We start from the raw sequence: 144,179 nt of genomic DNA on the forward strand, positions 1-144,179 counted from the left end.
TCGATTAATAACATTTTAGCCATATAAATAAAGTGGCATTTGCAAAGGAACGTGAATGTGAGAATGTTGGGGGATATAACCCAACGAGGAGCTCTGCCTCCCTTCACATCTGTTCCTCTATTTGTTCAATTTGCATTTTTAAATTAATTCCATTATTCTTATGGAGCCCCAGCCTTCTCTCCTGTCCTTTCAGCATCTGTCCCCGCGACACCTTCCTTGATTCCAAACCCTGAGAAATAAAAGCAGCTCTGCAAACCAGCTGGTAGGAGAGAGCCCTGTAGCTGTCCTCTGATTCCCATGTGGCTCCCCTGAGTGATGTTCTTTTGAAATACTAACAGCATCTCTGGGCTGCTCCAGATTCTTGATTAAACTCAGCCTTTCTAGTCAACAGCTGAAAGGGACGGCATCTTTAATAATTTCTTTAATTCCTTTTTGGCTGGGAAAGTGTAAAAATCAAAGTCCACCAAGTTTTTGTTCCCCAGAGAGAGCTTAAGCTTTTTATTTTATTTTGAAATTGCTCCATGAAAGTAGTAAGAAAACTTCTCCGTCTGTGTGTGTGTGTGTGTGTCTGTGTCTGTGTGTCTGTGTGTAAAAAAAAATAGGAAATCCATAACAGCTGTCCAAGGATTAAGAAACAGCGGGAGGTGCCAGGAGTGTGCTACAGCTTGGAAAATTCATAATAATAACAATCATTATTAGGATTCCTAAAGTGTCCAAGAGTGTTCAGAGCAATTACTTGCTTTATTTAAACATTCTTCATCCCATCCTTCAGCACAAGCGCTCTCAGAGCAGCTAACAAATCCAAAGGTCCTCCTCTGCCCCTTTTATTCTCACGACAGCCCTGTGAGGTAGGCCAGAATGAAAGTTGGTGAAGGGCAGGTAATAAACAAATTAACAACAACAATAATGCTCAGGGATGATGAGAGCTGGAATCCAGAAAACCTGAGGTGCTTCAGGTTTCCCATAATCTCACTGTTTGCTTCTGAGAAGCTCCATTCTCCCAAGTTTAGTGGGATGGATGTGGCACTCCGTATTTGGAACAGGAGGTCTTTTTTGATACATAGGCTAAATAGAGGCATTGAACTGTTTTTAATGAATTTTTCACCTTACCTGCTCATTCCAGTGAGCAAGGTTTTTAAACAGCTGCAGGGTTGTTGCCCTTGCCGTGACTGAAACTTACATACTGAGTCTTTCATTTGCCCCCCCAACCCCTCTCCCCACTGAATTTAGCTTTTGAGGACTGAGAAGGTCTCTTTCATCTCCCTTCATTGTTGGATCTGTAAAATGTGCAGACCCAGATTCTGTTTGGTTTTTGAAATGTTAATTCATTACTTCTCACTTTCTGTTCTCTTTTCTTTGTTGGTTATTTCATGCAGCATTTGTCTGGATGTAGCTTGGAGGTGAGTCTCAGAGTCTCTTCACTGTGCTAACATTTGAGAAACCAACAGAGTATTGAGCTTAATAGTGGAAATCACTTTGGTTCTGCTCACTGAGAACTCCTGAAATGGGCCCATTGGAGAGAGGTGCAGAAATCATCATAATACAGTGGTACCTCAGGTTAAGTACTTAATTCGTTCTGGAGGTCCGTTCTTAACCTGAAACTGTTCTTAACCTTAAGCATCACTTTAGCTAATGGGGCCTCCTGCTGCCGCCGCGCCTCCAGAGCACGATTTCTGTTCTCATCCTGAAGCAAAGTTCTTAACCCGAGGTACTATTTCTGGGTTAGCGGAGTCTGTAACCTGAAGCGTATGTAACCCGAGGTACCACTGTACAGTATCGTGAAACATCCTTGCAGCTGTTAAACAATCTCATTTGCACAAGTTGTTTATACCTTCTGCTTTGGATGTCTTATGTTCAAAAGGCATGTCATTGCGTACTTTGCGGTATGCATCTAGGTTATTTCCACTCTTGGGTTTTTCAGAGTTTTGCCTTTCCCGTGTTGTAGGTCACTAGTGTGCCGGCCAGTACTTCTAAGACAACTATTTAAAGTTGCAGTGACCTTCCTTTAAAAATCCACATTGCACAAGGGAGTGGGATGTATTCTACATAGTGCTAACTTAAAGTCACTCAGCAGTATACTTGCTTTTTGGTGAAATATTTTGCACTAGTGGAACACCTTTGCACAAGCAAATGCAAGTTGCTGGTAACTTTGTCACATAATCATGAGATTCTTAAGATACCCTGTGTTTTCAGATCTGAGAGTAAAAAATAACACATGAATCTAGATAAATCTGGTATTAGTCAGAGTCTTAAGAAGAATTCTTTGCTCACTGTGAATCAGAGGTTTGGCAACTTGGGAATCAGAGCTGGAGGAAACGTAACAATGCAAATGCTAACAAGAAAAAAGAATGTTACCAGTTTCATAGTTCAGTCCTATGCAAGGTAGTTCAGAGGTCATTGTTGACTGTGCTCAGTTTCCTTTTAGGGGTGTATGTGTGTGTAGCTTAAGGGTCTTTTCACACAAGACTTAAATTTAACACAAGGCTGTGACTTCAGTTGACCTCTAATACAATTCTAAACTCATTTCAAGGCGAGTCAAGCTCTTTCAAAACAATTCTTGTCATTTCACAACAGCCCTAAATATCTATTGAGACTGATATAAAGGAGCAATCAACAAACAGTGATGAGATTCTGTAGTGTGCTTGCTTTTAAATTGGAGCATATCTTTCCAGGCAAGCATGAACAGCAGAAACAACACTGACCCCCACAAAGCATGGGCGTAGGCAGGATTTTTGTTGGAGCGGAGCAGGACTTGGTTGGAGCGGGCATAACCAATGTGATTGGCCAGTTAGTTAAGCATTTCAATTGTTTTACTTGATCGGGGGTGGGGGGAGAGCTGCTCCCCTGCCCTCCCTTGGCTACACCCATGCCACAAAGCAAATTTTGTTCGGTTGTAGTTTTTTTGGTGGGGGTGTCATTTCAACTTGCTTAAGAGGAATAGCTGTCCCAGGCTTCACACTGGAAGCTTTGGGAGCCATACGAAGTACCACATATAATGTGTGCATGCCCCCCCCCTATTCTGCAACCAGAATCAAATGGCATGGGCACATTTGCACATACTTTTTGGTTATACTTTATTCTGCTTCTTCCCCCTAGGAGACAGAACACAGAACTCTAAGGAAAGCAGGAAGCCTGCTCCCCAAACACTGGCATTGCTCTGTCTTTGCTTTCTACATCATTCCTGTAGGATCAACTAAGCAGCCTTTCCAACAGCAGGGCAGTGGTGTGGTGGCGTCTCTCACGAGAGACTACCTGATCTCTCCAACCACTGTTCCTCACTATTATGCAAAGTATTTTCTTTAAGCAGTAGCAGAAAGTGTAGTTTGCAACTTTAAGGTCCATATGGCCCACATCTGAATTTGAAAGTGTTTTGTATCATCAGCTCCAGCCAGCCATACCAATTGTCCGGATGGTGAGAGTTGTAGCCCAACAACGTTTGGAGGGCAACTGATTTCCCATCTCTGATGCAAATCTGACCTTTACACGAGAGAGGTGGAAGTATTTAAAGATCTCCCTTGCAGTAAGGTAAAGGTAAAGGTACCCCTGCCCGTACGGGCCAGTCTTGACAGACTCTGGGGTTGTGCGCCCATCTCACTTAAGAGGCCAGGGGCCAGCGCTGTCCGGAGACACTTCCGGGTCACGTGGCCAGCGTGACATCGCTGCTCTGGCGAGCCAGAGCTGCACACGGAAACGCCGTTTACCTTCCCGCTGGTAAGCGGTCCCTATTTATCTACTTGCACCCGGAGGTGCTTTCGAACTGCTAGGTTGGCAGGCGCTGGGACCAAGCAGCAGGAGCGCACCCCGCCGCAGGGATTCGAACCGCCGACCTTTCAATCGGCAAGTCCTAGGCGCTGAGGCTTTAACAAACAGCGCCACCTGCGTCCCTCTCCCTTGCAGTACCTGTTGGTTAAACAAATGTATCCATTAAGTCTTGTGACTCAGCCCATCTCGATCTGGTGAGGAAGTTGGTGATAGATAAGCTCTTTCTTGATCCCATTTGATTCAGTTAGCCATACTTAGAGTAGACCCACTGATTTATATGTAACTCACTGGGAGATCTCCCAACTAACTAGAATGCTTGGGTTGAACTGAAAGAATCACATAAGGAGCTTCTTTTGTACATGTGCTGCTCAATGACACACTACAGAATATTTCAAAGGATTTCAGGGGATTTATTGATCTTACCTTTGGTCCAGAAGTCACAAATGCAAGGTTTGTTAAAAATCATATCCTTAGCTCATTGGTTTCTTATGCCTGAAAGGTAGGACGGCTGTTGTGGGAATCCTGTTGTAGGAATTTTTTGCGAAATTATTAAATGAGGAGGCACTGTCATGTTCATCAAGACTCCCAAGCTCACATGAACTTGGGATGATCTGAACTGAGACTACTCCACTAGAGGCCAATTGAGCTAACTGCTCAACAGCAGCTCTTTGTTCCCTATGATTCTAGTACGAATAGGGTCATATTGCTTCTTCCCATTTCCTAAGCCTAGGACCTTCCAATCATGTTACCAAATCTTGTAAGAATGGTGCTGTGCCTTGGGGAGAAGGGGTTGAACAGAATTGTAGAGTAGAAAGGGCTGCCAAGGGCCATATAGTCCAACCCCCTGCAATGCAGGAATTTCAACTAAAGCATCCATGACAGATGGCCATCCAACCTCTGCTTAAAAAGCAAGGAAGGAGAGTCCACAGAAAAGAAGCAACGTTGCCCCTCCACCGGTTTACTAGACTGACAGAGATTAATTGACAGCAGTGGTGCCTATTCCTTAAGGAAAAAAATAGCAGGGCAGTAGATTACACACACATAGATATTAGCACATTATTGGGGGAGTGGCTTTATGGGGCACCAAAAATCACTTGGGCAAGGACTGGATATAGCTTGCAGGCTGCAATTTAGCTACTTCTAGTTTAGTTGGTAAGTACTGTTCCTGCCAACCTAGTTCGAAAGCACATCAAAAGGGCAAGTAGATAAATAGGTACCGCTCTGGCGGGAAGGTAAACGGTGTTTCCGTGCGCTGCTCTGGTTCGCCAGAAGCGGCTTAGTCATGCTGGCCACATGACCCGGAAGCTGTATGCCGGCTCCCTCGGCCAATAAAGCGAGATGAGCGCCGGAATCCTTTTTTTTTTTTTGAATACATTTTTATTAAAGTTATACACAAAACAGACATATAATATATATATATATATATATATATATATATATATATATACACACACAGAAAAGATTACAAAAAAGGGGTCACTACAACAGAGATATACAAGCCAACTTTTTACTTTTTCCAACTATACAAAGAAAATAGTAGAAAATATCTACTTCCATTACGTATTTGATTTTTAATCTATAATCCTAAATTCACTCGCTGGTAGTATTGTTCTAACCCCGCCAGTTCACATTAGACATTTATTCCAATATAGTTCCAGTATTTACTCCAATTTTTCAGAAATTTCTGTTCATCTTGATCTCTTATTTTACCAGTTAATTTATCAAGCTCAGCATAATTTACCATTTTAATCTGCCAGTCATTTATGCTGGGGATGGTTTCCACTTTCCAGTATTGTGCCAACATAATTCTCGCTGCTGTGGTGGCATAGAGGAATATCGTCTTGTCTTCCTTTTTGATTTCTTTGCCCATCATTCCCAGCAAAAAGGCTTCAGGTCTTTTGGGAAAAGTGTACTTAAGTATTTTTTTAAGCTCATTATAAATTAATTCCCAAAAGCCTTTCACCTTTTTACATGTCCACCATAAATGATATAGGTCACCCTCCACCTCACCACACTTCCAGCATTTCTTATCCTTTAATCTATACATTTTGGCCAATTTCACAGGGGTGTGGTACCACCTATATAACATCTTCCAAACATTTTCTCTCAGTGCCATACATGCTGTAAACTTTATGTTACAATTCCACACTTCCGACCACCTTTCGAAATCGATGTTATAGCCAAAGTCAATTGCCCATTTAATCATTGCCTCCTTCACCTCCTCGTCCTTTGTATACCACTCTAATAGTATATCATAGATTCTGGATAGGGTTTTGTTTTTGCCTTCTACTACTTCTATGTTAAATTTTGATTTTTTATCATCAAAACCCAACTTCTTCTTATCCTCTTTTAACAAATCATTCACCTGGTGGTATTGCAACCAACCAGTGAATAAGCTTTTTATCTCTTCATAAGGTCTGAGTTTGGGCCCTTGGTCTGTTTTTCTTAACATTTCTTCATAGGTGGCGTTTTTCTCCTCCATGTTTGTTTTCTTGACCGTTAAAACCTCTATTGGTGAAATCCACCAGGGAGTCTTTCTTTCAAGGTGGTTTTTATTCCTTTCCCATGCTTGGTATATCGGTCCCCTAAAAATATGGTTTAAAAAGCTCTTGTGGACCTTCACTTTCCCATACCAAAGGTACGAATGCCATCCGTACCAATTATTAAAACCTTCCAGGTCCAATAGAGCGCCGGAATCCTAGAGTCGTCCGCGACTGGACCTAACGGTCAGGGGTCCCTTTACCTTACTATAGTAGAAATAAATGTACAGAACCACTTTTGGTTCATTACTTCCCATACAGCAATCCAGCATAACTTTTCCTCTTTACAGGAAATTTAACTCTTTCGGCACTTCAGTGAATGGAAAAAAATCCACCAAAATAAGAGGCTGTATTAAAAGACTTTATTCACAATAGATTTTTTTTGTTTTGTTTTACAAATATAGTTCTTAAAAAGTAAGCATTTTGTTCTCTTATAACTTCAGAGATTTCTATAAAGGTGGAAGAAAACTAAGTGGGATATGCAGAAATAATAATTAAAAAAATACACAATATGACCACACAAGTTTACTGAATCAACAAGGTGTCACTGGGTATCATAGAGCTGTCATATAAACAAACATGGACTTTAAATTCGCATTTCTCAGGATTTAATATATATTTAAACAACTGCAGTGTGATATGCTGAAGAGCAATGTAAATTTAGACACTGTTGAAACACTGTTGAAGAGACACTTAAAAAAATTTAAAAATTGCCTTAAATTACATATGCAGTGGTCAGCATTAGCTCAGTCACCCATAGTTACTCCTACTGAATGTAAACACAGTGTTATTTCCAGCTTGATTGTGTGACAATTTCTAGGAAATACTAAAAGTTAATTCTGAAGCTATTTACACCACTGTAAATAATTTCAGGACTGTAGCTACAACTTTTTAAATGGTGATCACTCTGAAGTTTTATACTTTGGTGTTTGTGTTAACATAAATTACTGCTTTGAAGATATAAAAACATGTTTCTCTTACACTTTGCAGTTCTACAGGGAGATACAATCTTCTTGTCTACTTACATCACTTTACAAAAAAGGTACATTATAGTGCAGCTTGTACATACAACCTGATTACTGTATGTTATAGAAACATTGTGCTCTTTCAAATAATAAGACCAATGAACAAAAAACTACCATAATCACAACTTCCCATAAAGAGAAATATGTAACTGATCAAAACACTTGTGTCAAATACATTAGAGAAAATAAACCTGGTGAAATAATCACTAAATTGCCTGCAAGAGGAAAATAAGAAATATCCAGTACAATTCCTGCTGCATTTATAAATTTGTATTTCCACTCTGTTTATAGTGACTGACAAAAAAAAGTTTCACAGAAGCACAGTAACCATTTCACACATTTGGCCAGGTTCCCCCAAAATGGCACCAGTGGGTTTTGATGAGGTCCACACTGGAATATTGGCAACAAATAGGGGAGAAATCTATGCATTAGGCCAGGCATAGGCAGACTTGGCCCTCCAGATGTTTTGGGACTACAACTCCCACCATCCCTTGCTAACAGGACCAATGGTCAGAGATGATGGGAGTTGTAGTCCCAAAACATCTGGAGAGCCAAGTTTGCCTATGCCTGCATTAGGCAATAAAAGATGTCAACTGGACCTGAGCCACTGACAAAATACTACTGTTAGAGAGTGTTGGAAAAATGATTCCCTTTAAAGGCTTCTATCAGGACATTTTTGAGAAACAGGATGCTTAAGGTGTGATGTATCCTGCCTAGAATATGGGGTTGGACTGAATATTATTTTTAACAATTCACTACATATGGCATTACACAGTTTGAGGGCTATAGGGTTTACTGAGCTTTGCTTAACCAGGCAATACTTCTATGTATGAGCATCTGCTGAAAGCCCAGAAGAGCAAGTTACAAAGGGCTACTTATGTTCAATGATGCCATCTCTTGGAATGTTTAAAAGCCTATTAAACTGAACAGAAAATACTATCTGGATTGTGGCCTTTGAAAATCAGGACAATTTGTCTTAGCTATACATAGCAGATTATATCTCTACAGAACATTTTTTAAACAAAATGTTCCAGATTTATACGTGAAGAGAAGCAATCGATTGGCACAAAAAGGGCGTGGTAATTCTACAAGGCAGCCTGTTTAAAATGGAGGCTGGCAAGACTTCAGTCAGAAGGCAGAAATGGAATACTATATTAGAAAACTGAAAACCATACTAGGTAATCCAAGATCACTGCCATTTTTATTGGCTCAGTCTTAGAAGACGCCCTCTGCTTTTGGTTCTAACGTTTATTCCTCATATAGGATCTCAAATGGGATAATTCACATTCTACTACTATGCCTCTGTGGGAGAATTTGCTCAGAAGATGGATTCCCCCCCATTGACACTAGCTTCCACAGAAAGTAAGAGGGGTTCTTCCGTTGAAGCTGTAACTTAAGCTTGGGAAATCATTTAAAAATACTTAAAATAAAAAAAACTTATGCAGTTAGCAACTTTCAAAAATTTGGTGACTCTGCAGCCCTACATTTAATTGTTGTCTTGCTTTTCCATTTTAGGTTTTGAAGAACCAATTAACCTTAAAAACAGAGGTCTGCCAGTCAACATCAGCAGACTTACATCATTCCAAGTTACCAGATGAGAACACCTGCATGGCTGAGCATATTTTGATCCTGTCCTCTCGCTTGTGTGTTGCATATATTTTCTTTATATGGCAGAAGCCACGACTATTTGCTTAAAAAATTAGAGAATTTAATTCCATTCTGCATTTAGACTTTGAATATACACACAATAGTGCTTTGGGTGATACAACAGGATGTTCTTTGTAGTTTGAAAAATGCATTATAGCCTGTGAGCTAGAAATAAACCAGAAGCTCCTTTCCCCTTCATTCCTTCAAAAGGGGGGGGGGGGGATAAAATATGAGGTTTCTCATAACAGATAGTAAAGGAATGTTTAGATTTACCACAGTATTGATTTTCTATACATCAGGCTATCCAACTATTTTCAAATAAAAATGTTTAACGTGAATAACATCTGAATTAATGTTTCACATAAATGAGTAAAGAATTAAGCACACAGACAAATAGCAGAAGAGCACAGCATATGAAAGGCTTCTTTCAATTTGTATAACTGATTTTCTGGGCTGTAAAGATGTTAGCAGAAGTCCAGAATCAGAAATGTGACACCGATTCTGGTTAAATAAAGGGAAAAAATGCTTGTATTTTCATTTTTATACTTTATTATAGTGGTTCTTGTGATGGCTTAAAAATCCATACACCAACACCATATCCAATTAATTGAACATCATTCTTGAATAATAATCAAGTTTTAGTTTAAGAAAATTTGCTAGCCAACTCATTTGTAATAACCAGAGATTCATGTGTGCCAGCAACTCGCATGGTTTCCTTTGATTCTTCAGCTGCCATGCCTGATCTTAGAATATTTTTTTTTAAAAAAATTGGGATGGGTGAGTAGGGAATGAATGTAGCATGGAGAGGCACAGAAAGAGGAACCATACATAAATTTGGGGGGAATTATTGCTTGTGTTCTCTCACTATTCTACCAGATCGAAATAGAAGAGATTTCATTCCTATGGCCTTCACAAATGCTGTGGCATACCCCTGGGTAAATCTATTATATTGAAAGTTAGAATTGTGTAAAGCTGTTCATCAGCACAGAAACTGATGCAGATTATCACCAGGTTTTTTAAATCTGTGGACCACTCATTTTATGCACCATTCCAAAAAGTCGTTCAGCTACCAAAGAGTTACCTGTGTTGAATCAAATCTGTGGTTCTCATATTTCTTAGCATAAAAAGGTTTGCAATAGATTACAATAACAGTGTTGACCTGTTAAATCACAGGCACCTATGTGGCCAAGTAGCTTTACTATATTAATCACTAATTAAAGGCTATTCTGCTCAGAAAGGCATCCCACCTGGTAAACTGGAAAAAGGGGTGCTGTTTCGTCCTCTGATTAGACTACTAACCACAGTTATTGAAAAAAATTGGGCTGTCTCAACCAACATTCCATTTCTGTCACTTTGATTAACACTGATTAATATGAGTACAGAGTAGAATCTTTTTTAAAGCAAAGCATTTAAAGAAGTAGTGGTTTGTTTCCATCTCTCAAATGTGAATGAAAGCTAAAATGTGGATTTCTATAGCATAGCACCTTCTCTTCCTACTTCCACAGCATTGTTCCTGGTATCTACCAAGTGTCACACAGTGGAATGTCTGAAATGGCAATCAACATACTTGCAACACTAGCCACTCCTAGTCTCTAAGTGGGCTAAGGCTTAACACAAAGGATTTCACAGATCAATCCGTTTCTTATAAGAAATTACAAGTTTCAGGAGAAACCAGGATGTGCCTTCAAATGCAAATCATGCTGAAACTTTGCAGTTTCAGCTTTTACAGAAGGTTTTGAGAATTGCAGTCTCAAATTGTTGTAGATAAGGGTAAGTTCAGATGGCAGCTACTATGCTCTTGGGTGTTGTGGCTTCTTGTGAAACCAAATACAGGAAAAGGAAAAAAAAAGGGCCCTAAATTTACTTAAGTTGATTTGCAGTTATGTTCTAAAATTGTTATTAGATAAGGGTTTCAACATCTGGACTTTGCCTATCAAGAAAAGCCACAGTTTAACATAATAGTGCACACAGATGAGATGAAACTATTCTTATGAACAGAACACCTTCTAAAGTATTCAAATGACCAATTAATGATAGACCCGCATAAGAAGAGGCTGTCACAGTCAGATTTGTCTCTAGTAATAGACAAACCACATTAACATATATTAAAAAAGAAAAAGCTCTTCATACTTAATTCTTTATGGCTTTTTGCAACACAGCAAAGTATTACAGCTTAAAGCAGACATCTCCTCACAGAGGAGGAAAGGATTTTGCAGTCAAAAAGAAAATGGAAAACAAGTAACATGCTGACCTCTGTATTCTATTTGGCCAGATGCATACTGCAGCCTAACAAAATCTAGAGATGACAAGTTACAATTCCTGTCAAAAGATAAATATGTTTAATTATAATTAATTACTTTAGGTCCCTTGTTAAATATTGTACGGGTAGACATCAGACTGCAAAAAATTGGTTCAAAACTAAAAAATGATGGAATTTTAATTACTACGTTGTGTGCCCCAAACAGAATTCAGCATTATTTTATTGGCTTTTTCTTTTTTCCTCCTCTTCTTTTTTCAGAACTGGTAGAGGGTGTGCCTCAGTGTTAAAGACCCAATGTTCAAACGGTAGAAGATCATCTTCAGAAAATAATAAATATAGATACCTGGCAAAAAGAAAAGGATATTTAATAAACTACAAAACTGGAAGGCTCACATAGGAATAATAATGGAATCATTTGTATCTCTCAAAACACCTAGATCAATAAAAGTGCAATATATCTTAAATGTGGCATAGTGGTTAGTGTTGGACTAGGACCTGGGAGAACAGGGTTCAAGCTTATTATGTGGACTTTGGGCCAGTCTCTGTGCCTAAACTACCTCACTGGGTTGTTGCGAGGATAAAATGGGGCAAGGAAAAACCATGTCTGCCACCTGAGCTCCTTGGACAAAAGGTAGGATATAAATTTAATAAATAAAACAAAATATAAAGGAAAAGCTAGAATAACACCTGACTGCATCTAAATTTTAGTTCCCTTTCTAAGCTCACATTTTTGTGTGAGCGCAAACCAGTTTAGCACTCAAAATGACACATGGGGAGTGAAGAGATTTCCTCTAAGGAAACATGGAAATGCAGCTATGGGACTGTTTTGATCTCCAATATACAGATGCTCCAGAAGCTTAAATGGTGCTTAGAAAGCCCCTGTTGCCTCTGGAAGGGATGATATATAGAAGATCAGCCCTGATGGATCAGACTATAGTTTCCATAGTTTTCACACAGATGCCAGATGATACTCAGTTGCTCCAGAGCCTCCCCTTTGAGAGCATGCAGCCCTCTTCTGTCCCTTCACAAATTATCTATTGGGAACACAGTATTTGTAATAAAGTATTTGTCCAGCCAGTGTTAACTATTCCTTTTAGGTGGGTAGCTTGCCAAATCCACTGCTCAATTTGCTCTGTGACACAGAAAGGAATAACTCCTTCATAAATCAAACCAGGCTCAACTATGAAAACTAGATTATTTTGCTGCACAGAACTACATTTCAGATAGCATTTAAGAATTAATGCTTAGGTGTTCAAGTTTGCTTCAAGAGACTTTTGAAATGGTCTCGCCTACTTGATTTGGAAGCACCTTTATTTCCTTAACATTTCCTTGAGAAGTTCAGACTTCTGGAGAAAAGCAACTGAAACAACTGATGTAACTAAAGTTTGCCAACCTTTTCTTTCCATCAGCCCCTCCATCTGCCTGGGCAACTGCTGTCAGGCTCCACAAATAGTAATGCTTATACAATGGTACCTTGGGTTACATACACTTCAGGTTACATACTCTGCTAACCCAAAAATAGTGCTTCAGGTTAAGAACTTTGCTTCAGGATAAGAACAGAAATTGTGCTCCAGCAGCACGGCGGCAGGAGGCCCCATTAGCTAAAGTGGTGCTTCAGGTTAAGAACGGACCTCCGGAATGAATTAAGTACTGAGCCAGAGGTACCACTGTATAGCACATAGCCAGAGTTCAAATCACTTCATAAATTTTCACTAATAATACTTATTATTCCCATGTTACAGAAAGTAGGGTTGGGTCAGAAAATGGAGAATTCAAGGTAACTAAGCAAATTTCTATTTGATATGAATTGAATCACAGGATTTTCTAGCACACCTGCTCTGTCAGTATTTGTTTATATCTTGACTTTCTTTCACTGAGCTTATAGCAGCATAAATGGTTCTCTCCTCCAGTCTATTCTCATAAAACACTGGGGGGTAAGTGGAGAAACAGGGATGGGTTCAATGCTCACGGTTGAGTGGGAATTTGACCATGGTTCTCCTAAGTCCTAGGTCCGACACTACCCACATGTCAGTTTTCAGAGGCACAGAACCAAATGACTGCAGTCTCACCCGTACTTGGAACCAATCTGCCTGATCACAGCCCTGGCGTTCCTGGTCACAGTTACATTTCTTTGTGCTTGTCTGAACTGACATGCTTGCTGAAGACATCAGCAGTACCCCCTGAAGCCCCCTGCTTCTATTCTGGCCCCGAACAGCATTTCCACGCAATTCTTTGCCAAAAAAAGCAGAACTAATTTTCTCCACCACACACCAAGATTGTGTGCAACACTCCCATCTGTTAAAATACTATGGTACTTCAGTAAACAGACCATCTTGTCTTTTGAAAGACCACTAGCGATAACCTGCTTGCTTCTCCTGGTTCTGACTCCCCATATTCCCATACCCCTTTTTTGTTCCGTTGCCCTGTACGCCAGCCCATATAAATATTAATGACTCTTAGCTCTTCAACTTTTAAACTGAAGGGTTTCAACTGCTTACTTGAGGGTTTCTGAAAGGAAGAAACTCTGCTGCACATCATCATGGGTTTGACGGTTGCTGTAAACATCCCTAACACCAGAATAGCCACCATCTACTCTGCAGTATTTTTCCAGTGCCTGAAAGGAAAAGAGGAGTTTGATATTTTATAACTTACACCCTGTGCTTTAATGTAAAACATCTTCAGGGTACCTAATAACACAAAGTTAAAAATTTAAACGATATAAAATAGCACAATTAAGCACCAGCATCACAACAAATGTAAAACAACTGCCCAACTGAAGCCAATAAGACAAGTTAATGATTACTATTTATAGTCTCATTGATTTTGAGCCATTTAACACACAACTTCAAAATGGAGTCCTCAAATTCCCTACACTGTAGTTTTTTCAAAGGGATACAGTTCCTGAACTTGAAGGACATGCAGAGTAGAAAAACTGCCCTCTTTATTCCACACCTAGACAAAGCTCCTATTGTATTGATGTGTTTCCCAGCTCACCAACCATTCTGATGGAAGTTGAAGATACTGAAAGATACTGGGCACAGTATGATTGGGACCTAAATACTTGAAGTTATCCTGGAATCTGCTGATGGGGCCCTACTGAGAAGTGCACCAGTGAGTGATTGCAGCTGCTGTTACTATTATGGTTTTACCATTTCAATATTTGTCTGGTGTTCATGTTTTGGTATTTATGATTACAGTTGCATTGAACTTTGTATTTGGCTGTGGTATTTGCCATGTAATTGCTTTGGGATCACTTTTGACATGACAGGGTGAGGTACTGACAGATACTAAAAAAGAATTAATAGTTATTTTTCAAACAAAAGGAAATAGAAGATTTGTGGAGAACTGTCTGGGATATTTTGTGGGAAACTGCAGTCAAACATAACTATGCATGAGTGCTGGTTAGTACATGAAGGGGTTAAGAACAGAGAAGTTTGTTCCTAGACTCAGGTCACACTTCTCTGATGGGGGAGGAAGTGAAGCCTTCTCTTCCTGTTCCCTCTCTCTGTGCCATGTAACTAGTCGAAGATTTGTCTAAGCAAGTGCCAAGCTTAGAGCATGTGTTTGATGCTTTCTGTATTTTCTACCCAAGAGTGTTCTGCCAGTGTTCTCCTTGCTGCTTAGACAAATGCATGAATCTTTGGAACCTCTGGAACATTTTGTAAAGAAAGTATTTTAAACGTACTTACCACTGTGTAGTCAGTTCATTGCAAGAGTGGTAGAAAAAGAGGAACACTGTAAAAGGGTCTACCAACCTATATTCCTATTGATATTGCTGCTAGACTTTTGTGTGTTTAAACTCTGCTATTGGGGGCTCTCTTCTGCTACAGAGTGTGCAAAGCTCGATGTTTTGAATCTGGGCGCCCAGCGGATTATTTTGTTATTTACCCCCCACATGTGGGTCACAAGGATTAATATTTTCCTCCCATATGTTTAAGACTCATAAGCTGAGTATTTATCAGTATTTCTAGCTAATGCACAAGATGGGAGGGCACTAAGGAACTAAAATCAAGGAGTTAGAAGCAATGTATAAGGACACTGTTAATGAGGAATTATTTAAGGAACTGGGTAATTATAAAATTCACATGAGGCAGAAAAATCATTAATTTTTACTAGGCAAGCTTATTTTGAGTGAAAATAAAATACATTGTTCAAAATTAAGCCTTTAAAGAAACAAACAAATATATTACCTCTACAGCTTCCCAGCCCCACTGCCGGTACTTTGGATCATGAGTGAATCTCCACATATACATGTAGGTTTCAATAACTTCAGGCCGTAAGATGTAGTATTTTTCATTCTGTCTAGTAGCAATTGCCTCAACTCCACCATCAAACCTGAAGGCTTCTGGTCCCAACTTCATGCCTACACAAACAATGTGCAATATCCAAATGAGTCGGCACATGAAAAACTTTCAACTCTTCAGCATGTGGTAGAGCTTTATTAATTTACGTGAATCATTCATATAAGGTTAGTACTATGTCACAGAAATATTTTTGCCATTTCTGAACTCCACTATTCAATGCTTGCGTCACTAATGCATGACATTTTAGTGTGGAGGGCACAAATATTTTGAAAGCATCCCAATAAAACTTATAAAAACACACCTCTTCTATGACATTTATTGATATCCCTGTCCCTTCCAGGGAATAATGCAGAATAAAAAGGGCAAACTGGGGAAACAAAACTAGAAGAATGAATTTGCTTAAAAATTGTAGGCAACAATTGAAAGTTGGGTCAAAGATAACGTTGGACTATGAATAGGCCTTATGTTTGAACCACTCTAAGTTTTCTAGCAATATTGCTTTCTCTCACTCCAAATTTTATTGGAAAAGGAAACATGTCCTTGATAAAACTTTAGCTTGAATATTTAAAAATTTATTATTTTTTGAGTACATAATGCCGATTGGTTGAAAGGGTTTATATGCCAACAGTTTAGCCTGTTTTAAATAGGCTCAACTGATCTCAACTAGAAGTCAGGTTAGGGAATACTCCTTCAGCTGAGATTTGGCAAGCATCCTCACTTTTGACTCTTAGGTGTCTCTTCAATATCTTTTTATACTGACAAGTCTTGCATTGGTTTGAGTTCCTTCAGTCTGGCCCGCCATTTTAATTATTGTTTTGTACTGTTTTTAATGATTTTTGTGTTTTATTGCAGTATACCGCCAGAGACTGTAACATATAAATACTGTAATAAATATTGATCTGTGCTTGTTTCAAGTTCTAGGCAATTCAAAATTAAGCTCTCGCATGCAGTGATCATACTTTGCAGCCAAAGTTGATACAAAAGTCTGCTACTTTTCCCTTTATTGGACAGTTTGGTGTAACTTGGAAGTTTACAAGACAAGTGCCTGTTCTTCTGGAAGCAGAAGCAACTATTAAAACACTACTGAAATCTACAAAGTAGTCATTAGTAAAGGCAGTTAAGTGCAAGACATAGGAATATATTTAAATCTGCTGGGAACATGTTGCATCTTTTTAGCTTTTAAAAAATACCTGTAAAAACAAACCCTTTAGAAGTTTTCCCATTGATGTACATGGATGGATATTGGACAACTGTGTACAATATCTATTGAATGTGTTTTAAGAGGCAAAATGATACATAATGCATGTGTGTTGAAATGGGGAAGCTTCCAAGTAAAACTGAGTGGAACTGATTTCTAGGACAGCCTTCTCCAATGTAGCACCCTCCAGATGTTTTGGACTAGGCCTTCCATCACCCCATACCACTGGTCATGCTAGCTGGGGCTGATGAGGAGTTGGAGGTCAACATCATCTTGAAGGCACCAGGTTGGAAAAGCTAGTCTAACTTTTTACATGTCTGTCAAACTAACACAGGCACTCACTGGCTGATAGCCCACTACAAAACTTGCTACCAGTGTTAAAAGAGAGAGCGAGAAACACTCTTTAGTTAATAAGAAAATAGATTACAGGTAGTGTCATCCTGTACCAATCATAGTTTCAGTGGTGTTGTCTAACTACTCCAAAGACAGAAGAAGGTTGTCAAAAGCAGTTCTACAGCTTATCTTTGAATGCATGAATATACCACTCTGAGTATTAATATCAAGGGGAAACTCCCCCTCAAAAAACTTCCCTCCAAACAACATACAGTGGTACCTCGATTTATGAACTTAATCCATTTCAGAAGCCCGTTCTTAAACCGAAACAGTTTTTAAACCAAGGTGTGCTTTCCCTAATGCGGTCTCCCGCCACCGGTGCCCTTTCATCTTTCAGATTCCCTTCTTAGACCAAGGTAAAGTTCTCAAAGCAGGACACTACTTCCAGTTTTGTGGAGTTTGTAAACCGAATTGTTCGTAAACAGGGCTGTTCTTAAACTGAGGTACCACTGTACTCTGCTGACTGTAATTTATTTTAACTGTTTTTAATACTAAATTTTAAATTGCTGTAATCTGTGTCATGTGACAAAGGTATTTGAGAGCAGAAGCAGTAAAGCAAGCAGTAAAGGAGTCTAGAAATGTTGTGAAATGCTGAAAAGCTGCAGAATCACTTAGCATGCTGAATCACTGTGACTCCTCTTGAGGGTGACTCATTCTCTGCACAGTGGTACCTCGGGTTACAGACGCTACAGGTTACAGACTCTGCTAACCCAGAAATAGTACCTTGGATTAAGAACTTTGCTTCAGGATGAGAACAGAAATCGTGCTCCGGCAGTGCGGCGGCAGTGGGAGGCCCCATTAGCTAACGTGGTACCTCAGGTTAAGAACAGTTTTAGGTTAAGAACTGACCACTAGAATGAATTAAGTTCTTAACCCGAGGTACCACTGTATAAGTATTGTATCTGTTTGCAGGCAGACTCAGTCAGTCAGTCAGTCAGTCAGTCAGTCAGTCAGTGTGTCAGTGTGTCTGTCTGTGTGTATGGAGCCTAACTCAGAAGTGAAGCCTGTACTCTGTGTATGCTCTGAAGCTGGTTTAAATCATCTGTTCACTATGTTGTTTATTTGCAAACAAGTTTTAGCTCGGTAAAGCTTTTATTCTTTTACTGAAGAAGACTCTGCATTATTAATTTACGCTGCACGTCAATCTGCTCTGGGATCTGGTGGTGAAGGGACGTAAAAATAATAGATGACCCTCGTGGACCCTTCCAACTCTACAAGTCTGCGATTCTGTGATGACAAGTAATACAAATTCAATGCAGAAAAAGTAAAATGTATTAACTATGTTGGGGTGGGGGAAAGCAAAATGCACAGCACTAACCATCAATATAGAAATGGGCATTTTTTTGGGGGAAAACCCTCTGGAAAAGAGCTACTCCACAAAGTTTAATGCTTACTTGTGCGATCATAAGACTCATGACATGTGCGGGTAATTTCAGCACCAAGTTCAATGTGACGTCCAGTTTTATCAGCAGGTGCTCCATCTGCACCCAGAACGAACATCCCTCCAGCAAAGCAAGTGAGGTGGCCCATTTTGTGTTCAAGCAGCCCACCCTTCCACTCAGCAATGTACATCAAACCAGTGCTAGATTTTCGGAGCAGATGGGTTTCGATAGACTAGAAAAATGCAAAAAATATTTCTGTATTAGAAATAGACGCTCAGCTGGAAGGCATACTGCAGATCAGAAAGGGTACCAGAGGATGTTGTCATAGTTAACAAGAAGAATCAAGGAAGTTCTTTTGAGACAGGAAGGCTTCCCTCAGAAACTAGAAACGTTGCCCAAATTAGAACAATATGAAAAACAAATTTGTACCAAAATGCTAGCAGACGGCAATGGTTGTAAAAAGGAAGCATGTTGCTAAAAACATTAAGACAAACAATAAAATAGTCTTTAAATACATCAGAAGCAGGAAACCAGCTAGGCAGGTGGCTGCATCAATAGAAAGCAAGGGAGGAAAAGGAGTGTACAAAGGAGCTGAATACATTTGTTGTGTCTGTCTTTACTGCCTGAAGTGACATTTTCAGGGAGCGATGTGAAGAACCAAGGCAAATAGTGACAAAGGACAAAATTCTAGGCCTTACTGACATATTTAAAATAAACAACTTGCCATATCCAGATAGTATCTACTCTAGCATTCTTGAACTCTAATGTGAAAAGATTTAGGGGCTTCTTAGTCTGCCTGGCAGCAGTCCCCCTCCCCAGAAGCGACTTCCATAGGTTGGTATAGTATTTCATGAAGAATGAGCAGCTGTCATGGCAAGGGAAATTTCGGCACACACAGTATGTTACTAGTGTTTCACATATGCAGTGGCCTCTGTACAGCATAGGCTTAGTTGACATATCTGATTAAACTTTTTAAAAAGATGGAAACCCAACTTATTATGCTTCCCTTTACCTGAGGGAAAGGGCTACATTTAGTACAGGACTGCTTTTAAAAACCCACCATCTTTGAGGAGTCACAAAGATACATTTTAGTCAGAACACCCAGTGAGGGCTTCATTCAGAAATAACAGGTTTTCAATATTTAGTTATTGCTGTTCCTTGTAGCCATGGAGGGGGGGGGGGGGAATCCTGCAAGGCCACTACACACATTCCGTCAACTAATGTAGTCAACATAAAAGCTATTGAAAAATGTGCTGTCACGATGTTTTGAAACAGAATTGACACATGTTTAATAACCATGTAGGTCTGGTTCAAGAGATGTTTTGTGTGAGCAGTCCTGCTTCTCTCATGCCCTATCACACACCATTCTGAAAGGACCCTCGATCCTGGGAGCAGCTTCTGAGGGGAGGAGTTTGGGAAATCCTTGGCATGCGAGCAGAGTCTGTCTATGGGTCAAACCCATTACATTTACAGAATTTTTCTACTGCCAAGCATGGAGTAAATTATATGCTTTATTAGTACTGTACCTCTTTTCACAGATAAATAGGCTTCAGCTAATCTTACAACTAGCAGGAAACTGGGAATCTGACCACCAGACACAGGTACATAATCAGTACGATGTGAAGACAGATGTAGGAGGAAATCACGGTCTATTCATAAATTAGGAACAATGACATTCATGTAAAGTAGATGAATATACTTAAAAGTTTTGTTTAAAGGAATACATATTCAATCAAAATTTATTGTTGAAAACATTTAAACAATCCAGACACTTAACATATGCTGCAAAGCCCCTTTCTTTAGAAGGTGTTTCATATTAGAAAATCTTAAGTAGATTTATATATTTCATTTACCTGAACAGCATCATAATACATCTGCATGCCTTCTTCATCTGTCTTGTCTGACATTAGCCATGCCTTCAGCAAATATTCATAAAAGCTATCTCCAAGCCCTCCAATTGACACATGATCTGAAAAGAAACAAACAGAAAAGCACTCTAAACTAATTTCACCTTCAATTTAAGTGTCTGTACACTCCCCACCTAATTTTAAAGATGAACTGCAAAATAACTCTTTGCACAGTAAAGCCGGAAACCCAAGAAATTATTTTAATTTGTAACCCTGCGCACACTTATCTAGGTGTAATTGCCATTGAACAAAGTGAGGCTGACTTCCAAGTAGATATGCAAAGGATTGGGCTGCAAGCCATTCTTCAGAATAAAAGTGCTCTACAAACAACACTTTTTGATAAGCTGATTATATATAAATCCAATCACTCTGTATTGTATTACTTCAAAATATAGTGCTCTGCGAGCATGAAAGAATGTCGAGCATTTGGCATATTTAGCTGAACTCTACCCCTAACATAAAGTTAAAAAGTCCTCCCATTCAACCTGATTTGATGAACTCATTCTATTCTTTCTATTCTATAAGTGGGACTGACACATGGTTCAAATGCAATGCATACCATCGTCTGGGTTTAAAAAGGTGAACCAGTCTAATTTTAAGTTGACTCTTTAGGTTTGATTTTAAGTCATGTTGTTTGATTTTGCAAGTTGATTCTCGTTTAGGTTAAATAGGAGGCAATGCTACACTTAAGAGTTTTATTGAACCTTTTAAATGAATATTTCTAGGATGATGAGATACATTTTATGCTTTCTTTCTTTTTCCAGATCATAGTGCATCTACCTCTTCTAAGGTGGCTAAATACTGTGCTGCTGCATGTAAATTAGTCACCAGGGACTAATTGTAGCAAACATCATTTTGTTTTCCGTGTCTGGTGCTTTTATAGTATGATACAGTTACAGTGGTACCTCGGGTTACAGACGCATCAGGTTACAGACTCCGCTAACCCAGAAATAGCACCTCGGGTTAAGAACTTTGCTTCAGGATGAGAACAGAAATCGAGCAGCAGCGCGGTGGTAGCGGGAGGCCCCATTAGCTAAAGTGGTGCTTCAGGTTAAGAACAGTTTCCAGAACAAATTAAGTTCTTAACCCAAGGTACCACTGTACTAGTGATTTTATTGTTAGGGCTCTTTATTTTGTTTTCCTTGATATTTTATATATTTGCAAAAAAATTCTGGTCATTGACCATAATGGCAGATTTCCTAAATGTCAGTCATTGCTATGACATCAATCAAAGCAAAACAGTGAAAGGAAGAATAAAGTAAGTATTTCACATAGCTAATGAGCAGAATACTGCTGGAGCAATGTGCCCCATATGGACCAGAAATTTATTTATATTAAATGAAATCTGGAAAATTGAGGAGCATGTCTATTCTGGGAGGGATGGGGGGCAGCTTTCCCTTTCACACCTATACCAAATATCCTGAAAAGAAGTCTATTTAACTTCATGAAGTTCTTTCTTTCCAAATTATGCCTTCAAAATTGAAAGGACAGACATGCTTGTTTACTCTTTAAGGCTTAAAACCAAACAAGTAATATGGCCTACTTTTTCCTATTAAAGGTTTCACCTTTACAGTGTGCATCTTTAACTATCAGCCTGTGACCTGGTATTTAGTTTTCTGAAATGTTACCTTTGCTCTCCATTTCCAAAGAAATGTTCTGTGATGGCAAGATAGAATTACGAAGAACTAACAAAACAGAACACTTTTTTTAAAGTAAAGAAATACCTCATTAATTACATGAGTGTCCACAATACAAAGAAGAAAGAAGCTTTTCTCAGCAGAATAAGTGCACTCTCTGTGATGGAAGGTTGATCTCTGAATAGCAGCATTTAAATGACCTTTGCAGTTTCCTAAATGAATTACCTCAGAAACTCTTGACATTTGCAGACTAAATAGCACAAGCAGAGTCTCATCAATAATAAGTCCTGCTATTATATCCATTATTGCTAGAGACAAATCTAATTGACCCATGACGCTGAAAATCACTTTCAATTTGCAACTGAAGTAACAAAGGCTAAATAAATGTACAGGAACAATAGCAATAAAATAGTTCTGACATTCGGAACTATAGTACTGCTGGTCTAATTGTAGTAGAAAATATTTTGCCTCACAGTGGCTATTGTTTCAGACTCAATATTCTCTAAGGCCCAGTGTCAACATTTTGGTGGTATTTAGTAAAAGGTAGGGTGTGCACCAGATTCAACCAAAGCCCAAAGTCCAAACTAAATCAGGTTGATTTGTGTCCTGCCTAGAGTGGGTAGAATAATAATAATAATAATTTATTATTTATTATTTGTACCCCACCCATCTGGCTGGGTTTCCCTAGCCACTCTGGGCGGCTTCCATAGAAGCAGCAACAAATCATTACAGGGCAAATGGGCTTGTCCCAAAAATATTTGTACAGATTTATGCCAATCTGTAGCTCCAAATAGTCTCACAGAAAGCCAGGCCAATGTTTCAATTATTAATTACAATACCATATAAGAATTCTAGTATGGAGAGAAGGGGATCTGGAGGAAGGGTAGCATGATCTCCTCCTACCAAACATTTGCTAATCACAGGCTTACAGGGATGATCTGGACTTTGCTTCATGCATGCTGCAGGGCTACCTAGAAGGCTCCTGGTGTGTATGAGAAGTCTTAAAATGAGAAACACTTTTCGAAGTCCTGTCTCTTATAAAGCATTTGATGGGTTTGGTTGCATTTCTTCAGCTTGTGTTTGTTTTCTCTCGTTTGTCACACAATCCCAGTTCCCTCGTTTGTTTGTTTTGAAATGTTTGCCGTTTTATTTTTTATTTTATTATCGTCTCATTGCTAAGAATATTGCATTTTGATTATCTATTGCCAACCACAAACTACAAGAAGGATCCAGCTTGTGTTTTGTAGCCTAGAGGTGTTTTACCTTTTTATCTCTACAGTGCTACCTTGGTTCTCAAATGCTCAAAATCTGGAAGCAAGTGTTCCTGTTTTCAAATGTTTTTCAGAAGCCGAACATCTGATGCGGCTGTCAGCTATTGTTTCCGGAGCACCTGTACCAATGAGAAGCTGTGTCTTGGTTTTCGAACATTTCAGAAGTCAAATGGACTTCCAGAATGGATTAAATTTGTGTTTTTGTTTCTGAGGCTTTTTCGGTTAACTTGTTTTTGTGACTGTGTAAACCCAGTTCAGCTACTGATTGATTGTGTGACTGCAGAAATGGATAAAAGCCCCCCATCCAACATCAGTGCAGGTAAGAAAAGAAAATAATTTTAATTTTTATCATCTACAATACTGTCTTATTTATTTTATAGTACAGTACGCTGATTATTGCTTTCATTTTATAGATCAATGGTCTCGACAGATAGTAAAATTCATGTTAAATTGCTGTTTTAGGGGTTGTTTTTAAAAGTCTGGAACAGATTAATCCGTTTTGCATTACTTTCTATGGGAAAGCGCACCTTGGTTTTGTAACGCTTTGGTTTTGTAACGGACTGCCGGAACGAATTAAGTTTGAGAACCAAGGTACCACTGTATTTGCCATCCAGCCAAACCTTGTGGCCACAGCCTACTGAATGCAATATTATCATAATTTATCAGCAAACATAGGAGCATGAGAAATGACATGACTGAGCACTGAGTCTAATTTTTTTAATTACTTTTTTGAAAAGCAAATTTTAAAGGTGTACAGCACAAAAAGACCTGCAGCTCTCCATCTGCAACTAGGCAGTTACTTCCCTCTAGAGAGAGGTTACCATGCCCCCAGTTTACATGTTTCTATGTCAAAAAAGCAAGTTACTGTAGCTTTTATTCTGCAATGCCAGTCAATGTGATTTTGGAAATTTGTAAAATCAGATCGAGCCTGATCCAGATTTACAACCAGAGCAACAAATCAAACAAACGTGTCTGCGATAACACTTTATGAATTTTGAAATTTTGTATCAATAAATCTTTTGTTAAATATTTATAATTAACAAGTTAAATAGATACATGTGCTCTCAAGATGACTGCTGCATTTGTAATGAACTGTGTCCAAAGGAATTGTCCCATTCACAAAATGAGTCCCACCTGCGCAAGATAATTTCCCCTCCCTCTTCTCCCCCATGCACCCTCCCCATTCTTTTCTGAGTGTTCCCAAATCCTTCCAGAGGAGATGGGAGAGGGAGGGGAGATTCATTGTGCTTGCATGAACAGAACAACTTTGCTATAACCACTTATAAATTAAGAAAAGGCATTTCTATTTCATGAAAACAAAACTATCATAATTATTTTGGTTCAGAGTATATTTAGTGCACATTTTATAAACAAACACAAGTAATGAAGGGACAAAGAAAAGCCACATTGACAGTATAGTTCAAGTAGCTTTTTAAAAAGTCTTTTAAATGTTTTGTCTTTAAACAAAATAACTGAAATGTGTGCATACCACCAGTGAAAATGATATACTTACGTTGACCCCATTGACCACTACTCGGATTTAGGTAATTAGGATAAAGACCTTCTGGCTTATCCAATCGTTTTAAAACTTTTCTTATGTTCATAACCTATGTCAAATAACAAAAACAATCATGGTGTTTCATATGCACATTTTTTGGTGTATTTTACATAAAGAATTTATTCTTTGCAAAAAGAAAAGAAATGTATGACTATTCAAACTTAAGGGAAGCAACTCTTTCAAGAGTACTGGATTATATTCTAACTAGACTTCTGCTGACAGTCTCATGAGCAGAGTTTTGCTTTTGGAACACATTCCACAGTGAAAAGGAAGGAGGAAAGAGGAAATGCTTTTTGCCAATCTTTCCTTCCCACTGCAGCCCCTTGAAAATCTGCTTGAAAATCACGAGAAGCAACAAAATGGGAAGAGGAGATTAACAAAAATGCTGCCCCGCACATACTTCAACCAGACCTTCTGCAAGATTCCAGTTGCCTATATAAACAGAAGCAACCTTTCCATTTGGAGATGAGTTGTTAGGAATCAAGCCATCATTTTATACTGGCTTGCACTCTCCCCCTGTCCCACTCTCACACACAGCCCATACTGGGATGGACATCGTCCAGAGCTATTTCGTGTAGCTAATTAATGACTTCTTGCTAGATTAGTGTTGAACATTAGCTGAAAAGTAATCTGGTTCCGTAACTCCTCAATATATGTCTGAGAACCTATGGCTGCATTTGAACTTGGGTATTCAGTAACTATAGTTAAAAAATGCAAATAACCTGTGCACAAGCTGCTTGCTGTCCTAGCAATCCTGTTTTGCTGCTCCTTGAGCTGAGCAAGGAAACAAACCACAAACTGGTTGGCTTAGCATTATATTCAAACCAGCTGTTTGTTTCACTCTCTAAACCCAAAGGCAAGGTTTGTTCTTAGTTGCAGATTGTGGTTTGGAGAGAGAGAGGCAAAGCAGGAGTGCTCCTTTGGACAAAGCAGCCATGTGTGGTTTGTTTCCCTGATCTACTAAGAGAGCAGAGAAGTGGAAGAGCCTGGGCTGGACGAATAGGCTAATTTGTTAACTGCTTATCATTATATACAAATGAAGCATATGTTTGTAATACAGAATGTATTGGGGGCAATTATGGGTTGTGTTTCATGTTGGGCTATTACAAATGTTTCATCTGAGCAACTATATCAGCTTGCCAGGCGGAAGGGTGTCCATCCCCCCATGTGCTACTCTAGGGGATCACCCAACCACTTCAGAGCCAATTTCATGGGTGCACACAAGGGGAGGCCTTACTGCAAAAGCAGCTACACAGGGCTTCCTCTGATGGGGTGAAATATACTAATAAGCCCTATGTTTTTAATCCCACACTCAAGTTAGTTGGAAAACATTTCTTTTGAATCAGCACCTAAAACAGACTGTTGTGCCATAGCAGGCAAGCACAACATTCTTTAGGGATGATTACTACCTGTGAAACTACTAATAAGCTGGATACAAAAAAACCTAATGCACAGAAAATCCACACACACTTTCTCTCCCTTGTTTGCAGTACAAGGTCAACCTCTAAGATACTTAAAATGTGCACACTTCTATCATCCTACTTTCATAAAACATTTGAAAGAAGTGCTGGAAACCAAATCATTTGTACTCTGAAAATAAGTTTAGAGGATCCAAAGAACAAAAATGGAGATATTACCGACAACTGGCAATTGTCACACTTCCAAAAGTGTGATGCAACTACTGGCAAAAACTCTTAACTGACCTTTTCAGCAAACACTGGATTTCCAGATAAGTGGCTTAGATGCATAAATTCCAAATGCAGAGTTCCAAATTCTGCCAAAATACTGCTTCCTCCTGAAGCCCAAGGCCAGTTGCGACCAATGCCACTAAAAAGGAAAAAAAAGGGATGTGAGATTGAGAAATAAAACAGTTACAACATCATGCACTATGTAGTAGCTTGACAAGAAAAATAAAAGCCCTGAATACTAAATGCTAAATGCAATAAAAAGCCCCTGCTATGTAGCCTCTTATTTAATCACATTTGCATCTCTTCAATGTTCACATGTACATTGCTTTTATTTCCTGTTAATGCTGTTAAGCAGTCAGAGCAGCACTTGCTTTGGAGTATGCCTAGTTCACAATACTTAGAAGAGCTGCATTACCAAATCATTTTTATGTGAACCTGAATACCCTCCAAAGAGTGCTGTTCACCTAATTTAGCTATTTGTAACTATAGGATGGAGCCAAAATAAAATGTATTATTCAGTTCCTTTTCAATATTAGCACATTTAATCTATCTGCACTGCTTTGGTACTATTGCAAGTTGAGAGGATGCCCAATTTAGCAATAAGCTCGTTATACACAGACCATGAAGGAGAAGGCTTAGAGATACTAGCCCTTCCCAAGCAGATCTTCTCTTTCTTCCAGAGTACCATACATTACTGTCACATGCTTCCTTGAGTGAACTTGTCTAACAGCCTCAATCCTATGAAATAAGCCCAAATTAGTTCAAAGGTGCTTATGCCCAATGGACGTTGACTCCTTGTCACACTTGGCCAGCTTTATGTGATGAAAACTGAACCAGCATCCATCCTTGGTAGTCTCTTCCAGCTCTTGCATGGAACTTACTAGTCTGTCATCTCAGGCTGGTTATGGTCATGAATCAGTTATCCACATGAGTGAACTCTTGACGTGACTACAACTGGTGCAAAACCTGTATTTCTTTTCTTCAAAGGTGTCTAAAACCATTATGGCAAAAAAGTCCATGTAGTTTACTTTCAAAATAGAAAGTTGCATAAAAATGGAGTCTCTTTTCAAAACTTTAAACTAGGATATTATACTTCATGCTATACCTGATACAAAGCATGGGCTGTTAAACAAAGCATTGACCTTCCAGTGAAATAGAAACCAAATATTACATTAAAAAGCTTTCTGTGTGAATCTTCTGTTACTTATTTTACATTGTAGTTAACAATAAGAACTTCCAAATTAGAAAGCACCAAGGATTTCTAGGTCCACAAGTTCAATACATGATTACTTTGAAATTTCTGATGAAAGAAATAAGGCAACCTCTTTCAAGAGTCAGCTGAACAAAATGGAATTCAGTTTTTGAGGCTTTGGGCAAAACTTGGTATAAAAATGATCCTGGCCAAGACCCTATTTTGCAACAAAACAAATATTCTCAGTATGCTTATATTATCATGTACATCCTTGCACGAAAGTAAATCAGACCTGGCTGTGGCAATTGACTCTACATGGGGGTACCTTTGCAGACTGCAAGAAGCTGCAACCAGTCCAGAACGGAGCAGCAAGAATGTTTGTGGGAGCTCACCCCTGGATCAGGCTACACCTATCCTGTGACAACTGTACTGGTTACATATTTATTTTCATGTACAAGTCAAAATATCAGAGATGGTTTTTAAAACCCCAAATGGCTCTGGCTTAAGATATCTGATGGAATGTCTTCGCCTGCGTGTTGCTAAGCTATGGGAGAGACTCCCATCCATCAGGGAGACTTATTTTACTCTAAAGATAGCAAGGCCTTCTCAGTGGGCAGCCCCCACATTGTGTAACATGTTGTCTGCTGAAGCCTAGGTTGTTCATTCTCTTGTTTTCCATGGGTTTGTGAAGATGCTTTTCTTTCAGCTGGCTTTTGCTGATGGACTATCTGAAGAGACAGTTTTATCTCTGCTTCCTGTTTCTTTTCAGCTGTTCTTGAAAGCATTTTGCCTTTACTGGGGCTTTAATGTGAATCTGATCTATTTGTTGTAAACCATCTTAAATTATGTGTATAAGTGTTTTTAAAAATCTTATCTAAATAAATATAAATTACAGTAGAAGAACCGGTAGCAAGAGATTTAGTCTGTGCATGTTTCCTAAGACTATGACCCACTGAATGCAGTGGGACAGGTAGGTAAAATATGCATGGGACTGAACTTTTAGCTATGTATATTTTCATAGCTGCTTATGATTTATTATTCTCTCTCAACAAAATGGAGATACATCAACACCGCTCAGTGTCTACTTGGAAACCCGAAGAAAAATGTGCAGCACTTCATGTCTGGGATTTATTTTACTTTCATCACCATGAGATAAGTTCAAGAAACTAATAACTATTTTTTATGCATAGGTTGAAATAAAGATAGCAAACTCAACTGTCAAAGAGATGAAAATACCAGAGGGACAGAAACAAAGATCTGCACTTTCTTCCTGCCAGAGGGGCACTCATTAAAATTCTTCAGGTATTTATGCTTTCAAAGTATGTGGGCTTAAATTCAGGGATTTTTTTGTAACAAATTACAGCAAGAGTGATGCTGAAGAGTTTCAGTTGGAGCCAAGGTGTACGAAGCACGGCAAATATGGGGCAGGCATGGGTAATTTCAGCCAGTAGCAGAAATATGCATTTAAAAAAATAAATAATACTGTATTTACATACATTTCATAAACAATTAGCTACTTTGGTGAAACAACTGAATGGAAAAGAATAGTTAAGGAGTTTCTCCAACATGGCTTTATTTGAATATTTCACCTGCATTTGTAGGCAAATCTGCAGGAATCAACAGAAACTATAAGTTATTTCTTGCCCTACACATACATTTAGGTTGCAATTAAATGCGCATTTACCTCACGTAAGTTCCACTGAACTCAGTAAATAAGAACATCCAATCTTTGTCCCATGCATGAATGAGGAAATGCAGTAGTGCAGTGGGGGGCGGGGGAAAGGAAGGGTGTAGCCCTGGGCACAAATTTCTGAGGGGGTGCAATCAGGCACCACCACCACCAGCTCCCTCATCAAGGCCAGAGCTGTGGGGAGGCAAACCTTGCACAAGCTAGGCCTACAGGGCTGCGGCAGCACCTCCTTTTACTCATGGCTAGCAAAGGGACACTTGTGCATGCTCCGCCCTGGGATGGCCAAGAGGGAGGGATGAAGAAAGCAATGCCAGAGCCATGTGCATTGCCCAGAGCACCTTGCTGCAGGGACAGGAGGATGAGGTTACACAGTGAAGCTCCTGGCTTCATGTTTCTCTGCCTTATCTCTGCTCTCAGGTTGGGGCTAGTTTGCAAGGAGAGATTCCCTTGATTGGATGCTGGCCAGCGAAGGGACTCACTGCTGCCCAGTCCACTAGGGGGCACAACACTTGCCCCGCCCAGGGCACCAGCAACCTATGCTACACCCCTGCGGAAATGTGCATGTGTTTGAGAAAGATAGGAGGAGCAAAGCATAGCCTTTTCCCATCTTTCTCATACACTTGCTCAGTAAAAAGCCGTAAGTGGTTTGGTCTTTTACTGTGGTGTGAACCCAACCACCTCAGATGTACAGATGGCTGATTTAGATCTTTATAGTCATCCTTAGCTTACTGTTTTGTGTGTAATGCATCTGTTTATATATGAATGAATAAACATGTTGGACAAAAAAATGCTGCTTTTAAATATGAATAGTCAGTGTTTTCCTAGATTAGCACAATAGTCATTCCATTCAAGAAGAAGGTACACGAAGGCAATTTAATTATTGAAAAATCCAGATCCCAGTGCATTTTAAGTACGTACATACTTCTTTAGGTATTGAGTTTATAGCTTAGTTCCTCTTTAGGAAGTACATTCCAGCTCCTGTAAATCTCAAACATACTTTTTATCATCTTTCAGAATACACTTATGTAGCACTGATTAATAAAGGCAAACAATACAAGTTTCCCAATGCTTTATGTGCTAAGGGTTTGATTAATCATTTTTCCTGGAGTTTCACACATAGCGGGGGGAATAAAATAGAAGAAAGCTATAAGATTATATGTAACAGTGAGAGCCAGCCTTAAAGCAGTTCCCTAAAGCAAAAGCAAGCTGAACACTAAATCAGAGAACCATGAATATGAGTCTGTTATTCTATGAGCCATGTGATGATAGCAAATTATCTCTGAAAAAGAAATCTGTTAGATCTAAATTCCCCCACAACAGCATCTTGTATAATAGGGAGATTCAGTACCAGAACCACTCCAAAGCAGCAAGGAAGTCAAATAGATTAAAAGGCAATTCATTCAACATAGCTGTTGGCATTGGGAAGACAGGTCAGTAACATAGTCCTACTGACTTCTACTGTCAACAGTTTGTACAACCCTTCCAAGTAGCAAAGAAACCTGAAAACAGACTGAATATAAGTGTGATCCCTAACAAAGTCACAGTGTGTAGTGTGTTCCCATTCAGTATTCCTGCCAGTGATTTCCTTTTCAGCATAAGCCATTCAATTCCCCTTCCTGTTTTGAATTCTACCCTCCACCCCTCAGTCAGTCACCATTTTGTGCCCTCTGAGCATGCTCACTCCTCATTGAGTGGTTTGTGTTATCGTCTGAAGGGTTTTTTTTAATACAGTAAGTAAAAATAAACCTGTTAGTTCAACAAGCCTTGAGTTCCCTCAAGTCTGTCTATTTTCGCCATGTCACACACTTTGAGAAGGAGGGTGCAATTAGTATATATTGATTTAAAAATTGCAATAAAAAGAAGAGTAAATATTTGCACTGTCCTTGCATCAAGCTGACTCTCATGCACAATTTGCTATTGTATGATAGAATAAAAAGATGACCAACATAAGAGCATGGGTGTGCATAAAAAAAACATACACTAGTTAGTTAATTAATTTACCATTTGCCAGTTGAAGTAAATTAAGAAAGGAATTGAAATAATTAAGTTACACCAATTTTAGAAAGTCTCAATGTGAAATTCAGGCATATGCTTCACTACCTCCTTACAAATATTCAGAGTAGACTTTGAGAAGACTGGACTTCTATTCACAAAAGTTGTTTCAGACCACAAAAGTTGTTTCAGTTTGCAGAATGTCTGCAAATTGCAACAAATGAGGAAAATGAGAGAGCAATTATGTGTCATCTCGTGTTATGTATTCACACAAGCCAGGAGCCTAAAAGGTAAGATAATACAGAAAATTGTCGCCTGATTGTCCATCCCAATAAATAAAGGGCAAACAGAAGCTATTCCTTGTTTTTACCTTTTGATATTTAACAATGCCCAAGGAATTCCTGTTGGCGTGTTAAACGCTGGAAGCAGTTTCTCTCCTAGTTCTACTGCTTTCTTCCGAAATACCTGTAAAATCAAAATCAGCAATAGTCAGACAAATCAAGAAATAATAAAATCTAATTCACCTGGAGCTGTGGAACTCTCCCAGGTCAGAGTCACATTAGCCATTCTCCAACACATGGTAAGTAGGATTTGGAATACTTCATGGACACTTTCCCATAACAAAGCGAGTTAAAAGCTTTGTTCTAATTTTTAAGTGAAAGCTGAACATTTTTGAAAAGGGTCCTGGAAAACCTCTGAAATTGCTCTGCTTGTACACCCATTGTAGATCCCAGAATAGATTACATATATGAAAACCAAAATAGAATAAAAATTGAACATTAAAAATCCATAACTCCAACAAAGAAAAAATAATTTCACACTTCCTCTTTTCATCAAGCCATAAAAATTATGTACAACATACAACTCTATTCTTCATTCAGACAATCCTGCATTTTATTATTTAGTTCCCGATTTATAAACCCACCCTTCACATAGTGATCTGTGGGAGGCATACAACATAAAATCAAACTAAATTAAGCTAATGTGATTTACCACCAATGATTCACACATTTATTTGCATGTGCTCTAGTGGCCATCCTTCAAACCCATCCAATAGACAAGTGGCAGTCTATCACCACATCAGGGTACTGGTTCTAGACAAGACTTGCCAATTTCATTCATGTGCACAGGTAGTTTTTTCAAGAATGCTGGTAACTAAACTGAGTGGATCTGACAGTTCACCCACTTGAATCCGTTGTCTCTAATCTATGCCTCTGTTCACCAGCACTTAAAGATGAAAGGAGAACGATGAATTACATTGGCACAAAGCAGAGTTAGGAACAGAAAACACTTCATATGTCCAGATTTTGCTCGCATTACCAAAAAATAACTATTGCAATTTGCTAATTAGGTTTTGTTATCTTATGAGAAGAGGAGCAAAAACCCAAAGTTTAATTCAGCTAACAGTAAAACTTCTGTTAGCAGAATGGGGAAGGAAGCACTTTTCAGCTACTCCCTCTCTCTCTGCAGTCCGCCATGCCTCCCTAAATCTGCTCTGAAGGACTGGGAGGACGATCTGGAGTAAATTTAGAGAGAGGTTGATGAAAGGGGGAATAGCTGAAAACTGCTTCCTTCCCCATTCTGCTAACAGACGCCTTACCTATCTGAATGACACAAACGGATTATAAACCTAAGGAAAGATTTTTTTTAAATGTAACTAAAATTCCCTGTAAAAACACAGAGAAGAAAAATGAAAAATGTAGACAGGGCCCAGAGTTTGCAGATAACTCAATGCACATGAAAGTCATTGCTCTAAATAAAATTCTTTTTTTAATAAAATTTTTTATTAGGGTTTTTTACAGAATGGAGTACAAAGACAATAAACAACCTTACTTTTATCTCAACAGAGTTTCATAACTTCTTTGGACTTCCTCACATCTCCCACCGCCATTTTCATCATCATAAATTTTTTCCATGCAATTTATCATCTAGTTTGCAAATTTTATAACCGCTTATTTAAATATAGTCCTCTGAAAATTTGTTTCTCTTAGTCTCGCTTTACATCCCATTCCAATCCGATTTTGTGGTGGCCAATTATTTATGATCAAACATCCTACTTAACTTTCCACCAAATCACAATATTTTTGTAAATAAGTCTTAAATTTCCTCCAATCTTCTTCAACCCTCTCTTCTCCCAGGTCTCGAATTCTGCCAGTCATCTCTGCCAGTTGCATATAGTCCATCAGCTGCATCTGCCATTCTTCCAGCGTGGGTAGATCTTGGGTTTTCCACTTCTTAGCAATAAGTATCCTTGCTGCTGCTGTTGCGTACAAAAAGAATGTTCGATCCTTCTTTGGCACCATCTGGCCGACAATGCCCAAGAGGAAGGCCTCTGGTTTCTTAAGGAAGGTATACTTAAATACCTTTTTCAGCTCATTATATATCATTTCCCAGAAGGCCTTCACCCTGGGACAAGTCCACCAGAGGTGAAAGAATGTTCCTTCATTTTCCTTACATTTCCAACACTTATTGTCTGGCACATGGCATATTTTGGCAAGTTTAACTGGGGTCATGTACCACCTATATATCATTTTCATTACATTTTCCTTCAGAGCATTACATGCCGTGAAGTTCATCCCCGTGGTCCACAACCTTTCCCAATCCTCAAACATAATATTATGCCCAATATCCTGTGCCCACTTTATCATGGCCGACTTAACCATTTCATCTTGTGTATTCCATTTCAACAGCAAGTTATACATTCTTGAGAGTACTTTAGTCTTAGGTTCTAACAATTCTGTTTCCAGCTTCGATTTCTCCACCTGGAATCCTAACTTTTTGTCATTTTTAAAAATTTCTTGGATCTGAGCGTAGTGTAACCAGTCTCGCACTTTGTCTTTCATTTTTTCCAAACTCTGCAATTTCCAATTATTACCCTCTTTCTCTATTATTTCCCAATATTTCGGCCATTTGGCCTCCATATTGGGTCTTTTTCGGGCCTTGGCCTCCAGAGGTGATAGCCATCTTGGAGTTTTATTTTCCAATAGGTCTTTGTATTTTGTCCAGACGTTAAACACTGCTTTCCTGACGATATGATTCTTAAAGGCCTTATTGATCTTAACTTTATCATACCATAAGTATGCATGCCAACCAAATGCATTGTTAAAACCTTCCAGATCTAAGACATCAGTGTCTTCTAGAAGTAGCCAGTCTTTTAGCCAGCAGAAAGCTGCGGCTTCATAGTACAGCCTTAAGCCTGGCAGGGCAAAGCCCCCTCTTTCTTTCGCATCAGTTAGTATCTTGAACTTAATTCTGGGCTTTTTGCCCTGCCAGACAAATTTAGAAATATCTCTCTGCCACTTCCGGAAACACTCCGTTTTGTCTACAATCTGCAATGTTTGAAACAAAAACAACATCTTTGGCAATACATTCATCTTGATAGCAGCAATTCGGCCTAACAAAGAGAGCTTCAAATTTGTCCAGCTGTCCAAGTCTCTCTTAATTTCAGACCAACATTTATCATAGTTATCCTTAAAGAGACATAAATTTTTTGCTGTTATATTTACCCCTAGGTACTTCACCCTTTTTACCAAATTTAATTCTGTTTCTCTCTGAAACCGTTCCAACTCTGTATCTGTCAAGTTTTTCCCCAACACCTTAGTTTTCTGTTTATTTAGTTTGAAACCCGCCACCCGACCAAAGTCCTGAATCAATTGTAACACTCTTTTTGTGCTAGATTCTGGCTCTTGCAATGTCAAGACAAGGTCATCTGCAAAAGCTTTAAGTTTATATTGTTTCGCTCCACTCTAAATAAAATTCTTATCTACATATTACTTGAAAAGAACCTTAGTCTGGAGGAGACACTGAAAGTTCCACGAAGTGCCCTGTAAGTTTTCCTACTTGGTTACATACACAATCTTTTGCCTGATCAACCTTTAATCTCTTAGCAGAAGAAAACTTTACATCTAACTGGTCAATACTTATTTTGTTGGCTTTAGAACATCAGGGACTGCAATCTTTAGCTGATCTAAGTGTTATTCTAAAGCAGCAATGCAGCAGCAAGCAAAGGCTCTAGCAGCTCAGTCAGCTGCTTGTGTCTGGAAAGCCAAACAGGAAGTATGGGACTGTTGCCATGGTAACGAAGGGGCAGTCCATTTTTCTTATTGAGCACAGGAAGTGAGCTCAGTGTGTGTCATATGATGTGTACAGGATGTACATGGGTGGAGTTAGGAGTTTCTCTCTGTTTGTTGAAGAGAGCAGACATCTTTTACTGTATGGCTGCTAAAGACAGGAATAAAAGCATGTAGTTACATTTCTGTCTGTGTCTGATTCCCCTCCCTGGGGATATGCAGGGAGGAGGAGAAGCAGTTGGTGTGTTTTTCTCACAGCCTGAGGAAAATCGCCGGAACGGACCTCGCGTGTTTTTTCCTGCCGGGAGTCGCCGGAGGGAGGTCAAAGGAATTCAGCCGGTGCCTGCAGATAGGCACATACCTCTGACCGGGCTAGAATTCCAACACTAAGGTCAATTCATGACAAACAGAAAAACATTTATTCCAACGAAATAAAAATGCAGGTTCAGTGTCACAAAAATTGAATTATCTAGGACTGCACAAATGATTGACAAATCCTGAATCAAGAACCAAAGCAGAGCCACTTCAAAAAGGTTTGTCTGAAGTGGATCTCTACAAAGCACTATGGGAATTCAGATGTTTAATCACAGCAAACTGAGTCTCCAAACATTTCTCCTCTAGTTTGTCATAGAAGAAAAATGCCAGAGCTGGGAGAGGGAGATGTCTTTTGTGACAGACAGTCTAGCTTTTAATCAGAGGACATCATTTTACCAGGGCTCTCCAATCACAGTGCTTTGGCAGACGGGATGCTGCATACATCACCTAGTTTTTGTCTCTTCTGTGCTTTGTCAATTCTTTGTGCTCTGCCAGTGGTGACTGCTTGGAAAACACTGAACATTAAAGCCCTTCTGCCTTTGTGCCACATGCCAAAAATATCCACTCCTATCAAATCAGCTTTGTGCTTAGTTTCTGTGACTTTTGGTGCCAACTGAACACAACACAAGCCTGAAGCTGTTTCTTTCATTCATCATAACTCCCTAGCCACGGCACTCAATGTCCTGAAATTTTGCAAGTTACTTTCCTAGGGAAACCTCTACAATGTACAACATCTTCATAATAAAATTGTTGCCCTACAGTAAAGTGCCCGCCAGCTCAGGTGTAACGCACACACCAAGAATATAGGTGTGGTTAATCCAACAGGCTATATGAGTGAATACCCAGGCGATGGGGATGCCCCAAAGTGGGATCAGACGCAAAGTCTGGCAAATCACTTCAATCTCTTCTCCCAAAGCAGTAGAAGACAGAAGGGAAGGGGGAAAGGGAACACACAATAGGGATTCACACACACGCCAGGCAAAGGAAAAGCGGTCAAGAAAGGAAAGTAACAAGCCAGCAGTAAAGATGGTGGACAGGAGTAAAGTTGGGAAACCAAACAAAATGGTGACTGGTAAAAGACAAAGCTGAGGAGGAAAAAACAACAACCAACCCTCAATCATACCAACCAAACAGACAAAAACACTCTGGAAAACACATCATGCCACATACCACTCACATAAAGAATAATTAGAAAAAATAAGCTTTAAAGAGACAGAGGAAACACCTGAGGAGAAATCAGTAACAGGAGCCAGAGAAGATGTGTACAGCTTTCGTCAAAGGTATATTGGGAGTGATCTACATCCCAATATGTTGTCCTGCCTTTCAACCCCTAGGTGGGGCCATAGACCCAACCCGATAGCCTGGTTACCACAATGTGAAATCTGCAAAGGCTGTGTTGCAGAACTGCTACAGCTATCCTTCTGAAATTTGGCAGGATTTATCCACTTAGAAGGGATCAAATATTGCTCTTTTCCAAACCAATGAAGTGGGGTCCAAACCGAATCTTGTGGTTTATACACACCCCTAGCATTTTCTTCAGTTTCAATAAGCAGGTATTTACCTTAAATAAATAATGTCCAAATTCAATGCTCTGAACTGTTGCATCTTTTAAGTAGCAATCCAATTTGGTATGCAGGTGTTAAAAGTTAATTGTAATGTCATTTTCCTACTGTTTTATCTATTAAGTAGTTGAAGTAATTTATTCTTTCAGGGAGACACATGAAAAGGTCTCCATTCTTAGAAGCCAAATTACATTTAGGACAAGTCAAATTACTTCACAATCTCAGAGATCCTAATAAAATATGGATATAATACTGATAACCACAAAATGGTGTAATGTATGGAACATAAGCAAAGTTTGCTGTGGGACCAGAAAACTGTGGATGTAAAGCGGAGGCTATCAGACAAAGTTGCCTGATGGTGTAAAGTTGGTGAAAGTGTTACCACAAGTAAGATGGAGTCTACAGCACAGCATCAAGAAGGAAATTCAGAGAAACTGAACACCACATTTGCTGCATGGGAATATTTCCTCTCTCCTTCTATTGTGTGCTGTTCCATTGGTTCTTCCAAGTCCCCACCGAGCAAATTTTGGAGGTGGGGAGCAGTGTGGCGAGTTGACCAGGGAGAAGCCCCATTATGCAAACAGAAGACCTTGTACAAGGTCTCTGCTGACGGGACTCATAAGCTGAATCCTGCCGTCAGGGAAAAATAGTTGTGCTGATTTTAGGCAGAATGATACAGCGCAAGCTCACACTGTCTCCCTGCCCTGCTGCAACCCTACACTTAAGTACAGGCACCCTAAGAACAATATCCCAAGACTTCTCAAAGAAAAGCAAAAGAATTCCCATTTTTGTCTTTTCAACTGCTGTGTATGTAAGAAAGAAAAAGGGGACATCCACCTTTCTAGAATCTCAAAGTTATGGGGGATGAACTCCTCATTTGGAGTATGTACCGTATTTTTTGCCCTATAGGACGCACCTTTTCCCCTCCAAAAATGAAGGGGAAATGTGTGTGTGTCCTATGGGGCGAATGCAGGCTTTCGCTGAAGCCTGGAGAGCGAGAGGGGTCGGTGCACACTGACCCCTCTCACTCTCCAGGCTTCAGGAAGCTATCCGCAAGCCTTGGGAGCCCGGCGGGAGTTCCCGCCAGGCTCTCAAGAATTGCGGACAGCAGCCTGCAGCCCGAAACCCGGGGAGCACAGTGGGGTACGCCCCGGGCTTCGGGAAGATATCTGCAAGCCTGGAGAGCCCGCGGGAGTTCCTGCTGGGCTCCCAAGGCTTGCGGATAGCAGCCTGTTCTGGGGGCTGGGGTCGGGGGAAGCTCGGGCTTCCCTCGCCCCAGCCCGGCAAGCTCTGGGAACGATGGCGAGATTGAGTGCAACCTCGCCATCGCTCCCGGACCCGTTCTGGGGGCTGGGGTTGGGGGAAGCTTGGGCTTCCCCAGCCCCACAAGCTCCGGAAGCGATGGCGAGGTTGTGCAACCTCGCCATTGCTCCCGGACCCCCAGCCCTGAGGCTAAAAACGAATCCAGGACAGCTAGTGGGATCCATCCCACTCGCTGTCATGGTTTCTTTGCTCTTTGGGGCTCGGGGGGGGGGGGAATAAATCCCCCCTTTATTCCCCCCCAATAAGTGCGCCCTATGGGCCGGTGCGCCCTATAGGGCGGAAAATACGGGTAGTTTACAGGAACTTTGGGTCTGGGAGTGGCACAAACTCCCACAAGAGATGATGGACTCTCCTTCCTTGGAGGTTTTTAAGCAGAGGTTGGATGGCCATCTGTCATGGATGCTTTAGCTGAAGTTCCTGCATTGAGGGGTTGGACTAGATAACCCTTGAGTCCCTTCCAACTCTATGATTCTATGACTCTCTTGAAGAGCTCAGTGATTAGGTCTTCCCATTTTTGAGGCATCCCAGACCCAAGTTGTTAAGGGCTTTGAACCTGGCCTGGTAGTGTATGAGGAGGTGGTGCAAGCTTTTGCGCACTAGACTTATGTGCTGGCAGCATTTCTCCAATTAGCCAGTCCCTGGTGTATTGTTGGCTAACTTCCGGACTGTTAAGCCAAACTTTGGGCTTTAACCTGTTAATCAGTATTATAGATTTAGAGCTACTATTGAAGACCATAAATGATCTTACCTCTTCTCCAGAAAGGTAGTATGCTGAAAGCAGCCCACCAACAAAGCGAATGTTCACTTCAAAAACCGAAACTTCTGCATTCTATGAATACAAATACAATACATTTTTAGGTAAATTATAGTGAATTTTCAACATGAAAAGGAAATACAAGGGCTGCAGTAGTATCCAGTTGTTTCTAGGGTCTGGTCTGCATGACATGGTAAGCCAAATTTTGGCAGGCACCTCGAGAGGAGCTTGCAGCTGCTTTGCTCCTCCTGGTGCTTTTAACTCCTGTGCTGCACTGAGCTAAGTCAAGGTTTGGCTGAGCACGTTGTTTGAACCCAAGCTCATGGTAAGGTTCTCTCCTCACTAAACACAAGCTGTATCCATGATTTTTTTTTACAAGCTTGGCTCCATATCACAGACAGTGAAGTCACTATGAACTCTTTGCCTCCAGGAGGATAAGCTATCCAAAGATTTAAGCATAATTCTTGCCCAATTTGCATTCAGTGTTTATGCCAGTTTTAAGCTTTAAAATGCAGTATGAAAAAGTTTATATCCAGAAGCAGAAATAAAACGATGCTTCACAAAGACAGAAACATCAGTTAAATTCTTAGAAAATGTATTTCTTGTTTCCACAATGAAGGAAATATTTCACCTAAGGAAGAGTTTAACAGACTACTAAAATCATTTGAACCTCACAGCCTTACCATGTCCACAGCACTAAGTTTTACCATGTCCACAGCACTAAGAATAGGGTTATTGGCAAAAGCTCTTTGTGAATCATACCTCTATGGGACAAACACATTTTCAGGATGTTGTTATTATTCCCTGTCTTTCCAGGGAAGACAGTTCTTCCTAGATTCTTTATGCCCATTTCTTTGTTGCAAATAGTTACACCATTTTACAACAATTAATATATTATGTATTGTTTGTTACACTATTCACCTGATCCTGATCTTGACTGGGACTCTGCAAATTCCCCCATCTCCTATTTGCCCCTGAATGGACTGTCTGCTATAAACAGCACTGCCAGGAGCAGGAGCAGCCACAGGAATAACTTCTTGGTGGAAAACTGGCAGCTGTAGGCGATTCTTCTGTTTAGTACTCTATGGGGCTGATTTTCATCCAGAAAGCAAAATTAAGCACTTAAAAACAACAGCCTGTGCTTAATATGTAGTTAGGCCATTAATTACTGCCTAGCATATGCCAATTTTTTTATAACAAGGTAAAAACTTTGCATAAAGCTACAGCTCTCTTTATTAGTATATTAATTCCATAACATGATAAATTTTGTTTTAAATGTGGAGAGAAAAGATATCACAAAAACTTACAACTTTAATCATATATTAAATTACTCAACTTTCTCTCATACAATCTAAGGATACTATCATTTTAAATTATAGCCCTAAATAAACCTTGCAGATTTGCTGAAGCTAACAACTGTACAAACCATAGCATTTCTAGAGTATGTTACACAATCCACTGAGGCATGTGGAACAAATGAAGCAAGAGATTGTAGTCAGTGTAGACATGAAAGCTCTGTATTTAATAGGAGAGCTATCCTTAAGCTCATTATGGCAAGCTAGCATCACCCTGGGAAAACATGTGGATGAGAGAGATTTGAAGAGAAGCTGAAGAGGCTTTACTTAACTTCTAGGAAACCAGTCTGCATTTGAATGGGAATGTGGGGAAGAAGACGACAATGAGGAGTCTTATTCAAGCCTGTATCAGATTTCCCTATGAGCAGATAATGAATGAAGTCTCAAATCAAAGATTGGGGGGGGGGCACTTAAAATACTCTCTCCCCTCTCGCAAGCTTCAGAAAACTATAAAGATATATCATGTGTAAATGTAAGAAATAATAGGTAGCCGTGTTGGTCTGCCATAGTCAAAACAAAAAATATTCCTTCCAGTAGCACCTTAAAGACCAACTAAGTCAGTTCTTGGTATGAGCTTTCGTGTGCATGCACACTTCTTCAGATACATTGAAACAGAAATTTCCAGACCCTTCTATATAGTGAGAAGGTGGGGAGGGGTATTACTCAGAAGGGTGGTGGGAATGGGTGATTGGCAGATAGCTGTGATGAGCTTGTTGACGACTCTTAACGACTGCAATAGGTCTTACAGGAAGAAGCAAGGGGTGAAAAGGTGAAAAATGGCTTTGTCATGTATAATGAGATAAGAATCCAAGGTCTTTGTTCAGGCCAGGTTTCTCCATGGTTTTAAGTTTGGTGATAAGTTGTAAACAAGTTGCTCATACCAAGAACTGACTTAGTTGGTCTTTAAGGTGCTACTGGAAGGAATTTTTTTTGTTTTGTAAGAAATAAAATATCTGATGAATGCAGTTGAAAATCAGTAGGCCATAAATGAGGATGAAGATGAAAAAAGTAACACAGGGATCATGGATTTTAACACTAATTGTCTGTCAGCAACCTATTTCTATAGCAAATATACCATAAAGGTCAGGAAAGAGAAAAATGCACTGTATTCTTCCATGTATAATGCGCCTCCATGCATAAGATGCCCCCTATTTTGGGGGACTCTGAATTGAGAAAATGGGGATATTGTATCTGTGTACAAGACGACCCACAATTTTGAACATAATTTTTAAATAAAAAAACCCCTAGTTCATACACAGAAAAGTACGGTAAGTATTTGGATAAGAGTTGGGAGGAGCAGATCTAGAATCAGGAAGTGGCAGGGGAATATGAAGACTTCTTTCTAATATGTCTTTGTAGTGGGGGAAGGGGGAAGAATATATACTTGCTCACTGAACTGTAAAGTTGCAGAGCAAGCCTGTTCTAAAAGTTGCTGGGTCAGATGTGGATTTTCAACTCCAGTCAAGTCAGCACTGGTTATTACCAGAGTCAGACTTTGGTAATATGGCCCCCTGACTGAATAGTTGCCCATATGTTGGCAAACTACCAGCTGTAAGGTCTGTTTATGCTATACTAAGATCACCTTTGTTCTTTTAAAATCAGATAATTCAGGAGTGAATTTATTTCCTCTCTACCTTCTGCAGAACTCTATGTTCAGAATTTGGCAGCTCTGCCATCACACATTCTTCATCTCCCAACCTCAACCTCGGCCCTCCAGATATTTTGAGACTACAATTCCCATCATCCCTGACCACTGGTCCTGCTAGCTAGGGATCATGGGAGTTGTAGGCCAAAAACATCTGGAGGACCGAGTTTGAGGAAGCCTTCCCTTAATCATTGGATTGCTCCACCCATTTGTCTTTTGTTGTTGTTCATTGGAAGTTTCTTTCTTTGAGTAAGCCCATTTGCTATCATTATTATCAAATACATTTATTAGATGCTTTTTGTTGCCACAGGCTACTCAAAGTGACTTTGCATAAAAAAGAAATAATAAATTTATAGTTTATCACAAAGGAAGTTAGAATTCTATGTCCCAAGTTGCATCACTTTGTGTTTACGCAGAACTACATATTCCGTGGTACTGCTTTTGAAGCTCTTCATGGTCTGTTTGGAATTTTCTATCCTGAATACTGTCTTCTACAAGTTTTGCTATCTCACCAAGCATCCTTATCTCCAGTTTTCACACTAAATGCTGTTAGTCTTAATACAGAACATTGTAGCACTCATTTTTTATGACTTTATTCCATTTTTAGCTAACCTCTGGTTCCTGTTTATTAACTAGTTGATCCCTATTTATAACATAGGCATGCCACTGTTTGTGAATTAATTTCATTAAATCTTGCATGAAATTACTCCCATTTATTAGGAAGGATTAAAACTAAAAATGTATTTAGTTAGATATTCCTTTGGTAACATCATCAGAATATGCAGCAAAGGCTAGATTTAAATACATAAAGACTTCTGGGAAACATCAAGGTGATTATAAATACCAATTCCACAGTGACCTGACAAACAATACCTTGGCAGAAAGATTTTTCTTTCAGTGAGACATGCAGGAAACAGATAAATGGAAAGGTGCTGCTGCTTATAATTTTGTGTTTGAATGGGATTTCCTGAAATTTTAATTGCTATATGCTGAGAAAAATTGAGGTGATACAACCACTTTTCAACTTTAAGAATAGGAGGCAGATCATTAATTGCTGCCTTGGTCTAACAAAATATTGTTCACATTCTAGCATTACATTCAGATCCTCTATAGAACAGCCCCATGGGGTGGGAAAACACAATTACAGTGGTGCCCCGCAAGACGAATGCCTCGCTAAACGAAAAACCCGCAAGACGAAAGGGTTTTCCGATTTTTTAGCGGCTTCGCAAGACGAATTTCCCTATGGGCTTGCTTCGCAAGACGAAAGCCCATAGGGAAATCTCCGGGGACAGTGGGGAAGCGCAGCGCGCCTTCTCCTCTGTTCCCGGACCTGTCCTAAGGCTTGCGGCGGGAGGTCCGGGAACAGAGGGGAAGGCGCGAAGGGCTTCTCCTCTGTTCCCGGGGCTTGCGGTGGGAGGAGGGTTTTTCCTCCCCACCGCCAACATTCAGAACAGCATTCTGAATGTTGGCGGTGGGGAGGAAAGCCCTCCTCCCACTGCAAGCCTTCAGGACAGGTCCGGGAACAGAGGGGAAGGTTTTTCCTCCCCACCGCCAACATTCAGAACAGCATTCTGAATGTTGGCGGTGGGGAGGAAAGCCCTCCTCCCACTGCAAGCCTTCAGGACAGGTCCGGGAACAGAGGGGAAGGTGCGCAGCGCTTCTCCTCTGTTCCCGGGGCTTGCGGTGGGAGGAGGGTTTTTCCTCCCCACCGCCACATTCAGAACAGCATTCTGAATGTTGGCGGTGGGGTGGAAAGCCCTCCTCCCACCGCAAGCCTTCAGGACAGGTCCGGGAACAGAGGGGAAGGTGCGCAGCCTGCTGCCCCGCGCGAGGGGCGCTCTTAAGCAGAGCGCCCCTCGCGCGGGGCCGACATTCGCCGCTTGGAGAGCCCTGCGGGGAAGTCCTGCAGGGTTCCCCAAGCTGCGAATGTCTGCGCCGCGCGAGGGGCGCTCTGCTTAAGAGCGCCCCTCGCGCAGGACAGCAGGCTGCTATCCGCAGCTTGGAGAGCCCTGCGGGGAAGTCCTGCAGGGCTCCCCAAGCTGCGAATGTCTGCCCCTCACGCGGGGCAGCAGGCTGCTATCCGCAGCTTGGAGAGCCCTCTGGACCTCTTCTGAAGGCGGGTGGGGGGCAAAAGTCTTTGTCCCCCCTGCCTGCCTTCCCGGGGGATTTTAAAATGCTGGCGGGCGGCAGCGCTGCCGCCCGCCAGCATTTTAAGATCGCCCCGGACAGCGGAGAAGTCTCCGCTGTCCCGGGAAGGGGGGGGGAGCAAAGACTTTCGCCCCCCCACGTCGGCCTTCAGAAGAGGTCGGGGGACAGACTGTCCCCAAACCTGGTCTGAAGGCGGTTTCCATAGGAACGCATTGATTGATTTTCAATGCATTCCTATGGGAAACCGTGCTTCGCAAGACGAAAAACTCGCAAGACGAAAAGACTTGCGGAATGAATTAATTTCGTCTTGCGAGGCACCACTGTACTACAGAAATATGACACCCAGGTTTGCAGCTCTTGGGACAGAGGTAGTTATGAAGGTCTTTTAAAGTAACTGTCTACCTAACATATGTTTTCTAAGTAAGAACACAGTTTAACTAGCATTTAAATTTTATTTTATAACATGTACCTCCCACAATTACCTTTAAGAAAGATTCTTACTAAAGGATTTTACATTTTAAATAGGTAGTAAAGCAAAATGACATACTGGAAGTCCCATTTGAATTGTGTTAATTAGCTAAAGATTTAAAGTTTAAAGCTGTGTCTCATTTGAAGAGAAAAAGAATTGTCATAAGGGTGAGATAAGTAACTTGCTTAGAATGAAACTTGCCTAGGCCTGTTCTGGGTTTGAAACCCATGTTGGGCAAAAGATTCCTGGACTGCAAGGGGCTGGACTAGATGACACTTGTGGTCCCCTCCATCTCTACAGTACTATGATTCTCTTCTGAGGACTGCTAAAAAAAACCCAGTATCTCTGAACATTCTTCAAATCAGGGTTGTTGCTATGTGTGCAAGCAGTAGAAAAAGAACACAATACTCACCACATTGAAATCGAGATTTTTCTCTACCCATTCTTTAGCTTCTTTAAATTCATCTTTCATTTCCATGATGTACAGTGTATCCAAGGCATCGACAATTGTTGCTCCTTGAATATTACCTGAAAAGGGCCAGCATTGTAATTAATGATAAGCTTTTTTTGCTGCTCTATCAAGAAATATTTATAAAGCAGACAAAGATCACAATAACTTTCATGGTTCTCCGTCTACACTAACTACAATAGAGTTGCAGATATTATGAAGGGAAAATCCTTACAATAACTGGATTTTTAAATTTGCTTTAGTGTCCTATTCTATAGCACTGAAAATCTGATGCACACTTGTGTGCTATGGTCTAGTTGTCCGCATTTGTGAAAGTAAATTTCTTGTCAACAGGCCTGCAAATCAAAAATCAGTCCATAAATAATAAAATACTTCATTTTGTAGAAAGCTTATGATTGAAACAGAATACCTTGAATAATAACTATGATCCCTGCATTAAGAGCACTATTTGGGATTTTTTCCTATCCTCCTATACTACCTGAACACCATCCTTTTGTTCACACAGCCCCCTGCAAGCATGCGACATTTCTTCACACTCCATATTCCTCCAACATTTTGGATTCTGTGCCTCAGTTCTATTATCCTCCAGGCCCTGTCTATAAGATGCTCTTATTCTGTTACAGAATATAATGATATTGCGTCTCACCATGATGAGAAGGTTGGGTGCAAGAAAGGTGGTAGTTTGTTAGGGTTTTTTTTTCTTTTTAAGTCTCCGCATTTCTATTCTGAATCACATCATTTTAGCTATTTCTCCTCTACCTGACTCCTCAGTTAACACAAGTCTTTCTTGTAACAGTGCATTTGTTATTCATTAACCACTGAAATGTTATAGCTGTGTACAACGACAAATATTTTACAGAAAAAGATATGAGATATCTTGCAAACAATGCAAGAACATTAGCATGTAAAGAAAATGTAAGCAATTCTTTTGGCGAACAACTTCTGAATGGGCCTCAACTGGCAATTGCAAAATCATATAAGTGCCTTGAAACAACACACATCAGTGTGAATGTCCTTTCTGTAAAACCAGCAATAAAAGCACAAATAATAAGCTGAACCACACATCCCACACCAACTTATGACTCTCCATTCACTAAGAACAGTAAGAGAAAGAGAAAGGCATACCTCATCTTTTAAAAGGTTTGAATACATGAACTTGAAAACTGTCTGAATTCTCAAGTGCTCAATTCTAAACTAGAAAGAAAGCATAACACTTGCCTACAGGGAGATTGCACGTTCTGATTCATGAGTCAACCAATGTGGCACCTGGAAGCACCCACACAGAGGCCTTCCCTGCCACCTGCAGCATCCCTGCCCCACTGCTGAAATTTGGCTTGAAAGAATATGCTGCTCTATGATGACTCTGGGAACAACTGCTGATCTGAATTGTCTGCTTTCAGCATAACTTTAGTTGTATCTTCATGGCCATCAAAGAAAATGCAGTGAATTTCACCTATCTAACAAAGAACATCAAATTCCTGAGCCAGGGATTCATAACTTTTTCTTAGGCCCTCTTGACTGCAAGTCTCTTTTCTTCAGTGATCAAGCTGGCATCCATAAAGGCAGCTGTGGCAAGTAGGCCAATACCATATCTGATGCTCTGCATACCAACATTATGTATTTCTATTGTGTTGAACTCTGCCTTTTTATCAGTAGTGGAACGTGTATTTGGCTTTTCTAATGTCATTTCATAACTTCCATCATTTCCATCTTGGTCATCATCTATGTGTTGTTCATCTTCATCAGCACAGAAAATTATTTCGTTTGATGGTATTGAATTATCTAATCTACTTCTATGCTTATATTCAACAAGCCTTCTCTCATCTTCTTGCTGCTTCCACTTTTTAACTTGTTTGTTATTGTCAGAGCTGCCCGAGGTCCCAGCTCACAAAGGACCAACGCCGGTTCTTATATATACAAAAGTCTTTATTGAAATTCAGTTTCGATTTCAAAGCCGCGGCGCGCAGCTCTACGTCTTGAACTCTAGACCGCTGAAGCTCCGTCTGAATCTCCTCCCCCCAGACACCAGTTTAAGACTCTAGCCTTGCTCCACCTCTTCCTTTGCTCTTTCCTCCTCTGGGTCCGCCTGTCCACTGGGGTCTTCCCCTTTCTAGACTCTTCTGACGCTGAGTCCCCTGAGTCTTCCCCCTGCCTCCGGCGGGCTTTAGGACCTGGTTCCCAATCCAGGTTTTCTGCTGTCCCGCGTGTCTGTACATTTGAACTTGGCGCGCGCGCCCAGCTGGCAACCTTCCTCCTGACCGTTACACTGCTCCTGTCACTGCTTCCCCCTTTGGGGGGCCTAGCTGGACCTGACTTCCCCTCCGTTCCCTCACTCTCTGATAGAGGCGTAGTCAGCCCGGACTCATCTTCTCTCTCTACTGGAGGAGACGCTAGCCCTGATACATGGGACTCTTCCCCCCCACTACGCTCTGGTGGGGGAACTGGTCCTGATCTCCCGCTGCTGCTTTGGGAGTCCCCGCTGGCCTCTTGCTTCTGGTACGTCCCCCCTTGCCCTGGCCGTTGGCGCCCCCCTCTGGGAATCTTCTGAATCGCTGGAGAAGCTCATGGAATCTCTCGGGCCACTGTCATACTCCCCTACGCTGCCCTCAGATTCTTCCCCTTCTCCATTTCCTCTCTCCCCTGTGCCTCTGCTCCTGAGCCCCTGACAGTTATGCTCAAGCATATGTAATACACTTGTGATTACTAGATAATCATTTTAATGATTATTATGCAATTTTACACACATTGTTTTAAAAAATGACAAGTTTTAAATTACTGGAAATTCCACAAAATGTTAAAAAGTCAATATTTGTTTGCAAAGTACAAATCAAAACTAAATTACAGTTGTACCTTGGTTCTCGAATGGCTTAGTTGCCGAATAAATCAGCTCCCATATGCCGCAAACCCAGAAGTAAGTGTTCTGGTTTGCAAATGTTTTTCGGAAGCCAAACGTCTGATGCGGCTTCTGCTTGAGTGCAGGAAGCTCCTGCAGCGAATCAGAAGCCACACCTTGGTTTTTGAATGGTTTTGGGAGTCAAACAGACACCTGGAACAGATTAAGCTTGAGAACCAAGGTATATTTATTTAACCAAAATATCTTTTGAATTCCCAACTCATGTTACAACTTTTTAGCAACCCTCATTTTTTGAAATTTAAAGTTGAAAAATTCAGCATACCCTATTATGAAAACCTTCAATTTTATTCTCTTATACTACTTGAAGCTGCATCACTATGTACACTTACAAGGGGGTAACTCCCAATGACTTGCCTCTAATTAAATATGCATTGGATTGGCCTGCATGTTTATTCCAAGTGTGAGATAGTATAATCCCAAATCAAACACCACTGCTATTGGTTTTTCTGTGTTAGATAACATGGCTTGTAGTCAAGCGGTGGGAACTAGCCCTGGATGTTTATAGGGAAATAAATGCATTATCAAGTGGTACTACTCACAACACTCCAACAATTTAGTTTAGTTATATTGTGAAGGCAAATATCATGTTTTTATTCCTATACTTTAGCCATCTTTAACCAACATTCCTCTGTGAAACAAACTCAGAAAAGCCTTCCAAGACAAATATGCTACTTGACATGACATCATTTAGAGGACAAAATAGGGTAATGCAATTTAATAGCATGAACAGGATAAAGTTATTTGATTTACCAATAAATCCTGGAACTAGTTATGCTGCCAGAAGAAGTGTTATTGGATTTAAAATAGTTTATCTTATTAAATCAGCATAAGCTATAAATACAAACTTCAGTGTATGGCTCCAGCAGGACAATTTATCCACTGAAATAGCATGTTTCTTAAGTCTCTAAAAGCAGGACACACTGAATTGTGATGCTTAGCATCTGCAGAAGAGCCTTGGATCAGAGTTTTAGGTATGCCATGTCATTCATTCATATACATACATACATACATACATACATATATATATGAATACAAGCTTAGCCTTTGAAATAAGTATGTTGTAAGTAGTCATCCTGCCTCATTGCTGACTAGCTGCCACTACAACCTCCTGTAAACACTTCCCTGAATTCTGGAAGACATGAACTTGTATTTGCCTGGCTGCATGTGAACTACACATAAAGGACCTTAGCTGAAATGAAAGAAAGAGAAGGGACAACACCAGCAAAACAAAGTACTCCACAATATAATGAAGCAGGTAGACATCAAGGGGAGGGGAGGGTAGGTTAGCAGTTCTTACAAGGATGTTTGCCTGACCTGTGATTTGCAATAGACTAGCAACAAATTGTCAGAGTAAAAGCATTACATTTCATGGCCTTTCAGGAAAGTACTAAGAGATAGGCTGTATTCAATGGCCTGCTATACATTTGCTACTTACTATAACCCAAACTAAACTTGTAAAAAAATGATGTTTGTTCATACCATTGGTACTAGATTTACCTATACAGTCATACCTTGGTTTTCGAACAGAATGTGTTCTGGAAGTCCACCAGACGTTCAGCTTCCAAGGCAAAGTTCGCAAACCAGAACACTTACTTCCAGCTTTGCGACATTCGAGTTCCAAGTTGCTCGTGAACTAAGCTGTTCCAAAACCAAGGTACGACAGTAGTTTTTTTTCTTTGGATGAAGAAGATGTATGCAATGTGAACTAAGGCTAAGTTTAAAACTTCGTTTTTCAAAGCGGACAGTCTCACAGAGTGCATTACAGTGATCTTCACGTCTGCGTGCACACAGAAGTAAATCAATTTATACATATGTCATACAACATGTAGATCTAAACTGTAATAAAAATTAAGGTTATAAAAAGAGAAAGACCAGCAAAAATAACTTTAGAAGTAAAAATATCATAGTCATATCTCATAACTCTGACAAAGGATTTAAAAATTCTCATCTGCTTGCTATTTCATTGTTCTATACACTGTGCCCACTCATGTTTGAACCTGTTCATTCTGTAACTTGTTGAACCCAGATACACCAAGTAATTTTACTCAAAACTGTTATTTCCTATGATTTAATACACCATTCTTTCAGGTGGGGAATTACCCCACCCTGTGACCACACACAGTATTTTGTATATAGTATCCTTGCATAAATCAAATTTTTAGATTACCAATGCATGGACCACTGTGGCTAGATTATCTTTGCCCAGGAACAGACATAGTGGGCATACCAACCAAAGCTAGCTACTGAAGTCAGTTGAGCTTCTAGTAATGAAGATGAATGACTACATTCTGACTACAAGCTTGGTCCTTCAGAAGGAATAAAACTACATCAAGACAAATTTTCTGGACCTGAGGACTACCTATACACAGTGCCTCCATCTTGCCAGTATTCATGCTCACCTTACTGGCCCTCATCCAGTCCACCATTGCATCCAGAAACCAGCTCAGGGCTTGCATGTTGACTCCTGACTTGGGCATTACAGAGAGATAGAACCATCTGCTTACTGAAGCCATTGTTCTCCAAATCTTGTAATGGCCACCCCCAATAGCTTCATATAGATGATAAATAGCATTGGGGACAAAATAGCACCCCACAGCCTAACTACTAGAGGGCAAACACATTTGGAAGTCCCTAGAGCTCAGTGGCAGAGCATCTACATTGCATGCAGAAGGTCCTAGGTTTAATCCCTGGTATTTCCAGGTACAGCTAAGTGTATCCCCTGTTTGAAACACTGCAGGGTTGCTGCCAGTCAGTGTAGACAATATAAGCTGTTTCCTTTGCTGCTTTCTGGACTTGCAGGAAGAAGTGGAACCAATGAAGATCAGTACCTTCAACTCCCAACCAACAGAAGATATCCAAAAAGATGTCATGGTTGATGGCATCAAATGTTGTTGAAATATCAAGAACGAGTAACATGATTGCACTTCCACTGTCCCTCTCGCAAGCAATGTCATCTATCAAGATGACAGAGGACAACTCAGACCCAAAAACCAGATCACAAACGAGACTAGTAATGGTCAAGATAATCTGCAACATACAAGAGTGAATGTACTTGAACTGTCACTACCCTCTCTCAAGCACCTTCCCCAAAATGGGGGTATTGATGATTTATCCCAATTACCACTGAATCAAGGATTTAACAGATGCTCTTAAAGGTGATGGTGAAGTTTACACCCACTACCATACCCTAAAGATAACACAGCCACTATGAGTGCTGTGGTGCTCACAATGTACAGAGCCTCTTCAATTACACCAGTCTAAACCACTGAGTCAGCAAGAATGTGGTGTTACACCTGCTCTCTGTGCTATTAGACCTTTCCTTGACAGTATTTGTTTAGTTTGCAATCTATGTTGCCAGAAGTGAATAATTATTAACATGTGCCAAGGTCAATATATGTAAAGCCCCATAGAAAAGCTGTTATTTCCTTTCCAACCTTGGCATTTTAGACCACAGTTTTAAAAGAAGCAGCAACAAACTTGAACTGTTAATCAAAAGAGCCAGCTACCAAGATTGCTCTCCACTATATTTAACAATTCTTCCAAAAGTGGAAATATAAATTTAATGGCCTTTTGGTAGAAGAAAAAAGTGTCAGTAAAGAGTATATTCTAAGTACTGTGGCATAGCAAATATTCCGCTTCTCGTAACGTTTGCCATAATGCACATGGGTGTACACTACGGCAGCTAAGACATAGTCTATAAACAAGTCTTTCATCTAGATTTTTTCCCAGAGTAGAAAACTTCATGCAGAATTGCAGCAAGCAAAAGGTTGTCACTAAAAACAACCCCATATTTCATATTCTCCATCTCATTCCTATGTGGGGTAATGTTTAACAGATTTCCCCCTCTCTCATCATGAATGAAGTGGAACACGTTGCCTTGATACAGTGTTACAGAAGGCAATAAATAATTCCATGATCATAGTAAAAAGAGCATGAACTGGGAAATCTGGATGGTGATTGCATGTACTGTTCCCTCAACATTATAGGGAAGGAGATACAGGGTTGCTTTTTTGATGGTAGCTATGACTTAATATTTTGCCTTTCCTCCAAGGAGCTCAAAGGTAGTCCTGCTCCCCTTCCATTTCATACCACAACCCTGTGAGATATTAGCTAGGCTCCAAGTGCACAAGGCCACTTAGTAAACTTTATATTCTAGTGGGAATTTGAACCTGGTGTCCCTGCCCGTTGTCTGACTCTCTAAACACTACTGGACTTTAGGCTCTTTTACTTCACTACTGAACAACTAAAGAGAAGTTTCCAAACATGAGATGGAGATTACCATGAACATGCAACCCAAAAGACAACTAAATTTATCACTTTAGAATTCTGGCTGGCTAAAGCACATTAAATGAAACAAAAGCTTGGATTCCACTATTTTAAGCACAAAATAGAAGCAGCTAAAGGAGAAAAGATCTACAGGACAAGAAGGCTATTTTTGTTGCTGTTATGGAAGTTCTTAAATTAAGAAACAAGGCTCCCTCAAATATTCCAGAAATTCCTACTGTAAACTATCTATTAATAAAGGATATAGATGTTCAAAGCTGATAATACAACAAGAAAAAGCTTAACTGAATGATTCTAATTGCCATTCTTATGTAGTTAGCATGCCTATTTTGAAGAGTGCTTAAAATCTTTATCAGTTTGGCCAGGTTCCATGGTCAACATATGATAACCTTACCATTTAAAATTGTTATTTTTGATACTTGAAGCCACTCAAGGGCCCTATGGAGTCATGCTGGTGGAATAAAAATCCCCATATAAGGAGTGCAACACTGTAGTATACCTTGTAAGTGGGGAACAAACTAATAAGACAATGCTGCTTTGGTTATTTTCAATAATCAACCATTTACAGATAACCAGCTGTTGTGACATGTGCTAAGAGCCCACATGCTTCTAATGTAATCTCTAACTTCAGAGCAGTAAATCAGATGATGTCACTAAGTACAAAAGCACATATTACTTACCAAATAAATTGCTTGAGTGTCCTTGTTTCGATATGGGTTTCAGTTCATTTAATCCCCATGCGTAATGTTTATAATTATCCCAGGCATGTTTCATCATCTGGTGGGAAATGAAAGCTGGATTATAATGTTGATTTAGCAAGAAACCATTGCAGTAAATGCTAGCAGAAAATATACTGTACACTGAGAATCAATGTGTTGAATTCAGTGGTTAATTAAATCCATATTGTATTGTAGACATACCACTTTAACATAAAGCATTATTAACATTAAGTTGCTGTTGTGGTGTTTTAGTTATAGTAGGGAGTCTTTTATTCAATTCCATTCTCTATTGTTAATTAGGAATTTGTAATGCGCACCCATTAATTCTCATTAAGAAGTTTAGCTAAAAGACTATTAATCCAATTAAGAATTTCCCTCTAAGACAACAGGCTTCTGAAGCTGGGAACTACAGAAAAGATATTTTATTCCCCCACAACATATGCTTACAAAGTTATTAAAGATAAATCATATGTCTGGTAGAGACTGCAGTTTGGTTACAAGCTAGCAGACTGAAACAACTTGAAAGAAAAGAAAAGAAAAGACCAAATCAATGACGGCAGAATACATTCTAGCAAGCAGTGGAGTTTTATGGAATATGCTAAATGATCAAATCCTGTAATAGGAGTACCAAAGAACTAGATGCTTTCCCATATTTACTAGATGAAAGACTGGTGTTCTAATATTTCACAGGACTCCCACAGCAGCACAGTCTTTGTTCCATCCCCATGCCATGGTTGCCACTAAGCAACAGCTGAGTAAACACAGTGGTACCTTGGTTTAAGATCAGCGTAGTTTATGAACAACTTGGATTAAGAACGCTGGAAACCTGGAAGAAAGTGTTTTGATTTGTGAACTTTGCCTTGGAAGCAGAACATGTTTCGCTTCCTGTTGAGTGTGTTCCATTTGTAAATTGAGTCCCCCACTGCTATGGAAAAGAACGCTTTGGTTTAAGAACGGACTTCCGGAACGGATTAAGTTCATAAACCAAGGTACCACTGGAACTTCCATTCAAATAGACTTCATAAAAGTTTAGGCAGCTTTTCTTAAAAGATTCAAGAAGACAACTTCACAGAAAATGACATTTCCTTCCCATGATTGGTCTAATGGCCACTGATCACATCAAACAAAAATGTCAAGAATATAATTTATAAACCTACTACATTTTGGTTGGTGTGTATACTTGTATCACAGCCCAGTTTTTGAAAGCAATACAATAGCCAATCCATATGTTGAGCAGACAGATCTTCGGGGAGGAAGCATTATTCTTGACATTTTTGTTTGATGTGATTTGTGGTGCTTAGACCAATCATGTGAAGGAAAGGTTGTAAAAGGAGGAAAGGCAGTAGAATTAGAAATAGATTTCCCACTTTTCTCTGCCCTTTGATAGTTTTAAATGTGGATCTTCCTTGGTCTGGCTAATTTTAACACCATGAGTGCCATCTTATGAAAAATAGTGGAACATATGCTTCTAATATGTCTGGTCTGACAAATCTGATAATGGGGAAGGCAGCAACAACTGTGTGTTCACTCAGACTGTGCTCACGCTCCCATTTACTGTGCACTCAATGCATTTCCAGTGCTGCGTTTTTCATCCCTGTTCATCTGACGTTATCCAAAATGCAGTTCAAGTCTGTACTTTGCTATAAAATACTACAGCCTGATAAATTGTTAGAATCATAGGATGATAGAATTGTAGAGTTGGAAGGGACCCCAAGGGTCATCTAGTCCAATCCCCTGCAATGCAGGAATCTCAGCTAAAAACACCTAAGGAAGGGGAGTCTACAACCTCCCAAGGGAGACAATTCCACTAACAGCTCTTACTGTCTGAAAGCTTTCCCATATGTCTAGTTGCCTGTTTAGTTGTTTGTTTGTTTATGTTTTCCATATGTTTTGCTGTAACTTGTCAAACCAGTTTCACACCCGTTAGAGTCCTTAAGTTGCTTGTAACTTGTCTCTAGCCAATATGTAAATACCTTTGCATAGAGTAAAGGCATCCGTGTCCCCTCAACACTGCTTGGTATATACACAGACAAAAACAAACACTAATAAAGCTGTGCTGATGTGAACAACTGGGAGGAGGGGAAACTGTAAAATGGACAAGGCGGGGAGGACAACTTTACTGCACTCTAAGGTGGCAATGTGAACACACTGTCATTTGGCAGCCCTTGCTTTTTTCTTCTTAATTACCGTACTCTCCATAGTTATCTGCTGCATCTCATTTGGACAGAATTCTTCCTAAACCATTTTAGCCAACAACAAAATCTGGTGAAAACTTAAATTTTCATTATTGCTTGCTATTCTATGTTGTGTGTGTTTGTGTGTGTATGTATGTATGTATGAATACACCCACACCCACACCCCCCCACACCCTTTTACCACAATAAATGACCTCTAAGTGGTTTAATAGTAGACAATCTAAAGTATTCATTAAAAATGCCAATAAAAATGTTAAAAGCAAGTTACATATTTATAAATATATACAGTGGTACCTCAGGTTACATACGCTTTAGGTTACATATGCTTCAGGTTACAGACTCCGCTAACCCAGAAATAGTACCTCGGGTTAAGAACTTTGCTTCAGGATGAGAACAGAAATCGTGCTCCGGCGGCATGGCGGCAGCAGGAGGCGGCCCCATTTGCTAAAGTGGTGCTTCAGGTTAAGAACAGTTTCAGGTTAAGAACAGACCTCTGGAACGAATTAAGTACTTAACCCGAGGTACCACTGTATATATAAAATCAGTAATTTTAAAACACAGTAGTGTTGCTCCTCATCTTGGATGAGATTTCATATTTAAAGTGTTCTGACTATTTAGTTTTCTCTCATCTCAGAATTGTATGTCAGTAAAACACCTGAAATACTTTATTAAAGTGCTGCTTATCTACAACACACATTCCAATGCCAATCTTCCATCATAAGCCCTTGAAACAAAACCTAAAACTGGACCTGGACCACACGTGAGGTGAGCACCCCCATGTTAACACAATTATTGGTCCTTATTAGTGTACCAGCTGTTTATAGCCAAGTGCCAAATTTATACCTGTCAAATATGAAACAGACTGAAACTGGCTTTCCACATATGCTAATAGTCAAGTACTAGATTGTAAGAAGAGAAACCATTCTGGGGTGTGTGTGTTTTATAGATTATGATGTGATCCACAAACCAATTAAACTTTGACCTAAGTCTATTCTTCATTTTCAAGATAAGCACAAATACAACCTGGGTTGCTCAACTGCACTGAGGAAAGTTCATATGTACACACACTCACACTCTTCTTATATATACACATACATACACTCTTCTATATTGCATTTATAGTCTGGTCTGCAATCCCAGGAGGCAAGACAGTAGTGTTTTACCTGCACCAGTCTGAGAGTTTCCCTCTTGGTGTGATTCCTGCCTGCAAGAGGTTTTTTTGGCTGACAGCAGAGTGCAGTGTTGTTTGGTTGCTGACTGACTAGATGAGCTGGGATGTGATCCAGAGCACATCTTCTCACAAAGGCAAATCTTGCTGCGGGCAGCAGGATTAACACCAAAGGGGATTTCCACTTGCAGGAGTTATAGGAGTATGGGTGCGTCAGGATACAAAATTGTAGGCCAGGTACTGTGGGTGACAGGCCTGTGAGACCCTGGGAGAGGGGAAGTTTGGTTTGGTGTTGTTTCCCTTGAGTGAGAAACAGGGGGACAAATGCTGTAGCTGTGTTCTCACTGACAGTGTGGGATTTGTCCACTATTGGGCCTTACTTAGTCTACTATCTGTGGCCCTATCAACTATATGATGATAGTGCTAAGATGTGTCTAGGTGAGCAGGTAGCAGCGAGTTAAGAAGATGCTACCCTGATGTCAGTGTTGGTGAGTAGGGCAGGGTATAGTCTGAATGGAGGAGCTGACCATCTGGGGCAGAGGTCTAGAATGCATAACCCGTCTCCCATTTCAGCCCTTCCACTTTTCCAGAAGTTACTGGTAGATTATCCACCGAGTCTTCTGGTCTGATGGTGCTATTAATGAATGTCAAGATCAGTTTATAATAAGACCACGCTCATCCACAATCAAATTGGCTGACCTGCCATGTATTACTGAAACTTGGATGGGTAAGCTGGGTGGACCTAACCTAACTCAGCTGTGCCTCTCTCTTCTTCACCACAAAACCTCTTGATGCTGGGATAAGCTTCAAGAGTCTGCACCTGGTGTTTGGACAGAGAGACAGGTTGAGGATGCTCCTCCTCTATCAAATACACAGAATAGCCAGCAGTGGCTATTCTGTTTCGGCATTTTATTTCTGTGCCTTGCTATCACCACATAATAAAGCTGCTCGTGCAACTTCTAACTACTTGAAGAAAGTGCATTTATTTCAGAACAGCACTGCATGGCCCCAACACTTTCCAACCCATACTCACAACCCTTAATGCTTCTTTTTCTGCATGTTCACACACACACTTTTTTCTAGCTCTGCAAGTCCATGTGGTAAAATCACAAACTCTTTCAGCTGTGCTACTGCAGTGGTGTGAAACCCTACACTAAGACCATAAATATAAACATACTCAGGTCTTTTTTGCAATAATTGCAATCTTGAATATTCCAGCAATAAATTGAATTCTAGCTAGAAAAATCAAAAGGGGGGGGGGAATCACAACCATGGTCTGAATTATAATTAGGACTGCACTATTTGCAAGCAAACCTTTTTTTTTAAAAAAGAAAGTGGAACTTGAAGTCCACTCCCAAATGTTCCTAAAGATACAATTTCAAATTCCTGCTTTTTCCAAGTCATTTTTGGGATGTCTTTGCAGCCCAGGTAAGCTGATGCAATTACACCATTTAATAATGCCTCCCCAGGCACTATTAAAGTCAGCAAGTTATAAAAACTAGCTCAAATGTGAATGCAGTACTTTATTAAGATGGAAAACATCCTGGGAACTATATTTACCTCTCACAGAGCTACAATTCTGGCTGAACTATTGAACACAGCTATGAGAATACTGGTTTGGGAGTAGACCTATGATATAATAGGAAACATATGGAGGTCGTCTATAGCTGAGAAAGCAACCAATAATGTAATAGAGATGAAAGGAAGGAGGAGTAAACTGACTCCTTTTATGCTATTTGGTGGTTGTTTATTTTGTATACGAATGAAGTTTACAAAATACATTATCAGCCACATCACTACAAATTTGGATGTTGTGACCATCTATACTTGTTGATACTTTAAGTTGGAGAAGATGACATTGCAAGGGATTGTGTTTCTATAGAACCCTGATGGAATAACATAAGAGAGTCCTGTAGAATAACTAAATAAAAAATATTAAATATCCTCTATGCACTTCCTTTTCAAATCTTGCAATTTTGTTTATGTTTAGAATTTTTGTATATTATTTTGATAAGGCACAAAGATCAATAGCAGTTCCATGCTCATATCCAAACGGGAAGAATATTTTTGTGGAGCGAGACATGAGTAAACTGAGTAGTCAGCGTCTTGGGATCATCACATTTTGCACTGTCACAGGTAGAAGAAAGGACATATGGGTAGTTTCCCCACAAGCAGCAAAAGACATGCCTTGTGGAAGAAAGTGACTAGGTTCCAGGTGTCCTTCACAAAGTTTATTAAAAACAATTATGACTAAAAAAACCCACATTTTAAAAACGAAAGTTTATTATAGTATAGTAACCATGGATTTATTTTAAGTGAAAAACTAAAGCTCCGTCAGCATAGTTATGTCATGCATTTGACTTGGGAGATTTCTGCCAAGTTCCAATGATAGTACTCTCACTGAAACTTTATTTGGTCCAGCACAATTTGCAAACTATTCATAATTACTTTAGCAGGTGCAAATAGATCTAAGTTTCAAAGATGGAACATGTTTTACCAATATAAATCTATTAATTATAATGTCAAACTAACAGTGATATTCATAGTGAAACTTTTACTTTTAATCTTGAAAGGCTACATATGGAGTGCATTTCTCAGAGCTACAGATGGGTGGAGAACGAGAACCACATAAGCCAGCCCTACTCTTCTTTTTATACAACAGAACTAACAAAGCTATATTTTAATAATTATTCAGCAATTATCAAAGGTAGAGCTAGAAAAGCAGTGTCAGGTAAGTTTAATCACATGTCTCCATGTGAATTTTAGTCAGTGAAATACTAAACCACTGTCAATTGCCTCTAATGCAAAGTTTTGCTTTCTTTAATTAAGGGCCCTAAGGCTGCTAGATTCAATGTAAGATACAGTTCTTATGCCTTACATAAATAGTTTAACACTTTTATTCAACCCTTAAAGACACTAGACCTCTGTCCTAAACTGTGTTTCAATTTTGGACCATACAACTTATTTATTGTTTGGAGGGGGTAAACAAACAATCTTGAGAACACATAAAATTCAGGAAACAAGTATCCTATGCTTAACTACTCAAAAGTAAGTCCCTGCAAGTACAATGGAACTTGCTTCCAATGAACTGTAATAGGATTTTAGTCTTGTTCTATAAGAGCCGTGATATTCCTCAACGCTAATGAGATTAAAAGCAATGTGAAGTGTTTAGATATTATTCCTGGTGATCTGCAATGAGCCATTGTTGTTGGAACAGCCTAACCAAAATATAATTTATCTTACAAGTTACGATACCAAACCTACTCAAACAACACTGAATGCATTTTGCTCTGATCACAACACATCAGCACTCATTACAAAGTTAGGAGAGCTGTGTTATTGTTGCTCAAATTCCATTTACTTTTATTTCCTCTAGAATAAGCTACAATTTACTTCCATTTGTAATTCCAAGCACATTAAATGAACAGCCCATTAAAATCAAGTTGTGAGTTGCCAAAACTGTAATCCTTAAAAAGCAAGTCTAAAAAGATTTGCTTTGCTGTTATGAAGCAGCTGCATGCACCACATACATATGGCATTAACACACATTACTTGTGGAAGCCAGCCTACCAACTTCACTAAGACTTTCCATCAGCGATTATCAGTGCGTTTGCCATATATGTAACCAAAGAATACTTCTCTAGTAAGTTTTGCTGCCAACACCACTTATCTATTATTTCAATGGTGCAATTTACAACACTGCACTTTGGCTACATTCTAACACACTTACAAGGAAGACCCACTGAAATCCATGAGGATTGCCAAGCAAAAACAGACAAAGTAAGGCTGCCATGATACTTTCATTTTGGCTTGAGTCAAGATATAGTTTCAAGTGCTAACACCATGTATTTGGGAAAGTAGCAGTCGTCACCAACAAAGTCAATATATAGCAGCACTAGTAGATGCAGCTATATGTACACAAATTTCATACCACTGAATCATAAAACCAGTTTGCAATATTCAAAAGAAAGGTGAAAAGTTGCAGATTTCCACGTCAGCCTGCATGAATCGGGCATCATGCCCGACCAGGTTTTTGCCTGCAGCACACTATACAAATCCCAGAAACGTATGTAATTCTTGGACATATATAAATCCAACAAAGCATCTTAATATTGTAGTAGGCACAAGAGAAAAGCTTTAATACATTAACAGCCAGGTTCTAAAAAGAAAATAAAAAACGAATCTGAAGGCCTCCTCTGCAAATATGATGTTAGCTTTGAGGCAACAGGAAGGGGTTATACAGGATACAAAAATAGAGTTTCCTGTTTCTAGATAAGAGGACTGTGATGCACGTAAATATTAACAGTTGATAATAACCAATGAAAGAAATTCTAATGAGGGGAACTGCAGTTTACTAGATTAACAAGACAATTTACTTATGATTGCTGCAAGTAAGATACACACAAAAATTCAGCCTAGGCACATATACTTAGAAATATTCAATTGAACTCAGTATGACTGAACTTGAAGCCTTCTGAATCCAAAACATGATCCCTTTCCATACACAGCCCTTACTTTCAGACTTAGGACTGACCAATGAAGAAGTTCTCCTGTGGAAGCAGCAGACTATGTACCATAGCCTACCCTACATGTGACAGAATCCTTGTTTTACATTTACTAGGAAGCCTCATTGAAATTCAGTGGTGATTGACCTGAAAAGGTGCATAGAATATTGTAAGCTGAACTACCTAAGAAAGCTAGCAGGCAAATTAACTGCTTTCCCAGGTAGCGTACACCTGGGAAGCTACTGTCACTTTAATAGGACAGACATGGTTCTGTCACAATCCATGGTCAACAATGTGATTTTGTACCACTGCTGCCTTTCTCCCTACTGTTTTTCACTTACTGCAAATATGACAATAACCATACCACTTGCCCACACAGTATCTAATGGAATACATGATCCTAGTAGTTCCTGGGAAAATGCTTGATAAAGAAATATTACAGTAGCTTCTTAAGATGCAGGCCAGAGCATCAAAAGATTTGTTAACACATTCCTAAGATGGTGATGGCTTGTTTTGCTTAACTGCCATCTGTTCATAAGATTTAGTTTAAAAGGTGTACAAAACTTTAAACAGAAACCAAGGGAACCACAACAGATATGACAATGTATCACTGTGTGTCCCCTTTTTATTGAAACAAAAAACTTCTGAAACAAACTTAAGCTTATTTCACCAAGCATTTGATATAGGAACTTGAACTACCACTTTGCCCTTATCATAGAAACACGCAGCACAGGTAAAAATCACAGACCCACAAAATCAGACTCCTGTAATTACAAGCCTGATGTGTCAGCCAAATAGTCACTGATAACAGTAGCAGCTTTGATCTTAAATTTAATTAGATGATTTACTGAGTGATTCAACCTGGGATTTAGACTGGGAATTCAAGCAATTCAACATTGTAAAAAAATTAATTCTTAGCAGGCATGCACACAATTACAGCTGGTCTGTAGCAATCACTATTGGTACAGTCATCAGAACATTTTCAGAGTTGTCTATTTCAAAAGTCTCATACTGCACCAAGTCAAAAGCAATGTAGATAGCCACTCATTAGCAATCAGTTACTGTATTGATGTTAGGTATGCCTGCCCAAGATTCTCACCCAAGTCTTCTTTGATACCAGCTTTTTATTATTGGTAGTAGTAGTAGTAATAGTAGTAGCAGCAGTAGTACTAAGACTTTCACCAGGAATAGGGCAGTTACTTAAAAGCACACATGGACACACACTTAGTAACTTAGGTGTTCAATAAAGTGTCTGTGTATGTGGGTTTTTTAAACTTGTTTGTGCACTAATCAAAAGTTTGGGCAAGAACATGAAATACATTATGTGGGCCACTTCACATATTAAACAATTCTTATGGACAAGTTAGTCCCATGAAGAATTAGGGTGCAAGAAAATGTATGCCATTTTGCCCACAGGGTATGCATAGGATTGCTACATCTCCGTGTGTTTCATGATTAATAGAAGTGCCTCACAAGCAGGACCACTTTTCAACTGTTACTATGTTTTAAAAGTTTAACAAGATCCAAGTAAACAATGAATTATATTATCCATAAAGCATGATGTTTAAGAAGTGGTATCAATATAATCCTATAATTTCTCCAACATATGGCCTCAATTACAGTAATAGTACAATTCCTCCCAACTTTTCCCAAATAGTAGGAAAATATTGCACATGTGGAAAACTTCCAGTAACACTGACAAAGCAGATGAGCAGGGAGAAAACTGAACATTGTAAAATCGGCAGATGGATGAAGACAAAATTGGATATTTAACCAGGCAATCACTAATATATTGACAGTTAAGGACGTCCATCAGTCATTAAAATGCTTTATGACAGTTACTTCTGCTACTAAGCAAAATACTGGAGTTAACTTTTAAGCCCTCTTAGCGATCTGACTTGAAAAGTTAAGACAAATTTAGTTTAGGAAGTTACGTAACACAGATGTATTTAGTTTAGAAAATTACATAATATCGTCAGGATTTGTTATGTTGTCCAGCACGCCTGCTAGATTTTTCTTTTGAACGCTGAAATCTCAAGTAGCACTTAAGCAGAAATGTACTCTGGCACAAAATAAACCCCTACAAGCAAACACACACACACACACACACACACACACACACACACACCTTGAGACAAGACATAAGATTCAAGCCAACACAAGAGAAAGCTGAGCTTCAGATACGATCGGAGAACTTAAAAATCATCATCCTGTGAGCTCGAAGAAAACCAGAAGCACTTAAACTATTTTGAATGAAACGTGTCTTTTCCCCATTAGAAGTTCCTCCTCACGTCAAAAGCCTTCCTCCTCCTCCTCCTCACACAGGACCGTGCCCGACAACGACAACAATGAAATTATTGCAGGAAAAAATAGGAGGGTCGCCAAGGTGGCGGAGAGAGTACCCAAGAAGAACACAAGACCGAGCCACACAAAAGCGAGAGGGTGACTTTTCGGGATCGTAGGGAAGGAAGTTAATTTCTGTATTATCATTGTTATTATTATTTGCGGGAGGGGGGAAGCTGCTTTGAAGGAGTCACCCACCTCTTTGATCTTCTCCCTTTTCTTCCGGATGGCGGGGTCGGTCGGTTCCCCCCCCACGGCCCCGACGGGTTTGCGGAACGGCAAGTCCGGCAGCCCGGCGGCCCCCGCCTCCCTCCTGCCCAACTTGTCCTGCAGCAGAAACTTCGCCTTGTCCTGGTGGATGTCCCTGCGGATCTCGTCGGGCAGTTTCTGGAGGGTTTCTTTCGCCTCCCGCAAAGCTCGCTCGTGGTCCTCGCGGATCTTGGCCAAGTTCTCCGCGGCTTCCTCTGCAACAGCGGCGGCGGCCCCATAGCCGCTGCTACTACTCCCGGCTCCGGGCGGCTGCGGCGGGCGCTGGTGTTCCCCGTGCGCCGGGGGCGGCGGCGGCTGCTGCTGGAGGTTGCTGCTGGAGTGGAAGAAGACGCCGCTGAGCAGCTTGGGGGAGTCCGGCAGGAAGAAGATGGCCCCGAAGCAGAGCGTGATGAAGGCGCTGAAGACCAGCAGCAGCACGAACTTCTCCGTCAGGCGGAACGCGCCGCTGGGGCCGGGGGCTTTCCTGCCTCCGGGCCCGCCCAAGGGACCTCCGCCCAGAGGGCCGCCCAGGGCGCCCGGGCCGGCGGGGCTGCCGAAGAGCGGCAACAGGCTGACGGCGGGCATCGCGCGGGGCTCCGGGACTCAGCGCCCCCTGTAGGCCGGCGGCGCCCGCGGGGCAACCCGTCGTCACCAAACCGCCACAGCCGCGGCGGGCGCCGTCACAGCCAGAGCGGGCCGGCGGGACCAGCCCGCGCTTCCTGCCCTCCTCGGCTGCCGGCGGCAACTTTCTCCGTCCTCCTCGGCGGCAGGAAGTTTTGCTCGGCCGCCTCCTCCTCGAGTTCTCCCCTCACGGGAAGCGGCTGCCTTTTGCCCGACGAGGGAAGTTCGGACCCGAGGTGTGTTTGCGGCTCTGTCAGCTCCTGCCGCCGCCGCCCCCTCGGCTGGTGCGGCTGCTGTCGCCGCTGCCCATTTGACGCCGGCGCTGCCGCCTGCCCTCAGGTATCCGGCGAGAGGAAGGCGGAGCGGCGCTGCTGTTATCGCTGTGGCCGCCCAGCCAATTCATAGGAATGATGACACTTCGCTCGCTCCCTTTCTCCCCTCCTCCCTCTCTCCCCTCAGAGGCGGCGGCGCCTGGCACTCGGAAGCGAAGGACAACTGCTTACTCGAGCACGGAGCGCGGAACTGAGGCAGCCGCGAGAGGGAGGCCCCTGCTTCTCGGCGATGGAGCGCGCTGGACCAATCACAGAGTAGGCGGGGCTGGGTGGTGGCGGGCGAGAGGAGGAGGCGGTTACGGGAAGAGAAGGGGCGGGGCATTCCAAGGAGCGAGGGGCGGGGCGTGTGGGTTTGTGGGTTTTTTTACAGTTGAGAAACAGAGCGTCCCGGGCGGAGGGGGGCGTTGCCCGTGCAGCGCGCGTGCGGGGGGCCAGAGCCGCTGGTTGCAAACGTGCGCGGGCGGGCATGCGCGCGCTCACACTCACAAACACACACACAGATGACGACTTGGCTTGCTATGCATCGTCGTCGGCTTCCCCTGCTCAGGCGTACGTGACGCCACGCAGGACGTTAGGCGAAATCCTCGTGCCTGGCCCATCTTCCGGCCTAGGGTTCATTAACCCCGGGTCCGTTCATGCATGCACACGTGCAGTAGTACGAAGTTGCGTTTCTTGAGCAATCAGCGGGGCTTTCATTCTAGCGCGAGATTGCAGCTTGACGCGCACCGTCCCGTCCCCCCGTAACAAAACTCAAGTTTTAACACTTGTCGATAAAGGATCTTCCTGTGGACGGCCGGCTGCGTGCATATTTTTTTTTTTTTGTTTACTTATTATTTGGCGACAGTTGATGGGAAGGGAGGAACTGAGGCCGAAATCTGACACCGGCTGTAAATATACAGACCGATCGATACATTGCTAGGCAATAGCGGGCGCGCTGGGCTTCCTGTGCCGCTTACTTGATTGACTAAGCGAGACTGGGTAAACGTGCACAGCCTCCCACCGAACTTTTCTGGAATTAAACAATGCATTGGCTGAAGTGACCAACTGGGTTTTTCCACCACAATAATCTAGCGGGGCTTCCAGACTCTGCTGCCCATGCACAAAAGTTTTGCACGGTGTCCTGAGGACGACCTGATCAAATGGAACTGTCAACTTTTCCCTTTTCTTGCGAGAAATCCTATTTGGAATAAAAGGGGGAAAGTTGACAGCCATGACTCCGATTTAAATCACGTTGCCTCCCCCGAAGAATGTTACAGTTACTGTAACATTCTGTTACTGTTACTGTAGTTTGTTAAAGTTTCTGGGACTAATAGCTCTGTGGAGGGTAAGATATTGTTCCCAGCATTCTGTGGGGGAAGCCATGTGCTTTAAATGTACTATGTGGGTGTTGCACGACTGTGGTAATGAAGCTGGAGTCTGCCTGTTGTTTATTTACTGGACTTGTAGCCTGCCCTATCCCAAAGACTTGGGACTGTTAGCAGTGTACTAATTATTCTGCCATACTCCACACCACTCCATCCATGTGACCAAAAACATCCATAGTAGCCTTACATCCCTACAACCTTGGACAAGTCTTCTTAAGAAAGTAATCCTAGAGTTTAGGTGCAGCCATCCATGACACTTGTTTATATTCCATTGCAGGCATTATTTGGTTCATAGTGGTGGCATGCTTAAACATTATGGTAGAGATGCTCTTATAGCTACAGGGTGGTTCATAGCCACCAGCCACTTGAATTCAGCTTGGAAGGTAATGCAGGGTCTGGGAGAATATGGACTGGGTGAGTCACCATTAGAAGGTGGGCTGCAATATTTTGCATTGGCTAATACTTGTGAATTATTGCCAAGGAGAGCCTTGCATAAAGATTTGGCTATCCTTATTTAGCAACATAAAGGCTCACCTGGGCCTCTGCATGTTATACTTTGCTGCACAGCTGTTGTGTTGCTGTAGTGCACTCGACAGATAAAACATATGCTCATTTAGGGTCCATGGTACTCTGGGAGCTCTAGGTGGGAATTGTGCTAGGCAAAAGGGTTTGTGTGTGGTTGTGAAGGGGATTGAAAATGGTGGTTGTGGACTTTCACCAGAACATTCTTAAATTCAGAATAATACTGTTTACAACATTAAAGTCTCACATTGAACAAAATGATCCATAGAAAGTACTTTACGATCTGAAAACAGAAACGATGTATGTACTTTTGTAACCCCAGAAAATCTTTAATAAAAACAATTAAAAAGAAGAAGAAGGCGGGGGGGGATGGCCTCCCTGGGTAGAAAAAGTTTGCAAGTGCTTGAAGTAAAGGGAAAACAATCATCTGATATGTTGCAAAAGAAAAAGAAATTGAATGTTTTGTTTAATTAAAAGTTTGCAATGAACAATGACTCAACGCTTTACCAAACTCACAAAGCTAATTTTTTTCTATAAGAAGTTATGTAAAGCTACACATTTATTGTACATGGCTCTATGCCCAAAGCCCTTGCCAAGCAGTAAATTATACAGTGGTGTTGTAATGAACATAGAAATGAAAGGAACAGCTATAAAATGGTTTAACAATAGCCTGCGAAGTCTTTGACATTAAAAAGCACATTTATAGTACGTACAGTACCCCAGAGCATCTCCAGTGACCATGCAGCTACACTTCACCATATGGTTAAGAACAATGTGGTGAAGAAACAAACCAAATCAAAACCCTATAATCACCATCTTTTTATTTATTTTTTAAGGGAACAGATTGGAATTTTTCATGGAAGATTTATTTTACTTGTGACTAGAATTTTAGCAGACAACAGAAAATCTTTGTCAACTCTTAACACAATCATTTATGTGACTATATTCCTCTTAGGCTAGTGTTACATTGTACTGCAGACCACTGCTTTAGTTTGTTTGTTCTTTGTGCACCAGCACATTGTATTATGTTATGGCCACAACATAAGAGGCTGCTAGAAATTGAATTAAAACTCAGTTTGTTGACACTCAAATGCAGCTGGGCATATGAAGTGAAGAGAAAGGGAAAGTATTGCTTGGTTGGATTGCACGTGTTCAGTGTCTCTTGAGTTGGGTTGGAGGAGAAATTCAAGTCTATTTGTATTTAAAGGCGAATTTATCAAATTTTCACTTCTATCCTTTCTATCTGAATTTTGTGATGCATCTCTCTTACCAACCAATGATAACAAAAATGCATATATTATGTAAAATGTGCAGACAAATGAATGTATTAGTGAACATAACGTGAGAAAGGCATTCTGTTAGGAGAAAATGCTTACAAAATGCATAGAAAAAGTGTTTATTAGGAGAAATTTGCACTAAAACGCAGAAGTGTTTTTTTAATCACAAATTGCTGCAGAAATGTGGAGAACCGAATTGAAGGTTGGAAAAATAAGAAAGTGGGAGAACTTAAACTGACAGATCCTTACATTGCAATCTGTAAAGCGCTATGTATGTCTTAGGTTCAAACTATATGAAAGACCGTGTTCCTCTGGTTTTGAGATCTTTGGGGGAGGCCTCTCAGTCCCACCACCCTCACAGGCACACTTGGTGGGGATGTGGGAAAGGGCTTTTTTAGTACCTGCTCCCAGACTGGAATTCCCTCCCCGGAGAAGATAGACTGGTTCCCTCCTTGTCCTTCTGCCAGCAGGTGATGATCTTCTTGTTCCAACAGGTTTTGGGGAGCTGACTGCTTTTAATAAAAGGGATGGTGCAGTGCTGCTTTTATTGCAATTATTTGTATGTTTGAAACACACACACACACACAAACATATATTTGTTGCTTTTAATAAAGAAACATTGAGAAGCTGAGTGTTAATTCAGCATTTATCACTCCTTGGTCTGGAAAGGCCTTCAGTACTTTGCTGTGTTATTTCTTTGTGTCCATGGATTTTTACCTTCAAACATCCTGTGGACCACAAGCAGTCCTTACACCACAGTTTAGGAATTACTGCCAAGGATATTTAGGAAATTAAGATGACTACGTTTTAAAGATATTCAAGCTAACCACAATTGTGTTAATTATACTATCTGCAGGAGGTGTACTGTGTTATGTCTTGTGAAAGGTTATGTGGATATTGCCTAAGTTTTAACAATCTTGTGCCCTCAATAATCCCTTTGTTGTTATTGCCCATTTCCTTCCTTCTCTTAGCAAATATGCAGTGTATGCCTGGTGTTTTTTCTTTTTTGATGATTCCCAATATGGCTCCACCAATTAAACACTACGGAAATTGCTTGCTGAGGGTTCAGATGATCTTATCCTCACCAACTGGAAAGGCATTTACAGATCATAATTTCTGTTGCTAGCTGCAATGCTTTAAATTCAAATGCCATTGCTGCATGGAATACAGCTATATACATCTTTTGGTGCATTCATTTATGATATATGGTTTTAAAGGGCCTGATGAAACTTGTAGTGACAGAGTTCTGTAATGGAGGCTCTAAGCAGTTTGCAAAATATGGAAATTAGTTACACAAGACAGACATGATTAAAATACACAATAGTTAAAAGAAAACCGTAATTAAAATAAAAAAACCCATCACATTAAAACATTACAATGTAAACACTCATAGTTAAAATGTACAATAAAAGAATCCAATTAAAAGTGATAAAAAACGAGTCTTGCGTCAAGAGATAAAGGCAATGCCTTTGTGAACAGGTGCATCTTCAAGATCTGGCGGGATGCCAGTATAGATGGGGCCTCATATTTCTGCAGGAAATGCCTACCACAACACCAGTACTACCAGTGAAAAACCCCACCTCTGTCTCACCATAAATCATCAGGCTATCAGAGGACTAACCAGGTTCCAGTTGTAGATATCAATGCCCTTACTGAGGAATGGGGTGGAGAGTTGATCATCCAGGTATTCTTATTCTTCTTATTCATTTCATGTTTATACCACTTTATATGTTTATAGGAAAAAAATCCTCAAAGCGGTTAATAACACATAAAAACATCAAAGTATACATTTAAGGCAACATAATTGACAGGAAACTAAAATATTAAAGATTTCAAAATAAAACATTGCAAAGGAGGTCAACTACAGAATGCACATTTAACATGGCAAAAATAACAAAAAAATCAAATCAAAACAAAGCCCTACTGTAATGGTTCTAGGGGTTGCTCGTGTGTAAGCCGGTGCAAACACCTGGCTGGGTTGCCTGAGTGAACCTTTTCTGTCCGGACAGCCACTCACCCGTGGCTGCCTCAATCGCTGGCAGAATCCGTCAGTGGGCGTTTCTTAAACTTCTTCCAGCAAAGAAGCTCTTTGACGCCTAGTCTCCTCCTACTCTCTCTGCGCGAAAGCCTTCTGCGCAAGGAGGGCGTAGGCAGCGGAGGACCCCTACTCTCCCCGCTGGTCCCCCGCAAGGAGTCATGGGACTGCCTTGCCGCTTCCCCCATATGCCCCCCTTCTCCACTGGTGCTACGCTGATTCTCTTCCCCAGAAGATGGGCTGCCTCTCCCAATCCCGGGACGCTCTCTGGAATCTCCTTGGATTTTGCTCTCTCCCTCCGGCACTGATGGCAGTTCCCTGACACTTACTATAGGAAGTCAAGTATAAAAATGCACATTTAAAAGAGCATAGTTAGCAAGAGAATAAAATATTATCATAAGCATAGAACATCTACTGGGCAGTGGCTGTGGAAGCTCAGGTTCAATGACCTGGATCTGCACTCAAAGACAGCCAAGACAACAGCCTTAGCTTTTGTAGCTGGAGTGATTCCTGGGCCCCATGCTCCCAGGTCAGGTGGAAAAAGGCCTGTAAGGCAGGAAACAGGTCTTCCAGGACTTACAGCCAAGATGACAACATGCTCTAGAGTTGTTTAGGGCTTTATATGTAAGAATACTGTAAAACTGGCTCAGTGGCTCATAGGCAGTCTATGATCTCTTAGTACTGGTGTGACATGGGCCCACATTCCCCCTGTCTTCCCCCCAGGGAATTTATACAAGTATTGCACTTTCTCCACACCAAGCTTTTAGTACTTAAGGCAGTCTTCCCATTTCTTCCTTCTCATCTTTTCCTGCATTCTTCATTCTGCACCAACTCATCTGCTATTAATGCTTTTCTTTTTCAACTCCTGTCTCAGTGGCTTCTGATAGAATTCTTTCTATGGTGTGGCATCCTCTCCTTCTCTGTTCATGAAGGTGCTTGTCTTTCCTATTCTATACATGACATTGTGGCGGAATCAAAACAGATCTCCAGACTTCACAGCCCTGTTCGCAGACACTGAAAAGCTCCTCTCCATGGGTGATGGTTCGGGGAGGGTAGTAGCAGGTCTGATGATTTTTGCCCATCTTATCTTGTAAGCTGCAACATTTGTATGCACACTCCCCTTTTCCGCCACTCATTATGTGTTCCTTCCCACTTATCCATGCAGTGTGAAGCAACTGAGTAAAAGAATGACCCTCACAATGAATTAGCTATGTTTGTAATATTGCAACAATGTGAAATCTGATTGGCAGTATGGAATTGTAACATACAGTAATCACAGTTACAGATAGGTAGCCGTGTTGGTCTGCCATAGTCAAAACGAAAAAAAATTCCTTCCAGTAGCACCTTAAAGACCAACTAAGTTAGTTCTTGGTATGAGCTTTCGTGTGCATGCACACTTCTTCAGATTCACCATGTGATCCCTGATTGGCTAGTTAATACAGTGTGCGAAATAAGGAGAAGTGGAATAAAAAAAGTGCCTAAACAGCTGTCCAAAGTGCAAATGAACATGGGCAAATGGCTGTGTGAAAAAGTCAACATTTGATGCTCTTTGGAGAGACATTTTTGGACATCCCACCTCTCATTACACCCCTCATTTCATATCAAAAATGTTCACTCCTGAATATTCATTGCAACCTTACACAAAACCCATTTCTTCAGCAACGCCTCTACCTGCAACTTTACTGTTAAAAGTGGACTCTGTATTCTTTTCCCATTGTTCATTCATCACACTGTGACCTCTCCCTATACTCCTCCTGTGCTTACTTATTTTCTGTCCAGTGCCTAAGAAACTGTTGGCAATAAAACATGTTAAATGGTAGTAGTATCAGATGCAGCAAGATTCTAAAAGTAGAGTTTTAGTAGTGCCTTCTACCTTTATTATTTATCTGAGTTGTAAGAACTATTTCCCAACAACCTCCTGTAATGTTCTTCAACAATACCAAGTTGCACTCTCATACTCTGTGTGGTAGTGATCTAAAAGCATTGCAGCCTTTACACCTATTGCAGCTTTTATACTTGGATGCACACACAATTCACTCTCTTTCTTTGATCTCTGGCCTTTAATCATTGTAGGTCCCCCCCCTTTCAAATCTTGGTGCTGCATTTCAGAATAGATTCAACTTCATAGGCGATTTTGCTGCAAATAAAAGCACAATAAGAGGGAACAGTAGTAGTAAATGTGTTAGATTTCTTTCTAGTCCAATAAGGAAATATGACATTAGGGTATATTTCCAGATTACAACTCAACATTGATGCCTCTAAATAAAACATTAAGATACTAGGTTTGGTTAACAATTTCTCTGTTCTTCTTCTGTTGTGTTCCTTAAAAAATAACTTTAAAACTTATGCTGCATGCCCTTTTTATATTCCTTTTATATCAATAATAAATGCTATCCAGAAAGAAAGTGGAAATATTTATTTATTTACTTATTTTATTTCTTATGTTTCCTCCACCATTTAGAGTACTTATTCTGTTCTTTGAACATCAGATTTTGGGAAGAGAAAAAAAGATACCTTGAAAAAAATAAAGGGCCAGATTAGCCCATTGGCAATGCCTCGAGACATACCTCAATTTCTTTTTATTATGTGACATCTGAACAGGCACACTGTTCCCATGGGCAAGTAATATAATGGTGGAGAAAAGGGTTTTCTAATATGAATCAACACTGTACTTTTAAAGAATGGTTGGTGCCTGTTGACCACTGCTGCCCAAGTGCTTCTATTTTATGGCTTTAATTTTTTTGTCTGTAATGGTTGTATTCTGAGACTTTAATTATTATGCCTTCCCAATGATTTAGAAAGCCTTCATTTTAAGAGCCCTTGCAACCTGTCTCACTTTTGTTGCTGTGTTATAACAGGCCAGTTTTGTTCCGCCATTCTCAGCCTAGCCCCATGAATTTCATTTTGTGCAATCACTCAGAAGATGGCAGTTCTCAGGGGGGTGGGCTGCCATGTGCTGATTAATGCAGCTGGGATGCCTGTGTTCAGGCCATACCACTATGAATATTTGTCTTTTTCCAAATGAGATCAAGGACTTTCTCCTTAGTTTTATAGCCTTAGGGTGCTTATTCCATTGATTTACTCAGTTGGCTTACTTTTTAATAGGGGAAAGACTAATCAGGAACAAAAATCCAAACTTGTCTGCTCTCCAGACTTCTTCTGGATCATCTGGTATAGCTAAGCCCAAACTTTGGAAAAGGGGTAGTTGTGTTAGTGTGTTGCAGCAAAAACAACCATGATTTATTTGGCACTTAGAAGATGGACAGATTTATGGTGGTATATATTTCCATTGGCCAGAGAGACCATTTTGTCAGTTCATAATCACCTAAGTGCATAGTAGGTACACATATATAACCATAGAGAGAAGTGTTATTTATTGTCGAGGGCCTGAGCACCGAGTCTTCGCTTACATGGTGACTAGGATGGCTACAAAGCCAAGTGCTAGTGAGACCCCAGACACTCACCCTCTTAATTTCCCCAGAGATGTTTGTTACATTTTGCTAAGCGTCAGTTTTTGCCAATAGATTTTGGGTGGGGAGAGAGCCCAATTCATGTGCCATGTACTGGGCGGAGAAAATCCTCTTGGTACCACTTAGCTCAGAGAAATACCTGACAGCTAGAGTTTTTGGGGTGGGTGGGGAGGGGGTCCTCTTTCTCTGAAAGTCAGCCTAAATTTGCAACTTAGTTAGAATATGCAAATGTTACATCAATGTGTATCACGGGCCTCTGTCCTGAGTCTTTTAGATATATAGCAATGCCCCTTTTTGCTGGCATTGGTTTTAACAAAGTAGACCAAAAGGGCATGCCGTGTAAGAGATGCAACATGTGTTTCACACTGCTATACAAAAGGGTGATTTGGTTGATTTACAGGGCCTGTGATCTCAGTTTCTCTCTGTTTATGGCATTGATTGTGATGCATCCTGGGAAAAGACAGATACCTCTTGGACACTCCTCAAGGGGTGCAGAGCCCAGGCTGGTCTTGTGCCTGTACCCTCCAGACATACCGACAGATAAGGACCAGGACAATCACTCCGAAACATGCATGTAAGAAACCTAACGCAACAATTCTAGGCATGTTTACTCAGAAGTAAGTCCTACTCGAGTAAGACTAATCCTAAACTTGCCTGGACATCAGTGGGGTGTGTAGAAGTGGCATAGCCATTGCTGCATCTGCAGCCTTGCCATTAATGCCAGCAGGGACATCAGGCAGGCAAAATCCTGCTCGGTGCTACGCCTGGAGCTGATATAGCAACTGAGCCCAGATCAGACTCACTGTCTTCAAACGATGGCAGTCAGCCTGGCTTGGAAACTAGTGTATTCCAGGTCTGTCCAGCCCTTCTCTGCCCCTGGAATGTTTTGTTTGGGAGTTTTCCATGGGTTACTGCTGGTGGGATTCCTGCTGCCAGTAATTTTGCCAGGCAGAATGGGGAGCTCTGCACTGGAGGAGAGATGTCAGCATCAGTCCATGGACAGAGACTAGTGGAACTGCTTTAGGATGCGCACAGAGAGAGACACCTGCCCCATCCAACACCTCCCTCCCCAGTATTTCAGATTGTGGGGTTTAGATTGCAGCCTTATTTTCTAAGGCATGTTCAGAATTGTAGATTAAATATGAAGCTTTTAAGAGGACACTGTACCCAGGGAGTTAGGCTACAAAATGGCACAAAGCAGATTTATTTAAAGTAATAATACACTGTTAAAATATATTTTGAAATATGAAGCACCTGTTAAATGCAATGTGTATATTGGTGCATCATATTCAGACTGAAAGAGCTTAAGGTATTCAGTTCAGGTCTCTAGCAATGCAGAAGTAATTAAATGCACATATATCACTTTACGAACACATACCGGGAAAATTGTCAATATACAACTTTCAACATCCATTGGTAAAATGCAGCCCCAGCAGTGAACATCACCTTAATGAAAATCTGTGAAATACACAACTGTACAGTGCTCAGCAATAGATGACAAATTGGAAATAAGGGAAATATGGAGACACAAAAATGGAACATTGTATTTAATTTATGCTTTATATTTCAAAGGGTATTTTAATAATATGTTATAACTTTTAATAAGCCTCTTCTGTGCAATTTTGTGCTCTAACTTTTGAGTGTAGCACAGAACTTTTTCTTAGAATTTATTACCCTTGCTTTTTGTATGTGAGGGTCTTGTACAGCCTTTAAGAGGATTGCAGTGTAGGATCATTTGAATCACGGGGGACCTTGAGCTGCACAAATATGAGGCTCCCTACCAACGATTGATTGAGGGAGGGTTTAATAGTCATTTATGCTAAAACATCTGCAGTGGGAATAATTTTACTCAAGTGTACAATATGCTAATATGACAGCATAGGATCAAAGTACAGTAACAATTCCTTCCTCGAAACTTCCTTGGTAGCAACTGCAGGGAATGCTCTCTAAAAGGCCTTTATTGGTCCTTGGTACCTTCAGTGCTGAACAAGCAGGGTCCCATGGACACTGGGAAATGTAGTTCTTCTGGTTGCATGAGTTTTTAATATAGATAGCAGGCAACCTGGAATTTCTTTATTGTTGTTGTTGTTGTTGCTGCTGTTGTTATTGTATAGTTGCTTCCCCACTCCAAATGAAACTCACTCACACGATTTACAATGGATTCATGTTACACTGAAGGCATTAAAGACAGGTATACATTGAATGACTATATTGTAGAAAGGTAAAGACACTTTATAAAGAAAAGTAATAGAGGTACAGAGATACAGAAATTTGACTGGGGGCATTACAGGTCTCTTATGAATGAAGAACAGACAGGACATAGAACATACCTACATCATAAAAAAATCCAACTTATTAATATGTGTAATGTAGGACCTACTCTAAGGGAAATGTGCATAGCATTTCAGTCTGTTGTATTCATGGAATCTAGAGCAGCATTTTAGCCCATGGCAACTCTGTGAGCTAGTTCAGGCTTAGAGAGACTGCCTTGTTCAGTGAGCAAATAGCTGAATTGGGATTTGAACCTTGTTTCCCACATCCAAATACTGTATTGCCACAACAAATTACATTCCAGCTACCTCTCAATTTCTTTAGAGGCATATACTAACTTCCCTTGACTAAGTGATTGAGAGACAAAACTTCATCCCAACACAGTCTTGGTGAGCAACTATAATGGAAGTTAATCATTAATTGTACGTGGACTCAGAAAGACTATTTTAACCGGAGCAGAACCAGGGATGACACTGTTGTTCTGAATAAGGATGCCCATTAAATCCTAGATTTACCTTTTCATCTATCCGTGGAATAAATACACTCTGAAGATCTTGCGGTAAAAGCGACTTGCATACTTACTTTTCTTCTGAAGTCTTTTTCTAAAGACACTTTATTTGTGAGAGGCCATATGGTGTATCTTATCTTTTTTTGCTCACTAGGTAGAACAATAAATCTATTGTGCCTGATGCATAACAATAGGAATCTGTTAGACCTTGCTGTCCTATCATTTGGATGATGATTCAGTTTATATTTACATCCCATCCTTCTTCCCAAAGAAGCTTAGAATGGCATGCCTTTGTTGGTAATGTGCAAGAAAATGTAGAAAGTTTTTATTTTCAACTCGGCCAAGAAGATGGGATGCTCTGTAGCCTGTCCCAAACATATCCTGTTCTCTCTATGAAAATGTTGCGTTTTCCTACAGTTTGCCATTCTTTTGGTGTTTCCCATTGCTTTGAAGAAACACCAGCTGCCTTTCAAATCCTTCCTATTCAGACACATTTAAAAGAAGAAAAATATGCATCTAAAGCGTTCAAAAAGTAACTGAAGTGTGTTGTATAAGCAAGACAGAAGTATCAAAGTATAATAGAATCAGATCATAGAATCACAGAATTGTAGAGTTGTAAGGGACCCTGAGGATCATCTAGTCCAACTCCCTGCAATGTAGGAATATGCAGCTATCCCATAGGGGGATCGAACCTGCAACCTTGGTGTTATCAGCACCACACTCTAACCAACTGAGCATTGCTAGCTACCTACATTTCCCTCTGACTTGCAACAAGTTAGACAAGATAAATACACTAAATCCATAGGTTACTCTACTGACAATAAGACTGCCGTCAGTGGAACATGAAGTAATATTTGGCAATACACTTTATCTCATTCAGCTCCTGCCTCAAATCTGCTCCAGAGTATTGTACAAGTCATATATTGTCAAATGAAGTCATATGGCCATTGATCATTTATATTTATTTATTTTTCTGCCGTACCAGATAATCTCCCATTGATTGAAACTGTATTTCCATTTACTCATCATATACTAGAGATGAGATAATTTAGAATTGGCTGAAATTTACACGAAGCTTTGTTGGTAGAATTTGTTGATAACCATAACAAGCTATAGTGTTAGGAGATTGGGAATGGAATTATTAGAGGATTCTGAATTCCAAAATCTTGTTTGAGATAGGAAGGCTATTGATATGGAAATGTTGTGTTAAGGAATGGAAACTGCCAAGCAGCATCCTTAATATTCCAGAGCACAATCCACTAAGAACTAGGATTACATATACTCAACATAATTCCCACTGGAATGGGTGGAAAATATGTGGCAACAGTCCTTATGGAGTGTACCTCTTTCCCTTGCAAGAAAGATTTGTTTTCAGAATTGTGGAATCTGACTTGAGCTGTCAGTAATGAACATAATTCACTATGGAATCTGAAACAATGTCCATGCTAGAGAATCGAGGCATTCCCCAGTTGTAGATGAAATAAAATATTCACCACAGAAAATATAATGAAAAGGCTGCATAATTTTACATAATCATAGCACTAAAAATAATACAACTTGCTTAATTCATGAAGTTTTGCTATTTCTTCTACATGAACATTGCCATTTAATTGCAAATTCTTTTTTTTTTTTTGCCGTGTAATTTTTATTGCCTTGTCTAGGTAAGTGTCTCTTGAGCTTGAAGCTGGCCAGTAGCTCACATCTCTCACTTGCAACATCTGTGCAACCAGACAGAAACAATGAGTCCTGCTAAATAATTCCCAGGGGGATAGGGGACAACCACAGCAAACTTTGCTTGTATGAAATATTTACCCAGCATGTTCTTTCTATAGAGGAGCAAAGAGGTTCTTGTTAAGTTGATACCCTTTGTGTGTGTGTGTGTGGGGGGGGAATGATTTACTGATTTCAGAAGGCTTCCTGTACAAATGTTTGTTGATCACACTGACAACCTTTCCAGTATGTAATGTTGACTGCCCATGTCCATTTATCACCTTTCGCCAGACCTGGGTCCAGTAATGGAACAAGGCACTGAACAGGATAACCCCAAGGTGGGCCTCTTGTTCAGCGATGGAGGCTGCACTGGAGCCATGTTGTTGTTGTTGTTGTTCTTTAGTCGTGTCCGACTCTTTGTGACCCCATGGACCAGAGCACGCCAGGCACTTCTGTCTTCCACTGCCTCCCACAGTTTGGTCAAACTCATGCTAGTAGCTTCGAGAACACTGTCCAACCATCTCTTCCTCTGTCGTCCCCTTCTCCTTGTGATCTCAACCTCTCCCAGCATCAGGGTCTTTTCCAGGGAGTCTTCTCTTCTCTTGAGGTGGCTAAAGTATTGGAGCCTCAGCTTCAGGACTTGTCCTTCCAGTGAGCACTCAGGGCTGATTTCCTTAAGAATGAATAGGTTTGATCTTCTTGCAGTCCATGGGACTCTCAAGAGTCTCCTCCAGCACCATAATTCAAAAGCATCAATTCTTTGGTGATCAGCCTTCTTTATGGTCCAGCTCTCACTTCCATACATCACTACTGGGAAAACCATAGCTTTTACTATACGGACCTTTGTTGGCAAGGTGATGTCTCTACTTGAGCCATAATGTAAGCTAAATATTGCTCTTCTTGATATTCCATCATAATAAATTATATGGCATTATGCAGTGCCATAGGAGGAAGGCTCCTATGTAGCTCAGTGGTAGAGCATCTGCTTGCATGCAGAAGGTCTCAGGTTCAGTCCACAGCATCTCTGGGTAGGACTGGGAGGGAACCCAGCCTGAAATCCTAGAGGGCTGCTGCTAGTCTCCAAATAAACTATTCTGAGCTGGATGGACCAGTGGTCTGACTCAGTAGGAGGAAGCATCCTACATGTCTAGGAAAGGGCCTTCTCTGGGATGGTGCTCCATTTATGAAGTGTGTCTGGTGCCTACTTTGGGTTTTGTTTGTTTCAGTTCCAACTTAGAATATACCAATTTGTCCAGGCATATGTGAGGAGGCTAACTAAGGTCGCAGTCCTCACTTGCCTGGCAGTAAGTTGCAATGGATTCAACCGAACTTACTGCTGAATAGAAATGATGAGGATTGTACTGCTGGTTCAGTGCTGGAAGGATGGAGCCAGCTGCAGTATTAGAGGTTGTTTCAGAGTGCACTTATGGCTGTTATTTAAATTATTTTTTAATTGCTTTTGTTTGTTTGCATTGTCTTTTGTTGATATTTTGTTTTCTATAATTTGGGATCAATACTGATGAAGAATGGGCTAAAAAATTTCAAAGCAAATAAACACAATTGCCTAGCATAGTTGTATTGGGTTAATTTACATACCTATAACATTTTTTTTTAAAATGGTTTCTTTTCTTTCAGTGTGTGTGGACAACTGCCTAGCTATAGTCAAAGGCTCAGACCAATACGAAAGTAACAACAGAATGAACGACTGGGCGCTAAGAGCATAGTGACAACATATGAGAAACTCCTCTCCTTATTCTGTCACTCAGAGCTGGCGCCACCCTCTTCAGGGCTTCTTATTTAGCCCTCCTGATAACATCTTGTGCACTGGAATATGGAGGTAGCCTGAGCTTTGGGGACATAAATGGGCAAAACATTGTTGTCAAGAGGAGACAAACGAGAAACTCCACTGGCGGGCAGTTCAAAGCTCCTGATTGTTCTATTGTCATTGAAATGTATTGTTTTAAGGAGCTCCAAAGAACACACAAGTCTGGACTTATTTCTGCAGGAACAGAAGGGAACAAATTTGCTTTTTCCATAAATAGTCTGCTGCCATCCACCTGATTTTGCTTTCCACTCGGCTCCCTCAGTGGTTAAAATGCCAGCACAGTACATTTTCCTAATGTGTTTTGTCAAAGTAGCAATTTTCTAATAGTGTCGTATGAAAAGTAGAAAATGACACAAAATGTTTGTGTTTTCTATTGATCTTTAAAATGACCCCGCTCCTTTTCAGCATAAGTGACTGACAATTACTTGGCAGATAACCCATGCAGACACCGACCTTGAAGAATTAGAGGAAATCTGTTCCACGGATGAAGTGTTCTTGAACAATTTCTCTGAAGGATTGCACACAAAAGTGCTTTCCTCCGGCATCATTCATGCATGCCCTCTTGTTCCACTCTCTGACTGTGGTACAAATGTGATGCTGTAGTCAATGTAAGGAAGAAGAAGAAGAAAAATAAACAAACTACCTTACACCTCAGTTCCCACCCACATCAGTTTATAGAATGCTACAGTATAATGTACACACAAGTTGGATGCGGGTGGCGCTGTGCTCTAAACCACTGAGCCTCTTGGGCTTGCTGATTGGAAGGTTGGCGGTTCAAATCCCTGCGACGGAATGAGCTCCCATTGCTCTGTTCCAGCTCCTGCCAACCTAGCAGTTTGAAAGCACACCAGTGCAAGTAGATAAATAGGCATTGCTGTGGTGGGAAGGTAAATGACGTTCCCGTTTGCTCTGGCTTCTATTACTGTGTTCTGCTGTGCTAGAAGCGTTTAGTCATGTTGGCCACATGACCTGGAACGCTGTCTGCGGGCAAATGCCAGCTCCCTTGGCCTGAAAGTGAGATGAGCACTGCAACCCCATAGCTGCTTTTGACTGGACTTAACCGTCCAGGGGTCCTTTACCTTTACCTTTCCACAAGTGTACCTGTCTTTAATTATTATTTTGTTCAAGCTTCACGACAACACCAGAATACCAAAATTGCAGACCACGTAGCCATGGATCAGGGCCTTGCAAGTGCTTGACAACCCACTTCCCCCCGTGTTTGCAAAGCCAAGTTAGCATTTAGCCCCTACACAGCACAAAAGTGCTTCACGCAGATGACCTGGTGAGGAGTATTATCCCCATACCATAGGTCAAGGGCTAAATCCAAGAGGCCTGCTTGGGGTTGCCTAGTGAGCTGTGTGGCAGAAGCAAAGCTCAAAGCAGCTATTGTGTTTTTATTTTCCCTAGGTCTCTGTTGCTATGCTACACCAGCTCTCTGAAGCAGCTGGGCAACAAAGGCAGGAGTTTTATTGAGCCCCGGTGGGCTAAATAAAATTTGGAGGCTATCTACCTGCCAGTGTAGTTGACAAGATCTTCACATCCATGCTCATCAGTGAAATGGGCAGGCTACAGGTGCAGTGCTGGGCATCTTTTCATGGTTTGGAGTAGCAGTAATGTCAGCTTCATGCAAGCTAGCAGGTCAGCAATCGGTGTGTTTCCCTCCACAACTCCAACAAGCAAGGGAACAAGAGACCTCTTTGCAGGTTGGGAAGGTGTGCGATGACACAGAGGAGCTGCCAGAGAACCTCAGAAAATATGCCCCATTTAAAATATCTATTATTTCTTTAGCTCCTCTCTTAGCCTCTGCCTGTTTTTGCATCTCCCCAATGGTAAGAGAATTGGTAGTAACAGACCTTGGAGGCCACAAAAAGTGTCAGTATTGCAACCAGCTATTCACAGAGAAGGTGGGGGGGGGACAGAACATTTATTAAGTGAAATAAATGGTGGCTTGCTTGAACATTTGTGAACCTGGTCTTGATTTAGGCTGTGTGCACAGGATACCCTTAAAACATGTTTGAAACACATTCTTTTGCACAAAGAGCTCTGGCCACCTTGGTCTATCTCTCACAGAGTTACAATTCCCAAGAACCCTTAATAAACTACAGTACCCAGAATTCTTTGAGGGAAAGAATGTGTTCCAGATGTGCTATAAATATTTAGTGTGCATGAAGCCTTACTCAACAAACCATAGTAGATGTAGAGCAGAGGTAGGGAACCTTTCTCATCTCATGGACCAGGTTCCTTCCTCAGCAGCCTTGTAACTGGTGATGGGTGGAGCCAAAAGCAAAAGTGGTTAGAGCAACCAAAGCTAATTTGGCCTTTGTACAGCAGGCTTCTTTCTGCGCACATCCCTCTCTATCCTCCATCCAGGTAAGAAAGAAGCCTCATCAGTCTGGCAAAAAAAGAAAAGAAAAGAGAAAAGGAAAAACTCTCAAGGAGGGTGCACAGCAGGGCTGATGAGTGATGTTGTCTGAGGAAGACATGGAAAACCACACACACGATGACCAAGTTGGACAACTGCACTTCTTTGGGCATTCCTAATGACTGAAAATAGTGATTTTTAAAATGCTGCATTGGCCATATCCTGATGTTCCAAACACTCATCTCCCCTGTGTTAGAACAAAAAGGAATTTGTTAGCATCACTTAGTGAAAAAGCAGCCACAGACTTATTTGCTGCTCACTGGATGACAGCAATGGTGCTAAGCGGTTTCAGAATTATGGTCTCAGTGGCTTAGTACACATAACTTCATTAGGTTACAACAGGTTATTTTCAGAAAGGAAGATACATATGGAATAAATATTATACACATAGACACACACAGTTAAAACAAACTGACACAGATATTCTTTCATTTGTGTTTGTTTCTGAGACACTAAAATATAAAGCTTTTTGCTGGATGTTATGTTATGCTAATATTCTCATTTATGTCTACGGAATTGCCTGTAGGTGTTAAGATTTTTGATAGCATGTTCTTTTTTGCCACTCAGCTGACTCATTCATGCCACCTAGTAAAGCTTCATGTAACTTTCAAGTATGAAACTATGCCTGAGTTGGAAGCGGTGGAGGGGGGAGGGAAAACCATCTTAAGACAAGGCAAATTTAAAAAATAAAATAAAATAAAATATAAAAGCTTTGCAAATGTCAACATGGCTATGTAATGATATATGAACTGGAAACATTTTAATTTGTATCTCACCATGTTCAGAGTCACCCTTATTTCAGCAATAAAGCAATAAAGTGAAGTTAACTTGTTACATGGTAGACCCAACATGTGAAGTTATTATTAATGAAACCATGAATTCATGAAAAAGGAGAGGTAGTTGTAATACTACTGTGCTTCATTTCAAAGAGACATCTGGTGATACACTGAGACAATCAGGATGCCACATTCATAGGTAACAAATTTCATGGCAAGCCAATCTTTGATAGCCCATTGATGGCTATACCTGAGGTATAATATTGGAAAGGGGCATCAACACAAAAGGATTGCCTCCGAAAGGCATAGCAAATTGATAACTGCAATTGTTATCTGAAAACTGCATCTGAATGATGACTATATTGTTACAAATCAGCAGAAATACACCGTACACCATATGATACACAGATGGTTCAAAAGTCATGAAAACAAAAAGCACAGTTTTAACTGTGGAAATGTGGCATACAAATAAAATGATGTATGTATGTATGTATGTATGTATGTATGTATGTAAACCATGTTTTATTGTGATGGGAATGAGCCACAGTAAGTGTCTAGCCCTTTCACTCCTCTCCTCCCCTCTTCCACCACAACCCCAAGGAGGAGATTTAGCTCCTGTTTTTGATTAACCACAGCTTGTCATTTCATCTAAATCAATAAACTCTTGATTGTTTGAAGCAAGTCAACTTCAAACCATGAATTATGCAGCTAGCTTTTTTCAACAAACCATAGTTAAGATTTTCCACAGTTTAGGGTTTGATTGTAAGGCTAAACTGTAGTTAATCTACAATGGAAGTGAAAAGGTTCAGATTTTCTCTTCAGGAACACATCGGATACCAAGCAGCATGCAAACACAAAGCTTGATAAACTGTGGTTTATCACAATGTCTGAATTGTCCCAAAGAGAAAATGAACCATACAGTACTTGGTCTGATTTATGACCTTTTCAGTATTGCAGGATGTGTGGTACAGTGAACACCGAATCTGTGCCAAAGCAATTATTGGATGGCCTTACTCTACATCAGATCATCCATCACTTCTCAACCCACTTTGAGAAGTTTTGCATAGACATGTGCAGAATCTGGAGGAGAGTTTTGTTTTTAAAATGGTTATACCAACCCCAAGCAGGGATTTCTGGGGTGGGGGGAATCTTTTTGGCTTTTCAGATTTCAGCTGATTCTTGTTGCTCAGATGTACTTGACAGTATTGTAACTCCTTGCTCAAAATTATAGAGTCCTCAGATGTTTTCTACCATGCATATTTCATACAGTGACAATGCATCATGGGTTTTATAGCCTTATGTTTGCATAAAGAGTTAGTTGTTCTTGTCCATGCATGGAATGGTATAGTTTAGTTTAGTTTGAAAGAGAATAAAACTGCTGTGGAAGTAACAAAATGTTCATTGGTCTGGTGCTGGTGCGAAAACAAATAAGAGCAGTTCCTGGGTGAATGTGAATGCAGTCGGTCCTTCAAAAGCAGCACAGTTTCAATACTCTTTTCTACTTTGAAAGAAATTCAAATTTCAGCATGGATTTAAATAGGCTTGGCATTTGCAATGTAGTATTTGTTTTGTTTCTGTGCAAATGACCTTATCATAAGAAGGAATTATTCTACTGGGTGCAACATCTTCCTTTCCTTAGTAAACACACAGGGTAGCTTAATAAACAAGTTTGGCTATATGCAATTACTCAAACTAGCCAAGTTATCAAATAAAGCAATATGTTTCTTGCTGTGCGTACAATATGCCAGGCACATTGCAAACAAAACTGATAGACCAAATCTAGTTCTGAAGAGCTCAGAAATGATACTCTTCATTTCTATCTCACCATGCTGGAGGAAAGCAATTGTGTTACGGGTTTCAGTTGTTTCTGCAAAATTATTAAGCCATTTGTAACATAGCCATTACTGCAGCTTCAGAACACTGTGGCTTTTTCCAAGCTAAGTCCTTTTATTGGCTTTCTGTCAACCCTTCTTTCAAAAACATGCTTTCATACTGCTTGACAAATCTCAAAGGGAAAGTGGAGGAAACTAAATTAGAAAGTCAGATATTTTTGAATTGGAAACGTGATGGTTTCCCATGTGTTGCTATTCCCCACCCCATATATTTATGTAAAAGCAGTTGGTTGGGTTCACTCTAAATGGCCAGAGTGTGTTCTGTTCTAAAGGCAAGGGCACTGACTATCAGCTGGAGCAACAGGGAATAATTGGCTTCTATTTTCCCTTGACTTTGTTATTTCAGAAGCTTGGGATAAATTAATTGAGGTTTTAGAAATGGGAATGATTCACCAGTTAAGAAGATCATTGAATAAGAACATAAGAGCCTTGTTGAATGAGGCCAAAACCCCATTTAGTCTAGCATCTTGTTCTCACAGTGGTTACCTATATGGGATTTCCACAAGCAGGACATGAACACAATAGGGCCTCTCCTCACAGTTATTCCCAACAAGTGGTATCAGGGGATAGGATTATTAGTCAGGCCACTCAAGCCCCTCTTTAGCCATCTCCCTTGAGTGGCTTATTGTTGAGAAAGATGCATATTACTGGCTATTTGGTGACATAAGCATTGTTAATACAAAGCAAGCAGGTGGAATTTCATCGCAGCGCAGCCTCCCAAAATCAGAGAGTAGGTCTCTGCTGGCTTTTTCAGCAGAAAGAAAGCATATTCCTGAGTTGTAGCTGTCATTCAGCGACAAAAAGGAGAGACAAATTATACAGCTACAAGAGCGGCTGAATATAATTAAGGCAGCCAGCTTTTTCAGTGCTCTACCATTATAACACTTGAAAAGTCTATTTATCATAAAAAATCAAGACAATTTGTCCTAGGAAAGTAAAAGCTGGGATGAAGCGTCTTCCCACCAAGCTGTATAATCTGGCCAAATTTCAAGACACTCCAGACCAGGATCAAGCAGATAATTCTCAATCGCTGGTTGTACTCCTGTCCCCTGATTATTAATATGGGAAATGCTGAGCACTTTCAAGGCACAGTGGATCTTAATGTGCAGTCCCTAAGGGCTTTCTTGGGAGGTGCCCATTAAATCTTAGTACAGGGAGGCCACATAGCCTTGGCTAAGGCACAGAACCAGCCACTGGCAACGTGGCCACAACATTCATTAGGTACAAGCAGTCCCTTTCTTCAATTTACTTTTCTAGCTGCATCCTCCTTAGATCTGGACTTTTCTCATTTGCTTCTTCTAAGGTCTGACTGATGCATGCAGACACCAGGTGGGCAAATGTTTTGAATGCACCTGCATGTTATCGACCACTTGCGGGAAGTGCAGTTAAGGCCATTTTTAAACAAACTACTGCAAAACATCTGTTTTGGGGTTTTTGTAATAGCACGATAGAAATAATCTCAGCTCCTCACACAAATCACTTGCCATATGGAGCACCTTCCAGATTCCCACCCCCTCTTCAAATGGCTTCCTATACAGATCTGAATCATCCATGGGGGATCAAGTTGGGTTGCTTTGCTTTATTCAACACATGGAGATGGATTTTGCTGAAATGGAATTTATCACTTTGCCATCACACCATTTCTGTTTGTACTCGCATTTATTCTTAACAATTGCACACCTGGTTTCCACCTTGTTCCAGCTGGTTAAAAAGTGACCAAGTGGGAACTCTGCATCATGGAACTCTGAATGATGAGCCACCAGCAGTGGTTCACGAAGAAGGGGACAGATTGACAGTGGCGCCTTCCCAGCAGGGCATTCCCTGGAATGGGGCAGGTCAGGCAGTGGTAAGGTTGAGGAAGATTTGGGTTGGCACTGGTGGCAGCCTACAGGTGCACATGCACTTCTGAAGCTGCCACCACCAACCCAGAGCTGGTCTTGCCATCTCACCTTTCACTGTCCCGGTAATGGCATGCCTGAGGGCCATATTGTGCATTAGGCAGCAGCAGATACTTATTTTCTGCTTCCTGTCTATTCAGCAAGGTTTTGTGACCAAACCATTCTCCCAGGATTATATGACTGCATTCTGCACATGACGCACTGATTAAGGTTTAATACAGAAAATGCTTTTAATGGATGCTTTAAGGTGTGAAGTGGACCATGGTGGAACTCAATGGGGCACACCCATTGGGGAGCACACCTGGTATAAAACAAATCTGTAACGTCTCCTGCACAAGGAAAGTGGAAACTCAAAAGACTAACACTGTGCCGTGTTACAATGCTTGACATGTTATATTAATCACAGGCTCACTGGCTGATGTTGAGAAGCAAAAGTTCTGTCTGTTTAATCTTCCTTATGTCTCCAAGCTGTTGAGTAGACATGCTTTTAGATCATTTTCACATTCATGAATAAAGACTCCTAAGTAAAAGTAATGTACCATTATGGAATGGAACAAGCCGATGCAAAAAAAACCCACTGCAAAGTGGTTTCAACAAAATTTCATATTAATCATCAGCAACACAGGACCCAATTTAGAACGTAGCATTTTGATGCTGCTGCTTGCTGCCAGGTCAAAGGTGGTTTTAGAAATCAGAATTCCTTTTCCAGAATTGCTCTGAAGTCACTTGGCCAAGGATATTTGCTGTTGATAAGTGAAATGCAAACTGTATCTTTGTTTTAGGGATGCTTGACAAATTGGATTTCTTGTGAATTCCAATGTGAATTAACCTGATCCAAACTTCCTGCACAGGCCTCAGCTTAAAAAACATACCAAAGTGTGTTGATAATTCATATGTCTAGAAATGTGTATACTGAGATAAATATGTTTCTAAATACACCCTTGTTTTAAAAAATGGAATGAAATGAAATTATGAATAACCACATAAAAACAGTCATGAACTGGAAATAGACCAATCTGTCCATTCTTACATAGACTTTCGTAAGCCTCAGAACTAAAAAGTTTTCCCAACCTGAAGATGCCACCTAGCTATTAATAGCATTTCTAGTATATTCTTTTTCTACTTCACAATGTGCGTCAGATAACAGTAGTTAAAAGTTATCAACTTTCCAATTAGTGTGCTCATTAATACTACAAGCAGCGCAGTGAGTGAAGAAGCCATACAACTTCATCTGGCTTTGCCTTCCAAGTCACTGCTTTAAAGATAGATTTGTCAGAAATTTACGAAAACACTGTTCTCTTGAGTTGACGTCAAATCATTGTACTTACATTTATTCCCAAGTTCAGCGCAATGTTAATGCAATGTTTTCAAAGTGTCATTCTGTTCTGAAAGGTAGCTATTAAAAGAATAGTCACCATCCTGCTCTGATAATATCTGCTCCCTATTTACATTAAGTGCCAGGTTTGCTTATTTTTTGTGTGTGACAATCTCCCCCCTCCCACTTTTATTGCTTTTTAATTCAGCTAGTGATGCAAAGCCAAATACAGCAAAGAGAATGAGCAAGATTCTATTAGCAGTTGTGCATCCATAAAGTTGATTAAGCCTCAATCACATTTATGCAGGCACACAACCAGTTGTAAATGAGGGCCAAATGCTGCCTGCAGAGGCTTAGCTACTGGCAGTGATGTGCAAAAAAGGAGAACAGAAAGTGAACATAGTTCTCAGAAGGATTGTGCAAGGCTATCTGCAACTCCCCCTTGCCATGGTTTCCATTTTTCTGCCCACTCTTTGCCAGTAAACTGATCGCAATGTCATCTGTTACATAGTAGGAAAACATGTGTTTTCTGCCATTCATACATGTGATGGGAGCTACAGCCATTCCTGATTCCATGACACACATAACTCATATAGAAAGTTGGACATCTGTATTTCTCATAAACCTCATTGCGTTATTGAAAACACAGGGCATGACTGAGCCAAAAAACAAGAGCTTCTGAGTCCTATTGATTTGGATGGGAGAGTTAAGCATGTACTTAAAGCTTGTCCCATTGAGCCTGGATTTAAAAATGTATAACTTTGCAAGGGCCATGCATGTAATGTGTGATTCAGCTGTGAAAGTACATCTAGTTTCTAAAGGCAGATTCACAAACTACTCTCCCCCCCCCACCCAGTGTGTACCTAGATAGTTTTGAGTATATACTTGGGCAGGGGAGAGGTGAAAAACAGAGGCAGGCGTGTGTTGCAAACATGTGTTGGATCATGTACATCACGGAGCCAGAATAAATCCTTTCTGAGGCCCAAACTTATTACTATTGTGCCCATTCTATTTCCATTTGAACCTACAATAGTCAATATGAAGGTGAAGCATTAACAGGTTTGTGAAAATGTCTGACCTCAAAGTTTTATGCTTGGGTACTTTTGTCATTGAGTATACCTAGCTGACACAATTGGTTACAGAATTAAACACAACCACCTGTCGGAATTGTTGAACCTTGAATAAGATTTATAATGGCTGGGATATAATGGCCTGTTACAATGATAGCACTGAAATACTGATTGACTTGGAAAAGTTTTCAAACTGGCTGATAATGATCAACTGTAAAAACAGAGTAGCCAATATAGTCAGTGTAAATGACCAGAGGAATTTATAAAATATTTTTTAAAAAATAGCAATACTGAATATTCTCCACTTTTGATTTTTGGGTTAAACCAAGACATTTGGGTGGCGTTGACATTTCTCCTGAAAAATAATACAATGAAGAGTGAGGTTATTTCATGGAGGAAAAGGCCTTAAATGGCCATATTACCTCTAGCACCAGATGCAAGAATGCTTCTGAATAACAATTGCTGGGTGTCATGGTTGGGAGAATGCCATTTGTGCTTAGGTCTTGCTTAGGTCCCATAGACATCTGGTTGTCCACTGTGAAAACAGGATGTTGGAAAAGATAGATCTTTAGTCTGGCCCAGCAGGGATCTTCCTATGTTTTTATGTTAAGTTAGATTTCCAATACTGTTCAATGTTAATGTTTCCAGTGGCTGCTTTTCCTTTTTCCTTCCTGGATTAGTCACATGGACAATTCCTCCCCATCAAGGCTCACTTCATGAACTGGATAACGTAACAATGCTGTGTATCCAAACAGATTTGGCTTGGAAATATCACCAAATGCATTAAATGAGTAATTGAGCCATTTTTTTTTTCATGGCAAGGACTGCAAAAATCGTCAAAGAGAGAGAGATTAACATTGCCAAAATTGTTTCCAAAACCTTGAAAAGTTTCAGCTCAGCCCAAATTTCAAATAATAATACATGTTGTAGTTGTAACAGTTTATTATTGCCTGCCCTTCACCATAAGGTCCCAGGGTGGGTTACTGGAATTAAAACCCAAGATTAATATTAAAATCCAGTATCACACAATATTTTTAAAAAAGCTCAGAACAATTAACAATTACAGAAATAAGGAGGTTCCTAAAAATATACACCTTAAGTGTCGAAAACCAGGGGAAAGAAGCACACCTTCAGCATTCTATGAATTCATATAAATGTTAACTAGCATTTGGGGGTGGGGGGCATCACATGACATTGTCCATGGTGCTGAACCGTAGCCTCTCAGGACTATTTTCTGGAAATGACCCTGGGGGTAGGAGCAGAGCGACTAAAACACAGCTCCCCCAACCTACTGCTCCTGCTAGCTAGAGATGGTGGGAGTTGTAGTCCAAAAACATCTGGAGACCCAACTTTGGGAAACACTGCTCTAGAAGAATACCATGGTCAACAGTATCAAAAGCCGCTGAGAGATCAAGGAGAACAATCAGGGTCCCTTGCCTCTCTCTCCTGATAAATGTCATCAACAAGGGTGACCATGGCAGCTTCTGTGCCATGACCAGGCCTGAAGCCAGACTGGAATGGATCCAAGTAATCTAGGCAATGGTCTGTTGTTTCTTTATGGGTTTTAAGTCTAATTACTTTTAAAAATAAGAATTACATTGGCTGTGATAGACTTTGATAGCAGCAGCTTATTAGATGAAATCAATGGGTGTAGTCCATAGGTCAAAAGACACACCAGCCACGGGAGCCTCCCAGCACTGATAAGCTAGCTAGAGTGTGATGGGTAATGCACCTTCTGACCCCTAGAAAAGTTGTGGGTCAAGGCTTGCTTACGGATCAGAGCAGCTGGGAGAACAGCTCTTTGTCCCCCTCAGTTACACAGAAGCCAGACCTAACAGCAACCCAGGATGACATGGGTGGCTGCTGTTAGCATAGAAGGGAATGGATGGAATACAGCAGTGGAAGAAGTGTTGCCTCCATAGGAGGGCACCTTGACATCCTTCTTTGCTGTGATACATTCAAATGAACACGGCGGTTGCTAGTCATCAAGATAAAAATCTCCTCCTATTTGGCTGAAGGAAAATGACAGATCAATATGAAAACAATGCCCTTTGCAGTAGACACAGCAGATGCTCTCAATTACAGGCAGCAATTACCATACAGAGGGAATGGGAAAGCTCCAGTACCACTTAACAAACACCAAATAAGCTGTAAAAACTTCATGACCCTAATAGTGCTCTCTTATAAGCCTGGAAATGATTTCCTCAGCCTAGCATAATGTACTTATAAATATGTATGTAATCTCAAAAGGAGCCTTAATAATGATAGTCATTTAAAATAAAATAATAAAATAAACCCCTGACAGTGATAAATCAGCCTATTACAGTCTAGAGGCAGTTGTTGCTTTGTGCAACAGAGGCGACAGATACCCATGACCAAGGCTTACACAGCGGAGAGATGACAGCCATTCTTGGAGGGTGGGATAACAGTTTGCAGAAATCAGCAACTGTCTGCCTGTGGCAGCTGAAATTAAATAAGCCATTTGCAACCTGCTTTGGTTTAATTTTTACCAATTCCCATAATTCTGGGTCCATAGGAATTGTAGCAATATTATCACAATAAGTAATTTCTGTAGGGGCTGGCGTACTGATGGGGCACAGAAAACTCAGAGCCCAGAGAATGAGCCAAGGCAATTCTGGAAGGCGACAATCACAGGGGGCTCAGTCATTTAAAAACTGGTCCTAGGTTGGACAATAATTTTTGAAAACTGAATATCCCTGTTTCTGTTTTTATATCCCTTTGAGCTGTATATATAAGCTTTTGCCCTAATGTTTGCAACTCTCACTAAAGAAGGAAGTGCTTCCTCCTCCATGGCTGATGTTCTCTCTCTCTCTCTCTCTCTGTGTGTGTGTGTGTGCGCGCGCGTACACACACACACACACAGTGTGTGTGTGTTCAGTTTGGCTATGCCTTTAGGAATTTTGTTTTTTTTTAAGCTACATATCAGGAGGTAAATATGAAATGAAATAATTTACAAGCTACCAAGTGTTGCTTTGTACAACATGCTGAACACCCTATTTTTAATACTGAGGGTTCATTTCTTGCAAAGGCATTATTGTACCCACCCACACCCAACAAAATGCTGTCCTGTGATTTGTCTTGCTTACTTTTAAGGGTGTTGTAGCTAAAAGCTGGAAACGATACCTTTAGTGAGATGTTTGCTTGTGTGGAACTGAGCATCAGAGAAACCATGACACCCAGCATATTACATACGTGCTGAGGCAGACCTAATATTTCCACAAATATTTGCAGCATCCAGTGACTGTAGGTAAAGGTTTGTATAGGCCCACCTCCCATACAAGGTGACTATGTGAAGCTACCATCTTACACAGAGTGTAGCATTTGGCACCCCTTTGCAGTGGCATGCTAATATTAGATCATGTGCATGTTAGTAGGTATAGGTAGCTGGCTTGCCATGGGCTGATGCAGCTGGAGACTTGGGGAGGGTCGTCCTCCACAGCCATAATACATATTATAAATAAATAGGAAATATATTGTGAATTTTAGAATACGGAAATATGCAGTGGTCAGAGGAGGTGTGGGAAGACTCAGGTTCAAATCCTAACTCCGCCACAAATCTCACTGGGTGATCTTGGGCCAAGTCAAATTTTCTCAGCCCAACCTCCTGTAGAGGTTAGTTGTTAGGACAAAACAAAATGGGAAGAGACACATATGGCACTCTGAGCTCCTAGGGCAAAAGCAGGGTTATAAGTACAGGGTGAGCCCTTTAAAAGTGGCCCCATGGATACAGAGTACACATTTTCCACGGGGCCTCTTTTAAAAGACTCACCCTTATACATTAACAGTACTATGGTAACATATGGAATGTGTTTGTATAGTAATCTGTGATCCTAACAAACGGACATACTTTTGTAAAGCCTCTTTGCCATTTTCTCTTCAGAAATGATTGTGTGATTTATGAAATGGGTTCCTCAGAGTGGGTTGGGAAACTTGTTCCTTGCTATTGCTGCCCCATAAATGACCGAAAACGAAATGTACAATTAAAGAGAAACAAACAAAAGCATAAGAATGAAAAGTCTGCTGCAATTGAAAAAAAAGAAGTGTGTTATTAAGAAGAAAAGTATAGATATGTGTAATGGTTATATGGGGTTGCTCATGCGTAAGTTGCCGCCACTCCTGGCTAGGTAGCCTGGTTAAACCTTTCCTGGCTGGACAGCCCTTCACTTCGTGGCTGTTCAGTTGCTAGCAGAATCCGTCAGTGGGCATTTCTTGAACTTCTTCCAGCAAAGAAGTTCTTTGACGCCAAGTCTACGCCTACTTTCCCTGCGCGGAAGTCTTCTGCGCAGGGTAGGTGTGGGTAGCAGAGGACCTGTGCTCTCCCCGCTGGTCTCCAGCAAAGAGTCCTGGAGCCCCCTCTCCGATTCCCCCATCCGCCCCCCTTTATCCCTGGTGTTACGCTGATTTCCTTCCCCAGCTGATGAGTCCCCTCTCTCCCTGCTTGGCCCTTCTCCGGCATCGCTTGGGAGCCCTGCCTCCACTTCTGGCTCCGATGTCAGTTCCCTGACAATATGATTAGACCAGCTTCATGGAGAGATGAAAACCAGAGGAAAAACCAAGCACAAACCTGAACTAAGTTTCTTTCTTTCTATCTATCTGCTTAAGTGCACCAGTTCTGTGACCTTCAACAGATCCATCTCTTGGTAACCTTATGGGAAAGTGCCCTGTTTAAATTCATTTTGCAGATCTCATTACCTTGCCTATTATTATTAATTTGTATAATAATGAGAGTTCTTAGAGGCCACTGTCAGAGTCTCAGTAGGTTAGCAGCTGTGAGTAGACAGAAGCTGGTCACTTTCCCCCCAAGAACAAAAATGTTTATTAATTTAAGGAAGAACAACAAAGGTAAACAGATGGAAAAAAGGAGAGAAAAAAATTCTCTTCCCTCCAGTTTGGTAGAATCCTAATAGCCACATTTTTCATTTTGTGTTTCTCTCTCAAAGCAACTTCCCTGTCTTTCCTAGCCCCTCAAAAATCTGGTGACATTTTTTTTTAGTTAGCTTTTCAGAAATCCAAAATAGTCAAGGTTTGATATTGTGACATCTGTGGGCAGACCCTCTGGAGCACAGTCCCCCTGTCCCTTTGATGGCAACTGGCAGTGGAAGTCTGAGAAGTGGAATAAAAGGAATGACTGTAAATTTCAGAATATTCTCTTAGGCTACCAGAGAGGGCAATAGAGTGCACACTATGCTGTTGTTAAAAGAAAAAATACCAAATGAAAGTTGTTCTTGTTACAAAGACAGGATAGTATCTGTCTGTTTGTGAGAAATCAGGGATCTAACAAGAGGCCAGAGAAAAGCAGAGCTACAAGATGAAAACACCACAGCAGATATCACAGATGGCCTCCAGCACCTGGCAACCATCTCCTATGGACTTTGATAATGGAGATATGGCTGAAAATTGGGCCCAGTGGAAGTAGCTCATGGAACTAATCTGTTGCAGGCCCAGAAGTGGACATATAATCTGCAGAGCAAAAGGCAGTTCCAGTTCAGCATTGGACAGAAGCACAGACATACCTGCAGGGCCTGGGGAGCAAGTGGCAAACTATTTGTACAGGAGAGAAAAAAACACAGTACTGTCTGTATTGTTTGAAACATAGGCTGCATTTACACAGAAGTAGATTCCGTTTCCATGACATTTCCCTAACTGCTAATTTCTGCACTTTATTTGAGCTTTTGCGTGACATAAAAGCCACTACTGGAAACCTTTAGGGGAAATGTTGAATGTTTGGTGGTAATTTCTGTGTTAATTGCTTCAATTTTTTTTAAAAAATCCGTTTGCAACCACTTTAACCCAGAAAATTGTGGGAGTAAAGTGATGAAATTTGAGGCAGGTTAATGGCATGCAGTTATTTCCTGCTGAATTCATAAGAGAAACAAGGGGTGGGGTGGGGCGGAGAATAAGATAGTAGTGACGCTGTCCAATGATGTTCACTTCCCCACTTTTTGGGGGGTTCTTTCAAGATATAACAACATCATGCACACGTAAAATAAAATGTTCAGCTCTAATCCAGAAGAAGGACTTTAGGCAATACACACAAAATATTAACCGAATAACAAGATCACATAAATTCTGCACTGCATTAAAGAATTCAAAAACCGGCTAATTTTTCCTGAATTTTTAGTTTGCTCCTATGTTAGATGTACATGAGGAATGTTCTGATTATTTTACCACAAGAAGCACCAACCAAACCTTTTAAAAGACATTTAAAGAGGGTGCAATCCTACAAGGAACCCATCAGCCTTCATGTGAATTACTTCTGAGTAGACATGTATAAGAAAGTCTGAAGTTTTCAATTTATCTCCTCTTCACTGATAATAGAACTACAGCATTCTTGCAGCCTACCTCATAAATGTGCCTCATCTCTGACTTGAAAGTGATTTCCATGGTATGAGAAGCTTAGTTCATATTCTGCATCCATGCAGCTGTTCACTTGCATGCTGAGGTTGTTGCGAAGGATGCCAGTTATGGAAGGGGCTTTCCTCTCTCTCTCCTTTAATTTAAAAAGAGCCTAACCACAGAATCTGCCATATATTTTTCAGAGTCGTTTCTGCTGTTAATCCCTGTCCTGCTGACCTGCACCAGTAGGCAACTTGCTTGCTGTATTTTGGAAAGCCACGGGGAATTTAGTTAGTGCCCCCTAGGAATTTACAAGGATTAAAAGATCTGTTCCTTTATTTTACACTTCTTTCTTCTGTTGCATCATGAAATGGCTGTGTTAAACTGCTTCTACTGTTTGGATTAGGCTGCCATTCAAGTCTGTCCTGATGAATATTTGTTGTTCTAAGTGAATAAATATCAGTTTTTGTCTTTTAAAAGTGATAATTTAGAAGATAATTAAACGAGTTTCTTTCTTTATAGCTGGGAATTTTGTCAAAATGAGAAGACTAGTGTGCAAATCAGCTGGAGCTGAGTGGGAAATATAATTTCTTGGCGATTTTCCTGGTAATTAAAATTTCAATGCAAGCTATGGACATGATGCTCTTGAAATATTAAAAACCCTTTTTTGTTTTTTATTTTGACAGATTCATGATGTTAATGTTGATGAATGTTCCACATCAAACAAACACAGAACACCTCCGTGACTATTTCCCCAGACTTTGAAAGAAAACCTTACATTTTCAAAGGAAAAATATGCTTTGTGTATCACAATGTGTTATTAAACATCTGCAGAGTTACATATTACTTGAAAGCAGTGCAATATATATATATATATATATATATATATATATATATATATGCCGGAAATCACCATGAACACCTCTCATTCTCTTAGAAGGGAAATGTTGCCCACCTGAGAGGTGCTGAAACTGAGTTCCCATGAGTTCCCCTGAAAAAAACACCTTGCGTAAAAGGGAAAACAAGCATATGTTCTGAAAATGGATTTGTCACTCTAGAACTTGTAAATGTCTTCCCACTGCAGTATCTCAAAATCAAGCCCAAGGCCCTCTATCCCTTAAAAACAATCCCTTGTCTGCTGTGGACTCTTTCCCTCCAGTAAGGCCGAGAAAGTTATTGTTGTCCATGATCCCCAAAGTGAGCCAGCACATAGACACACATAGTTGTGTTTTTATGTTACCTGACTTTCTTTAGATTTGCTTTCCTCCCATCTGGCAAGGAGGAAGGGAGAAAACTCCTCAAATTCACACCTTTTCCGGCTATTTCCCTTGGCTAACTAGTCCCAAAGGAGGAGTGGAGGAGACTCTCGAGAGTCCCATGGGCTGCAAGAAGCTCAAACCTATCCATTCTGAAGGAAATCAGCCCTGTGTGCTCACTGGAAGGACAGATCGTGAAGCTGAGGCTCCAATACTTTGGCCACCTCAAGAGAAGAGAAGACTTCTTGAAAAAGACCCTGATGCTGGGAAAAGTTGAGGGCACAAGGAGAAGGGGACGACAGAGGAAGAGATGGTTGGACAGTGTTCTTGAAGCTACCAGCATGAGTTTGACCAAACTGTGGGAGGCAGTGGAAGACAGGATGGCCTGGCGTGCTCTGGTCCATGGGGTCATGTAGAGTTGGACACGACTAAATGACTAAACAACAACAAGCTAGTTCCAAAGTACTATTCCCAATCCAGTTGAGATTCCTGCATTGTAGAGGGTTGAACTAGCTGACCCTTGGAGTCCCTTCCAACTCTATGATTCTATTATCTCCAAGATGGACAAAAAGGGCCATCACCCACCTACACCCTGGTAGATTTGACATACTTCAAAACCAGGGGTATTTCAAAATGGTGTCAGCAACCCCTTTAAGAAGTTGCTAAGTGTGTGCTCCCATCTGCCACACACTGTAAGAACATTCACTTCTATTAAGTCCATGAGTGGAGCGTCTCCTGCCCTTCTTAGCTGCCAAGTTTCCTTCTCTCAGCTAAAGGGTCCTAACCATGGAACTCTATGATGGTTCCCCATTTATTATTTCATTGCAAAATTGTGTTAGGGGAGACCCTGATCCAATGCCTCCTCTTCTCAAAAGCCTTTGAGGTGATATAGTTGCATCAGATGGGGTTGGTTCAGTCTGTAGCACTGAGGCAAGAAAACAAAGTATGCTCAGTATATCAGGGAATCCATGGTACAAAACCCACACTCCTGCAGTTTTTCACTAGGAAGTTTCCATTGATTTCATAGTTACAACAAAGGAGCAATTGTATTGGCGTTCTCATGATATCATAATATTTTTTGAACAACCGTGGCATGCAATTTCACAGCCCTCTCTCTCTCTTTCTCAATTTGTTAAACCTTTTTTTTTAAAATCACCCTACCAAAATACAAACTATATAACTAAGCACATAGCGAAACACATAGTAAAGCCTTTAACTACTCTTCATGCATAACCTTGCAATTTGTAGTCTATTACATTTTCATTCTCTTCTAGTAGTTCCTAGCCCTCAACCGCACCAATGATGTATTCAAAATCTTGGGTCTCAGCAAATTCTGTTAATGTTTCCCTTATTCCATTGTCAGAGAGATACAGGGGTGGAAATGTTGAATAGAGTGGCCTCTTATCATGGAGTTACGATCCTCTCTTGGTCCAAACAATTGCTTGTCAGTCTGTTTTTCCTTCTCACCTTTATCTAACTGCATGCTTATCTTCCAGTACCTGTATTAATCCACATCTTCTCCAGCGTAACTATTAATTTCCCATGTGGTGGTGTATCAAATGGGGTACTGAAATCCAAATAGACTGGATCATCAGCATTCCCACTGTCTAGAAACCCATTATCTTACAAAAAAGGAATCAGATTAAACAGCAAGGATCCATAGCAGACCCCAACCCCCCTTCTTTGCTGCTCCAGCAGAGTTTGTTTTATCTGTGTTGCCCAAGGTGATCTTAGTCCGCACACTGATACTGTTTCTTCCACATTGTCACTCTTTGTTTCTTCACTATCAATCATATTGATATATAATGCTCTTCTGCATTCCCTCCACACACCCCCCTGAAAGATAACAGATTCTCTTTGGTGCTGTCATTCCAATACAACCCCTTGTTTACAGGTTATATACATACAATATTTAAATTTCACACCCTATTCTAGCAATTTAACTCTCTCTCCCATTAAAAAATGCCAACTAGACTGTTCACATATGTGCATGCTGATTCTGCATTTTGCTGCTACTTGGAAATAAGTCCAATTATTTCAATAAAATATATTTCCAGGTTAAGTATGATTGGGCCAAGATGATTGTGGGCTATATCTATCCTTATTATTTATTGAATTTATATACCACCCTATACCTGGAGGTCTCATTACGTACCATCTTTGAATCCCAAAGCACCACATCCAGTTTCTTATTGATGCTTGGAGGTTTTTAAGCTGCCATCTTCTGCTATAGTGTCTTGTCCCCCATGCCAAACAAACAAACATTTATCTGAAAGGCTGTGGAACTTTTGAGAACAGCATCTTTGAGGCCTGAGGGGCTGTTACCAAAAGACAATTTTGGCCCATCCACCGTGTGTACTAGGGGCTTCTGGTGACCACAAGATTCACCTTGAATCTGTAGCATTTGAAAACAGACCAATCTGTTTCAGATGTGCTCTGTGTCATTTTGATTCATGTAGTTATTTGGATCTGGATCTCATCTGTTAAATCCAAAACTGTGTCTTGCCCCATTTGTTTTTAGGGAAACCTAAAAACAGTTTCTTTGTTGTTGGTTTTTTTAGACTGTGGGAAGTTTAAATTGTTTTTCAGGGTGTGGGGTGCAAAATTATGCATGTTTGCTTACTCAGAAGTAAGTCCTATTATGTTCAATAGGGCATGTTCCCAGGAATGTCTGGGAACAATTGTGTAATTGTTGTAAAAATTGTTTATTATGACAGCAATGGAGGACTGACACAGGCAAAGGACTATACCTTAATGGTAACCATCTGCTTACATGCAGAAAATACCAGTTCGATCCTCAATTTAGATTTGGGAGAGAATTTTGTCTGAAATCCCAGAGAGGTGCTGTTAGTCAGTATGGACAATACTGAACTAGGTAGAACAATGGTCTGAGCCAGTATATGGTGGGTTCCTGTGTTCCTATGTTGCATCAATAGAGCTCCACTCATGCAAGCTTCCTCTATCCAGTTTTGAGAAATATTCTTGTGACTTGTCTCAATACGGCCCTACATGTTGCAGCCCACAATGTTCATAGATCTCTCCAACCCTCTAGAGATTGTGGGGCTGTGGGGATGGGAAGGGAAAGATCAATTGCACAAACTTGCTTTCCACTTGTGAAACTCTGTATACAACCCATAATGCTTCTACTGCTACTGTTTTACAAAGGGAGAAGTGAAAATGTAAGCAAATCTGTTGCAAAATTAGAATTTGAACTGAATCCCCTAAGGTCTATATCACAGCCAAACTGTATCTACCAGGTCAAGGCAGCCGCCTAAAAACTATTTTGTGCATAATTTTCCCATCAGCATTCTTCTATTGCTTTAATGCCAGAGACTGAATAGCGAAGAGATTTAAAGACCACATTTTGTTGAATTCTGTAATTTCAGGTCCAGCACAGTGAAGCTGCGGAATGGTGGAGCCAAGGCATGGTGAAGTTGCAATAAACACAGTACAGCCATTTTTTGCGGGGGGGGGGGGGAATTAAAAACAGGCAACAACTTTATTGATTACAGATGTCAGCAGGCATTGGCTGTTTATCCTGAATTGCTCAACTTGTCTGCAGGTTGATTAGTCAGCAGGGTTAACCAAGGTTAAGGATCACCCTCCAAGATCGCCATTTTCGGAGTGCTATGGCCCATCAATCTGCATATGGGCATCAGGACAAATGCATCTTTCCTTGGATCCCTTACCAGGAAAACCTGATACCTTGGAACGGGGAGTGGAGCTCCCAACCACCCCCGCCATCCATCTAGGCTGTGGATGCAATCCAATGCCTTATCTGCCACTGAGTAGTCACAATTGCTGTAAGGTAGGTGAAAGCCCTAGGCAGGCCCAATTTGTCTGAAAGCAAATTCCTCCCTGGTCACAAATATGGTGGCTGAAGACTTCCAAAGCAAGTAATAATAATGTTTTTATTATTTCTATGCCACCCATCTGACTGAGTTGCCCGAGCCACTCCCTATGGTCTTATGCAGGGCCTGCCTGCTTACCCATGGGCAGTCATACACCATAAATATTAGGGTGGGTGGTGGGGAATCCAGCACTGCTTGTAGCTGAGTCCTGGGCTCCTAAGACTGTGCCCCCCTAGCTCACCCACAATGGGCTGCTCTTGGTGTGGCTGGTGCAGGAGCAAGTGACAACCTCCCTTGGTTGTGCTGAAGCAAAAAGACCGACCAGCTCCACTGTGGCTGCGCCAGCCCGCAACTGCCGCTTCCCTCCAGCTGGCGGTAAGTGGTCTTTGTCAGACCTTTTAATTTTATAAGAGACTTTCAGCATCCAAAAGTTCCAGGAATACCAGACCTCTGTGCCAGCAGGGCCAGCTGCCACCTCTAATGATTTACTGAGCTTTCCTCCCTGTGCGTGTCTGAGGCAAGAGTTCAGAGTGGATTTTATTTTTCTTTTCATAGCCATTCAGTTAGGGCTTATAGTGCAAATTGAGTATTAGGAAAACAAATGAGCGTTGTGTGGAAGCACAGGCATCCCACATCCCAGAGGCCTCAGGCAGTGCTTGGGCATCAGATGTGAGCTAGTGGGAGCTTCCTACAAGGATGCTGTCTGATGAAGAGCATGTTGCAGGCTACTCAGAGGAAGAGAATTTAACACCCAATCTGGCTCTGCGGCTGAAGCCAGGAGTTCACGCGCCTCAAGAAGAGAATCTGAATCTCTAGAGCGTCATCACCTCTCCAACTGGCCAAGACCCTTCAGTCCTCAGTAAACTCCAGACCCAAATCACAGAGGATGCTATGCTGGAGTGCACACTAGGGTCTTGCTTCTCTAAATTCTTACTCAATGGCCTGGTTTGCACCACACAATAAGTCAAATTATGTCTTAGGAAGACTGTGCAGTGTCTTTGTTCCTCAATAGTCCTTTTGAATGCCACACTAAACTAAGCCACTAGATGCTAGGACTGGACACCAACCCTTCTGTCTGCTCTGAACTGAAGAGAGGTGCAAAAGCTTTTCTCTGTAAGGGAGCATGTCCATGCCTTTCCCCTGTTGATCGGAGGGGGTACCTGCATCATTTTGTCTTCCCTTCTCTTTTACTGCTCCTTTTAAAGATGTGACAGTGTATCATATCCCCACAGAAGTCATTTTGTGTTGTGATTAAGTTCCATTGGAAGCAGTGGGACTGCCTTCTTCAATACATTCCTCCCAATGTGCTCCCATCATTATCCGAGGCCCTGCTCTAGATCCCTTGACCTTGTGAAGAAGCAGAGTGGGTGGCAACAATGGCTAGAGCATTTTCTGTGGAGAACCCATGGAATGCCTGGTCAAGTGAGTTGCACAATGCCCCATCACTCTATGGTATGAAGTAGCAGAAACAGATGTGCTTTTGCAAAAAGGCCTTTGACTGATCTTTCTGCTTGGTGCTTGGCAGTGCTGGAACTATTACTGAGCTTCATTTTGTTTTCAATTTGAAGGCAGTTTGTAGTTGAGATACGGTTTTGGTATTGTGACTTGTTACCTGCCTTGAGTTCTTTTGAAAGTAGGTGGGATATATGCTAAAAATAAATAAAATAAGTGGATTCAATTCTATTGATTTCAATGGGATTCATCATGATAAAGGTCTGCTGGATTTCGCCCTCTGTAGACAGACAGAAATCGTCTGGTTTGGTTACTACTAACCACTTCATTAGCATCTGATCATCATACTACCTTTTGTTGGCATATTATTTTTATATGCCCCCATCTCCAAAGCACAGTGTTTCTAGATGGGAGCTTAAATACTGCAGATGGTTCATTCAGATATGATAATTTATGTTTTTAAATGGGGGGGGGAGTGAAATCTGAATTAAATGGGGGAAAATGTGGGCCAGTGTTTTGATACCAATTATGTTGGGTGAATCTCATGAAAAATTTGCATGTGTGAATAGTACCTACCCCTCAGTAAGAGCCCATTTGGAAGCACTCCTAGAGGGCACTGATAAAGCAATGGAATAATAGTAATTCTTTCAGTGAGCCAGTGGTTAAAACTATGCTTAAGTGCAGCTCTTTGGTTGCTCACTCTTTCTCTTTGTCAACAATTATTCATTTCAGTTGCTTGCTTAATGCTGCTCTTGGGCCACACACCAAAAGTTCAGAAAACTATTGCATAATCTATGTACGAGTTAAAGGAAACTCCTGCAGAGTTTAATAGATGAGGAGATTGTGCCCTGCAAATGTAAACTGTGTGAGGGGAGACTTTTTATCTCATAAGCCCAAGGGCACAATTTCTTTTTACAGCTCCTCCTATTCTCTCAAAATATAGATCTACCACCACATTGTACACAAATGCTAAGAGAATGAACACATTTACCACTTATTAATTCAAGCACAAAAGGAAAACAAGCAGAGTTCAACTTCGTGGGGGGTTGAAGGGAGGGGGCAGACTCTGAACTTACTGCATTAAAGCTTGGTGTCGCACTAATCTAATGAGTTTTCCAACAAATGAGGCATGAAATATAATGCTGGAATATATACTCAGTAAAATATCCAAATTACTGCATAATGCCACTGTGTGTTTTATCGTATTGGAGGACCTAGTAACAAATGCGTTATTCTTAAATTTGCACTACCAGCAGAATAAAAGGGGGTTGGCACACGGTAACCCAACACCTTATTTTATGAAGTAATTTGCTATTCATATATGTTGCTAATAAATACACATTACAAGCTATCCCTATGCGAGAAACATACCTGCACCCATTTTCAGGAACAACATTTAAGACTTCAGTTTGGTATTTTATTTACAATTCTTGTTTACTTTTGTGTGTCATCAGATAACCTTCTCTAACAGAGAACAAAAAGTACTTGTTTTCTCAGATTGCCTCATGCAAATAGGAACTTTTGCAATGCACACTGCTAGCACTTTTGTGAAAAAAAGATCCCAGGTGATCAGTGCATTCCTTCTGCTGCCCTATAGCCTGTGGTTGCTAATTCAGCCTCCCAAACAAATAAACTGGTCCTCTAGTAATATAACATGGGTTTCATTTATGGAACCCTTAGACTGGGAATGGGTATCCTGTGGCTCTCCAGATGTGTCATACTATAACTCCCATCATCCCTTACCGATGGTCATGTTGGCTGAATCTGACGGAACAACGTATTGAGGGCCACAGATTCCACATTCTCGCTCTAGATCACAAGAAGGGATCGGTGGGCTTCCAAACTCTAGCACTGAGAAAAAAGAAATTAGCCAACTCTGCCCAAACTCTAGAATAGATCAAGGAAAGGCTTTCACAGTTTGCTCCTTAGCTAGGGAACAGTGTTGTGGTGGCCTCTTGTTGCGTCAGAGAGTCCTTGGATTGTGAAGCAATTCCTATCCTGGTAGCTCTGTTGCACTGTGAAGAGAGGAGGATTTTGTTTCTTTTAAATCTCCATTTCCTTGCTGCATAGTAAATGGACTCTCCTGTATAGTGGACAGCACTCCACATGCTAGGAGGGCAGGGCTCCAGAACGCTAATGTAGGGAGGGTAACTTTTTTCAGGAACAAGGGCTGCATTCCCTTCTGGGTATGCCAAAAAGTGGATGGAGAATTTAATATGAACTTTACCTTTATACAGCAGGCTGCTTTCTACACACACCTCTCAATCCTCCATCCATCCAGGCAAAAGGAATATTCAGGGTTCAAGGACATATTCTAGGAGGATGTGAAGCAGGGATAGTTGGAAGTGTGGCTAGGGAGAGGGTATGTCCTGGGGAGAGTCTTAGGGGGTCAGAAAGAGAGGTCTTATGAGGTTCCCCATACTTGCAGTAAGGGTTAAGTAATTAATATCCTCCATTGACGTCCAAATCAGTGGTGTTGAGAAGACAGGATGGGCTTAAACACAGCCAACTATCTTTGCCTTGATTGTTTGAGGAGCACTTAAGAGCTTGTGTGGACAATTCTCCGTAGAATGCAAGGACAAAAGCTTTAATTTGAGTGTGCGTATGATTAGAATGTCAAAAGCAGATAAGCTCTTCAACAATAGTGCTGATGTCAAGATGGGACTTGTAAGATAAACAGAATCAGTTGCAAAAGTGTTGGGAGATCTTGTATAAATAAAAGAAAAACCAGTGAAGGTTAATGCTGGAGCATATGGATTGTTAGGGGGGGTGGTACCTCTGGTGGGGGAGATGTCATGCTCCTTTTGGGTTAGTTTGTCTACCTTTGGTCCCCACTCTGCACTCAGCTCTCATCTGTGGCTCCTGGAAGCTGTCAGATTGCAACAGCGGCCGCACCCCAGGAAACAGCTTCGACTGGCTGGCTAAATTAGGTGAGGGGAGCAGATGGGTCTCAGAAACTTTTTCTGCATGTGAAAACAGGCCCTGCTGCCTTGCATGATATCTTCAGGAGAAGAAAAGGCCAAGGAGTAAACCCCACACTAATCCAGCGGAGTCTCTAAGATGGTTGGATGGCACCTTGTATGCTTCCTTCTAGCAACTCCTGCAGTCAAGCTGGTGCCAAACATATATTGTTCTGCTTTCGTTTGAACCACATCAGCAAGGCCAAGAGGGGGGTCTTGTCATCTGGGCAGCCCTGGACCTCCATACACACTGCCCAGGCTTGTGTCCCAGGGAGGTCACTTTGGTGCTGCTAATGCAGAAGTTTGACTTCACTCCCAGAGCCACACTCCATTGTCTTTTGAGACAGACAGATGCCAACAACAACAATGCTGAACCATATAATATACATTCAATTCGGATAATTAATATTCCATTGCAATGGTATTGAGTTAAAGAGAATGGTGGTAGGATGAGGTGTATCTAAGAAATAAAAGTCAACTGCATAGTGTTAAAAAAAGACTGAACTAGAATATTCATAGTTTTTAAGAAAGACTGACTGAAGCAATGGTTACAGGAAAGTTTCTCTGTGTCGGGAAGTCACCCCCCCCCCCCAAAGATAGCAGTTATAGCTGCAATTACAGCTGCAGTTCCAGCCCATCTAAATGGGATACTTCTGGTAGATTGTGGTAAATTCATCTAGCTAAAAGAGTGCCAAACCAACTGCCATCATATATAGTCAGTTTGGAAATGTACTTTATGTACTGCTGTTTAACTTTTATGTACTGCTGTTTAACTGTTTAACTTTAACCAGTGCCGCTCTGAGATCTTCCAAAGAAAAAAGAAAGACCACTTTCCTAGGAAGATAGATCACTGAACACAGTGGGCTTGACCTCTGCGTAAATATGGACATCAAAAATATTATTGTTTCAATGGATAAAAATGTGGTGAAACTCCCATGGAAGCAGAATTGGAAAGTTAGGGCTCAAGCTAAAAAATGCAATCTCTGCATCAGTTTTACTTTGGGAACAAACAAGAAGCAGGGACAAAGTGATTTGAGACAAGGTATGCACCAGAACCCCTTCATGGATCACTGCCTTGTCATGGCGAAGGGCCTTGAATAACTCCAAGAAGCTCTGAGCTATGCCGTGCAGGGCCACCCAAGATGAACAGATAGCCAAGAGTTTAGACTCAATGTGATCCACCTGGAGAAGGAACTGTCAAACCACTCCAGTATTTTGCCAAGAAAACTCCATGGACGTAAAAAAGGAGAAGCTTTGAGAAGAAAGTGAGAGTTTCCAAGGCATGCTCTGGTTCATGGGGTCACGGTGAGACGACTAAACAACAGCAACATGCACCAGGAGCAGGACTGGAGGAGGAGCAGAGCAGCCATGATCTTCAAGACCCAGCATATTTGCTCATTTGTGCTAAGCTACATCTTAAGTATGAATTGGGCCTATGGTATGAATTCATGAAATGATGAATAAGATGGCAAACATGCCGTAATGGTGATGCTGCTGTTTCCCACCTGGGTTGTTGCAGAGCAAGCTTAATCGTGTACTCCAATTCTTTCCCTTCATTCTCTGCAATTATAACTCTTGTACTACTTTTATTGGAAGGATACACAATCAAACGGACCCTGGGCGACCCTGAACGGGAGTCCACCCCGGCTTAGACTCATGCTGTTGCAAGCGTGTGATAAAGGAATAATTGCCTTGGAACAACATCCTTAGTTCTGTCTTTGAACAGTAGGCATGATCATATCCAGTCCAGCATCAAAACAAATAGATTTTCTGTATAACCTGCTAATTGAAAACAGAGTTTTAAATGTTGTTCCCCTGCAGTGAAGCATTTCATGCCAGTTTCATATAAAAGCCTCTTAAGTAGCGCCATCTCACAGCCAGCTTTGTTCAACATTTCTATGCGGGGAAACTATATATATGAATATTAGCTCCTTTAGCAGAATAAATGGTTCGTGGACTTTTATACTTGGAACAATCACTGGTGTGGGTTTCAGAATTTGAGACTAGCTAGTTGAAAACCTTGTACAAATCAACCTATTTCAAACAGAACATCAGAAATGTAGAATGCGTAGAGCCTTATTGGCTTATCCTGTGATTTAGAATTTTATTTTCATAGAGAAGTTAGGTTTGTTCTTTCCTGCTCAGCACAATGAAAATTGTATTTTGCAGTAACAGTAATTGCCTTTGTGAGCATTCTGCTTCATCTGGCATGATATCATGCATTCCAATGAGATTATTTGAAACACAGGCATTTTCCTTGTTTTTTATATGACGATGGTTGCATTTATAGGCACCCCACCACAAACAATACTGTGCATGGCTGTAGGCGCTACATTCATATAAGGAGAATGTTGGACAATTTTGAAAGGATTCAGTGGAGACATAAAAGGATGATGAATGATGTGGGTAGAAAGTTATTTCGAGAAAGGCTGGAATTACAGAGTATGTATTTTAGTTTGAAGAAAATGCTGTGTGGGTCAAGAACACAATTGTTATCCACATGCAACAACGAGTAGGATAAAAGTGCTGGGTTTGAATTACAGAAAGGGGAATGTTTCTCAACCATTCAGCAATAGAACAAGCTGGATTCAAATTCTCCGCTGTGGACCTCATAGGGCAACTTTGAAGCAATCTCTCATAAAGCCTATTCTACCTCACAAGGTTATTGTGAGGATGAGAGCGGGGGAGACGATGAGCCCTGAACTTTTCCAAGGCTGAAAATGCAATTAATCAATTGACTTGGAAATGAAGTGCAATCCTAAGGTTATTTATTGAAAAGTTAGTCCCCTTGAGTTAGATGAACCCTATTAAGGTGTTGTTTTTTGAGTTTGTAGTCTTCAATGCTTATTTGGCAGAGCAATGCTCTCTAATTTCTCTGCAAAGTCCTTAACTGCAAGGTGGCCACTCTCTGCAGTGAGTTACACCACAAAAGGGGGTATTGTGCTGCATAATTGGTCCCTGGGTACCAAGGCTGGCCTTTGCCGGGAGCATACTGGATCAGGATGCATGGCCCATTATCTCCCCTTTACAGAAGTTCCCCTGAAGCTTTATGAAAGATGCTTGCTTTGTATTTATAGATCAAAAAGCCATTGTGCTAAATGAACCTCACAAAAACATTTCCCCAGCACTTGAGTATTCAGTACGTTGTTCTGAAGGTCAGCCCCATCACTGACATTTAGCTAAATGCATGGCAGACTCATATTTCATAAACAAATTACCTTTGGACAGCAGAGGTGGTCACAATTGGCAAAGCACATTGCCCTGCGTCTCTTGTTGCAACATCATGCTAATGTATATAAAGCAGATCAGGCCTCACAACATAGGGTTCCCTAAATGATGCTTCCTGCTCACCCCCACCTCACCCCAAGGTGAGGTGCATAGATCCCAAAGCTAGTTAAGTAATTTTGGCACCTGAGGCAGAAAATCCCACATGCACCCCCCCCAGCAGTGAATACAATAGTAATGAATTAAACAACTCACAGTTTGTTGCGCTTTCATAAAGTCAGCTGCATAGGTTGGCTGACTGCCTCATGATATGGTCGATCAAGAGGCTGCTATGGAGGGAAGAGAGGGGTAACAGTTAATAGACAGAAAAACAAATACTGGGTTAAAATGGCAAAACAAATATACTCCAGGTACTGATGTGGCCCTCCATAAATACATTAAAATGGCCCTCAGAGTGCTCTGAATTTTCCACCCAGCAAGTAGATCAACAGGAATTCTCCATCTTCAAACACAGCTCAATCAATAGTCTATTTCTGTAGTTTGAGTCTTGCTGCTAACGTGTGTAGTTCATTAGTGTTTAAATTAGGCATGCGAGGAGCAAGAACTAAGTGTTTATATCTGTTTTTTATGTATAGGACACACACATATATAGGCCATATTCTCAGAAAGGCAGGCTCCCAAACCATTGTCTCTTATTGAAGCTTAACGTTGCTAACTAAGATTTGGGGGAAACAATGTTGCTGTTGTTTTGGTGTTTGGTTTGACCGTTTGCTTTTTCTTGTAAGAAACCATTTCGTTCCTGTCCCTTATTTATGTTGCATTGTCTTTCAATACTGGCACAAGTGCCTAGTGCTTAGGATAAACCTAGCAGTGTGTTGGTGATTCAACCTAGTGTTCTGTTCCCAGGAACCATCTGGGGAAGTTAGATAAGAATTTCCAAAATACTAGTTATTTTTTAAAGGGTGTTGGTGATGGGTGACCTGGTTGAATTTCTCTGGGTAAAGTTCAGTAAACAAGCCATACAGATAATGTTTGTGCAAGCCAGACTGAGATGCTCCATTATATATGGATGTTCTTAATTATACAGTGCAATGTTTCATTATAAATTATTGTAGGGAAAGATGAGGATTTTTTTAAAAAAAGTTAGGTGTTTATGTGTAAACTTCCAATTCCTGGTAAGAAAAGCTTTCAGAAGTTCAAGTTCATTATGCTTGTCAGACAGTAATTTCATGACAAGTTGTTCATTAACAGAGAGAAACAAAAAGGAGAGACGTCAAGGAAGCAAATTGTACATTGTGAGCAATATATTGTTTGAATATTGGGGGTGGGGTACATGCCATCCACCTGCTTTGTGGAAACACAGCTTCTTTGTCATAACCCCTGGCACAACAAAGCCTAAGTGGCATCAATTTGTGGATATTGTTATAAGTTTGTGTGTGCTAAATGCCTGGGCTCAGTAAACGTTAGAATTTAATTACAGTTTGTGTGTTAAAATGGGATGTCAAACTTGTGTGTCTTAAGATGTGTGTTAAACGCTTTAATCCTTTGATTACATTCAGCAAACTTATTACATTGTGTATTAGACCTTTTCTAATCCTAGGGAATCAACATGTGAAAGGCTAATTAAGCCAGGACTAGCCTCCTGCAGAGGTGTTAGCATGAGGGTGCTGTGTCCTTAGCAGGACAGAGGAGCAAAGCAAGTTAGCAAGCAGTGAGCTGACTGGGGAGGCAGAGAAATGGCTGGTGTCTGTTGAAACCTAAAGCTGCTCTCCAACTGCCCCCCAAATGCCAGGACCATCACAAAAACCATTAAGCCACCATGGCTTCTCACTTTGTCACACAGAATCTTGAATTTCCATCTTTGTTGAGGTACACTAACTGGAAATGGCTTCATGTGGGTGGAAGCAGAGGGAAGAGGTACTTGCTGCCTGAGGCCACCTCCTCCTCCTTTGCCACCTCCTTTGCTGCCTCTCCTGGGAGTCGGTGGGGTGGGGGGAATACAGAAGAGTCTTACTCTGGGTCTGAAGGAGGGAGCCAGGCAGGCGGCAGCAGCACCAGTAGCGGGAGAAGGAGGAAGGGGGAGCTAGACAACAGGGATGCCACCAATGTCTCCACCATCCCTGCTGTAGGAGGCTCTGGCCTTGCAGGTCCCCAGCCACCCATCTAGCTGGTCATGCCAAATAAAAACAAGGAGGAGAAAGTGAGCCAGGTCAAGCCTGCAGAGAGGGCATCAGCTGGAGGAGACCCTGGGGAGGAGCAGGAGGTGATGTGGAAGGGTGTAGCTGGCAGACGGCAGGCAGACCTGTCAGGGGCTTGAGTTTGAGCAGTGGGGGCAAGGTAGTTATAGGGGTGGAGGGTGGGTGAGGAAGCGACGGTAACTGGGCTTCGGTGAGGGTATTGTTTGTATCATGAAAAACTTTAATAAAACTTAGCCTGCAAACCCCACCCCCCCAAGCAGTGATACTGTTGTAGAATAGAACATTCATCTGAGGAATGTTAGTGGGCATGATATCATAATAAATGTATCGTAAAGAAACCACAGTCTTGACTGTGCCTCATTGTTTAAATGGAAACATAGACCCTGGGTAAGTGCGCCTGGAATCTCACACTGCTTGGATATTGAGTTGGCATGTAACCATTTTATCCTCTCTTATAGTTGCCCTTTCTCCCTCCCTGCCTCTCCTGCTGAAGAAGGGAAGGGATTTCTTTCTCCCCATCCTCCGTTTGATTTCATGCTTTGAGGTGCCGTGTGAATTGATGGTTCTCTAATGCAGCTGGAGCAGGGAAGCTTCAGGGCTGGAATCATGGAGCTGGATGGAAAGGAGCAACTGAAAACATGGTAATAAACAATCAGGGACCAAATTGGGAATCAGCCAGTTGAGATGATGTTCACAAATTATGTCACAGTGAGTCTTTCTCAAATGAAAGAAAACAGCTGGAGTGGGACCTCTTCAGATGTAGCTAATAAAAAACAAGCACACCGATGACTCATTGACTGGCAGTGCTCATTCTCATTGTAGAACTGTAGCCTGGTAGCACAAAGGATCTAGGCCTTGAGTTTTGTCCTTAGTGTCAGAGTAATAACATCTGCTATATCTTATCAGCCAATGTATCAACTTACAGCATTGCAATCATGGTGTATATTGTGGAGCTAGTGTTAGTGCTTTTGCCACCCGGCATACAGTTTCAGTTCCTGCTCCCTGGTGTAATCTAAAAAAACGCTGTGATTTTTTTTTAAAAAAAAAAGTTTTGAAAAATATATTGAATTTGCCATACGCTCACCATCACCATCTAATGTCAAAACAAAAAAAATTCCTTCCAGTAGCACCTTAAAGACCAACTAAGTCAGTTCTTGGTATGAGCTTTCGTGTGCATGCACACTTCTTCAGATACCATGCATGCACACGAAAGCTCATACCAAGAACTGACTTAGTTGGTCTTTAAGGTGCTACTGGAAGGAATTTTTTTTGTTTTGACTATGGCAGACCAACACGGCTACCTATCTGTAACTGCATCTAATGTCAAATTTGTATAATGCACTTAAAACATTATACTTGCAGCTGTAAAGCTGAGTCCCTAGTTGTGGTGCACTTGACAGTGGATTGTGTTGGCCCCCTTGTTAGCTGGCAGGCTATGGCATTGGGCTACCATAATCTGCCCCATCCCCTGTCACACAAGAATATTCTATTTCCCTCTGTGGAATACTGCAGGATATGATACCTTCTGCTCTAGAAGGTAAGAAGCATGCTCCCTCCTTTCCTGCTTCAGTCAGGTGCAGACAGGAATGTGAGCTGTATTGCTCTATTAAGTTCAAAGTGCGGGCTGCTGTCATTCACCACTGAGTCACTTTCTGTGTAGAGACACATAAGCAAACTAATTCCAAAGTCCATTAACTTACTGGAAAGCACTAAAGCTTTTTATAATAGGCAGATTATCTCACCTTCAGAATGCAGAAATAAACCATTTCAAACCTATTGCCATCATATATAAAAAGCAACCAGAATTCAAGATCCAGGAGAACAGTCCTTAGGTAGAAGCTGCCTTAAAACTTTGGGTTGAAGATCGTCCACAATTTTTAGTATAGGGAACAGTTAGGTACTTTATAATGTATAGAAAACAACATGATGATTTCTCTACCTTTCAATTTGTCCCTAGCAGATTATTAACTCATGCTTGATTTGTTACATATTATTCATTTCTTTCAAATATTTATGCATCACCCTGTAGCAATGTGTCCAGAGTGGTTTGCAAAGACATGATTTTTAAATATCAAACAAAAAATGTAGTTAATTGTAGGATGTTAAAATGATAATACATAAAGAAGCTTGGGAATACAAAGCATCTTTCTTTGGCGCTGGCAATACTGTAGTACTGGTGCCAAGCAAATTTATTGGGGAGGGAATTCCATAAATGAGGTGCCACCACCAATAAGGCCTTCTCTCTAGTTGCCACCTGCCTCACCTGAGATGCTTGGGACATCTGGAGGAGAGCCTCTGCAGATGACCTCAAGATTTGGGAGCATCTGTCTCTTCAGGTACTTTTTCCCTAAGGAATTCAAGGCAATGTACACATTTCTCCTCCTTGTTATCCTCATAGCAACTCTGTGAAGTAAGGTGGGCTGAGAGATATAAGTAGCTCAAGGTCACCCAGTGAGCTAAATGACTGACTGGGGATCTGAATCTAGACAGACTCAGTCCTATATAGCAATCTCACTACACTGATAGCCAAATTTCTTCTCCGTGTCTTAGAGATCAGCTACACTCTGAGCATGAGGAAAATCCACAGTTTATTCAAAACAATTGTATTGGGTACAGCCTCTGCTTTAGAGAATTCCTCAACCTTTTAGAAGTGCAAAGGAGAGAGGAAAGGAAGGCGGTGTTCTGTTGCACAAATGCAAGTCCCTTCTGCTGGAAGATGGATACCATTGGCTGTCATTCAGAAACTGGTTTGGTGCAAAAAATTATGCATGTTTATTTGGAAGAAAATCCCATTGAGTTTAATGTGACTGACTCTATTTAAATGTGCAGAGGACTGCTAACTTAGTGGATTCCATCAAAGCAGTCCTCACTATGCAAAAGAGCTCCACCCACTGCCAGTTCTATTTATCTGAAATACTATTGCTTCCAAAAACACAAGTTAAATGCACCACTGACCAGTTGATATGGGGGAAAAAAGTGCTGGGGTATACATTAATGTAGAAAACAGCCCCCTGAGGGGAATTTTGTACATCCCAGTTCATATTTGTGCATCTCTGGGCATATTCTGGTGCTCTGAGAGTGCTTGCAATAGAGTTGTTTTAGCTTTTTTCAGAACTACATCTGGAGATTAACCCACTCTTAATCCTCCTTTGTCCTTGAATATATTCACTCCACATTAATACTATATGTATGCATGCAGGGTTCCATAAAAAGATAGCAAAGAAAATAACTGGAGACTCTATATATGTTAAAATACAAAACAGGAAAGATATGCTATTAGGATAAGAAGCTGAAAATCCGTTAGGCGGGATAACTTTGATAATGTAATACAGACAGACAGGAATAGGATGCCATGATTATGTGCTAAGAAGGTAAAAATGTTTTGAGAGGTGGTATGTGAGCAATGAGGCAGGGCATTTGAGTTTGCAAAATAATAGGATAGGGCAATGGGAGGAGAAAATCAGTCAGGATTGTAAGTAAATGAAAGCTTACAAAATAGCAATAGTTGGTTTAAATTCTGCATTGTTCTGCTAATAGTCTTTGACAAAAGTGGCTTGGAGGCACCTGAGGGTTTCATAAAATCCTATCCGCCATTACCCAAGGGCTTGAAAGAATCTCTCTTTTGTTCAGAACAAAGGTATTTTGTCACACTAAAAATAGTACAGAATAATGAATTAAGCAAAGGTAGGATGCTCTGGCACAATTTAAAGCATTTGTGCCTTCCTGTTTTTCTCGTGGAAAAATAAGATCCAGAGGAGTGTTAAAATGATATGCAGACAACATTATATGTGTGTAGGATTATAAGAGATTATTAAATGTGACTAATGGTAGTCGCAGAGGTAAGCCAACTGGTGCCTTGTGGGTATTGTAGGATCCCACCTTCCACTATCCCTGACAATTAGCCATGCTGGTTGAGCATGATAGGAGTTGGAGTCCAAGACAACCTGGAGGGCACCATGTTGGCTATCCCATAATATAGGTAATATTATCATCATAATTGGCAGGGTGGGTTTCCTTTGCCCTATGTCACCATTACCACTACCCTTGTAAAAATCACAATGCTCATTTCTGGAGCAGGAAGCCTTCCCTACTCATGTACGCGCCCAGCACGGTTTAGAACTCTGGAAAACCAGGAGTCAAAATCATGCAGGAAGCCTATGAGATCAAGCTTCCCACTTTAGATGTTCTCTCTCCAAGAAATGGAGGGCACCAGGGGGCAGAGCTAACATCACATGGCAGATCTAGAATGCCTGAATTAAACTTGAATGTGGCATTTGAGCCACAGACTGATCCTTTCCTTGTTTACTCACGAGTAGATCACATCATGGTTCTTATTCCCATGTAGGTATGCACATAATTATATATGTTAATATTCTGAAAGAGTGAAAGGCAAAACCCTGTTGTTGCTGCTTTTTTTAAAGGAGTGACAGAAATCAACACTTGACCCTATTAATAGCTTGGTAATAGATTGATCTCCATCACTGCAGAGTTACTTTATGGAAGAGATCCAGAAGAAGGCATTTAATAGCTGGAATGTTATGTGTAAAAGAAAAAGGTAGGTTACATTGCCTGGGGATTTAGTATAACATAAAATAATATACTTTCAACAAAAATGTACATTGAAAACATTCCAATAGTCTATGCTTAGGGTCTCGAAGAGACAGATATTAAAACTGAGTTGGGGATGTCAAAAGTCCAAGCATTCCTTCTCAATTAAAATGCTGAGATGAGCATTCCTGTGTGAAGAGCACAACTGGAACTTACTTATGCTATTGTTTGGGTTGGGAACCTCAGGCCTGTGGCCTGGAATAGATCCCAGTTTTGCCTGTGATGCCCTTTCAACCGAACCATGCTCACTTGCCCAACACCAGATGCCATATGTCTGGATGGCTACAGGGTCTCTGGGCCTAAACTCTGACACCTGTTTTTAGTGCCAGGGCATGGGGAACCTTGCAACCAGGGATTAGAGGGGAAGCATCCAGATCAACAGGTGCTGTTTCAGACAAAACAAACTTGTGTCCTGCCATCTTCCCTGCACCCTATCACATAAACCAAACCTTGACAACAAGCTTAGAAATACAACTGTGGTCTAGAAGAAGAAGAAGAAGAAGAGTTTGGATTTGATATCCCGCCTTTCACTCCCCTTCCGGAGTCTCAAAGCGGCTAACAACCTCCTTTCCCTTCCTCCCCCACAACAAACACTCTGTGAGGTGAGTGGGGCTGAGAGACTTCACAGAAGTGTGACTGGCCCAAGGTCACCCAGCAGCTGCATGTGGAGGAGCGGAGACACGAACCCGGTTCCCCAGATTATGTGACTGCCGCTCTTAACCACTACACCACACTGGCCCCCCAAAACTCACAACCTGATCAAAGTCATTGTGTTAATGACATTTGCTAAGGGAGAGCTTTTTCTTTCTTTCTTTCAAAAAACCTTTTCAGCACAGAAGGGGGCCTTGTTGGGGTCCAATGCAAATGTCATGAAAGCACTCTCTTGCTCAACTTATCCACCTCTTCTTTCTTGTCTGTTCATGGCCTTGGCAGCAACAGTGACTGTACTCCTGAAAACTTTAGGTTGCCAAGTTTATCTTCTTTTATTCACAAAATGTGTGGACAGGAACCATTGTTTTCCATCTAGTTTAGCTTCAGGGAGCATCATGTAGCCAAATAAATTAGCTGTGTGGCATTATCCCCAAACCAAATCAGAGTGAGGCAATGTTTTTTGTCTTCACTCTGATTTGGCTTCATTGACAACCCTATATAGCCAATGAGATTTGGCTTGGTGATGACAAAACAAAACTGTACGAAGTTTCATTGTAATTAATGGGACATGCAGGATCAGGCTTAATGGTTCTCAATTAAAAATAATTCTTACAGAAATAGTTTTTGCAAACCTGTATAAATATTTCATTCCTGACCTAAAATTTAGATTTCTGATCTTTTGGATACAAAGATTTTAGAAGAGAGACCAAATGCAAGGTGGGGTTGGAACCACTGATCTGCACTGCATAAAGTTCATTTTGGAGCAAGAAGCTGCAAAGGTTGCAAATGCTTAGATCTGTAACTTCTTTCACAATCTTGTCCCCTTGACCCTTACCTTGTTTTCTAACCATGTACCTCTTTATAGCCTTGTACTCAAAGTTACCACCTTATCCTTTCTGGCAACTGTCAGAAACATTTCCCTTACAACTAAGTGCTAGCCACTTAACTAGTGTGTTCGTTGCATTGTGTCTACCTTTTCCTTGAAAGGTTTTCTTCAGTGCCTGAATATGCTCCATCTTCTTCTGCGCAATGCTGAGCTTATGAGATCACCAACCTTTCACATAAGAAATTTCCCTATTTCAGAAACAAGACTTTTATTGAACTCATGAGTATACATCCAAGGCTTAGTACACAGATGATACCTATAACCGTCATGGACTGGTTGGGCACAGAGGAATGGTGGGAGGAATGAGCTGGAGAACCCAGCTCCTGACCAACAGGGTGGAAGCCAGTTCCTTATGCAATAATCTCTCTTGCATAAGGCTACTCCAGTTGCACAGGAGTCACATGTGTCTTGCCAACCAGGTGGGAAAGATCCATGTAATTGACTGAGATATTGGTCTGAATATTGGTTGCCAATTCATTTCTGGGCCCAATTCAAGGTGTTCACATTAGTGTTTAAAGGCCCCAATGTCTTATGCTTCAAGTATCTGAAAGACTACTTCCTTTGCTACAGACACTCTTGGGTGTTGGGATTATTCATGGGGACCCTCTTTGTAGTCCTACCACCTTCAAAAGCTAAAGGAATGGCTGCCTGGTAGAGGCCATTCTCTGTTCCAAGTTCCAAGGCTGTGGTAGTCCCTCCCCACCAGGTGCATATGGCACTTTCAGTATATAGTTTCTGCTGTATGCTGGAGATGAACCTCATTACCCTGGTCTCTGACACCCAAAATATGTTTTTTCAGAACTCACCATATTCCTGTAATTGCAATTTGTTCAAACCACTTTTAATATTCAATTTTACATGGTTGTAACCTCCCACAGTTAACTGTTGTTTAGGGTTGCCATATTTCAAAAAGTAAAATTCCTATCACACACAAAAATACCCGACGATTGTTGAGTTTTATTTGGGAACAAACCCAAATTGTTGAGCTTCTTTGGGGAAACCCCAAATTAGTGATTTTAAGCTTTTAGAGCTGTTTCTGCTGCTTTTTTCATTGCCATACATCTGGGTTTCCCCAGGCATTTTACCATTTCGGCAAAATCCCCCCTCCCTGACACCATTTTTACAACTGAAAACCAGGACATGTCAGGATTTTTCCTGACATATGGCAAGCCTGCTGTGGTTACCTGATGATAACCCACTGTGGGACCTGATGATGAAGGGTGGGTAATTAATTGAAATAACAACAACAACACAAATTCTCCAGTAGTGTAGGGCTGCATGAGGAGGAAGTGACTGTGTGTATCTAGGTGTTGAAATATGTCTTTAGTTGTGGATATCTGGGTAAATGATTAGAATTAATGAGATTAAGGTTGTCATTCTTCCCATTTTACCCATTCCCCCCCTGAGTAAACATGCTGCAAGATTGTGCTGCAAGTTCAAAGCATTATGTCGTTCACACACAATAACTTTCCTAGGCAATACGCAAACCAAAACAAGTCATTCTTTGAAATACGAACTTCACTGAATTTTACGACAAAGTTCTCCAGTCGCGTAATGGACACATATATGCATATACTTTGGGAAGGTATACTGATGAATATAACATACGGATATGTATTGTACTAGGGGAAATTGCTTTTCAGAACTGTGTATATTAGTCAAAGTTGCACACAAACAACAGGTGCATATTGTGGGAAATCAGCACTGATGAAATTTCATGAGGACTTCTTCTTTTAATTGCAAATAGATGAAGAAATATGGAGAACTGAACTTAAGACTGGAACAATGAGAACTGGAGAGAAGCCTAAATCTATGAGTACAGGTAAGAGTCGACCTTGAACTTGGGTAGGGCCACAAGGAAGGGAGTGTGGAGCTGAGATATCCATACATGCTCTTCCCTCGCCTTCTGTTTCTTTAACCCCAACTATGAATACGTGAATAAGGCTATTTCCTGATTTTTGTTATATTAACCGTTGATGGTCAGATCAGAGAAATAAATGGGAGAATTAACAAACTGAGTGAAAAGCACCCAGATACTAGGGCTGTGCATGTGGGCTAGTTTTTGTATGAAAATTGAGCTGAGAAAGTGGAGAGCTCTCAGGGGACTGAGTATAAACCTTAAGAACGATCGAAGGATTTGAAAATGTGAATCCACTTCATGAACATGAAAACGGCTCTTCATTATTTCATCTCTACTTTTACCCTTCAATTACCAGTCCTAGGCCGAGGACCACGGCAAAAACTCTGCTATGCTATGTCTCCTTTGTTTGAGTGTGTTAGAGAAGAAAACTTGCCATTTCTTCTTCTTCCAGAATGCATATTAAAGATGTATCAGGAGTCATGTGAGGGAAAACTGATTAGAAATCCTGTCAGCCGATAACTCTCCATCTTCCCTTCAGCGATATGTATCTCCGAATGTGTTTGATGTTATGAAATGCATTTTGGTTAAATGCTGGAATGCCGAATGGGCTGTCAATAGCCTGAAGGGATGCTACATTTAAGGCATGAATCAATTCCTAGAATCTTTAAAAGTGGAAGTGTAGGGAATTAAAGTGCCTAAGGGCACAATCCTAAACATTCTTACCGGGAAGGGAGCCTCATTGAACTTGGCAGGGCTTACTTCTGTGTAAACATGTCTAGGGCTGGGCTGTAAATATGTTATTGGATAAAACAGAAAATTTTTAAGGTCACTTTAACTCTCTTGTTGAGATTTCTCCCTCTCTCTCTCTTTTTAAGAGCGGCCTGCAGGTACAGCACGTTCTACATCAGCCAGCTAGGATGAAGCAATATTGTAAAAATAGTCCAGAAGCTCTAATAGTGCAGCATTTCGCCACTGGAGACATGCCTCATACCCATTAGCCAATCCTAGCATCACAGGGATGTAGAACTGGTGCGAAGTGAAAACAGGGTCAGTCTGAAATGTCAGGGTTGAAAAACTCGGATCCAAATAGCTTTGAACTTTGGGGATTAGGAGAGGTTGTGGAGATGTTAAGAAACAGCACATTATTGAAGGAAAAGGTGATAATTGTGATCCCTGGTTTGTTTCAAGGGCTGGGTCTTACAAGTAGTTTTTCAGTCTTCTATTTTCCTGAAGTCTGTTCATCACTGGGATTTGGGTCTTCATTGTGTAAGGTGCCATAGTATTCCAGGGAGCCACAGAAGCACAGTTAGGAATCTATTTTCTATCAACTCACAAGAACTCTGTATTAGTATCTATAATAGCACTGGATTGTTTGCTATTTGATGAGGGTTAGGAAATCTCACAGCTATGGCAATACTTCTTGGAGCTATTGCTGCTTTTCAATGCTCTGATGTGGGCCAATTTCTCTTCATGCAGGATAGGTCACAATGACTACACAGAACATCTACAGTAGGTTCATAGGCAACATGCCAGTGAATACTAGCTGATGGAAAACAACCAGTGGTGTAGGCTGTTGCTTTCAAACTGCCACTTATGGGCTTCCCCGATGCATCTGGGTGGCCACTGTAGGAACCTCGATGATCCTCGATGATCCTGCTGAACCTCGATGGTCCTGTGTTCTGTTATTCTTATTCTTACATTTTTATGTAGATATCTGCATTAATGTGTTGCACCATCTGTAAACAGAGGCACAATGCATGCTTTAGATTTGAGGACTAGCTAATATGGGTGTGATCCTGCCAACCTAGCAGTTCGAAAGCACGTCAAAGTGCAAGCAGATAAACAGGTACTGCTCCGGCGGGAAGGTAAACGTGTTTCTGTGTGCTGCTCTGGTTCACCAGAAGTGGCTTAGTCATGCTGGCCACACGACCCGGAAGCTGTATGCCAGCTCCCTCGGCCAATAAAGCGAGATGAGCGCCGCAACCCCAGAGTCGGCCATGACTGGACCTAATGGTCAGGGGTCCCTTTATCTTAATGTGGGTGTAAAGCTGTACTAAAACACATTGCAGTCACCCACACCAGCAAGTTCTTTTCCCACCAGATCCATCCAATGCAGAACAGGGGGAATGAGGTCGGATTGTCCCACTCTAACTTCTCCTTTTGTTCCTCCCTCGTTTCTACACTAACATGGATCTGAATAAAAGCTCAGAATTTGCTTTCTTATCATGTACTTTGCAAGCTTTTTCTGTACCCCAATCTGGAGCAGGATCTTTGTGTGAGTGGTGGGTGGGTAGGAGGGCTTGAACCTTTTGGTCCTCCCCTGGGTCAGCACCCCTGCCTTCTATTTGCAAAGGAAGGAAAGTCTCCATTCACTTCAATGGAAGTTCGTCACAAACAGCCCCCCCACTGCAGTTATAAGGGGTCTGATTTGGATTGAGACTACAGCTGAGGCAAAGTGTTAAAGCCCCACCCCCAACCTCCACACCAGGGTCCTGATTTGCACAGCCCCCTGTCCCAGGCTGGAAATTTATGAAACAGAAAGCTTGCAAACTGCATGATAAATGTCAAGTGTCATTTGGCTTTAAAATACCAAAAAAAGAAGAAGCTTGCACTCAAGGGCAAACTGTATGATTTATGCTGCCTAGTTTTATGGATGTTGATGTTTTACAATGTTTTATCTGCTGTTTTAGAGTTTTATACCTCGTACATTATTTAACCGTCTTCTGATTTTTTTCTGCCTGCAAACTGTTTTGAGAGTTTCATGATGAAAAGTGGCAAATAAATAAATAAATAAATAAGTACAAACAAACAAACAAACAAACAAACAATACCATGCATGGTTGGGCTGCTAGCATGCTGGCTGGTGATGGCACTGCACCATAAGTTATAAAAATATGGCTCTCTAGTGTCATTGTGTACAAAAACCGGCAAAAGGATGGACATTTCTGGTTTTTTTGAACCCCGTGTAATATGTCCATAGGAAATCCATCTATTGATTTCAATCTGTGGCAGATTTGTTCGAGTTTTCCTTTTCTTTTCTCTCTCTTTAAGAATCCCTGCAGAGCCAGATCCCAGTTTCTGCTCCTTGCCAGTGGGTGGAAGCCTTTAAAGGAGAAGTCCAGCCTGGAATTTCACACTCTACTTTCTCTGTTAGGTTTCTCAAGGCTATTTGCCAGTGTTGATGGAAAGGTGTGTGTGTGAGAGAGACCCTGTTGTAGGTGTTCCAGTTATGAGGCCCCTGGTTTTATGAGCCCCTAACTATCATGCTGTGGCAGGATGTTGGGCTCCGGGTTGGTATCCAGAAAGTCTGTCTCTCCATGGTGGCTGGTGTTCCTTGAGACTGAAGAGGTGGAAGGCAGCCAGAGCCAATACAGGCTGAGCCAACAAACTCTAGTTTTGCCCTTTTCCTGGTCTCTCTTGCTGAGCTCTACAAGGACAAAACTGAGATTAAGGAGAAGGAAGCTGAAAGGCTAGCCCCTTGTTACAAGTCAGATAGTAGTCAGGCAGATACTGGCTAAGCGTGGGTGTGAGGTTGATAGGAGAGTGTCTCAGTTGCTCTAATGGACCAGCCACCACTGTTGCCTCTGGTATCACTATCCTGATTGGCCCCTACTAGATAGGACAAGATGGGAGTACCAAATACACCCTTCTAGGCTAGTATTCTACTTTCTTCTTCCTGGCAAAGTGCAAGGGGAAACGCACTCCTGGTAATCTATTTTGACATCTTTCGAAAGCTTGCTCATAATTAAATGGGAGAAATGGTGATTAAAAACTGTGACCATAAGGTTGTTATAAACTGCTTGGTAAACAAATTAATAACAAACTGTCAAACAGGGAGGAGGCAGTTAAAAGTAGTGTGATGCCACATTTATCATTTCCCCCCACTTATTTCCATGACAATGGAAACCTTTTTTATCGACAACTCCCCTTACACAGAACATGCAAAATGGCCCCACATTCAAGTTGGCCATTTCCCTTTCCATATACTGCCTCCCTTTTCATCAAATTCAGACTTGTCTGTTGGACACAGGCAGCCCACCACCCTCAGGGTGGGGCTTCCAGAGCATATTTATTTATTGCATTGCATTGCACTTATATCCCACCTTTCCCCCAAAGAGCATATGGTGGGCATATCCAGGTTCTGGACCTGCTGGTCACTTTGCCACACTGGGCTTGCATGGATTTGATGTTGAGAGAGGGCTGCTTGCTTGTGCTGGACGAGTTGCTGGCATAATTGCTAGTATCCTTGGACTGCCATCACAATGCATATAGACCCAAAGCTTCAGCATGCTTAGATAATACGTGAAACAGTGGCATGCATTGTGCAAATTTGATATTAATAGGAAGGTACCTTTTATGCACAGTCCTTTTTCAAAAGGGAACAGTGTTTCCAAGAAGAAAGGCACGCCTGCAATATGTATTCTTAACTAAACTGCTTTTGTCTCTCCTATATCTATATATGTATTGCTTGCACAGCCCCAGGTGTGCTTTCTTGTTCTTCCTGCTTGCCATGTTTCTCCTATTTGTGTTGATCGACTCCCCCTCCCTCCTTTTTCGGTATGTGCCTCCAGGGCTTCTAACCTTGTCATGAAAATGCTCCCTTATTGTTTAATGCACTCTGCTTCCCTTGCTTCCTGCCTTTTGTCTTTACAAACCCCTCTGCGATTTGTGCCTTTGCAAGAAAATGCACGGCGTGTGCGTACAACCTCTCTGCTCCTTGACAATGCACGTCAGCACTGTACATTTTGCTCTCCCATTTAAAAATAACCCTCCTTACATAGCATATAGCACATTAACCCAGTATGGTAAAAGGGAGGATTGCGGTAGAGAAGAGTGGGCCAAGGTATATGCTGCTTTGGTGACCTCGCAACAGAGAGCCTTAAAAAATGATCAAATTCATCACATGAGTAGGCTCTTCTTTGTTGTTTTTGCTGCAACCAACTAACACAATGACTTCCTCTGGAACTTGGTAACATGGTAGCTGCTTAAAAAACAACAAAGTCCTGTATGCTCAAATCCCATATGCAAGTATGCGTCCATTCTGTGACATCTTCTCCACCCATGGTGTGCCATGCATCAGAATCCCCCCATTGTTTTCCATAAAGCTTATTCCCAGGTAAGTCAGTTTAGATGGGACCTTTGGATCCCTTCCAGGACTTTGATCCTGTGTCCAGGATTAGACAGTGGCTTTAGCTGTCCACTTAAGTGAGTGTGCTCATCAACATCTCAAAGAAAAAGCTAGGTTGCAATAGCTACAATTAAATGATGGAGAACAATAAGCCAGAGTTGTGTGTGAGCTGAAAGCAGGGTAGAAGCTGCTCTATGTTGGATTTGGGGGCATTCCTGCAAACCAAAAGGCACAGCAAGATATATTGGGGCTTTAATGCTGTGAGCCCCTCCATCCTGTGCTCAGGTTGTATATATGTGTAAATAAAACCTTATATCCAAGGACACCACAGTCTCTGCTCACCTTCATTCCAAAGAAAACATAATCCTGGGTAAAGTACTTGGAACCCCTAGAGTCTCTCAGCACTTGGAGATTGGGTTGGAGTGCAACAATATAAATACAATTTATATTATTTATCACATTTTTATCTCACCCTTCCTCCAAGTTGCTCAGAGTGGTATGTATGCATGCAGATGTGACGTGTTGTTCACTCCACGAGGCAGGCTAGCCTGCAGCCTATCCATCATTTGTATTTTGCATCTGAGGGGGGATTTGAATCTAGCTAACCCTGGCTGCCATCCAGCATTCTAGCAACTGTGCTTATGTTGGTTATCATTGTGGTGAAAGGAAATCTCCATCAAGGGGATTGAGTGGTATTACTGACTTCCTTCAGAACGAGAGAATAAAGAGCAGCTCCTGGTTGCTGATCTCCCACAGCCAACATGGGCAGATGGGCTTCCCACTTTGGTCTGGCCTTCTGCCAAATTGCCTAGACCTTTGGACAGGTGCAGCAGTAAATCCTGGCCTCCCAAGGAGCAGGCCAATTACATGGGATACAAAAAAAGAAAGGGCAAACACTACATTATGTAAAAGGAAAAATAATAACCCTTTTAGGAGAGCATGGATTTTAGAAGCTGATTTTGTCGGATAATTTTGTCTCAGTCCACCATTCTGTGGTGATTTCCAGATGGGTGGCCACTATCCCATCTGTCTCTTTGAAGGCGATTCCATAATGCTTCTCTTTCTGGTAATTAAGAGGACCAGGGATTAATGAGCAACTTTCTTCTACCCTCTGGCTCACTAAAAAGTGGCTTTGCTCTGAAGAAATGCCTTAGGGAATTGATGTAGCAATCAACACCAGACTGGTAGGGCTACATTTCAAGAAGGCATGATAGGCTTTCAGAGCCTTGTAGGGCAAGAAGGGACCTGCAGGGCATTTCCCTCACTGCACAACCCACATTCATCCACAAGACAGTGGTGCCAAAAGCAGATAATAGGCGCAGCCACGAGGCAGAGCGCCAACAGGCCCTTTAGGGTAAGAATCAGCTAAGGCAAAACAAGCAAGAAAAATGTGTTGCTGTATATAGCTAACCTGCCAATTATAAAATAAACCAAAGTGCCAGGTAGACACACATATTCATGGCCATTAATGAGTAGTAGTTGTTGATATGGAGTGGTGCCACCATGCACATGACCTCCTTGCAACAGCTATGCTACAGTTTACTGGGAGGGGCGAGGTGGCAAGGATGGTATTGTGCGTATTCACTGGTGGGAGCACTGGATTTGCTCTGTTACTGCATGCATACAGCGCTGACATCTTCAGTTTTCTCACCCCCTAGAAGCTGCAGTGATGCTGCGGCCAGGAGGTCAGGTGATAGTACCCCTTCCTGCTGGCCATTAGTGATAGTGTGGCAAAATTCTATCCTAGGTAGAATTAAGAAATAGACCTTATACTTCTGGGACATTGTCATTAATGTTGTCAACAATGTTGTCAACATTGTCCCCAAATTTCAGTCATACCATTTTCAGTTTTATTTTTGTACACAAAGAGTGCCTAGGAAATAAGAGTAAGAATATCCTATGAATCCTGGCAGATTCTTAAGTTTGGGCTGATTTTTTGTCCCTGGTCAGGGAAGTGCCCATATATGGAGATTTCTTCCCCAAAACAAAACAAAACAGCTTAGGGGGAAAAGATCCCAAGACGTCTATTGATTGTTGCCACTGGGATGATTTCTGACACAATCAATGGCATTGGGTTAAAAATACCCCCATTGGTTGTTTTGAAACAAAAAGTGATCCAGGGAAACAGCCTTAAGTGTCCATAGATTTCTATTCTACATGCACTGACATTTGGCTTGGGGAGGTAAAATACCTTAAAATTATTTGTGCACTTTTTATAATTTTGGTTTATGAATTAAGAAAAAAGGGTGAAATGGTCAAAAGTGCCTAGGTAAGGACAGAATGTTGGGTTGTGCCAGCTAGTATGTGTCCTTAGGTCTGCATCCTTTGAGATGATGTGAATTCAAGGGTTTGGGGATAGAATGATTGGGCTGGGGGAAGAGGGTGTTTTAACCTCACTCCCAAGGTCATTTTCCTCTCCAGAAAGGCTCATTTCCACTCTTGGAGTCTTGCTGGGAAGGCAGGGAAGAAACTGACTAAAAACAGCCTGGGAGGGTTTTGCAGGGAGTGAATTTTCAGCAAATTCTCCTCTGTTTTTGTCCTTCCCCACTGCCCCCATATCAGTGTTAGGAAGAACATATGGATGCTTCCTAGTGCACAGCTCCACCTAAAGATTTGCATGCAGTCAAAATTGCTTTTTGGATGGGTGCATCACCACTCATTTGCCATTGCCATTCATTTGCCATTTTAATGCTCTGCTGAATCCATTATGGATGTTGGCAGCATAACACCACCATAGCATCAATCTGTCCTTTTTACCAGCATGATGTTCTGTTAAGTAGTGGAGCCAATGCAATGCACTATAGGCCATAATGTTTAATTGGCCAAGCATTATTGTGGTCCACTCCCCCCGCACACCCTTACTATGCCTTTGGCTGAATGACCAATTGGATTAGGCCGTAGGTTTCCCTATAGAAAGAGACTGTAGCTCTGCAAAACCACTTTCCCCAGTGCAGCTCTGGGGCATCCTTAATAGGCATGGTTATGAGTCATCTGCTGAGCAAGAGGTTGGGAACTGTAGATTTCAGTAGTTAAGCTGGTATCTAAGTTGCTTTTATGGTTATTGAAAGGAGTGATAAAATCCTCTTAGCAGATCATGAATTTTATATACTGAATCTGTTTGATGGATGGAAATAATCATCTTATCTCAGTTCAATCTAGCTGTAAACTGGCTACCGTCCCATTTGTCTCTTGGGATATGTCTCCAAGCTCACTTAGTGCATCCAGTGCCTTTGAGGCACATGTGTCCTCCTCAGCTGAGCCTCCACAGACCTCTCCTCATAGCAGATGAAAGCAGTCTGAGTGTGGATATCCTTGTCCACACAGCTGTGGGTAAGATTTGGAAACGAAATTCTGGGTGACCTCTGCTTTGAGGATGGGCACGTGAAGGACTGCTGACTGCCTATTATTTTACTGAAATGTGAGTATGAGAGATGAATGGCCTGTCCTCCTGGGTGTTTCTGTGTGAGTCACTGTTCTCAGCATGCCTTTCTGAAGGCAGGAAATTCTGCAGTGTCTTTGCCCTGGGAGTGACTGAATGATACAGAGATGCAGCAAAATTACCTCCTGGAGCTCAGGGGAGTCTGACTGGATGGCAACAGTGCCAGAACTGTGATTCATGCAGGGATGAAACAGGCAGCCTCTTTGGACTTGCAGGTATCTTTATTGAATGCATTCATTGCACACTTAGAAGATTTTGTAATGGCACGCAGATTAGCAACAACAACTGTTGCTGTTTATTTCATGTATGCTTTCTAGGCAAGAACAATCCACCTAGAGTCTAGGCTAAAAAGGACCTGGCCCTGGCCTCCATGCAGTGGCGTAGTGTGGGCTGTCAGCACCCAGGGCAAGGCAAGTAATTTGTGCCCCCTAACCCGTGGATTTGCGCCCCCTAACCCGTGGATTTGCACACCCTAACCCTAACCCCCAGATGTTGCGCCCGGTGCGGCCGGCCCCCCCTGCACCCCCACGTTACGCCACTGCCTCCATGCCTCCAGTAGTGATCCCTCAGGTATGGTGGCTATCCAAAATATGCCCTAACCACTCCTGAATTACCGGTCTAGACAATATCAAATTACTGAGCTGTCATGTGAAAACATTCCTCTTCAACCAGGCCTTTGCCTGATTAAGCAATCTATGGCCTTTAAAATGTGTTGTGTGTGTGTTATTGTTTGTTGTTATTATGTTATGTATTTTGTGTTTTTATGTTGTAAACCACCCTATGATCTTTGGATGGAGGGAGGTATAACTATTTAATAAATACAACAACAACAACAACAACAACAACAACAACAACAACAACAACAACAGGAAATCATCATTAATACTGGATATGTCAGGCTCTGGTTGGTTTGTACATGCATATGGGAATACTCTGCTGAGTGCTTGTGGCATATTTGTGTAACCCCTAAAACTGTATTTAAACTGGACTATAGTCCCTAGGGTCAAAAAGACGTAGCAATACTACCTCTAATAATAATAATAATAATAGGCAGGTCATTATTTTGAATCTATGACCATGATATTCACATACATTCAAGCCCTAAACCTATTCATACAAGCTACCTGGCCTTCAACCATATGTTTTAAGCTATTAGGTAAACCCACTTTGATTCACACTTGAAGACATTTTTTTTTTAAAAGAAGAGGATGAGTGCTGCTATTATAATGACAACAGTACTTTCAGAGTAATTAGTGTACTGCAAAAAGAGAGAAAGAGAAGTTAGGTTTATCAAGGGAATCTGAAGGGACAACCCACTTCATGATATATTTGATGCTATAATATAAAGCATTTTTAGTAGTGACACTTGTCCACAAAAGACTTGGAGAACTCACTTGTGGTTCCACCACTTGCAACCAATACACTCATCTCAAATGCAAAGCAATAAAAATTTTTTATTGCACCTCACAAAGTATGGCGAGCTATAAAGATTTTATCACTATGCATTGGGGACAGCCATATTACATCACCACATATCCCCTCCATAAACATTCTGGCTCGCTATCTCTGCTAGCTGAGTAATCTTGTTCCATACAGATGGATTCTGAAGTTAGCTGTAGCATTTAACTTATCACTGCAATATGGTTCGCTCTGCATTGTGAATTCAGCTTTATTTATTTTTTATGCAGTGCTGGGAAGGTCTATCGTAATGTAGGAGAAGGACTTGCAACCAAACTTTGCACTGAGGAGTGCTTGGGTTCCAGCCCTCCATTCCAGTACTCCTCAGCTTCTATCCCCCCTGAACACTTTTATAACCTCTATCTGTAAGGGCCCTGTGGGATGAACCTTGGGAAAAAAATCAAAGTGAAGAACATTTCTTTAGTTGGAACCACCATTATACAGACAAGTACAAAGTTGCCCACAAATAAATGAATGCATAAGCAATCTGGATGAACCAAAGCGATGCCACAAATAGTTCCTCTGAGCCCAGGGAGAAGGTCTGGTAACGTTTGTTTGCCAACTTTGTAGTCAGCCAGTCCAAATGATCATCTAATCAACCAAAGTTCTGGTCACTACACAATTGCTCTCTCTGCAAACAGCTTTACTCCCAAAGCAGAGGGACAAAATGACAAATAGCAACTTGGGCATTGCAACTTGAAGATGGAGCTGTAGTTCATTGGCAGAGCAGCTGTTTTAAAAGACTGCTGCCAGTCATAGTAGGCCTGGACCAATGGTCTGCCTCAGGATGAGGTAGTTTCCTGTGATCCTTTGACATAACCCTGCACTCACAATACAAATATAACAAAGAATGCTAGATAAACAAGAGCTGATTCCCATCTCTTTGCATGCATAAACACATATTCAATAATGCATGTCAATGAATTCAATTTACCTTATACAAGGCACAAGTCCAGATATAGAGTTCACTTCTCCAGCGGAACAAGCTGACTTCCATCACTTTCCAGACCTTTCCTCCAGGACTTTGTCCCTACAGAGCCTAACCATGCAGGAGTGCATGTTGAGCCCACTTTTATATACGCTCTATACAACTGACTGTGCCCCCAAATACCCTAGTAATAAGATCATTGAGTTTGCAGATGATACAAGGGTGGTTCGGTTTAATCACAGCTGGAGAGGGGGAGGCGGCCTATAGTAAGGAAGTTGAGCAGTTGGGGGAGTGGTGCAGGAAAAGCAACTTACTCCTTAACTTAAAGAAAACAAAAGAGATCATTGTGGACTTTAGGAAACGTAAATTGAATATTCAGCCACTTATTATTGAGGGGAAGTGCGTGGAACAGGTCTCGCTGTTTCGATTTCTGGGAGTGGAGTTGAAAGATGACCTAACCTGGGGAGAAAACAGCAAAGACCTGATGAAGAGAGCACAGCAGAGGTTATATTTTCTGAGAATCCTCTGGAAAAACAATCTCTCAAAGGACCTGTTGATGGCATTTTATCACTGCACTGTGGAGAGTGTATTAACTTATGGTCTGTGTGGGGTGTTTGGGAGCTGCACGGCCTGGGAAAAAACAATGCTGTCCAGGGTTGTAAAGGCTGCAGAGAGAATAATTGGGTGCACTCTTCCCACCTTAGATCAAATCTATGTTGTCAGGTGCCATAAGAAAGCTGCAGAGATAGCGCAGGATAGGACGCACCCCGGAAGTGATCTTTTTCAGCTTCTGCCTTCTGGAAGAAGGTATAGGGTTATAAAGACCAGGACTAGCCCCCTGAGAAACAGTTTGTACACAAATGCAATTCTGGTTCTAAATGCAGCATAAGGAGTCTCTGTAGTATATTGTATTTTAAAATGAGGTTTCAGAGTTTTTAGGGGTTTTTGAATGTTTTATGTAGATTTTCAATTTCATTGTTCTGTATGGGACAATGACAATAAAGATATCGTATCGTACCATTTAGTTCATGGTGATATACATGCTCTGTTCTCACTGGGCTGGTCCTTCCATCCCTTTAGTCTCTCCCCCCCCCCCCTTTGTACTTCTCTAAACCTTGGCGTTCTCATGAGCCTCCTGATATTTCCCTCTGCATGGGTGATGCAGTTTTGGCTAAGTAAGGCTTGGCACTTGTAGTCCTGAGTTACCAATTAGGGCTGCGGATACACTATAACTTAAAGTCATAGTCTTTCCCTCACAGAATTCTGGGAACTGTAATTTATACCTCACAGAGTTACAATTCCCAGCAACCTTTAACAAACTACGGTGCCCACAATTCTTTGAGGGAAAGAATATGATTTGAAATATATATATATATATATATATATATATATATATATATATATATATAAAAAAACAAAAAAAATTAAAAAAATCCTTCCAGTAGCACCTTAAAGACCAACTAGATTAGTTCTTGGTATGAGCTTTCGTGTGCATGCACACTTCTTCAGATACACTGAAACAGAAGTTTCCAGACCCTTCTATATAGTGAGAAGGTGAAGAGGGGTATTACTCAGAAGGGTGGTGGGAATGGGTGATTGGCAGATAGCTGTGATGAGCCTGTTGATGACTCTTAACGACTGCAATAGGTCTTACAGGAAAAAGCAAGGGGTGAGAAGGTGAAAAATGGCTTTGTCATGTATAATGAGATAAGAATCCAATGTCTTTGTTCAGACCAGGTCTCTCCATGGTTTTAAGTTTGGTGATAAGTTGCAATTCAGCAGCTTCTCTTTCCAGTCTATTTCTGAAATTCCTTTGTAGTAAAACAGCTACTTTGAGATCTTGTATAGAATGTCTTAGGAGATTGAAGTGTTCTCCTACTGGTTTCTCTGTCTTGTGATTCCTGATGTCAGATTTATGTCCGTTTATTCTTTGGCGTAAGGTCTGGCCTGTTTGTCCAATATAGAGAGCTGAAGGACACTGTTGGCATTTGATGGCATACACAATGTTAGATGATGAGCAATTAAATAGTCCCGAGATGGTATGTGTGATGTTGTTGGGGCCAGTAATGGTGTTGTCCGGGTGTATGTGGCAGCAAAGTTGGCATCTGGGTTTATTGCAGGCTCTGGTGCCAGTGTCCGTGTTAGGTCTGGTTGTAGTATTATTGTGGGTTAGGAATTGTTTAAGATTGGGTGGCTGTCTGTAGGCAATGAAAGGTCTTCCTCCCAGAGCTTGAGAAAGAGAACTGTCATTGTCCAGGAGAGGTTGTAGATCTCTGATGATGCATTGTACTGTTTTAACTTGGGAGCTGTATGTGATGACTAGAGGTGTTCTGTTATTTTCTTTTTTGGGTCTGTCTTGCAGCAAGTTCTCTCTGGGTATCAGTCTGGCTCTGTTGATCTGTTGTCTAACTTCATCTGCTGGGTATTTTAGTTCTAAAAAGGTTTGCTGTAGATCTCTTAGGTGAGAGTCTCTGTCTGTAGAATTGGAACAGATGCGGCTGTAACGTAGTGCCTGGCTATATACAATGGACTGTTTGGTATGTTTGGGATGGTAGCTAGAGGCATGTAGATATGTTTGTCGGTCAGTTGGTTTACGGTATAAGGTGGTGTCTATGCGCCCATCCTGTATTTTTATAGATCTACAGCAAACCTTTTTAGAACTAAAATACCCAGCCCATTTCTAATCCTTCCTTAGTTTTTTTATTATTTCATGCAAGATACAACAACAACAACAACAACAATTTATTACTTATACCCCACACATCTGGCCAGGCCTTCCCAGCCACTCTGGGCAGCTCCCAACACAATATTAAAAACACGATAAAACATCAAACATTAAAAACTTCCCTAAACAGGGCTCCTGTCCCAGAGCTCCAATTTAATGCTGAAGCCATATAGTACTAATCTATTTAAAATACCTCTTCAGAAATAGTTCCTTTCTTTCAGCCTTAGGATTTGCACCTACTTGGAAAAAGATCTTCAACATTAAAATATATTCCATGTTATAATACTGTTTTAAAATTAACCACTGTATCACTAATCATTTTGGTATAAAGTGTTAATTTGGAAAAAGATAAAATATCAGAAGCATGATGAAGTGCAGGTGAAATTATTTCCCATCCTTAATCCAATAAAATACAGTGAATTATTGAGCACTTCACAGAAATTTCATTTTGTCTGATATGAACGATAGATTGTATATTTTCCCCCAATACCGAATATAGTTACCACTTTTGTCTCTTATAAGCATTTGTCTCTCATAAATACAGTATCAGATGAGTGGACTAAAATTACAAAATGTGCTTGCATAAAATTTCAAGTGCTACATATTTTCAAAAATGTATAAATGAAATGAGCTATGTTTTCCCAAATCCAGTTACTAGAGAAAAGGAGCTCTAGTTGGGCTTTAACCAGGAACATTTCAGGAATATTTCAGGTGAGGAACCTCCAGATGTCATTGGACTCCAACTCCCATCGTGCCCAGCCAGCATAGCCAATGGTCAGGAATGATGGAAGTCATAGTCCAGCAACATCTGGAAGGTCACATTCCCATCTGGAAGTTCCCATCCCTGAAATATTCCAACAAATAGGAGGACAGACACTTTTATGAATTTGATGCTGAGGTGGACATGAGTGACAAACTTCAGAGGTGAATCAGGCCTACTCACTGGGTGTTTTTATGGTAATAATTGTCCTTGAAAATGACATTCATCTGGGAAGGATCTTTTAAAAGGAAAATATGTTGATAAACTAGTTGTCAGTATAGAGTGCAGAATCCAGCCCAGCTAACATTTAGGGAGAGCTGTTTGTAGACAAGGAGTCAAACACAAAGGTCAGCTACTCAGAGGGTTAAATCTGGCATTTTCAGTCCAAAGTCAACAAGCTAGGAGGCATGGTGTACAAAAGCAAAAGCTGTTTACTGAATTAAGGTCAGAGTATTGGTCCATTGAGTTCGTCACTGTCTACTCTGTATTGACTATCAGAGGTCGTCAGGGTTACACACAGGTTTATTTCCCAGAATTACTTGGAGTTGCCTATGATTGAAATGGGGACTTTCTGCATGCAAAACACATTCTCTTACTGCTGAGCTACAGCCCTTCCACTTGAATGAGACTGAATAGGTGGTAAGGAACGAGAGAAATAGGAAGAGGGAGCAAGAGTAGTCATGAGACTAGGCAAGCCTGGGCAAGAGAGAACACACCACAGGGAGCAACAGCCTCTCTCTTTAAAATGGGGAATAGCATCGCACCAGCCTCTTTGCTGACAATACCCTGTTTATGCTAGACAATTCTGACAAAGCTATCCAGTGTTGTAAGAGCAATTGCATGACTTCAAAGAGATAGCAGGTCTTGAGGTGAACAATGAGAAATCTGGACTTACATGCGTACCTATCCTTTTGGACAACCAGAAAGAACTGCAACAGCTCTCTGGGCTAACCTTGAAATTTGGGTGCCTTAGATATCCTGGGGTTCTTATTGTGAAAGAGATGTAGCAATTGCAAAAGAGAAATCTTGTCCCTTTATCGCAAACTGTAAAAAGGGATATTTATTGATGTGAATGCTTGAAAATTTCTTATTTGGCAAAGAATGTGTCACTCCCTATTCTTCTGAGTGAGCTTCAAAAGTAACATCACTTATTTGATATATTTTAATGGAAGAGGTAACAGACCTAGAGTACAGAAGGTCTGCTGAGGGTGGTTGCAGTGTGCTTCATCTACATATTATGAGGCATTTCAGGTGAGACAGCTCATTAGGTTTATTTGGAATGAAAACAACATATCATGTGTAGAAATAAAGCCTTGGTCCTGTAAATATTGGAGAACCATCCTTTCACTTCTTCCAGAGTACAGGACTTCTCTTTATTTCTCATCCATTTTTATAGTACGTTTTGGGTGAAGTGAGCAAAACAGTTTGCTCATGATCCATCCCTTCTGCTACCCTTTTTGAACCTCCTGAAATTTAAAGATTCATTCAGTATCAGGGATTGAAGGCAAGGGGGCTTCAAAGGATGCTGTGGGATAATCAGCCTCATATAACCAACATGCTTAAACCTAATTAATACATGAAGGGGTTAATACCATAGAGTAAGCTGTCCTGCCAGGCTTAGTTATGTCCACTTTCTCTCAGCTTGGGAGCAACTATGTAATCAAGCCTTTGTTCAGCCCCATAGTCTGCCTGAGAAGCTCAACATGTGAAGAGGTTTGAGGTAATTGCTGCAGCTCAGACCGCATTGCTCACACAAGCCACTCTTGAGTTCCTGGATCTATACCAATAATTTAGGAACTCTGATCACTTTGTAACTAAGCTAAGTTTTACTGCCTGTGTAATCTTTTCTGAAGCACATGAATCTGACCTTTGGAGAGCTTGTAGGTTTGTAAGTAAACCATTTCAATTTCAAACTTACCAAACGTGTGCTCTTTTCTATACTGGGAGAAGTAGGAAATTTTGGAAAGAATTTTGTTAAGGAGACATTTTGGAACTCACTTTGAAGGGCACATTTTAAGGTTTTGCAGCCTATATTTCCATGCTTTACTTTGCTGCATGTTTTGTGTTTTTAAATCTCCGCAGGGGTTTTCTCACCAAAGAGTACTTGCCCCAAACTTGGAGCTCAGCACCCAGAAATTCTCCTTTCTCTCTATATATTGCAGGACCTCTTTACTAGGGGCAGACCTTTAATGTTGCAAGAGCTGGAGATTTAGCTGGGGGATCTCAATCAGGATTGGTTTCAGAAGGTGTAAACACAGTCTTTCATGACCATGTTGTCTCAAGCATATGGTACACTGTGCTCACTAATCCTATTGGAGAAACTGTGTGAGACTAGCTCTGGAATGACAAAAGGAGTGGTAACAGATGTGTATAAAATGATGACTGACCACCTGTATGGTGAGGAGGCAGTTTAAAGCAGCTGTGGAAAACAGACTTTAGGGGTGCTGTTGCTACCAAAGGGTTAAGAGGTAGCAAGACGCTCTAATCACTGAGCAGCTGGAAGTCATTAAGCTTCCAGGAATGTGAGTTTGTATAAATAGTCAGTCACCCAGGTGTTTGTCCCTTGGGCGTGTTTGCTGATATGTGTGGTTCGTCGCCAGGGTTTTTTTCTTTTGTAAATAAACTTTTTGTTTGAGTTCCAAACCGCTTGCTCCAAGATTCCTCTTTGAAAAGATACTGCCTCTCCTGCCCTTCTTAAACCGCTGCGCGAAATGCTCTGCTGTAGTGGGACTTGTGACGATGGAAGCGCACTGGACATTTACTTAGCATTAAACTAATTAAAGTTTAATGGGACAGGTGCAATTCTAGATGGAGATTGAAGGGCAATGTGGAGAGTTCCATGCAATAAATCTGTGTCAGCTAAGATGGAAGAATCCATGCTCAAGCTGGTGCATAGATGGCACCGATCAGATTTTGCTGTCACCATAATGCTGGAGGGGGTGTCTGACCCCAGTTATGCTTATTCACCTCAGGTGGGAATGCCCAGGAGTCAACCAGTTCTGGTGATGTGTCTTTGTAGGTATTTCAGATATTTTTCATTGGGAGCTGGAGGTTGAACCATCTTTGGCCTTGCTATCTTTATTTTCTGAGCAAAACATGTTCATAGCATATAAAAGCTTGATAACTTACTTACTAGCAGCTGCCCAAATGGAGATCACTCGCCACTGGGAAGCTGCAGGGGAGTGCACATTAAGATGTGGTCGAGTTTGGGATTTGGCATTAGTTGATAAGCTCACACAGGAGATGTAAACGTCCCAGAGGTGACATAACACAATGCACTTTTGACACTGATTGGTTTCCTTTTATTTTGTATGTGAACTCCAGTGCAGGAGAACGTAAACCGCCTAATCTTCAGAGATCTTTTTGGAGGGATTATCTGTCCTGATGCATTTGATATGCTTTGTCTGCCTCCTTGTAAACTGCTCTGACTACTCTATATACAGCCTCACATGTGGTGGCTTGTTATTGACCTATTGATCTGTTACTGTGGTCACAGACTGCTGTGTGGTATACAACCTGTAAACTGTGTTGTAAGTTTCTTATGCTGGGTTGTTGGCTTATGTGATTATTAATTTCAAAAAATTAAAAAGAAAAGAAGAAAACAGACTATCAAGCAAATTTCCTTCTGCTTGCCAATTGCAGCATAGACACCTGCTATGAAAGCTGTTAGTCTTAGTTCTCTATAGATAGCATTTTTTTAAAAAAACAACAACCATGCACACTTTTATACGTAAATAGATATGTAAACTGCTTTGCAATGACTGCTCACCAGTCACACTGGTGGGCGGCTTTTATGACACAGCATGGGCACCGCCAGCCTCTGAAGCCACTCTATGGCTGCTGGCCATTTGCTCCAGCTCCTGGGCTGGCTGCCAAGGCTGCAAGGCTTCCATCAAGCCCCTGTTTAAATCAGCCAATCGGTGGTGGGCGGGGGTGCAGAGCAATGGCCATGTAAGGAGGCTCCAGCCAATGTTGTTAACAATATTCACTGATATACAGAGGTGCCTCTTTTCTTTTTTGAAGTTTTTCAAAATTGTCTTTCAAAGTCTTTCAGAATTGGGGGAAGAAGCGATCAATATAGTTGTTCTGAGAACAGTCAGCCATCACATTCCCATGGGAGAGCTTTGGATGGCTCCGGATCTCTTGTTGGCTACTATAGGACCACTAGGTAAAGGTAAAGGTACCCCTGCCCGTACGGGCCAGTCTTGACAGACTCTGGGGTTGTGCGCCCATCTCACTCAAGAGGCCAGGGGCCAGCGCTGTCCGGAGACACTTCCGGGTCACGTGGCCAGCGTGACATCGCTGCTCTGGCGAGCCAGAGCCGCACATGGAAACGCCGTTTACCTTCCCGCTGGTAAGCGGTCCCTATTTATCTACTTGCACCCGGAGGTGCTTTCGAACTGCTAGGTTGGCAGGCGCTGGGACCGAGCAGCGGGAGCGCACCCCGCCGCAGGGATTCGAACCGCCGACCTTTCGATCGGCAAGTCCTAGGCGCTGAGGCTTTAACCCACAGCGCCACCTGCGTCCCCTATAGGACCACTAGGGATACAATAAACCTAGCTTTTCCGGTTTCTGAAATGTTGTGCAGCCTACATGCCCTAAATCTGCAATCCTAACCATATCTGCTCAAGTAAATCCCGATGAATTCAGTGAGATTAATTTCTGGTAAGTGGATTAGGATTTTAACCTCAATCTGCCTCATATTGTAAATTCACAACAACAATGGAATGCATTACAGATTTAGGGTGGAATTCAATGGTTGCGCTCATCCAATTGTTTCATACGCACAAGCATCCCAACCTGTCAGATGGAATGATATCCCCCGTTGCTTTTCTGGAGGTTCTCCTGACCTTCTCCCCATAAGACAATTTCAGGGGTACGGGAGTATGTGGGGGAGGGAAAAGGGAAAAGTCCCATTGCAGAAGCAGAAATTGTTGTGCAGGGCTGCCACTGACAGGCCTGAGGAGGTGAATTTAACTATCCATTTATGACCACCCTAAATATTCATTTTAAAGGTAAGATTAAATTGAACATTCATTTCCACCACCCCACTCCACTGGTGGTTTCTTCTGTCCTTCCCTGATGTCTGAGTGAAGGAAATGAGATTGGATGACAGCTTTACACTGAATGTGAAATCAAGGGTATGTTCACATTACCATTTACTGCAGCTCCAGTGTGTACACAACAAAAGAGGTTTAAAGACTCAAGGCAAATCTAAAAAAATGTAGTGTAAACACTGACATTTGGGAAACACTGGCCTGCAAGTGCTCGAGTTGGAGAACAGCCTTTACCAAAGGTGTCATGGACTTTGAAGACACTCGAACTCAGAACGCCAAGGGAAAAGGAAGGCACATTTGGCAAACCCTCACCATGATCAACTCCTGCCCGGAAACCTATGTCCCCACTGTGGAAGGACGTGTAGATCCAGAATTGGCCTCCACAGTCACCTACGGACACACTATTAAGACTGTGTTCATGGAAGACAATGAACTTCTGATTGTCAAAGAAGAAGAAGAAGAAGAAGAAGAAGAAGAAGAAGAAGAAGAAGAAGAAGAAGAAAGATACACAGTTCCAGCTGTGTCCCATAGCTTTAAGGGAAACACTCCTCTTTGATGCATTTTTTCTTGAAACCAACTTTCATCTGATTTGAAAACAGAAGCCATGGCTCTGTTGTGCCCTGAACAGATCAGGCAGATTTTGTGCATGCTCAAATTGGGGCATGTGCACAGATCAAAGCTTTACTCAGTGTGATGAAAGAAATTATGAGTAAAGGCATCATTAGACCATTCAATGCACATGTCTACTTCATCTATTTCCCTCCCTCCCATCCACCCCCTCCACATGGCCCTGGTTGCTATCAACCCATGCTATGCCACTGCCAGGGAGTAAGCCTAAATTCAACAGAACTTGAATTCCTGTTGACATAATTAGGTTTGCAGCCCAGAGGTGGCTTTGGGACAGGCCACTGGCCACTTCATTAACTTTGTCTTTAAAGTGTCACAGTGTTGTTGGTTGTTTTGCTGCAAAAGACTAGCAGGGCTACCCCTCTGGAAATCCATTAACTTTGAAAAGGAGCACACAGGGAAGGTAATTGATTTGTAAGTATCTGTTGATGCCCAAGATATGCAGGTCTATTGTCTACTAGTAAAAAATAAGTTACAATATGCATATTTCTGTATCTGTGGATGGCAAAATAGGACACAGAGCTGTGCAAAAGAAATCTATTGCAGCAGAACAGAAAATACAACATGAACATGCAAATGAATATAAGAACAGATTGAGATATGTTTGTAGATCCCTGGTTAGGAGTCACGCCAAGGAGCTGAATAAAATCTTGTAGAAAACCGCTCAAGTCACTATATGGAGTCTGAATGCTATAATCAAGGTTCAACAAAGACCACAGAGAAAATCTCCCAGCTCCATGGCATTCCAACAAAATTAACAGAACCCTCTGACTATCACGTTTCTTCTTTTCCTCTCGCTGTTCCTTATTTTCACAGATTCTAGTACAAAGATGCAGTAGGGTGTGGCAGGAAGGTATTACCAGCTAGGACACACTTTTCACCGATCCAAATGTCTCCTATTATGGAAGCAGGAGAGGTGGAAGCTGAAGGTTACTGGGGATGTCCTCCCTTCCTCTGAGAAGCTGTGTGTTGGACCACACAACTGCTGATGGAAAAATCAATTGGACACCTTCCCTCACTGGCAAGATCGAGCCTAAAAGATACAGGGGGAGCTGGAAACTAACAGCTCCTCTGTGCTTCTCGTGTTACTACTCAGGCTGTGGTTGGGAATGCTGGGTAATAAGGGAGCATGTCTCAGGAGGTTGCACCCAAAGGAAGTTAGGGAGAGAGAGAGAGACTGTGGTGGGCTTGGTGGGTGTCAACACCTAAGGCATAGCCAGGATATATTTTAGGGGGAGCAGGCTTTATGGGGGGGGCAGAACCAATGTGATTGGTCAGTTAGTTAAGTATTTTTTTAATTTCTTTGATGGGGGGCAGCTTCCTCCTGCACCCCCCTGACTACGCCCATGCTATACATGCATAATGGAAGACACCACATGCAATTTTCGGAAGAGTGATGTAGCACTGTGATTGCAAGATATGATGTGTAGCTTTGCTGTGTGTGTGCATATGTAGACCACCCAGTTCTAGGGCTTTAAAAACCTGTAAGTATGGATATGACCACAGAAAAGAAAACTCAAGTAAATGGTCAGAATAAAGCCATAGAACTATCAACAGTACTGTGATTTTCTGTAATCGCACCCACAACATCCATTTAAAGTAATCATACTACCTTAATAGTCATGGCTGCCCCCAAAGTATCTTGTTAAGCATTGTGAGAGGAGTTAGGAGACCTGTCACAGAACTACAGTTCCCAGGGTGCTTTGGGTGTGTGTGTGTCTCATGACTTTTAAAGTGGTATAACAGTGCTTTAATTATATGGTGTGGATGTGTTTACAATGATAGGGAAAACCACCTGAGCTCGCTGTATCTTCAAAACTATGGAAAACAACCTCTACTTTGGAGGCATCATAAATTAAAAGAAAAACAGAAAACATCAGCATAAAGTGATGCATGAGCTTCATATCTCCAGTACTGTTAGCTAATAAATCATTTGTATACTGGCTTACAATTGCCAGGCAAAATCACAAAGGGCAAAGAATGAGTCCTAGTGAACTAAAGATTTATTAAAAATACAGCCAGCATGGCTGAACTGACCTAAGCCCTGACAGTGCTATTGCTATGTCCAAATGGGTAATGACAATGGAGATCTCCAGTGACACCCGTTGTCTCTCAGTCCTCTGATTCAGACTCAACAGATGTCAAGAAAGCCTCTGCATTGTTGATGCTGATATTCTATTGGTGGAATCTTACTCATAACAAAGAATAAATTCATTTGAACAAGCTCAGAAAAGAATGCTGTGGTGTTCTTTACAATGTTAAAAGAGAGTACAAACACAAAATTTGACAGCATAGCAATAAACAATATATAGAGCAAGACAACATGGAACCGAATAGCATTAATTTATGTTGATTATAGATAAGGCATCTTAACCATAGCAACAAAGGATGAAACTATTCCAGCAAGCTTGTTCAGAATACCAAGCAAGAATGCTAAGCTGTTAAAATTCCAATGTATATTAAATGCTTCCTACAAAAATATTATGAACATTTTGGGTACGGTTGTTAACCCCGTCATCAGATATCCATACAACCCAAACTTGAAGATATAGTTTTGGTGCAACTTCTCTCACTTAGGCTAGTGAGCATGAAGCTCTGAAAGCAACCTGTGACTCTCCAGATGTTGTTGGACTCCAGCTCCAAATGTTGGATTTGACCTATCAAGTCCTAAATGGCTTAGGACTGCAATACCTCAAAGACTGCCATGCTCCATATGAACCTACCCAGACCCTGAGATCCCCCTCTGAAGCCCTTCTATGTGTGCCTCCTCCATGAGAGGTCTGGAGAGTGGGAATGCAAGAATGTGCCATTTCTGCAGTGGCTTCCTGTTTCTTGAATGCTATCCTCAGGCAGGTTTGGCTGGTGCCCTCATTATACACCTTTAGGCTCCAGGCAAAAATGTTCCTCTTCAACCAGGCCTTTGGCTGATTGACATCCGATGCCCTTTAAAATGTGTTGTGGGAAGGGGAATTTTTAGTTTGTTTTCTTCTTATTTTTATTATGTATTTTGTGTTTTTTACATTGTAATTTTATGTTGTGAACCGCCCTAAGATCTACAGATGTAGGGCGGTATACAAATTTAATACAGAACAACAGCAACTCCCAGCATTTCTGATCATGGGCCATGCTGCCTGGAGCTGATAAGGTCCCAATTCCCGACAGCATCTGGAAGGTCAGACATGTTTCATTGCTGCTCTAGATGATGGAGAGCTTCAGAAATATGAGAGGACAATTACAACACATAGAGTCAAAATTTCTTTCTTTCTTTCTTTCTTTCTTTCTTTCTTTCTTTCTTTCTTTCTTTCTTTCTGTGTTTACTTGGTGTACATCATCTTCCAGCTATGATTAGTGATTTTTCCCCCCTTTAGGGAATTAAAAAGAAGAATCCACAATAGTTAAATGGGCAGCAGTTATGGGAGAAACTTAAGTCTGGGATACATTTAATAGCTTTCAAAGCAGATCAAAGACTATGTGGCTCCATGTGTTTGCTTTAGCCTCAGCCACAAGCAGATAAAATTAATTCTCACACATCTTCCATAAAGCAGAACTTAGCTGGGGCCTGAGTTTCCCATATGTGCTCAACAACTGGATGAGTGAAAAAAATTGATTGAATGATGCGGTTTCAACATTTTCAAGATTGGAAGGATTCCCCTCACCCCGTTCACCATGGTCTGCTAGGCACAGCAGAGTGATTTATTTGAAAATGATATATTAAATGATTGCTGCCATCCAATAAGGAAGATATGGTCAGTTATATTGTGGGTTGATTTTCTATCCTATTCGCTTATGAGTCAAGCGGGAATTAAATAGATTCTGGCAAGATTCTCAACCTGAGTAAAAATGTGTCTTTGTGCTTGTCATGGGACTGGGGTTAGATTTCTATAAGGGAAGTATAGATTGGCTGTCTCAAGCACACTTGGAAATACATCCCTGTAAAATCAATGGTACTTTAGGTGGCTCATCTTTAACAATGGTCTCCATGATAATACCTATAGAGTCCACAGGGACAAGTGCTTATTTCAGGTTTGCAGTGGATGGGCTTCTGTCTGAATGGTCCCACCACCTCATCCCTGTTGTTGGCTGCCAATCTGCTTGCCTCTCCCTCTGGGCTCAGTTGTACCATATTTCAGAGGGAGTGATGCCATGAGGTGTGAATTTTACTGCTCCTCTTGCTCCTCACTCACATGAAAAATAGGTAGCAAGGAGGAAGAGGAGCTGGGTTAGGAGCCTCCAGGGATTGGCAGTGGTGTAAATCTTGGCATGTGCTCAATGATGCTAAGCCTTGGTGCCAGCGTTTCACAGGAAATAATGCTAGCTTGTGGATAGCCTCTGTTCACTTTAGACACACTGTTTGTGTGTGATGGTTCCTTGACATGAGAGCTGAATAAGTGTAATGATGAGATTTGCATGATCATAGTGGCTTCAAAAATACTATCGCACTTGTACAATCTGTAGAATTAGCACCTATGTGGAGGTGTTAGCTGGCACCAGTGACACTTTATGTAAATCTTTGGTCTAGCTACAAGTATGGTGCACACTCCTGACACACTCAAAATTACTTGCAAGCCATTGTGCTGAGGATTTCAATGAGCAGATGTGGTGGGAAGTCTTTTACAGGATTGCAGCAATTGCAGCAATTATCTTGCAATGTGCTCAGATGTTATTAGCACTTAGAATGGATTTACACAAGGTCTACCCCATGGAAGTCACTGGAAAGCACTTCCACACAGTGACTTCCCCACACCGAGGCTTTAATGTTATTATCTCATAAGTGATTAGTTTGCTTTTTATTGTTTATTACATTGTTTGTTATAATTTTAAATTGATTCCCTCCCCAATCTACTTCAAGCCAGTTAAATACATTTTTGACTAATGGGTAGGTTAAGTAAAATCAAATCAATATGGAAACTAACATGAAGTACTGGCCCCATTCTTCATCTCTCATATAATCTTCATGCTCCATTGCTGGTGCAGATCATGTTTCTGTGAGGAGAATTAGGAAGTACTACACATTATCTAGCATAGAGAGAAGTGCATTTAAGGCAATTGATTTCAATAGGTTTCCATGTACAGGATAGCTGGATTGTGTGTTTGGCGTGTGTGTGTGTGTGTGTGTGTGTGTGTGTAGTTAAGTCATATCACAAAGAGGAAGTTTTCCATTGTCTTCACCTGTCAAGCACTGCTGAATGAATATTAAAAAGTACTGGGGAGTAGCTTAGCAGCTGATTGATGCACGCATACTATCCCTTGGTACAATAATTTAAGACAGCCTGTAATAAATTAATTAACTTTATAGTCTTAGCAGAACACCATGAAAATTGTCCTCTACTCTATGAACAAAAAATATGCATATGATAAAGAAATGATTTAGGATTGGATATTGGCCACACTAAAATTAATAAGAGCTTTATTATAGGCACATGAGAGGTCAGAATTTCATCCTAGTGAAGGTAATAACACTTCAATGTTATGTGCCTTCTTCATAAATAATAATAGTGTTTCATTTCCCAC

General features: G+C 41.1%; 1 protein-coding gene and 2 long non-coding RNA genes across 3 annotated transcripts; 1 reads left to right on the forward strand and 2 right to left on the reverse strand.

Annotated features, from left to right (window-relative positions):
* Positions 1 to 6,650: 6,650 nt before the first annotated feature.
* Positions 6,651 to 64,518, reverse strand: MAN1A1 (mannosidase alpha class 1A member 1; the record flags this gene model as incomplete). Its single annotated transcript, XM_083731275.1, has 12 exons — positions 6,651 to 11,577; positions 13,733 to 13,848; positions 15,425 to 15,597; positions 18,524 to 18,743; positions 20,365 to 20,480; positions 24,840 to 24,933; positions 26,588 to 26,711; positions 31,817 to 31,911; positions 39,465 to 39,545; positions 45,500 to 45,615; positions 53,435 to 53,531; positions 63,883 to 64,518. 12 exons carry the CDS (start codon positions 64,516 to 64,518, stop codon positions 11,454 to 11,456), a joined length of 1,992 nt encoding a protein of 663 aa, XP_083587401.1. The 3' UTR covers positions 6,651 to 11,453.
* A 152-nt stretch (positions 64,519 to 64,670) lies between these two features.
* On the forward strand, positions 64,671 to 84,461 carry LOC310841042. The gene is made up of 3 exons (XR_014562288.1): positions 64,671 to 64,790; positions 65,014 to 65,141; positions 79,679 to 84,461. It is a non-coding gene; the product is annotated as an uncharacterized lncRNA (long non-coding RNA).
* Positions 69,787 to 71,361, reverse strand: LOC310841087. The gene is made up of 2 exons (XR_014562339.1): positions 70,410 to 71,361; positions 69,787 to 69,969 (listed from the first exon to the last, which is right to left on the reverse strand). It is a non-coding gene; the product is annotated as an uncharacterized lncRNA (long non-coding RNA).
* Positions 84,462 to 144,179: the final 59,718 nt, after the last annotated feature.

The sequence above is a fragment of the Podarcis gaigeae genome (assembly GCF_964106915.1).
Source record: "Podarcis gaigeae genome assembly, chromosome: 3".
Taxonomy (NCBI): Eukaryota; Metazoa; Chordata; class Lepidosauria; order Squamata; family Lacertidae; genus Podarcis; species Podarcis gaigeae.